The 124,661-nt window shown below is 46.1% G+C and overlaps 2 protein-coding genes and 1 long non-coding RNA gene across 6 annotated transcripts; 1 reads left to right on the top strand and 2 right to left on the bottom strand.

Annotated features, from left to right (window-relative positions):
• Positions 1–7,258: 7,258 nt before the first annotated feature.
• Positions 7,259–22,195, top strand: MTIF3 (mitochondrial translational initiation factor 3). 4 transcript variants are annotated; one of them, XM_035302413.3, is made up of 6 exons: positions 7,259–7,805; positions 7,907–8,057; positions 13,179–13,246; positions 17,459–17,919; positions 20,574–20,731; positions 21,940–22,195. In XM_035302413.3, exons 4-6 carry the CDS (start codon positions 17,460–17,462, stop codon positions 22,162–22,164), a joined length of 843 nt encoding a protein of 280 aa, XP_035158304.1. In that variant the 5' UTR covers positions 7,259–7,805; positions 7,907–8,057; positions 13,179–13,246; position 17,459; the 3' UTR covers positions 22,165–22,195. The 4 variants fall into 4 exon arrangements, with proteins under 4 accessions (XP_035158304.1, XP_035158305.1, XP_035158306.1 ...); XM_035302414.3 differs by lacking the exon at positions 7,907–8,057 and having other exon boundaries at positions 7,259–7,341; XM_035302415.3 differs by lacking the exon at positions 7,907–8,057 and having other exon boundaries at positions 7,756–7,805.
• Positions 22,143–54,843, bottom strand: GTF3A (general transcription factor IIIA). The gene is made up of 11 exons (XM_054255055.2): positions 54,773–54,843; positions 53,320–53,387; positions 34,982–35,427; positions 32,749–32,849; positions 28,713–28,809; positions 28,055–28,143; positions 25,893–25,966; positions 24,535–24,615; positions 23,735–23,964; positions 22,637–22,696; positions 22,143–22,405 (listed from the first exon to the last, which is right to left on the bottom strand). The coding sequence occupies exons 1-11, from the start codon at positions 54,841–54,843 to the stop codon at positions 22,220–22,222; spliced, it is 1,503 nt and encodes a 500-aa protein (XP_054111030.2). The 3' UTR covers positions 22,143–22,219.
• A 7,486-nt stretch (positions 54,844–62,329) lies between these two features.
• On the bottom strand, positions 62,330–75,180 carry LOC118153920 (uncharacterized). The gene is made up of 5 exons (XR_004743724.3): positions 75,071–75,180; positions 74,481–74,839; positions 73,610–73,657; positions 67,576–67,673; positions 62,330–66,484 (listed from the first exon to the last, which is right to left on the bottom strand). It is a non-coding gene; the product is annotated as an uncharacterized LOC118153920 (long non-coding RNA).
• Between the last annotated feature and the right edge of the window lie 49,481 nt (positions 75,181–124,661).

Genomic DNA, 124,661 nt, shown 5'->3' with positions numbered 1-124,661 from the left:
GAAAGCGGTTCTCACCCTTTGGGCCACACACACACGCACATGGCAAAGCTCACGTGGGCCCTCCTGCCACGCTCCAGGTGTCCAGGAAGCAAGCGAAGTTCTCGCCTAACCAGGTTTGGGGTAAGATGCAGCTCCTGTGATGCCAACTGTCACTCAGCAGTTCTGTCACCCATTAAAGCAGCAACTGGGCCGGGCACAGTGGCTCACTCCTATAATCCCAGTGCTTTGGGAGGGTGAGGTGGAAGGATGGCTTGAGCCCAGGCGTTCAAGACCAGCCTGGGCAACATAGTGAGACCTCTTCTCTACAAAAATAAAATTAAAAATTAGCAGGACATAGTGGCATGCACCTGTAGTTCCAGCTACTCGGGAGGCTGAGGCAGGAAGATTGCTTGAGCCCAGAAGATCAATGCTCCAGTGAGCTGTGATTGCACCACTGCATTCCAGCCTGGGCAACAGAGCAAAACCCTGTCTCTAAAAAAATAAAAAGGAAAAAAGAAGTAAATGAGAAGCCAACTATAGACAGAATAACTTCAAATCTGTTCTAATTGGCAAAAAAAAAAAAAATCAAACAACATTCTGTAAGGAAGTCTGAAAATACTGTTTTTATTCTGGGCAGCCACGTGTGCATAAAATCTGGGAAAGAGGAGGACGGCTATCAACCTAGTATCTCTGCCACAAGTACCCTTGAACACCCAGTCGAGCCCTCTGACAACCCTAATTTCCCAGATCAAATTCGCAAGGTGTGACAGTCTGTGGACTATTTTCCTATAGGCCAGGCTTCTATCCCAGTCTAATCACAATGTACAAGAGGAGGAGGTGGGGGACAGGACATTAGGTGCAAGGTGTCCCTTTCAGAGTCTGTGTGCAGGAACAGAGACTCTCAGGGGCCTGAGTGTGGTAGTGAAATTGACTTGTTTCACTACAACAGCTAAAGATCTTTTGCAGACAGTGATCAATACTAGAGAAGAAAATCACAATCCCGTAGGGCAGGCAGGCCCTGGAAAACCACCAAAGTTTTTGTTGTTGTTGTTGTTGTTTGCAAGGAAATGGTATGCATGAAGCTTTACTAAGAAAAAGTTGTCCCGGCAGTGGTGGGGGTGCTGATTTGGATCAAGGAGAGATGGAAAGCTAGAAGACTCCTTGGGCAACACCTGTCTCAGGCCAGGTGAGACTGAATTTGACTTTGAGCAGAACGTTAGAAGGGGAGGAGAACTATTAAAACTGGGTAGGCAATTAACAACAAGAAGGGCCAGCTGACAGCCTAATGGCAAGGGAGGAGTAGGAAAATCTATAAAAAGCAGAATTTCAAATTCAGAAACCATGATAGCTTGGCCATGTAGTTTAGTGGCATTTTATACAGGTATGAAGTGTTGTATGTCACCATATCATAATGTACAATCAAGATACTCCCAGTTCTTATTTTGTTGTTGTTGAGATGGAGGTTTGCTCTGATGCCCAGGCTGGAGTACAGTGTCACGATCTTGGCTCACTGTGACTCCTCCTCCTGGATTCAAATGATTCTCTTGCCTAGCCTCCTGAAAATTAGCTGGGACTACAGGCATGTGCCACCACACCCAGCTAATTTTTTGGTATTTTTAGTAGAGACAGGGTTTCACCGTGTTGGTTAGGTTGGTCTCAAACTCCTGACCTCAAATAATCCGCCTACCTCGGCCTCCCAAAGTGCTGGGATAACAGGCATAAGCCACCACGCCCGGCCTGATACTTGCAGTTCTTAAAGAATATGATACCATACTTCAGAAAGCAAGAATGTCTGTAATACATTATATAAAATACTTTTATTCATAATGATAAAAATTTATATTCATTTGAGAAGTAAGCTTAGGCTCTCTGGAAGATTCCCTTATATAAAACATCTTACCAAATGAAAAAATATAATACTTAAATGAGTCCTCACCATACCTGAAACAAACATGTTTCCAAATGCAGATTATATTTCAGCACTTAGATGTGTAAATTACATTTTCCTTGCTGACCATCAGGTAGAAACGTGGCTCTGAAAACCCAAGTTCAGCATTTGAAAACCTCAGCTAAATGAATGATTAAACTCATTCAAAAGCTGAGCCTAGTATTTATCAGAGAAATGCAGTTGAAAAACACATAAGGCCTTAAAATAATGTGGGACACTGAACATCGGTCCTAGGTAATCATATGTTTCCAGTTGAAGAGCTAGAGTTTACATTACTCTCTTTTGAAAGACCAATTTCTGTAACAGTTCAGTTCTTGAACAGAAGATGCAGAGTAACAGAATGGTAAGAGTGAGCATAAAGGACATACACAGAAATCTAGGGCCTTCTTTCTTTGCTTACATAGAAATGCAATAAGCAACTAGTTCTGCCCAGTATTATGCTCTAAATTTAAAGAAATGCACCTTCGGAGAAGGCCACTTTGGTAATTTTTAATAACTGGGAAAACTTTACTAGGAGGGCTGAGAGAAAAATTCACACAAAGAATCTTCTAGAAGTTGGAGCTCTGCATCTGACTACTGGAGTGTTCCTCCATTTCCAATAGGGATTATTTTCACAGATTATTTTTGACTTAGCCAGGCAGGGAGCCTATTTCAAAGCTCCCAATTTGAAAATCATGGAAGCTTTATAAAGTTTTCCACCTGCATCTCTTTTTAGGAACACAGTTCTTTATTCTCTAAGGGATGAAAACCTCCAGCATATAAATACTTTGTTAAGCTGTCACTATCAATAGGGGGAAAAAAATAACAGTGGACAAAGAAGAAACAAATTGCATCTTCGAATAAGTTTTCTTGAAGCTCTTGTTAAAAGCTATAACCTCTGATGTTAACTAAATTTAACCCGTTCTGACCCTCGTGGCGGCCCTTAACCTCTTCTTTCTTCTGTTTCCTGTGGCTGCTGGAGAGAACTGGCCCAGTCATTGGAAAAGCGTTCTCTGCAGCACACAAAGGCCCAGCCTTCCTGCTACCCCATCAGGAGGCCCCGAGTCGACCGAGGGGTCAGCACCTGTGCCGAGAAGCAGGTGACAGTGAACTGCCTGCATCCTTATACGGCAAGTTGTAAGAGTGACTATCCTTCAAATATCACACTGCAGTTGCAGGCATTCAAGCCACTGAAGTTCAGATTTTCTTTGTGAATGCAGACTTTACACAAATTAATCTATTGCTGTTCAACTGACTGTAAAATTAGTAGATTTACTGTTGCAAAAAAAAAAAAAGAAGAAGAAAAACTAAGAGCTTTCACTTCCACTTTGGTAAGGTCAGGGATGTGTCCTAGGCTGCCAACAAAGCAGGCTTTAAAAATCTCTGCAGCGGAACCTAGCAACTTGTAAGGCGAAAAAGCAGCAAAACAATGACTCCAATGTACAGTGGAAAGTCTGCTTCCCTATACAGTAAACGTCTGAAACTCCACATTTGAGGAACTTCCCAAAATGTAATAATTTGCCTTTAATTCCATTTGCCTCAAAGATGGGAAATTGTGAGAGCACAAATTTGTTTTATCACAAACATTCTATTTGTTGTCAGTCCTCTCCTCCTTAAATAGTCTTGTAACTATAACGTCTCTTGTAGGTGTTTAAAAATAGTATAGAGTTGCATTCAATTTTTTAAATTTGAGATGAAGTATTCCTCTCTTACCCAGCCCTGAGTTCAGTGGTGCATTCTTGGCTCCCTGCAACCTCCACCTCCCTGGTTCAAGGGATTTTCCTGCCTCAGCCTCCCAAGTAGCTGGGACTACAAGTGTGCACCACCATGCCAGGCTAATGTTTGTTTGTTTGTTTGTTTGTTTTTTAGTAGAGATGGGGTTTCACCATGTTGGCCATGCCGGTCTCAAACTCCTGATCTCATGAACTGCCTGCCTCAGCCTCCCAAAGTGCTGGGATTACAGGCATGAGACACCACGCCCAGCTGGGTTGCATTCTAAATGTCAAATGCTAACTCATCATTTGGTCCTGGTTTGCTTTATCTACACAGTAATCAGTATGGTACATTTCATGCTAGTTATTTCTTGTTCTGCATGATGTCCTTTGATGGCAATAGAAATTATTTTCATTGTCTCAAAATGATGAAAGTTAAAAACTCAATACCTCTGAAATGGAAAGCCATATCTCTGTTGTGTTCCAGATGAAACTTTTGAACCTATTTTCTGCTTTTGCAGTTGCACAAGAGACTTTTCACAGAAGATAAATGGATCTTCCGTATACAAATATTTTTATTTAGCAGTTATGAAAGCTTTAAAAAAGTTATTACAATATGTCATTCATTTTAGACCAATTTATTTTGCTGATTCACAACCATCAACACGTTTTAATAACTGATACCATCATATTCTGACAAAAGAAATGATTAATCTGGAGTCTAATGTGGGGAATCTTACTCATGGTAAGATTCATTCTGAATCTAGTAAACAGTGTGAGAGCACACAAAGGGTTATAACACAGATGTGGTCACCAGATGTTCTCCAGTTCTACTGCGGAGCCAGACTAAGTAGAAGCATGATGGATTTAGGTTACAGAAAGGAAAAGACTCCTGTCTTATAAAACATTGAAATGAGAACCTAAATCTCCTTGCCTCGAGTTTTTTTTTTTTTTCCTGGTCTTATTTTAAATATAAAGATGTATATATGTTTGGAATGGATTAATTACAGTCCTGCCTGAGGAAAATAATAGAGATTTCACAAGAAGGCGTCCAGCTTTAATAGTTTTTTCAGACAATAATAGACACATGATATTGGGCTGAGAGTATCTTCAGGAAGTATTGAATGAGTTGCCTAACACTCAGCCAAAGTCTCTTGCATGCCTTGTTCCTATGACTTTTTTAACAAGTCTGTAAACATCAACTAAGGAGAGCATGGACCCTCTTGGCTATTAAACTGACATTGTAATGATGGAGTTGCTGCCGTTTAAGATAACTGCTCTCAGCTACATTTAGTTGGTACTACATAGGATCTCACACATTATAGACTTCAATTCCACCAATTTTAGCACAACTGCTCAGTTAAGAGCTTAAAATCTGGGGGGGGAAGTACATAATCTATGAACAATTATTTGTTGAAGAATATGCTGAATATCTGAGACACATGGGCTTTAAAGTTTGAAGATGTTCATAACTTTTTAAAGAAATCACCCACAGAATGATTCTTTTGTGGATCGGATATCTTGTACCTCAATGATCTTGGGTTAAGCAAGTAAATCTCACATGCAATCTTGTTTTGGAAGGCCCCCTCAGCATTGGAAAAAAAGTGGGGGGACTTGAAAAGCTAACAGTCAAGAATAGGGACAGGATATTTCCATTATCCCTTCACCAGAGCAAATCACCAGCATATTCATTGAAAGAGAAAGTTCATGGGCATGCTATGGAAATTAACATAGAAATTACTATGTGGTAGAAAACACAGGCATTTTTAGAGTCACCATGATTTGAGTCTTATTGAGTTACATTTTTGAAGGGGGTAAATTGTGTAGAAATGATAACAATTAGGAAAACTCTACACATATCTGAGTCCTCTTCTCTGTATATAATGGATCAGTTTACAAAAGATCTTTGGTATGGTAATATCACTTCCCCAAACCAAAGTCTTCATCTTTATTCAAGGATCTTTCAAGTTTGCCCCCACCAAGTGGAGCTCAAGGCTTTCAATGACTCTTTAAAAGCTGCCAAATGGCTGGCGGTGGTGGCTCACACCTATAATCCCAACACTTTGGGAGGCCGAGTGGGGTAGATCACCTGAGGTCGGGAGTTTGAGATCAGCCTGGCCAACATGGTTAAACCCTGTCTCTACGAAAAATTTAAAAATTAGCTGGTCCCACAGGTATGCGCCCGTAATCCCAGCTACTCATGAGGCTGAGGCAGGAGAATCGCTTAAACCCTGGAGGCGGAGGTTGCAGTGAGCCGAGATTACACCATTGCCCTCCAGCCCGGATGACAGAGCAGAGCAAAACTCTGTCAAAAAAAAAAAAAAAAAAGCTGCCAAGCTTCATTTCAGCTAGAGGTCAAAGTATAGTTCAAGGGAAAAGATTAAAAAAAAAAAAAAAAGGCTTCTCTCCATCTGCGGGCATGTCTGTAATAGCCATCCCATCTCTGCATGTCTCAACTCCCAGACTAAAGCACCATCTTCTAGGTGTGGAGACATCTGACAATGGAAGTCTAGAAAGCTTCCTAAACCACCTGCTCTGGACACAGCGGCCTTCAAAGAGGGACTGCAAATGGAGGCTGACTGGTAGCTTGTTACCAGGGATTACTTGGTGTGAAATTATTTGTGCGATTACCTTACCAAACTTGAAGTATTTGAGCATTAAATGTTTCAATTACTTGTACATATTTCATACCCTTTAATGTTTTCATGTACTTTTAACTTTACTGCTTCTCTCACTACTTCAGTCTAGCAATGTAAGGAACATTTAAGGTTTGATTGAGTTTGGGGTTGTCTTTTTTTTTTTGATTCTGCTACTAGTTGTGTGATCTTGGGCAAATTTCTTTCAGTTCCCTCATCTGTAAAATGGATAATAATAGTAATTGGCTCATAAAGTTGTCCTGAAGATTAAATAACTTGAGATATGTTCAATGCTTAGAACAGCGTTTGGCACATAGGTAAAAGCAATAATAAATGTGGGCAATGTTCGTTTCTCTTCTTACCAGGAATCCAACATTCCTGGTATGAAGCCAGATTAGGTGGCTTCACTAAGCCACGCCTGTGGACTCGCAGTCTGCCTTTGAGGAATTTCTTACTGAAGCAGAAAAGGAGCGGGGACAGACGGCCCACACCCCCAGCACCCGGCTTTCGAGCGCGCTCCACGGGTCTGGGTCCCTTTTCCCCTTCGCCAGCTGGGGCCCCGTTAGAACCTCTCCTATCTACAACACTGAGGCTCCAACGCGCCGGCCCCCGCTTCGTTTTGCCTCTGGGAGCCGTTCGCATTCCAAGGCTCACCTGCAAATCGGGGACAGCGCCCTTTCACTCACGATCCCTATAAAAAACGATTATAAAACATTTTATTCAGTGTTACATTAAAAAGACGTCTGTGAAAGGTCTTTATAAAGCCCCAGTGGGAGACCGAGATTGGTGTTAATGTAACTGGAGGACGGCTGCTCCGACTGCCGCAGAAACTGGGCACTGGCCTTCACGGCACCTGCGGAGCCGCGGGAGCCAGATGAGCAGCAATTTCCCGTCAGGGACCTCCCTCGCGCCCCTCGCATTTTCGGTCGGCGGATTTGAATCCCAACAGCGGAAAAACTCCGCACGTCACCTCTCCTTTAAAGGACTCGGGAAGAAGCCCCGCCCACTACGGAGAGCGACGGGGTACGGCGGAGGAGCCGCTTTACTTGCTCCCACCGGAGTGTACCAATCACTTGCCCCGGCACAGGTAATACTAAACGTGAGGCGCACAATGGTGCGCGGACCGGCATTGGGAAGACGTGGTGTTACAGGGCGCGCCTGTAAGGACATCTGGAAGGTCAGGGCCACCCCGTCCCGCTGCCAATGGCGGAGAGGCCCCGTAGGTCCTGCTGCGGAGTCGAAGGGTTCTGCCGGGTTATAAAGCCATTTTCAGCGAAGCCGCTGCACAATTTCCCAGGTTGCTGGACCTAGAGTCGGTGCCGGCCCTACTAAACTCTCCTCTTCCCATTTCACCTTGCCGGCCGACGTTCGCACGCACGCACGCACGCAGTACGTCCCCACGTCCCGCATCAGGCCCGGACGCGCTGCTGGTCGTCTTCTTGTGGGCGCGGCTGCCGCTTTTACCCACGACTGGATCAGCTGCTCCCGGAAGCACTCCTGCCCTTTATTTCCTGGCACCGCTAGGGCGTAGCGAGCGCCTGCGCAGGAAAGGTTGGACAAACGCATCATTCTTTCTGCCTGCTGCTGCGGGAGACCTTACTGGGGAAGGTCGCGAAGTGACTGGGATTTTTTTTTTCTCACTTATCATTTAGTAGGCTCTGTGGCTTAAGACTCTGGACGAAGTAAACTAAGTTCTCTTACTGAGAAGTCTCAGCTCCAAGTATGTTATGAAAGGCCTAAATCAAAGAAAAGTGGAGGGTGAAGGGAAGAATCTGGAAAATCGACTACTAGTTATTGTGCCAGGTACAAGACAATAATGAATAAGTCCATTTTCTTCCTTGCTTCGTAGAGTTTACCGTCTAGTGATGGAGAGCAGTAGTACTAAGATCGTCACAAAACTATAATTGTAATGAGTGTTTTAAAGGAAAGATAAACTGGACTATAGAAGCATTCGATGTTAAGCTCAGTAAACTGGGTGAGGGATGGGAGACCTGGTTTAATTTGGGAGGTAATCAGAAGAATGCGCTAGGCATTCATCTGGTGTTTCCCAAACCAAGGACAAGACTACTGTGTTTCTAGAACCTAGTGGCCAGTGTGACCTAGGCATAAAGGAGAAGCTGGGGAGGTGGCAAGGGCCTTTTGGCCTGGTGAAGGTGTAGATCTTTAATCTCGAGGGCTGTTTTATTTAAGGTGAGGAGGGTTTTGGGTGTAGTGATCGCAGTGCAGTGGGAACTGGTTGCCAGGGCTGAAGCCGAGTTAGGAGACTGGCAGGAATGCAAACAAGGTGGTGGGTGTTTTAAACTGAGGGTCGTGACGGTGCATGTGGAGAGAACTGGAAGGATTTGAATGGGGTTTAGGAAATGAAGTCGACGAGGCTTGGTGTCGTGTTGACTATGAAAGTGAAGGAGAGTGGAGGCGTCAAAGGCGTCTTCTTGGAGGTGACTGGAGGTTCTGGATGGGTAGTGATCCCATCACTAAGATAGGGAGTTCTGGAAGAGGACTAACATAGGATTACCATAGAATAAGTCAGTTTATTTATTTATTTTTTTGAGAGTGTCATCCTGTTGCCTAGGCTGGAGTGTAGTGGTGTGATCTCAGCTCACTGCAACCTCTGTCTCCCGGCTTCAAGTGATTCTCCTTCCTCAGCCTCCTAAGTACCTGGGATTACAGGCTGGCTCCACCACACCTGGCTAATTATTTTGTATTTTTAGTATAGACAGGATTTCACTATGTTGGCCAGGCTGGTCTTGAACTCTTGACCTCAAGTGGTCTGCCCTCCTCAGCACCCCCCAAAAGTGCTGGGATTACAGGTGTGAGCCACCGCCATAAGTCCAACTTTTAATACTGAGTCTTTAGATCTGGTTTTAAAAGCTTTTTAAAAACATATTCAAGATGGTTATTATTTCAATTTAATAGCTAAAGAAACATGGTTAAATAGTTGGCCAAAGATATGTTAGCTTTTTCCAGTGTTCTAAATGGGAGTTCTAGCATTAAACAGTGCAGCCTCATTATGGAGAGTACTTTGTGCTCCCTATGGAAGAGCAAAACCGGAGCCAAGGGAGGGCAGCATGAAGTCCTAGTAATGATAGTACAGGTCCTCTGGAATTAAGACTGCTGATCAGGCTAGAATGGGACAAGCAGGACAGTTTGCCTCCTTTGGGATATATAAAAGAGTTCTTAGGGTCATAGGAATTGGCAAAATTAATTTCACAAATATTTAATCCACTGGAATCTATGCAACTTTGATCCAACCTCCCAGGAAAGAACAGATAACAGTTACAAGCTTGCGAATATCAGCTATATGAGAAAAGCAGTGAGTGAACAAATAATAGAAGTTGGTTTTTGTCTCTTCAGTCCACATGATTTCAAATGCATGCAAGTGATTTAATTTCTTATAGGACAAGACTGCCGACCCACCCACCTCTAATGAGTGTATTTGCTAAACCACTTATTTAAATCATGTTCCAGGAAGTTTCCTTGCAAATACTTTATCAGTACTTCCGGTAGAATGCAAAATGATGAATCATACAGGGACAGCTGTCCTTTGGAGCAGTAATCATTGTCTTTTTTTTTTTGATACAAGAATGTTCACAGCAGCTATTCATAAGAGCCAAAAAATGGGAACAGCCTACGTGTTCATTAACAGAAAACTGGATTTAAAAACTGCAGTATATTCATATACTTGGAGGACACTTCTTAGAAACAAAAAGGAACAAAGTAATATACATAGGTGGATGAATCTTGGAACATTATGCTGAGATGCCTTATAACAAAGAGTAGCTAGTGTTTGATTCCATTTGTATGAAGTCTTAGGACAGGCTATGATGGGGAAAAATCAGAAAAATAGTTGCTTTCTGGGGATGGAGATCAAGTTGGAAGTGGCAAGAGCGGACTTTATGGGATGATGGTGATATTTTACATGTCAATAAAAGTTTTGGTTACAAAGGTATATGCACTTGTCGAAATTCAGATAAAGTCTGAGTAATCACTGAATTAAAAATGGATATCTCATACTATAAAGTTAAGTATTTTAAGTAATTGACGTTAAGATAATTGGCTTTTAGAATAATGTGGATGTCTCGGAGAGTATAGTTTGGGAGTGAGAGTGCAGCAAATGTACCAGGATTGTCCTAAGAACCTAAGCGTTTCTATTTTGAGTTAGTCTCCTGGCCTTTCAGCCTCGTGTTGTTTACCTCACAGGCATCAAAGACTTTTATCAGAGAACATGGCTTTCTATTTTTCTTCAACCTTGAAAGGTTAAGGGCAATCTCAGACATCCTAGCTCAGACTACCCTTGACCCCACTTATATTACAATTTTTTTACTTTTTTTTTTTTTTTTTTTGAGATGGAGTTTTGCTCTTATGGCCCAGGCTGGAGTACAATGGCACGATCTTGGCTCACTGCAACCTCCACCTCCTGGGTTCAAGTGATTCTCCTGTTTCAGCCTCCCAAGTGGCTGGGATTACAGGTGTTTACCACCACGCCCAGCTAATTTTGTATTTTTAGTAGAGATGGGGTTTCTTCATGTTGGTCAGGCTGGTTTCAAACTCCCAACCTCAGATCAGGTGATCTGCCCGCCTCAGCCTCCCAAAGTGCTGGGCTTACAGGCGTGAGCCACTGTGCCCGGCTCTTACTCTTTTTCTTAAAGTTCATCTTTTTTTTTGGTCCTAATCCAGTGGTTCTGAACAGGATAAGGAAGAGAAAACATCTGTGTTTTGAAAAGCATCTCCAGGTGATGCCAATAGGCCCTCGTTTCTGAGAAACACTGTCCCAGCGTACACAGGTTAACTTTCAACCGTTCACTAGCAAAAAATTGTACAAGTTCTTCCTCAAACCGAAACCATCACCATTGTATTTTTCAAAAAAATTTTTTTTTTTTGAGACAGAGGAGTTTCGCTCTTGTTACCCAGGCTGGAGTGCAATGGCGCAATCTCGGCTCACCTCAACCTCCGCCTCCTGGGCTCAGGCAATTCTCCTGCCTCAGCCTCCTGAGTAGCTGGGATTACAGGCACACGCCACCATGCCCAGCTAATTTTTTGTATTTTTAGTAGAGACGGGGTTTCACCATGTTGACCAGGATGGTCTCGATCTTTTGACCTTGTGATCCACCCGCCTCGGCTTCCCAAAGTGCTGGGATTACAGGCTCAAAATTTTTTATTTCAGTAGCTTTTGGGGTACAAATTGTTTTTCATTACATGGACAAAATCTGTAGTGGTGAATTCTGAGATTTCAGTGTGCCATCACTCGAATCATGTACATTGTACCTAATGTATACTTTTTTAAAGCCAGCACCCCCCCACATCCTCCCCATCATCGTTTATGATGAAACTTTTAAGACTTGAGTTTGAGGAAAACTAAATGAAGAAATAAACGCAATATGCATCACCAAAAAAATCAGAATTTAAAGTTTGTAAAGTTCCTTATTTATGGGTCACTTAGATATAGGCTGGAAACTGATAAAGAGAATTTTTAAAAAATTATATACAAAGCCAGAATGCCAATGTATTAAATTACAGTGAAATTTAGAACTTACGTAGACTATAATAGGTACATTGGCATTACTAGTGAACCCTTCCTCCCTCTAGACTATTAATTTGCTCTTTAAAAATGTATTGAACACACATATAACTATAACCTAGATTCAGCAAATGCTGCCATAAGTGCATTGTTTATATTTCCTGCTAAATGGTTTCAAAGTAAGTGACAGATGTCATGACACTATCCTAAATACTTCTGTGTTTGTTTCTTAAGAATTTCATGTTCACACCTAAGGAAATTAATAAGCTGGGCGCAGTGGCTCATGCCTGTAACCACAACACTTTGGGAGGCCGAGGAGGGTGGATCGTTTGAGGCCAGGCAGTAGTGGTGCACACCTGTAATCCCGGCTACTTGGAGGGCTGAGGCAGGAGAATCACTTGAGCCTGGGGGTGGAGGTTGCTGTGAGCCAAGGTCACCCCACTGCACTCCAGTCTGGGTGACAGAGTGAGACACTGACTCAAAAAAAAAAAAAGGAAAATTAACAGTACTTCCCTAATAGTAGCTAATACCTATTCCCTATTCAGATTTTCCCCTCATTCCCGTGTCTTCTCAGCATAATTATGTCTCATTGATTTTTTTACTCAAGAATAGTTTCCCCCTTCCCTTTTCATTCCCAATAGCTTTGGCTTTTTTAGACACTAACCAGTTGTCTTGTCCCATCTGGATTCAACAAGCTTGTTTCCTTGTGCTGTCTTCTACTTTGTTCCTCTGAGTCTGGCCCTTGTATCCCCTGGAAACTGGAAGCCAGGTTCTGACCCTGCATCAGTTTCAGGTCATATCTTTTGGACAAGGCTGCTTCATAGAAGGCGCTGTGCCCTTTGGGTGGTTTCCTATCCAGAGATGTGGCAAGGATGGCAGGTTGTCCCACTGTTGGAGATGCCAAATCTGATATTTGGTTAGGATGACAGACAGCTGTCTCTTCGGCAGGTATGCTTTTCCGTTTCGGTCTGAAAGTAATCTGTGGGTGACCCTTTGGCATCAGCTCTCTTGCATCCATCCCTGCCTGAATCAGTGGTTTCACTGACGTTGGAAAAATGGTGATTTTCTTTCTTTAAAATAAAAAACAAAAACAGGGTCTTGCTCTGTTGTCCAGACTGGAGTGCAGTGGTACGATCACAGCTCACTGCAGCCTCAACCTCCTGGGCTCAAGTGAACCTCCTTCCTCAGCCTCCCAAGTACCCGAGAGTACAGCTGCGTGTCAGCACACCCAGCTAATTTATTTTTTGTAGAGACTGGGTCTTGCTGTGTGGCCCAGGCTGGTCTCAAACTCCTGGCCCTAAGTGATCCTCTCACCTTGGCTTCCCAAAGTGCTGGGATTACAGGTGTGAGACATCGTGTGTGACATGATTTTCTAATTAATTTTACTTTTCTTTTGTGTTTATTAGCTGTCATTCTCCTCTAAAGAAGAGCTTTTCCTCATCAACAAGGGATGATTACAGTTCTTCCTAAAAAGGTAGGATAAATGCTCAGTTTTTTTTAACTTAATTACCAATTTTCAAAGTAAAGAATCAAGATAATAGTCCCATGCAGTTGTGGCAAATTATCATTTTCATAGATTTTTGCATATTCAGTGTGTTGCAATGAATGACATTAATTATGCCTTAATGTTTAAATTACATCAGAATTGACCAGTGGGAGTCTCTTCATGCTGCCAAACGGTAAATGACATGTAAACAAACACAATCATAATACCATCATGAAAATCTGAAAGCTGAATAGTTGACGAAATAAAGGAACTGTTTTTAATTGGGATAATATTATTGTGATTATAAAAAATATTAAAGAGTACCTCTTAGAGATACATACTATTTACGGAAAAAGTAGGACTGACTTTGAAATAGTTCCTGGATGTTGGGGAGGGAGATAGTTGGGGGGGTAAAGATGAAACCATAATGCTGTTTATTATCCAATTCTTTCTGTACAACGTTGAAAGGTTCCTAATAAAGAGTTTTAAAATGATGAATTCATGTTGATAGCTGCAATTTAAATGTAATATTACAGGTTGTTTTAATTTTGTAATTCTAGTTTTATCTATAAGGGCCTATCTTGAAGAAACATATTTTCAGTTTTGCTGATTTAAAGCCAGTATTGAGTTATTATTAAAGCTTAATTGCGGTGAATTGCATTGTCTGCTGTATACATCAAAAACATTTGAAGCTTTTTAAAAATTTCAGCTTAAATTCGAATAATGGCAAAAGACATTAAAAATTATATAGTTCCAGTGTTTTTCTACTCTTTCCTTTTCCTTTGTTTCCTTCTTGGAAAGTGTTTTTAAAGCTTTTTAAAAAAACCTACATTATTTTTCTGAAACAGTCTTTATTTTTTAAATAAATAAAATGTATTTTCAAGTATAAAAATAATACTTCCTCATTATAAAAAAAAATTGAGAAATACTGGCAATTAGGAAAAATAGGGGAAAGAATTGCTTTTGCCTTCAACTTCAGCATTTTTATAATTTTTTCCCCATCTTTTCCTATATGTAGTTATTTTGTTTGCTTGTTTGAAAAAATCCTACATTTTGAAATATTTTTATTTTAATATGTTATAATTTATTAAACAAGTCACTTTAGCTTTTATTCATAACTCCTAAGGGAAAAAGATAGCCAAAATTGAGTTAGTATTAAAGCTGAATTGCAGTGAACTGTTTTGTCTACTGTATACATCAAGAAAATTTAAATAATTTATATATATCTATTTAGTAACATGATTTTACATGTGGTAACTTCTATATTCTTGTTGCTAATACAGACTTTGGAAAGAAGCGATTGATTCTAGACTTTAGTAAAGTTTATAGAGCAGGCTTGTAAGCAGGAACTTACAGTCCACTAGCAGAATACCTAATGAAATTTGGGACGGGATACTGTTGCTAATTTTCTGATGATAAGTGAAAAAAAAGACAACTTCTCTGATCTCTTCAGATTTTTCTTCTTTTTTGGTTTGGAGGCTTCCACCATTCACAAAAGATCTGACGTTTTATTAAACAGTGTCTCGGTGACTTAAAAGCAGTTTGCCCCACCTTAGAGCCTTTATAGCATCTACAGCTGGAGCCACCAACCGACTAGTAACCATAGATCAATGCATGTCATACATTGTGGATGGAGCATCTGGCCACAGATCCTCACAAACACTGGGAGCATCTGAAATGCCAGCTAGAAATGTGAGGGGTGTGGCTTGTAGGCATTCGTGTGCATTGGTGGGGCGTGACACATCCAAAGACATAGAGGTTCAATGCCAGCAGCCCCGCCATAGCTCCTTGGCTGTTTCCTTTGGCCTGTGGATTCATTTGACAAGTACATGCTGAGCCAGGCAAGGTAATGGGTTTGAGGTTGGGGTGTGCTGTTTTGTAGAGGGGTCAGGGAAGGGCTTGCTGAGTAGGTAGCATTTGAGCAGAGAAGAGGTAAATGAACCAAAGGCGGTCTGAGGGAAGAGTGTTGCAGTGAGAGAGAACTGGGTGCAAGGACTCAGAAGAGGGGTGTGTTCAGTGTTTACAAGGAACACCAAAGAAGCCAGAACAGAGTGAGCCAGAGGAAGCACAGTTGGCACAGGCCAAGTCACAGAGGGCATGGTGGGTCATTACAAGGGCTTGGCTTTTCCTTGGAGTGAGATAGGACTCAGGGGAGGGTTGTGGGGTTGTGGGCAGAGGAGGAACATGATCCGACTTAGGCATTTTTAAGGATTTCTCTGTGTGCCCTAGCAGTAATAAACCCTAGGGCGTGAGGGCAGGGGCAGGAGGAACAGTCAGGAAGCTGTCTACTGTGATGCCGTTGAGTGGCGTGCACTGCGGTTTGGGAATGGGATGATAGCAGTGGAGAAGGTGAGAAGTGGTTATACTGGTTGAATGGCAGGTTTTGCAGATGGATTGCTGAGAGAAAATGAAGAGTCAAGGATAACTTTGGTATTTTTGGCCTGAACAACCAGAAGAATGTCTTGCCATTATATGAGACAGGGAAAACTGAGGGCGGAGCAAGTTTCACATGGAAAATGAAGCATTGAACTTTGGACATGTTAACTCTCAATGACTGTTACATATCTAAGTGGAGATGTGGGGTAGGCAGCTTACCCTACAGGTGTGGAACTCAGAAGAGACTGGCACTAGAGCTATAAATTAGAGTGCTGGGTGTTACCCAGCTAGGTAAGGAGGGTGTTGGGAATATGCACGTCCATCACTTTCTATTTAATTTACCGTATTTTTTTATATCACTCTTGAACATGAGGGGTGAGGGATCAGTGGGTTGTACAGCCCGGTGGAATCAAAGTGAGGGACCAGAGAGAATTTCCAGTTTTAAACACCCCAGGAGCTTCTGGGACCATTCTCTGAGAAGCACCCTGAAGACACCTTGTTTTCCTATTTCATGTTTGAGAAGTCATACCTCTCTGAGTTGGTGATTCTCTAATGATTCCCAGCATGCCCTAGATGAGATGAATGGATCCTCTCAGCACTCTTTAAGCCTGTACTTCTGAGATTTACCAAATGCATGAATAAAAGGACAGAGATGCAGTTCAAACATCAATGTGCATTTGTAAGTGCTTCAGATTCAATCTTAGAACCATGAAGTAAAACCACTGTCACCATACATGCCTCTGTTAACGTTTGGTAGTAATACCTGCCTTGCCTTGAGAATGATTTTTATAGTTTATGAGGTCAGCACTTTGATTTATGTCACAGTGCTTTCTGACAGTCTCAGTTATTCTTCCAGTGGGCTGGCTTCCTTCCTAAAGAGGTCTCTTTCCCATGATGTGTTCCTGTCTGCTGTATACCATCAGACGTATTGATAAAGTGTTAACAGTTAATTATATTAAAAGTTTATCAATTGGTGTTTATGAATCACCAAGCATTTTACATACTGCATCCTCATAAATAAACCCCTAAGATGATATTCGCTTTTGGAGTTGGCACTACAAGATGCATGAGAAATTACAGTTGGCCCTAGAACAACACCGGTTTGTACTGCATGGGGTCCACGTACATGTGAATTTTCCTCCACCTGTGCCACCCCTGAGAGCACAAGACCAACCCCTCCTACTGCTCCTCTTCCTCAGCCTATTTGATGTGAAGACAGTAAGGATGAAGACCTTTATGGTGATCCTCTTTCACTTAATAGTAATATATTTTCTCTTCTTTATGATTTTCTTAATGACATTTTCTTTTCTCTAACTTCCTCTATTATCAGAATACAGTATGTAATGCATACAAAATATGTGTCAATCAGTCGTTTATGTTATTTGTAAGGCTTTCAGTCAACAGTAGGCTGTTAGTAAGTTTTTGAGGAGTCAGAAATTATACACAGATTTTCAACTGCACAGGGGATGTGTTTCCCTAAGCCCCAAGTTGTTCAGGGGTCAACTAAATAGTCAAACGAGAGGATGTGTACAGAAAAAAAAAAAAAAAAAGTGAAACCAAAATGCTATGTAAATCCGGTTTACTCTCATAGCCACTTGTCTCAGGGACAGTACCACCATGAGTTAGTCTGGCCAGAGTCACCTGCTAGTCCACTTTATCAGTGTAGACTTTTGTGTGTGGATCTGAAAGTCCAGAGAACAGCATTTCCCTCATACTTGCAATTACAGTTTTCACAGCCTCACACACACCCTGCCATGTACCACAGTGTCAGACCATGGGAATAAGTGATTGAATTTTAATGAACTCTTCTTACTACTTTCTTAGGATGGCTGCTCTTTCTCTAAAGAGGTTAACACTACAAGCCATAAAGTCTGAAAAGAGTTGCATTAGATGTTTTGGTAAACACATTGTGCAGAAGACAGCACCAGCACAGTCGACCCCTATTGCTTCTGCCCCAAGATTCTCCTTCCTAGTTCATGCAAAAGCCTTTAGTACCACTGAAGACACCCAGAATGAAGGAAAAAGTAAAAAAAAGAATGGCACAGCTTTTAGTAACACTGGAAGAAAAATCAGTCAGCGAATTATTCACGTATTTGATGAGAAGGGCAATGATCTGGGAAACATGCACCGAGCAGATGTGATTAAACTCATGGAGAAGCAAGAGCTGCGGCTGGTTCAGAGGAACGCCAGCGCAGAGCCTGCAGAGTACCAGCTCATGACAGGAGTGCAGATCCACCAGGAACGGCTGAGGCTGAGGGACATGGGGAAGGCTAACCCCAAAACTGGTAGGTATTTTGCTGTTGGCTCCCTGAATCCTTTAAGAGCTACAAATCAGCGGTTTAAATCCTAGCATTTGTCAAAGTGCCTGTGACAACAGGGAAATGAGAAACTGCAAAATTCACGATTCCACCACCGTTCCCAGTGTCTCTGTGTTTGCTCCTTTATTCTTCACTTACACCTTTTCCCTTTTTTCCCTGTTTTTCCATAATACCCTCCCCATTGTCTCTTCCCTTTAAACCTATGTAAAATGAAGACGATACCAGGAGAACACACCAACGTGAAGATAACTCTTTCCCCTGTCCTGTGTGTGGCCTTCTCCCAGTGCCGCAGCAAGCAGAGTAGCTGATGGGTGAAATGGAATGAGATTAGGAGGGGAGCATTTAAGTTCCCTGCCCTCTGCCTTCTGCTGGGCCACTCATGTAACCTTTCTCCGTTTTTCTTCCCCTTCTTCAGCTCTAAAGTGGAGGTGTTTGGTGAATCATCTGGAAGAATCTTTTTATTTTTTTGAGATGGAGTCTCTGCCTGTCGCCCAGGCTGGAGTGCAGTGGTGTGATGTTGGCCCACTGCAACCTCCTCTTCTCAGGCTCAAGCGATTCTCCTGCCTCGGCCTCCCAAGTGGCTCGCCACCACGCCCAGCTAATTTTTGTATTTTTAATAGAGACAGGGTTTCACCCTGTTGGCCAGGCTGGTCTCGAACTCGTGGCCTCAAGTGATCTGCCTGCCTCGGCCTCCCAAAATGCTGGGATTACAGGCATGAGCCACTGTGCCCAGCCTGGAAGTGCCTTTTAAACTCTAAAGCGATTCACAGAACATCTCCCATCCCAAAGCGTTTTGTTACAATATCAGTAGCAACACTCATTTATATATTCGACCAGTGACTTCACAAGGCACTTGTCATTTAAGCCCCACAGAAGACATGAATTGGATATTAAGCAAAGATGTTTTTCATAGTTCCTAAAAAGTACTGATCATTATGAAAGTTCAGTGGATGGCGCACGGGGACAGGCATCAGATGACTGCTCCCAGCACTGCATGAGGTTGTGTGCCTTCAGAAAATCACGTTATGTGCGTTATACCTGGCTCAGTTTTGTAACACCATATTTAACAAGGATGTTGACTGGAAAACAAAAAAACGTATATATTCAGAAGAGACCAGGGAAGATAATGACATCAAACTATGTCACTTAAAAAAAAAGTCACTGGGCATGGTGTCTCATGCCTGTAATCCCAGCACTTTGGGAGGCCAAGGCAGGTGGATGGCTTGAGCTCAGGAGTTCAATACCAGACTGGGCAATATAGCAAAACCCCATCCCCATCTCTACAAAAAATTTAAAAATCAGCCAAGTGTGGTGGTGCAAACCTGTGGTCCCAGCTACTTGGGAGGCAGAGGTGGGAGGATCACTTGAGCCTGGTAGGCCAAGGCTGCAATGAGGAACTATGATCATGCCACTGCACTTTAGCCTGGGAGAGCGAGACCCTGTCTCAAAATGAATGAATGAATGAATGAATGAATGAATGAATGAATGGTCTCGTTTTGTTGCCCAGGCTGGAGTGCAGTGGTGTGATCTTGGCTCACTGCAGCCTCTATCTTCTGGGATCCAGTAAGCCTCCCATGCAGCTGGGACCACAGATACACACCACCATGCCTGACTTTTATGTTTTGTAGAGACTGGCCTTGCTATCTTGCTCAAGACAATCTGCCTGCCTCAGCCTCCCAAAGTGCCTGGCCCCCAGTCTTTATGATGAACACTGGTGCATACTTTAGGGTCTGTGAACCTAGATGGATCAAACTGCTCCAGCAGCAGTGTATGCAGTTTCTCTACCTCCTCCTCATACTGTCAGACTCTAGTTTTTGTCATTTTGAGAAATTAATGTGTATTCCACTATCTTTTTTTCTTCGGTGAATTGCCTACTTAGACTCCTTTTTCTACTTGGTTTATTTTTCTTCCTCATTTATGGGGTTCTCTGTCGTATATGATGCAAAAAACCTTGTCTCAGTTAGATTTTAACTGTTTTTTTGCCTTTTTTTTTTGTTAGTTCCTTCCCCTATCCTCAGATAACAAACCATTCTGTCTTTTCTTCTATTTAAGTTGTGTTTTTCACCTACTAATGTAGACCATTAGTACATCTGGGGAGATCTAACTTTTTGTCATCTATAAACTTCTCAATTGTCCCAATACCTTTACTGAGTAGCCCGTTCCTTCTAATTTTCTGGTAGGCAGGATTTCTGGAAACAGAGGGCATGAACACAGGATGTAGGGACCCTTCCGTGTCCAACAGCCTGGCTGACTCCTTAGTAGCAAGGAGTGGGGAGAGCACTCCCAGATGCCAACCCACGGCTGAAAGATAAGGATATTAAGTGTACCATAGAGCCAAACCTGCTCCTCTACACAACCATCTTTTGGTGTTCTTTGAACAAATGATGGTTAACAATAAATGGAAGCATTTCAGATTTTAAATACCCTTCCATGGCAGGTAAAAATTGGTACCTTTGTGTTTCTCTCCCCCATTTGCAAAGGCATTTACTGGTCTATGAAACCAAAAGCCAGACGAGAAGTCTGTCAGGAGGCAGCCTAGGATTTTTAAAGGGCACGTTGGGAAGTTCCAGGGTCACAGTGGACTAGTCAGTAGTCTTTGCACCCTGTCTGTTTCAAACCAGGACCAACCCTGACAAAGGAACTGACTTTTTCTTCAAATATTGGACAAAATGATTTGGACACAAAGACTAAACACATTCAGCAGTGGATTAAGAAGCAACACCAAGTTCGGATTACTATAAAAAAAGGGAAAAATGTAGACGAGTCAGAAAATAAAGGGGTAAGTAAAGAAGGTACAAGCTACTGCTTGCACTTTTGTTCTTCCGATCTAAAAATATAATTGTAGAAAATGTGGAAAATTTAAAGACAAAGTGACTGGTAATTCTTCCAGTGATGTTAACAGCTTTCTAGTTTGCTTTTCAAAATTAAGCATAGTGTAGGTAACGTTTTCCATCACAGCATATTTTGCCATATGAAAACATTCTATTTATACTTTAAAAGCAATATACTGTTGTTTTATGAATTGTAGAATATCTAACCCTTAAAAAGGAAAATTAGAAATTTGATATGCTGGGTGTGGTGCCGCACACCTGTAATCCCAGCACTTTGGGACCGAGGCAGGTGGATCATGAGATCAGGAGATGGAGACCAGTCTGGCCAACATGGTAAAACCCCGTTTCTATTAAAAATACAATAATAGCTGGGCGTGGTGGTGCATGCCTGTAATCCCAGCTACTTGGGAGACTGAGGCAGGAGAATTGCCTGAATGCAGGAGGCAGAGGCTGCAGTGAGCCGAGATCATACCACTGCACTCCAGCCTGGGTGACAGAGCCAGACTGTCTCAGGAAAAAAAAAAAAAGAAAGAAACTTTATAGGTTGATCTTTTGTTTCCTCTTAAACTTAGGAGGGGCATTAATTACATAGACTGTTCTTGTAGAAAGTGTGTAGTTTCTAATCCCAGAAGTTTATGGAATACCTATTTTGCTTTTTTTTTTAAGTTAGATAACCTTTTCACCCAACTAAGGATATCCTTAGTAATCCAGCACCACAGTAGAGTCACTTAAGCACAGGTCCCAGCCCAGCTGGTTCAGAATTTCTGGAGTCCAGGTATCCATTTGTTTCAGTCACTGAGAGAGACTCTCTGTTAGGGGCAGTAGAGTGCTGGGAACTGCTTGGCTGACACCTTGGGGATGAGGAGGTATTTTGTCAATGCCCAAATCCAGTGCTTTCTGCCTATCTGGGGGAGAGGGTAGTTTGGGCCAAACATAGTCTGTTAGTGCCATGACAAAGTAGAGATTTAAAATTAGGAATCATTCAGCATGTCACTGCAGTTACATGGTGTTACTGTCAACTTCTCTGATTAGCTAATCACTTGACTGACAGCAGCAGTTCAGGGAGGCTGGCTTTTGTGAATGTTCGAGCAGTTCACACTGGAAAGCACTAAAGCCTCAGATTTTAAATTAATCTTTGGCTGTTTTCCTTTTTTAGGAGGATATTTTTCATCAAATACTCCAGACTATGCCTGGAATAGCCACATTCTCATCTAGGCCACAAGCTGTTCATGGAGGAAAAGCCTTAATGTGTGTTCTCCGTCCTTTGAGCGAAAAGGAAGAGAAGGCATATAAAGAAACTCAAGAGCTCCAGGAAAGAGACACTTTGAACAAAGAGCACGGAAATGATAAGGAATCAAATACTCTGCATCAGCAATTTTAATAAAGAAAAATATGCTTCTGAGAGAAAGTAACTAAGCTCACTGGTCTACAGTCCTTTAAACAGCGCAGTGCGGTTCTTCACTGAGGGTTAGTACTGCAACTGTTGAGAGCACATTTTCTTCCACACAGTTGGGTGACTCTCCGTTTTGACACAAAGATAAGCCTTGCTCTTGTTTCCTTTTGGGAGGGATATATCCACTGAGACGAGAGGCCAAACTCCGTTTTTCACGAGCTTTTTTTACCTTTGGGAATAAGGAAGACAGCCAATTAGAATTCAAAATCAGTTATCTAATTTTACACCAGTTACATGCACCAGCAGGTATAGTACACAGCATTCCTTTATGAGGAAGTGAAGTCTTCAACAGGAGTGCAGACTCACACAGTAAAGCGGCTGAAAAGAGGTCCAGACAGACTCCATCTGGCTTTAAACAATTCCCGTTAGAAAACGAAGCTTGTCTATAGTTTCAACTTACTTTGAGGTTCATTTTCTTCTTGTCAGGATCATGGACAACCGCATGCCTAGTGAGACTTTGCTACAATGAAAGAAAGTTACATTTTTACAACAATGTTCTAAAACATCAAATGTTGATGTCTTAAAAATAGGAAATACTAATATGAAGACCCCATTAGTGATTTAAATCAACCTTTCTGTTCTGTGATGTTGAGGCATTTGACCTCTACCTAACTCCCCCCAACAGAGCTAAGGAAAAACTTCTTCCTCAGATTTTGGACTTAAATCATTACCTTTTCCAAGAATCGAGGTTAGGAATTTGCACAGTCCCAATCACCAGTAGTTTTTAGTTCTTTTATAAATGGGGAAAAAGCTGTTAACTCTTTCAAGCTGAAGGAGCTTCTTTTAACTGAATCTGTCTAAATAATGTTCATAAACACCAGCAGGAGCTCCAGGCAACGTGGCTTTGATGGTAATGCCAGCCACCAGCAGTTGCCAGCTGTTTTCTAGTGGTTTGGACTTGTACTGAGCAAGCCTCATTTCCCTCTGCAGTCATTATGAAAATGCACGCTAAGAACCTGTGAGAACCAGCCAGAGTTGCAAGAGTCTGCAAAGCTGCACAGGCCCCCTCCATTGAGTGCCAGGTTCTTACCTGACTAGATCCCCAATGTTGTGGTCCCTCATCTCCCTGCAACCCATTTTCCTTCTCAGTCCCTAGGTGATGGTGGTCCAAAAGGACACTCAAAACATCGGCACACTCTTAATAATAAACATATGATACTAAGGCCACTGATTCTCATTTAGAAGGTGTAAGAACCCTCCAGAGGGTTTGTTAAAAACAGAGTCCTGGGCCCCACCCCCAGAGCATCTGATTCAGCAGGTCTCGAGAGGGCCCTGTGAGTGTGCACTTATAGCAAGTGCCCAGCTGACGCTCCTGGTCCAGGGCCACACTGTATGAGCCACTGGCCTCGGCAAACCTGGCTGTTCTGCAAACCTAAGAACCACCCTGGAGGAAGCAAGAGTGGCAGGTGTCCAGAGAGAGCCCATGCTGGAATGTGAGGCTCCCAGGAACTGTGTTGTGAAAGCATATAGAACCGCAAGTATGAAGGTGAGTGCTTACTTTCATTGCAAATGTTCTGCCACAGCCAGCATGTTCACACACAAAAGGGCGCCTTTCCTCATGAAAGGAGAGGATATGGCTTTGGAGATTAAACACAGTTGTGTAGGTTCTTCCACAGCCTTCTCTTGGACAGCGGCACACATCCCTTTCGGGGGCATGAGTTTTCATGTGTTGCTTAAGGTAATCTTTGCGTTTAAATGTTTTCTGGCATATTTCACATAGAATTTCCTCTGGTGGAATAGACAAGAGAAATTTCACCAATTTCCCAGATGCTACCATTTAGAAAAAATTAATAAGTAACATTCGGTGCCTGAAACCTGATCACTACATACAAATCAGAAATTCCCAAGGAAACTACCCCAGTTTTTATCACCTAGAAAGATTTTCTCAATTCTCTGAAGTTCTTAAATTTCACACAGTCACTGTTCACTTGTGAAGAGGCAGGGGTCTCAGCAAGGTGACTGCGAGCAGGTGGAAAATGAAGTAGACCAGAGTGTCCTTCCTTGTCCTCCAGTATGCAGGGTACTGTTCCCCAGGCTGTCCCACAGAACAGTAGTGCCTCCCGAGATTCTTCACTGTAGACCTGCCCTGCCTCCAGCAAGCTAACTGTGCATCGTGGGGGCGGCTCAAAGACCTGGCACAGCTCTACTCACTTTTCCAATAACGTCACACCCAACACTTCAGAAAATACCAGAGAAACTCCTTTACTTTAAAGTGCACAGCATTTCACTTGAAAAGCATTAAATCAGTTCTGTGGGGACAGACATTTACCCTGTGCCTGCCACTCATGCCTGCCTTACCTTTATGGGTTTCTCTCACATGTTTCAGAAGTTCTGTCCATGTTTTTGCCACAAAGCAACATCCTTTTTGACATACATAGCCTATTAAAAAAAACGGTACACTGCTTATCATGAATACTCAGTGTAAACACTGACCATAACTAGAAAGGAAACTTAGGTGCCTATATAATTTTCCATTCTCCTCCTAATAGTATTGAACTCTGCCTCTTGAGGTAGAAATAAAACCTAAAGAAGATTTACGTTACAGTAAAACCAAACAGTTGCACAGCAAGGTGCTTCCCTTTAGGATTTTACCTTCCCGTGAAGCAAACTTCACAGAGTTCCTATCTTCTCAGTGTGATCACGGAATAGGTAAACTTCACAGGAACGATGCCTTTCCCTCTCTAAGCATTCTCAAGAAGCTGGGTGGACTGTGTATGGACTCCCAGCTGCTCTAACCTCCTGTCTCCACATTTCATTTCCCTTCCCTTGCCTGCCCTATCCTTGCTTCTGTTTTCCTCAGCAAACACTCTGCTGTCAGTCCCTTGCCCATGGCACACCACCAACACCAACTCTCCGTAGTTACCATGCCCACCTCTGGCTTCCTCTAGTTTTGCCATCTTGTAAGTGTAATATTGCACAAAAAAGTAGGGTACATTACATTTTAACCTGACCAAAAAAAAAAAAACAAAAAAGGTTTTTTTTAAAAAAAGCAGAGTACAGCCAAGGAAGAAGAAAAACTGGAAGGACCCAGAGGAAAACCCTGAGCAACAATGGATATGTGCAAAGCACTACAATGGGATTAGTAAGTGTAGAACAGCAAGGCTGAGTTTCACCCAATCAGAAACTAAAACAATGAGGCTGCCTCTCACTGTTAACTACTAACCTCTTTTTAAAACATTATAAATTCTAGGACATGGAAAACTGAAATACAGATTAGCAAAAATCCCTCTAGGGAGCAGATAATAGACTCAAGTAGTTAATGTAATCAAGTCTTGTTTTGAGAAACGTAACATCTGATGGCTCTCAAAACATCACACTATGATCCAAGCCTGTGAATGGCCAACAAGGAAACGAATGGCACAGGCAGTAAATACTAATGGAAGAGGTTAAAAATGACAGAAGCATCAAAGCCATGGCTGGGGCACATTCGTCAGTGTAACGCAGAACCCGGTGCTTGTTGAGAACAGCAATGACACGTAGTGAAAGAACAGACATAGACACTGCCTCTTTGGACAAGAGTGTACGACCCCAATAAGCAGGATGGTGTCCCCCGCCCACAGAGTTCCCATCTTGTCGGTGTGATCATGGAACAGACTCAAAGGCACCCCAGATTTGGCATCCCTTCAGAGGAGCACACCCAGGCTGTCGGTACACACCCTCATGGGCCTTGGCATGTCGTTTCAGCTTGCTGGGTGATGCAAAGTGCTTCCCACATCCTTCCTGGGTGCACCTGCATTGGCAACACATGAGGTATTAGCCAATCTATTTTCACAGAGAACTCCACTCAGGGTCAATGGTACTTTGTCCTGTTTCTCCCACCGAAGTCTTGCCTCTTCCCACAACCAAACCCGTGTTAAAATGTAGACCTAATCACAGGTGAGATTCAAGTTACTCGACCAGCTTTAGGGCAAAACAAACTGTTGGAGAGAAAAGTCACGTTACCGTTTTTGACCCAGTTAAACAGTTTTCACCTCTAAACCTCTGAAAATATACTCTGCTTTCACGGCTACAAAAAGATACTTCAAGAGGTTTTCTGACTTGGCTTAGGAACCCCCCTAAGCCATTCTGAATCACTTGTGTCTAGCTTTCCTAATGATGCTGCATAGGGGGTGCGCAAGAGAGCACAGCAGTAGATGCATCTGCCTCCGGTGAGCAATAAAAAGCACTTGCCCCCTCTGTGCTAAAACCATCAGCAGCAAAGAAAGATGGGGCAGACCACAAGCAAGGACAGGCAGGGTCACTGCAGCAACTCCAAGATGCAGGGCAGCCTGCACAAGCCAAGGGAAGGTGTGGGACGGCCAGAGCCATGCAGAGAGCCGCTGGCCCTTTTGCAGGTCTACCCGACTTGTCCGGCCACCCTCACGTTCCTCAAAAAACCCTCTCTAACTGCAGAGAAACACAATTACTTGTTTTGTTCTATAGGAAAAGCATAATGAGTGTCTCCATAATGACCTTTCATATAGTTGAACAGGCTCTATTTGAGTAGTTAAGTAATTTCTCAGCCTTCCTTTTAAGCTTAACCACAACCAGAAAATTCTCAAGTTATTTTGAAACTCATTAAATATTTCTTTTAGAGCAAAGTAAACCTTTAGAATGCCCCCAATATAAAAATGTGCATACGTAGTACATATTAACAGAAAAATGTTGAGTAGGAAGCTTTCAGAACATTGTCCACCGTTGGTAAAATTTCAATAGCTTTTGGGATACAAATGTTTTCTCATTACATAGATGAATTCCATAGTGGCGCTGTGGTTTTAGTGCACCCGTCATGCAAGCAGCGTACATACACTGTACCCAACATGTAGTCTTTCATCCCTCACCCCCCCACCTTCCTACCCATTAAATCACTCTGTATGTCTTTTTGTCTTCATAGCTCAGCTCCCACTTTTAAGTGAAAACTATGGTATTTGGTTTTTCATTCCTGAGTTACTTTACTGAGACTAATGCCCTCCAGCTCCATCCAAGCTGCTGCAAAAGACATCATTTCAGTCCCTTTTATGGCTATGTGGTGTTCCATGGTGTATATATACACCATGTTTTATCTACTCATTGGTCGATGGGCCCTTAGGTTGGCTCCATATTTTCACAATTGTGAACTGTGCTGCTATAAACGTGTGTGCATGTCTTTTTCATATAGTGACTTCCTTTGACCAGACTTCATATTATACTACAAGGCTACAGTTACCAAAACAGGGAAGTACTGGTATAAAAAGAGCCACTTAGACCAATGGAACAGAATAGAAAACCCAGAAATAAAGCCAAATACTTACAGCCAACTGATCTTCAACAAAGCATACAAAAACATAAATTGGGGAAATGACACCCGATTCTATAAATGGTGCTGGAGAGACTGGATCCCTATCTCTCACCTTATACAAAAATCAACTCAAATTAAGTCTATGACCTGAAACCATAAAAATTCGAGGAGGTAACATTGCAAAAACTCTCTGGACATCAGCCTAGGCAAAGAATTCTTATAAGACCCTGAAAGCAAATGCAGCAAAATCAGAAATAAATAAATAGGACATAATTAAACTAAAAAGCTTCTGCACAGCAAAAGAAATAATCAGCAGAGTAAACAACCCACAGAGTGGGAGAAAATATTTGCACATTACGCATCCAATAAAGAATGTATATCCAGAATCTACAGGGAACTCAGAAAAAAATCCCATCAAAAAGCGAGCAAAGGACATGAACAGACATTTCTCAAAAGACATACAAATGGCCAACAAACATGAAACAATGCAACACCACCCCTGCATTTCAATCTCATTCACACCTAGAATCAAAGGGATTTTTAGCCACATGAAGTACCTACTTGAACAGAGGTTCACCGGTATGCTGGCACTGATGGATTTTCAGCTGCTGATGTTTCTTAAAGGTCTTCTTACAACCTTCAAAATGGCACTGTTAATTATAAAGGCTTGTTAGTTTTATGGAAAGTAAAAAAAAAAAAAATCAATAGTTCATTACCAAATCCTAAAGATAAAATTATTTTGGAGATTATATAATTGCTACTTTCACCCACTTTGTTACCATAACATTCTGCTTTATCTTAAGGTTTGAAGAGTCATATGACATTTGAAAAAGCAAAATTGTTTCACTTGGAATTGTCTCCCAATATACTTTAGTTTGTACAATGTTTGCTTCCAAAATAAAACCTTTATCACTATGAAGGCATTAAGTAAATTCAGATATTTAACAGACAAAATTTAGTTGATGAAAATGTTTTCACTTTTATTTTTCAGAGACAGGGTCTCTCTCTGTTACCCCAAAATTTTTGTTTTGTTTTGTTTTTCACTATGTTTCCCAGGCCAGTCTTGAATTGCTGGCCTCAAGCAATCCTCCCACCTCAGCCTCCCAAGTAGCGAGGATTATAGGCTTGAGCCATCACACCTGGCTGAAAATGTCAGAAACATAGGCAATAAGTGTAAAAATACTCAAAAAATTTAAGCATATAAAATCATCATACTTACTACATATTGTTTCTGTTGATTTTCATGTTTGCGTTCAAAATGTTTCTTCAAGTTTGATTTTGTGTTGAATTTTTGATCACAGCCATTAGCTGTACAACTGTAAGTTGTATAAAGCAAAATATTAACGAACCAAGGGAAAAGAAGTTTTAAGACATATATATCCTCCTACTTTATAAAAGCTAATTATTCCAAAGAATATTAAATATTAAAGACTATAAAATAGTCTTTAGCGAATTCCACATAGACCCCTCAACCTGATGACTACGATGCTTTTTCATACAGGTTCTGAAATTACACACTACATCAGGCATCCTTTATACACTGGGAAGAAAGGAAGGTGAGACACACTAAGCCCAAAAGCCTACACCAGGCTTAAATCATGCTTAAGATAAATTATTCTCAGCTTCGAACACCTTAATGCTATTTGGGATGTCATTATAAACTGCATTTCTAGAAAGACCTCAAGAAAACCTTGTCTTCGCTTATCATTAGAGGTAAAAGAGATACTTAGAGCAGAACCAAAACCATTATGCTCCCCGGCTTATCAGCAAGCCATGCTAGGTTCCCTTATCTTGGTATTGTGGCTTTGAATGATCTAAATCCTTTGGGAAGCCTTTTTTGTTTCTCAAAAGAAAATCTGTGCCTCTTGGGATGAGCCTTGGTCAGCCTGAGGGATGAAGCCAGACTTCTTTTACCAGCCTCAGTCTTAGCCATCACTCGCTGATAACCTTGAGGCAAGCACTGTCCCATTCCTAGGGCCAAGCAGAGACAAACAAGCCAGCAGTGACCATGGGAGGTACAGCACAGAGGCCCACACATGGGAGGGGTGCTGTGGCAGAGACCCTAAAAACCCCCCTAACTGCAGGGACAGAGTGCTGAGTGTTAGCGGGGCAGGTGGCCAACAGAAAGAGCACTCTCTGGCCTCCTCTGCAATTAGGGTGGCTTATGTCTAAGTCCAGACCATCCTGCTCAACCCCCACAAAGTCTCTAAATAAGGGGGCATGCCTCTTACGCCCTTTTCTCCTTCCTGCCAGTGGCATGCTATGCAACAGCTGGACCCCAACAGGCATCATAGTCAGTGAGGTTGAAGCCCAAGATGAGGATGGCAGAGACCAGTCAGAAGGGGCCTCAGAGCCCCTGCTTCTGTATTTCTGCATTTCAGTCACACATAACAAAAAGCCCATCTTGTTTAAGTGTCTCTTGTGCCGGGTTTCCTGCCATTCTTCACTCTGAACCTGACACAGGCATCTAACCCAACTGAGTATAGGGCAGGAGGACAGGCCAGAAGGGTCCTGACAGGAACCAAAGAGGCGAGAGAGACCCTGGCACACTCGGAGAGGGGGCTGGTTAGTGAGCACAGCTGGACCACAGTTTCATGTCTGCAAGTCAAGCAAATGGGGCAAGATAAGCAGAAAAGGGCCAAATCACATAGGTCACTGTAGGACACACTTGGAACTTGGGCTTCATATGTAGGTCATGCTTGAAAGCACCGCAGAGCTTTAAGGGAAGCATGTGGGAGAACACCTGGGGAGAGGGCCGGCCTGCAGACTGTCATTCCAGCGGGAGGAAAGGACCGAGATAAGACGGTGGCTGCTGAAGCAGGTGAGGGATCTGACGAGTCAGTTACAGGACCTGGCGACCCACCTGTGCAAGGGATGGGAGAAAGAATGAAGAGTTCAGGGAGCTGCCTTATCTTTGCTATGGGTCACTGGACACAGTGAGGCCACCTCTCCAGACAAGAACATGAGAGAAGACCAAAGAGAAAAAGTGAGCTCAGTTTGACTATGAGGAATTTGGGCCACATGGAATTTTTTTTTTTTTTTTTTAAATAGAGATGGTTCTTACCAACTTGCCCAGCCTGAACTCCTGGCCTCAAGTATTCCTCCCACCTCAGCCTCTCCAAGTGCTGGGATTACAAGCATGAGCCACCACACCCAGCCCACCACATGAAATTTAAGAAGACACAGAGACAGCCAAGTAGCACTGTCTGGCGAGCAGTGAAAAGGGGGTCAACAGCTAAAGAGGGGCAGGGTCTGGGCTAGAGTGCAAGCTGGAAGCGTCACTGTCCAGTAGTTCCTCCATCCCCGCCCCCTACCTGGCCAGGACCCCCCTAAGACAGATGACATTTTTAGTTTTGTTATGTAACTTTAAAGACTTCTTTACAAACAGGAACAAATACATACATAGTTCTTCCTGCCCACCCAACACCCACTACTTACCCTTCCCTGCCCCAGCTTTTTTACATACCAAAAGGTAGCATACATAGGACTCTTCTGCACCTTGGATTTTCAATTAAAGTGCCCTGGTGATTTTCTCACCGCTTTGCAGAGAGCAGTGGCATTCATTTTCCTGGCTGTAGGGTATCCCACTGTGCTGATATACTTTAACCTGTCCCCACCCATGAGCATTTGGTTGACTCCAACATTTTGCTACTATTTAGCGTTGCACCTAACCTTGCACATCTGCGTGATGCCAGCGTAGTGTTCTGTAAATTCCCCAAAGTGAAGCTTCCAGGTCAAAGACTAAGTCCCAGCTCTACTTAGCAGGACTTTGCTTCCTCTTTGATGGTCTTGTTGAACTACATAGGTCATTGATTTTCACAGCACACTGTGTGTCTGAACAGGGTTTGAAAGAAAGACACCTGCCATCCATGGTCCTTTGCCCATTCCTGCTGACTGGCATGCTGGCGGGGGGGGGGGGGGCCTGGGCCGTCTGTCTGCCACGGAGGAGATGGATCTCCATGTGGAGAATGACAGTGAAGTTTGTCCTGTCAATAATTCACCTTCCTCAGACTGTCTGGACTTTAGTGAGACATGAGACACTTCATATTCACTGCCCTCCTAAAACTAAACTTAGGTCATTAGAAAACCTTACCACTTAAAGAATTGTCTCATAAGCAAAATTATGATATTAAAGCCTAACATCTAAACAAACAGCTCTACAGCTATTTCCTGACATGGTATCCTGCACAGAGCTCTGGACATCTGCTATGGCTATTTTGTTTTTTCAATGAAAACTAAATATTTCCATGATTCTGAAAGTGTGGGAGCCAGACCAGCAGCAGCAGAATCACCTAGGAATGTGCTCGAAATGCAGACTGTTGGGTTGTACCCCACACTAAATGAATCAGAAACTCTGGGGTGGATCCAGCAGTCTGCATTTTAACAAGCTCTCTGAGTGATCCTAATGCACTCTAAATTTAAGATCCATTGCTTTAAATAAGTAGCTGGTAGGAAAGCAGTATTTCTACCCTTTCAGAAAAAAAATGAGCACCTCCGGAAGAATAAAATGAAAACTTGTATGGCAGTGGTGCAAAGACTTCATTCTAAGCAGCACGTGATAAACTACTAAAAGCTCTACTTCATGCTCAAATCTCTATCCCAGCAGCTTGTTAAGACTGGACTGTTCGTAAAGACCCTGATAATGCAGAGCCAAGAGTTTTCCAGGGAACCATTTTCTAACTAGTCCAAACTGAGTGTCTCCCAAGCCTGATTTCTCATTTACTATGTATTTTAAAGGGAAGTGAGAGGATGCAAACTCAAGAGAACTTCAGATTCACTCATTCCTGAATTTACTACACAAAACCCACTCTCCCACATTCAAAACCTGTCTCCTCTTCTATATGAAAGACATCGTCTTTTTTTTTTCCAGACAGGCTCTCTCTGTTGCCCAGGCTGGAGTGCAGTGGTTTGACCACAGCTCACTGCAGCACTCACCTCAGTGGGCTCAGATAATCACACCCACCTCAGCCTCCAGGGCAGCTGGGATGACAGGCACGAACCACCACCCCCGACTAAATTTTTGTAGAGAGGGGTTTCACCAGGTTGCCCAGGTTAGTCTCAAAACTCCTAAGTTCAAGCAATCTGCCCGCCTCAGCCTCCCAAAGTGCTGGGATTACAGGCATGAGCCACCGCACCACACTGTGCCTGGCCAGGCTTCACATTCCCGACCTCATGAGTTAACAATCAATCTTTTTCCCAGGTTTATATGCCCAACACAACCCACTTCAAAAGCCTAAAAACAGGTCTCTACTTACACAAACGGCTTTTCTCCAGTGTGAATCAGGATGTGGCGGCTCAGATGGTAGTCCCTGATGAAGGCCTTGCCGCACCCTTCATAGTCACAAACAAACGGTCTCTAGCAGGAAAAAGAAAAAGCATGTCACTCCTGCACTCATTAGTAACTATGGTATTTAAAAGCTTAAACTGCCTAGTGTTAAGGCCACCGGCTCCCTATGCAGAGATGGTTTCTACTCAGTGGAATTGTACACCCGCTACACCAAGGCAAGACGCAGTGTTCCTGCACGACGTTACACAACATAAATGCCGTAACTTCTCACAAAGTCACTGCACAGATTTTTGTTCTACGAACAGCATTTGAAATAAGCAGGCATAGCATTCTTAACCTACTCCCAACCTAGCAGTAGGCTTCCATAGCAACCCCCTCTTAAAGACGCCCTGGCTGGTAGCATGGCCTGTCTGCACAGATCCTCGCCACTGCATGACGTGTAAAAAGCAAGCTTAGGGCAGAGGAACGAGGCAGGCCTGTCTCATTCCAGACAAGCCCAGTGTCTGTGCTAAGAGAATGCCAAGCACAGCTATAGGAAAGTGTGTCATACCTGAAAAAGCTCACAGACGCCTGAGTGAAGCAAAGAAAACAGCTCAACATCCTAAATGCAACCACCTTTTGTGACCCAGGAGTTGGGAGGGGACAGCTCATTTTCAACGTATAGGAAAAGCCAAAGACACACCCCAAATAACCAGTTTGGTGCATCTAACTATGAAAAGCATATCACCAAGGCATCAGGAGGGAGGTACCGAGGCCACCGTGAGTACTAGGAGCAAAGTAACACAGTGAGCTGTATCACCAGGGGCAGAGCCACCGAGTCTTGCTCAGCAGCAGGCGTGCAATTACATCTGTCAAATTAATCTGCATGAGAGATTTGGGACAACAAAAATGACTCCAAGTTTTTCAGCCTGTATTAAAACTGGTAGTGCCAGTATCCAAAATGCAGCACACAGGTCTAAAAGGAACGGCAAACTCTGATTTGGATCTACTGGTAATACAGAGCCCAGAATTTAGAGGCTAGAATGAGCAAGAGGAAGGGCAGAGGGGCAAAACATAGAGGATGTTCTGAGTGGTGCCAGTGGCTACATAAGACTGCAAGAGGCAGCTGGGCGGGGTGGAAAACACGGAGGGCAGAAGAGGACCCAATGAAAAGGACAGACGAGGAAGAGGAAAAGAACCAGAGAAGGTCTTAAGGAGGAAGTGGTCCGCCTTCCAGTGCTGGAGAGGGTGAGGAGGTGGCCCATAAATTGAGGTGCAAGGGGCAAAGGCATGGACAGCAGGCCTGTGGTTTAAGAAATAAGGGCCTTATGCTGAGGCAGTGTGAAGTTTAGCTCTGCCAAACACTGGGAAGCTGGGCAGATTCCTTGATCTCCGTGAGCCTCGTTTTCCTCACTTGTGTGTCACATGGGCTGCCACATCATATCACAGTATCTGACATTCTCTTGCCCTCAAAATAAAATCCAAACTCCTACTGGGCCTACTTCTCAGACTTACCACCTAAACACACACACCTGCCTCCACCCCGAGGGCCACAGGCTCCCTTTGCGTGCCCTCTGCCCGTCTCAACTGTCTGCGGGGCTAGATCCTTCCTTCTTATTCGGCTCACACAGAGAGGCCTTTCCTGTCCACAACACTGCAGGACATTCCCACCTATCCTGTGGTCGGCCTGACCCATTGAAACCTAAGATCCCTGGCAAAAGAAACCCTGCCTGGTGTGTTCACTGCTCTCTCTAGTGTGGAGTTATGAAGAAACGAACACATGTTGCTTTCACGACCCCCGGTACATGTAACCCATCTTCTGTACTAGCTCCAGGGGCCAGTATTTGGTAGGGGTCTAGTAGCAGCGGGCCCTCAAACCTCGCACTTATTTGCACATTACGGGAGGTGCTCGGCTGGCCCACACGATCATAGACGGGTAAATGATTGCTTAGTAAGTAAGCCATGAGCCTCTGGCATGGACATCAAGGTCCCGGAAAGAAGGTCCTAGCACTTCTTGTCTCTACTTCCTCAGCTCCCTCCCTAAGTCCATGATGTCAAAGTTGAAAGCACCGCAGAGCGGGGCCTGAGGCCCTGGCACTGGGCACGACCTCAGTGGCTGCCTAGGGGCCACACGCCGTCACCAGGCCACTGGGCAGAGCCCACCGGCGAGCCATCGCCATCCCTAGGCCCAGGGTTGGCCGCCTCGCCTCGCCTCACCTCACCTCCCCCGTGTGCTTGCACAGGTGCGCGTCAAGCTTCCAGGCCTTGTTGTAATTGGCGCTGCAGTCGGGGAAGGAGCAGATGAACCTTCTGGGAAGCGTGGGGTGCGGCGGCGTGGGGTGCAGCGGCGACGGAGTTGAGCTCTCGCCAGCTGCGAAGAACGCGTCGGCGACGGTCAGGGACAAAACCGACTCAGCGACCACGGGTGGCGGATCCAGGTCGCCGGCACCTCCACGCCCCGGGCAAGGCGCGCTCCCATGTGCCGAGCCACGTGCCGGGAACCGGCGCCGCCGGCCCACTGCTACCGGCTGAACCCTAGCGCTACGCCGGCACACTTCCGGGAGCGCACTCGGCACCGCCCCGCCCCTCGTCGGCGCTGCGGCCGCGCCTGCTCCGGGAGATCGCGCATGCGCCAGGAGGCCCCGCCGCGGCCCACGCCCCGCCCGCCCTGGATGAGGGGCGCGGTCGTCTGACTCCTCTGCAAAAGGCTACTGCGTTTCACAGGCAACTCAAATCCCGAGGCGCTGCTTAATAAAGGACTTGTTGCTCTTCCGGTCCTAGGAGCTTCGGGAACCGCGGCTTGGGTGCAGACATGGCCAAGTCCAAGAACCACACCACACACAACCAGTCCCGAAAATGGCACAGAAATGGTATCAAGAAACCCCGATCACAAAGATACGAGTCTCTTAAGGGGGTGGACCCCAAGTTCCTGAGGAACATGCGCTTTGCCAAGAAGCACAACAAGAAGGGCCTAAAGAAGATGCAGGCCAACAATGCCAAGGCCATGAGTGCACGAGCTGAGGCCATCAAGGCCCTCATAAAGCCCAAGGAGGTTAAGCCCAAGATCCCAAAGGGTGTCAGCCGCAAGCTCGATCGACTTGCCTACATTGCCCACCCCAAGCTTGGGAAGCATGCTCGGGCACGCATTGCCAAGGGGCTCAGGCTCTGCCGGCCAAAGGTCAAGGTCAAGGCCAAGGCCAAGGATCAAACCAAGGCCCAGGCTTCAGCTCCAGTTTCAGTTCCAGCTCAGGCTCTCAAAGGTGCCCAGGCCCCTACAAAGGCTTCAGAATAGATATCTTTGTCTGCCAATGTGAGGACAGAAGGACTGGTGTAACTCCCCTGGGGCTGCCATCTGCATGGGGCTGGGGTCCTCCTGTGCTATTTGTACAAATAAACCTGAGGCAGGAAAAAAATAAAAATAAAAATAAAGGACTTGTTGGGCCGGGCGCGGTGGCTCACGCCTGTAATCCCAGCACTTTGGCAGGCCGAGGCGGGTGGATCACGAGGTCAAGAGATCAAAACCATTCTGGTCAACATGGTGAAACCCCTTCTCTACTAAAAATACAAAAAATTAGCTGGGCACGGTGGCGCTGCCTGTAATCCCAGCTACTCAGGAGGCTGAGGCAGGAGAATTGTCTGAACCCAGGAGGCGGAGGTTGCAGTGAGTGGAGATCGCTCCATTGCACTCCAGCCTGAGTAACAAGAGTGAAACTCCGTCTCTAAATAAATAAATAAATAAAGGACTTGTTTCCCGTCCTCCAGTACTCTCTGGAGAGCACTAACCTTACAACATTTAAGCTAGCCTGGAATTCGTTTCCTTGCTTGCATGCCCTACGTGCTTCTGCTGCAAGCTCCAGCTCAGGGGTTCCTAAGCTCAGAATCACGTGGAGTAGAGCTTTCCAAAATTCCAAAGCCCAGAGCATACTTGGACCAATTAAATCACAATTTCCGGGGGTGGGAAACACCCATCATTATTTCTAGAAACTTCCTAGGTGATTTCAATGCGCAAAAAAGTTTGGAAACCACTATCCCGGCAAGGTGGTGCACGCTTGTAATCCCAGCTATGCGGGAGAATCGCTTGAGCCCAGTGAGACCCCGAGCTCTAAAAATGTAAATACAGTTGCCTCCCCATCCTACCCCTCCCCACCCCCTGCAAACTAACCAGGTGGTTGGAAAAAAAAAAGGAAAAATTTGGGAACACTGCCCTAGAGCCTTGATGACCTACTTGAAACAAATCTCCAGGTAATTCAGTGCCTATTAAAACTTAGAAGCACTTTTGAGAGGCCTGAATGAATATAAGTATCTTAGTTTATGAGGACCACATGCCTAAAAAATGTCCTTGGATACAGATAACTGGCAGGATGACTTGTCGGATGTTCGCCAGATTCATATTTTTCACATCCTGCATTATTCTAAATCATTAAGCCCCTGTTGGAATCTGACGAACAGGTCCCTGCACAGCAGTGCAGTTCTAGAAACAAGCCAGGGCTTAACATCAGTGCTTATGAACTGAGTATTCATAAGGAGTACTTATGAACTGGAATACTCAGTTCATAAGCACTCCTTTGCCCCAGTCACCTCATCTTGAAAGTGGAAAGGTGATAACGGCTGTCTCATCCTCCATCTCAAGATAACCGGGCTGTGAGAGAGTGTCTATGCCGTCAGTCCACCTCTTTTTTTCTTCGCTTGCCACTGGAGCCCCTCCCCATGACTGGGAGAATTCTACACACATCCTTCCCACAACTCTGGAAGTCCGAAACGGTTCCCTTGCGCTGGTTCTGCTTTTCTCTTCCCCATGCTTCATGCCCAGGGCCAGAGTGCACGGTAAATCTCTGAGATCCTCCTTTCTTTTGGCCTCTCTTGGCCACTGACCGCATGTAGCACAGCCACATTCATGGCTTCCCCCTGCCTTCCTGACTTGTCCTGTCTCCTTGGACAATCGTTCTTCCACCCTTTTAGCTTGCTGTTAGCACTATGCACTGATGTATTATAGCAGGTGAACACTGGCTTTCAGCCTCAATTCCCTGACGTTGGATTCCAACTCTAAATTTACTAACTGTAGGATTTTGGATAAGGCTGTTTGAGTTTCTTTGCTTATCTTTAAATTGAGACTGTTAATACCCACCAGTTAGGGCCATTTTTAGAATTAAATGAGATTATATTAACCAATAGTGACATTTATTATGTGCCATCCTCTGCTAGACACATTTACCCCAGCTTACAGCTCTCCCAACAACTCTCCATGTAAAGCAGCTAATAGGGTCCAGGTCATTCCTATACTCAACTGTTGGTCTTTTTACTTCATTCTTTCTCACCCTTCGATCCATGGCTCTACCTCCTTTCTCCCTGCAGTTTACTTCCCAATGTGTTATTCTTTTTCTTTCTTTTTCTTTTTTTTGAGACAAAGTCTTGCTCTATTATCTATGTTAGAGTGCAGTGGGACAGTCTCAGCTCACTGCAACCTCCGTCTCCCAGGTTCAAACAATTCTCCTGTTTCAGCCTCCTGAGTAGCTGGGACCGCAGGTATGCACCACCACACCTGGATAATTTTTGTATTTTTAGTAGAGACCGGGTTTTATCATGTCAGCCAAGCTGGTCTCGAACCCCTGACCTCAAAGGATCCACCCGCCTCGGCCTCCCAAAGGGCAGGAATTACAGGCATGAGCCACTGGCCCTGATGTGGTTTTCTAATATCCACATTTCTAGATGATAAGTGGTTTGTTTAATGTCAGGCGGTCACCTTAAACTCAACATTTTTTGTGAGTTAATCTCACTGCCTTTGCCTGGCCACACCTCCTTTTGCCCTCTTTCTCTCTGTCAATGGTGGCGTAATTCTGTCTCCAGTCACGAAAACTTAGAACAGTGGCTCTCGACCCTGGCTGTACATTAGTCACCTGGAAGCTTTAGAAAATGCTGATGCCACCATACTAGTGAAGTGAGTCTCTGACTCAAGGTTGGAAACCATTGACAGTATCACCTACTCTCTCCTCTGCACTTCCCTAGCTGGCTTCTGTACTTGTCCTACCCATCTTCTTCCTTCGTCCACCTCTGTTAGGCTTTTCTTTGCTCTAGGCCTTGACACCTGTAACAGCCTGTCAACAGATTTTCCTGTGTTTATACTCTCCTGCCTTTAGACTCTCTTGCATATAGCTGTCCGTGTGCTCTCCCTAAAACACCTGAGAATTTACAGGTTTAAATTTGCAAGACTGGTATTTGAATAGCATTTTTATTCCTGCTATTATTCCTACAAATTAGATAACAATGCTCAGGTGGGACATGGAGGCCCAGGGTGCAGGCCTCATCCAGGCCCTTACTTATCTGAGGCTCAGCTCCAGGCTCGGATCAACTTCTGCTTCCTCTAGATAAGCCTCACCTGATGACTGCAACCCGCACCCACCTTTTCTTCCTTTGAACTTTTGTGGCCCTTTCTTTCCACAGCAACCCTCAAACATGTTGGGCTATTTATAACTATTCAGGCACATAATTTCTTATTTCCCTGATCTTGATTTAACCTTTATAAGGGTAGGGACTGGAAGATACTCTTTTCGAGTCCTCAGGAGCAAGACGACATCCATACACGAAGGGCTAACCTTATCATTTGTTAGTTGATTGAACAACTATGAACTTATTGTGTGAAGCCTTACAGATTTTACATGAATGTCTTCAGCAAGGAATATTTTGTGTGCAGGGAACATAATTCCATTCAAACGAATCTAATGACAACGGAGCTACTGAAGGATACAACAGGATCTCATGGGACCAACTACAGAAGGGCCTCAGGATGGGAGAGTTGTCTGCAGGTGCTTTGGGTCTCAGTCTGTTGCCTTAGGGATCTGCTGTCCTCCTTAGTTTCCCTCCCACTTTGCTCTTCAGGCACCTCTTAGACTGCTGCATTCATGTCCTGTGTGCACGTGTGTGTGTTGCTAAGCTCTCCCTCCCTTCCCTCCCCTGATCTTCCCTTTCCTCCTTTCTGCCCACCTACCCTCACAGGTTTCAAGTCCTCGCAGGCCCCGGCCCCTCCTCACCTCTGCCTGTCTATCCACTCTTTTCTCTGCGATCAGCTTCATGTGTAAGGCTGAGTTTCTGCCCCTGTGAGAGTAGTTTTCCGAGGGCTTTCCCTCCACCCAAGCAGCCGAGACCTTATGTAATCTGTTCCCTTAACTCCCTATGGCTAGTGACCCCTGAAAGAGAAACTTGGCCCAGTTGGGGTTCAAGCTCTTCCCTAGGCCCAAACAGCTTCCTTCTGGAGGGGATAAAACTGTGAGTCATGAAGGTCAACCTTGAAGGTGAACTTAAACAGAACTACTGTGTGCCTGCTCAAGTGAGTAAATGTCATGTACTAGCCGCCCTTTGCCATGTGGCTTTGTTTTGCCCTTAAAGGAGGGTGGAGATATTTTCTTACCCATTGTCCATTAGTCCATCTACATGACGTGCTTTGGTTCTGTAAGTTGGAACTGACAGTGTCCAGGTTCTAAGCTTAGGCCTCAAGAGAGCTCGTGTGTTGCTCCCCGTGCTCTGCTATTGCACAGGGACTACATTTCTGCATTAGTCTGTCCCAGGAAGAAGAAAGACACGAGGGACAAAGCTGAGTCGTCCCAGCTGAGCCTGGCATTGATCCACCTCCCACCCACTGACCATCAGCCAGCTGTGATCTGTGACCATAAGTGGGTATAAGCCAAAGCTCTAGGGTAGTTTTGTTATGCAGCAGTTTTGTGACAGTTGCTAACTGATACACCCTCTTTGCCCATGCTTCCCCTCAGCCAATGTACATGCTCAAGTCTCTTTGTCTTAGTCCATTTTGCATTGATATAAAGGAATACCTGAGGCTGGGTAGTTTATAAAGAAAAGAGGTTTATTTGGCTGATGGTCCTGCAGGCTGTACAAGAAGCATGGTGCCAGCATTTGCTCCTAGTGATGGCCTCAGAAATCCTCCACCATGGCGGAAGGGAGAGGAGACGACATCACATGGTGAGAGGAAGGGAGCAAGAGAGAGAAGAAGAGGTGCCAGGCTCTCTTCAACAACCAGCTCTCGCATGAACTAACAGAACAAGAACTCAGAACTTGCTTCTGAATTCACGGCCTACCTCGCAGTGGTACCAAGCGATTCATGAGGAATGTGCCCCCACTACCCAAACACCTCCCTTGAGGACCCACCTTTAACAACTTGATCCCCTTCAATTTGGGATCAAATTTGAGATTTGGAGGGAGAAACATTCAAACTGTATTATTGTCTCATCTCTTAATCAGACAACTCCCTTTCATGCCACTCATAGTCATTGCTGGATCTCACTCCTTTCCTTCATGTCCAAGTTCACTGAAAAGATTAGTCCATACTCTTTTTCCTGTTTGCCTGTTCACACTTTCATCATACAAGCGTTTTGCATGTGCTTAAAACAGAAATTTTAAGCATATATAAAAATACAGTAGTAAAAAGAAGCCCTTTGGACCTATTAGCCAGTTTCAACAGCCAATTTTTTGCCATTCTTGTTCATCTAACTGCCTCCAGTCCCAATCTACGACTCCCAGACCTCAACGTCAGCATATTCAAAACTACTCTCCCCCTGACCTCAGGGTTTCCCTGTCTCCATGGGCAGTGCCACCATCCACCCAGCTGAATGAACCCGCGGCTTTTATTAAATGATCTGTCACTGCTGATTTTACATCCCCATTTTCAGTTGGACCCAGAGGAGACCCCGGTCCTCTAGCTCCCATAGAGGACTATGTGATGGAATCACAAAGTCAGATGTGATTCCATCAGAAAAGGAGTGTCCAGGGAGCAAACCAGCCACCCCCAGCCATGGGGAAAGAGCCCCACTCAGGGGCCATTCTCCCCCAAATGGCTCCACATCTCCCCAGTTCTCCCATTATCCTGCCAAGCCTGGGCCTTCTTTCCACACCATCTGAGTGAGTGTGATTTTGTTATGGGCATAGCCTGTGGAAATTCACGTTAGCCTCCCCCTTACCACTCTCCAACTGATGAATGAAGTTGCATCAAAGAGAAAGCCAAGATCCCTTCCAGCTCTGACATTCTGATTCTTCGATAGGAAATGGGGAGATGGTGAGACGTTTTTTGAGCTAGAGGTTGGCAAGATGAATGTGATACTTCCGGCTCTAACGTTCTATGATAAGAAAGAGGGAGGTAGTGATAACTTTTTGAGTCAGAGCTTAATGGGATAAATATGGTCCTAAAGCAAACAAGAATATGGAATAGGATTAGGAGAGAGTCGTAGAGGAGGAAGGCACACAGTATCATCAACATCCCCAGAGTAGGAGGTCTGGACTCCAGGGGGTGACCATGGAACCAAAAAGAAGGCGGCAGGTAGAGGAAATGGGAGTGTTCAGGCTAAATGGCAATTCAGTAACGGTGGCTGGAGGCATATGGGCTTTGGAGGTTGGTAGACCTGACTTTGAATCCTGGCTCTGGCATTTACTGTTTGACCTTGAACCAGATAGTTAATCCGTCTAGAGTTCAGGTTTTCTGTACAATGGAGATAATAATACTTACGCCACATGCTTGTTGTGAGAATCATATGAGATAATTCATGTGAGGTGCTTGACACACAGCCCAGCACATAGTAAGCAATCAAAAAACGGTAGTCTATGTTTTGCAATTAGATTATAGAAGGCTGGGACTTCCCATCTTGCTAGCAGACTCTCCTCCTTGCCTCCTTGACATTCTTGGCTTCCACACTTTGCTTTAACCTGCTATCCTGTTGGTGACGTCTACAAGACGAATAATTTCTTTTTTGAAAGGGAGCTTCGCTCTTGTTGCCCAGGCTGGAGTGTGATGGCGCAATCTTGGCTCACTGCAACCTCCGCCTCCCAGGTTCAAGCAATTTTCCTGCTTCAGCCTCCCAAGTAGCTGGGGTTACAGGAATGTGCCACCACACCCAGCTAATTTTGTATTTTTAGTAGAGACAGGTTTTCACCATGTTGGCCAGGCTGGCCTCGAACTCCTGACCTCAGGTGATTCACCCACCTCAGCCTCCCAAAGTGCTGGGATTACAGATGTGAGACACCACACCCAAGGCAAATAATTGATGGTGGCCTCTGAGCAACAGCCAACTCAGAACAGAGGTCCTCAGTCAGGAGCCCAGGAGAAACTGAATTCTGCCACAATCATGCAAGCTTAGAATTGGCTTCTGCTGCAGTCAGACCTTCAGATGAGACACTAACTCCGGCTGATTTCTTTATTGCAGCCTGGAAGAGATCCTGAAAAAGAATTCATTTAAGCCGTGCCCTGATTTCTGAGCCCACAAAAACTATGAGATGATACATGTGTGTTTGGTTGAAGCCACTGCGTTTTGGGGTAACTCGTTAGGCCACATAACTAATACACAGAGTCAAGGCTTTTCGTGCCACAAAATAACTCCAGGCCTGGTGGTTCTGAACTCACTCACATGGGGGAGAGAGCATTTGAACAAAGGGGATTCTGGCAGGGGTTGGGGCTCTGACACAAAATCCAGCCACATTACAAAATTTCTTCCTAACCACAAATCACATACAGTAAGACCTCACTTCATAATGTCAGTAGGGTCCGGTGTGGCGGCTCATGCCTGTAATCCCAGCACATTGGGAGGCTGAGACAGGTAGATTACTTGAGGTCAGGAGTTCAACACCAGCCTAGCCAATATGGCGAATCTCTACTAAAAATATAAAATTTAGCTGGGCATGGTGGCAGATGCCTGTAATCCCAGCTACTTGGGAGGCCGAGGCAGGAAAACTGCTTGAACCCGGGAGGTGGAGGTTGCAGTGAGCCAGGATCACACGGCTGCCCTCCAGCCTGGGCAACAGAGCAAGGCTCCGTCTCTAATTAAATAGATAAATAAATTCAGTAGGTTCTTGGAAACTGCAACTCTAAGGAAAACAACTTTGAAAGAAAAAAATTTTCTTTTTGCCATCAACATTTAGAAATTACCTTCTCTGAGGATCAAACATGTCATTTCCCTTAAAGTCATGATTTTCAAAAACATATTGACATTAAGCGAAGACTTACTGTACACAGTGTGACAAGAATGAGCGTAGTTATGGTGATAACTGCATGAACTGTCTCAAATGTGGACTTTCCTGGAAAATTCTTCAATGGGTGATTCCCTTATATTCCAGTTTTTCTGCCGTCTTCAATGTTATCTCCTCCCGGATGGATGCAGCAGAGCCAAAGTGGCCAGTGAGAGCCATTGTCCCTGCAGGTCAGGCAAGGAACCAGGACGTCACCACTGAAACACACCTTTAAAGAGGCAGACCACATGCTCTGTTTCTCCTCTCATAGGCCACGTGGCATGGTAGAAAGACCTTCAGCTTGGACCCTAATTGCCATTCGTCACTTGAGTCTGACCTTGAGCAACTCTCAACTCTATCCAGGCCACACAGCCTCTTCTACAGACTGGAGGAGACCCTGCCTGCCTCACTGGGTGTTACAAACATCCCATGAGGTCTTGGCAAGTTAACCTCTCTTTGCCTCATCAATCGATGATAATGGTACCCACCTCCCAGTTTGTGAGGATCAAACAAGAAGATACACGTGGCCGGGCATGGTGGCTCATGCCTGTAATCCCAGCACTTTGGGAGGCCGAGGTGGGTGGATCATGAGGTCGGGAGTTCAAAATTGGCCTGGCCAACATAGTGAAACCCTGTCTCTACTAAAAAAAAAAAAAAAAAAAAAAATTAGCCGGGTATGGTGGCAGACTCCTGTAATCCCAGCTACTGGGGAGGCTGAAGCAGGAGAATTGCTTGAACCCGGGAGGTGGAGGTTGCAGTGAGCCAAGATTGCACCATTGTACTCAAGCCTGGGGGACAATGTGAGACTCCACCTAAAAAAAAAACACAAAAAAAAAAAACAGCAAGATACACGTAAAGTACATAACAAAATGCACACCAGAGAGGAATTGCTCAGGAAATGTTAGCTCTTTGCACCATCATCATTAAGATCTGCCTGAACACCTTTGTCAGTGACAAAGTGCCACCCATCTGTGAATGGTTTCTGACAATAGATTCTCAAATATTGGCCCAGACAGAAAGTGAATGTGTGGATGAGCACCATTACCTTGGCAGGGTGAGCTGGAAGACAAGGGTTTAAAAACGTGCTCTCCACTTGGCCTCTGGATTGAGCAAGAAAGAATCTCACTTCCAGACCACTTTCCTGCTACACCTCAGTCTCCCAGGAAGCCTCAAGGAGTCACTGATTGTCTAATAACCCAGTTAGGACAGGTCCCCCAGGCTGTTGCCTGTGCCTTTGTCCTGGCTCTCAGCCGAACTCATCAGCAGATTTCTCACCCTCTCTCAGGGTCTGTTCTTTGAATGTTCCCCACTACTTCCCTTGGACGTTTGCTTATCTGGAGTCATCTAGCAGGTGGTGCTTAGACACAGTACCATCTTGCCTTCTTGATGATGGGCTCATCCGTGATTCTGGCCAGGCTCCTCTAATTAGCCCTCCTCTCACTTGGTCGGAGCATCACGTTTTCCTGCAGCTATAATTGCCCCTGCAGGGTACCGCCACAGGCGTGGGCTTAATCACTGCCATCCACTTCAAATCCATTTCAGTGCGGTGGCCAGATTCCATCTAGTGAGCGAGGCCTAATTGCTCTCTGATTACCCACAGGGTCAGGTGCTTGAATGTGCACAGTTTCCATCCACAGCACATGCAAGATCTTTGTGTTTGCAAATTTCCTCTGACAGCTTTTTACTCTGAGCGACCAGAGATGCCCCTGGCAGAGGTGAGCAGTCACCTGTAGGGAGCCCTCGCCCCATTTCTGCTTCGGCTTACTTTAGGTGTAGAATCCATCCATCTCTCTTCACCTCCTGAAGAGGATGGAGAAGCCCAGGCTCTCAGCCCAGACTACCAGGTGCCTGGTGCCCTCCAGCCCCTGCAAGGAAAGACTTAAAACTTGAGGCAAGTTCTCTTCCTCTTGGAACTTTCAAACTATTGGGTTTGTTCCTATTTACTCAAAAAAAGTTCATGTTGAGGAGATTCCCAGCCTCTATGTTGATCTCAACAGCAATGTAAGACAAAAGAGGAAAGCACAGGCTAGTCAGGTCCTTTTCTGCTTGTCTATGGAGCCAGCTTCAGAGATAGGAACCATCTCTCTTGCAGTATAGGGCTGGATGGAGAAGGGATAGAACAACAAGCATTTCTGTTCTCCTTGGGACATCTGGAGTCACGTCTGAGAACTCGCAGGATGTGTCTTGGAAAACCACTATTCTACTTTACGTGATACAAACTTGCCCCAGAATCTCAACAGGACTCCCATAAATATTCTTTTACCTGTGGAGAATAGAAAACAGCTGGTCTCATATGTTCCATTCCCTAAAAACAGGGATTAGAGCAGATGTAGGCACGGTTGCTGATTCTTCTGTCTGTGCACTGCCCCTCCCCATCCAGAGGGAGAAAAGAAAAAGAGAATATGCCTTCACCTACTTGCAGCTGGAATGGGATGGAATGAAGTGTTTCCGTTCAGCTTTTCACCTTTGCAGGCCTTTTGTCACTTTTTCCTAATGGAGATAGGGTTATGGGCATCTCTTTTAGCAAATGTAAAAAAAAAAAAAATACAGCACACCAAAACCTCTTCCTTTGTCACCCTTACACTGCATTGCTGTATCTCTACAGCTGGAGGACCATCCCAGGGTCGCCTCCCCAGAATATACACACAGAAGCAAAAAAATATGTCACGTTGTTCCATGCACTTCGGACCCCAGGTTAAGAATTCCTGCTCCCAAGGTGAATAGAAAGGATCTCTCTTTTTCTTTTCCCCTCCCCTCCTCTTCCCTCCCCTCCCTCTCCTCTCTTTTCGTTTCCTTCCCCTCCCCTCTCCCTCCTTCCCCCTCCCCTCCCCCATTCCCCTTCCCCCCTCTCCCCTTTCTCCCTTCTTTCAAGACAGGCTGTAGTACGGTAGTGATCATGGCTCACTGCAGCCTTGAACTCCTGGGTTCAAGCAGTCCTCCCGCCTAGCCTCCCCAGTAGCTAGGACTACAGCTGCGTGGTTGTCTTTTAAATTTTCTCATGGAGATGGGGGTCACACTATGTTGCTTCAGGCCTATCTCGAACTCCTGGGCTCAAATGATCCTCCTGAGGTAATGTGTTCTCTTTCCAGGTCCACAAGGGGGCGTAGTTTTAAGAGCAAGAACTTCCCAGTGCCATGCCCCACTCCCATCTCTCTCCATCTGGGAGATTTAACCGTATCTGTTTTAATCTTCTCCAGCGAGGGAAAGGGTCAAAAGTCAATCACTTCAGTAGAAGTTTTAGGGAACTCCTTTCATTGGCCAGAGGTCATCGAGAAGGTGGGGGTTCCTCCCATGTTAAAAGTCCCCTTCCTTCCACACCCCTTGGGACTCATGTTTGGATCTCCTTCCACAAACTCTCTCATGGAAGCCTTCTTTCTCTTTCCTGGATTTCCCCTCTGGAGTCCCCTTCCGCATTTTCTCTCTCTCTCGTGCGGAAGTTTTCTCTCTTCTTCTCCTTTTTTTTCCTTCTCTACCTAAATAAATTCTCATTCTGCAAAAACTCTGTTTGGGGTCTGGTATTTACTTTGTGAGTGCACCTGGTCCACACTCTCATTCTTGAGAGAGCAGGAAACCAAGACCCTTGGAAAGACGTCCTCTCATGGGAGCTAAGGTCTCCCCTGAACCCCAACACTCCCACCTCGGCCTCCCATAGTGCTGGTACTACAGGCATGAGCCATGGCACCCAGGAGAAAAGGATTTTTCAAAAGTAACTTAGGGCAGCTGAGATGGGATGGGGATAGCAACCTGGTTTGAAATTTTAGATCTTTCAGTTGGTCTTCATTGTCACAGTTTAAGTTCTGGAGCTGGTGACTGTTTCCAGCATCCCAAAAATGGGTGGCCCAGGATCCTCTGGAAGGGAGCCTGTGTTATCATGGGATCATTTGTGACAAGGAATCCTGTGCATAGGAAGTGGCTTTCTTATACGTGGCTTCACTTCCCTCAGTGACTGCCACAGAGAGACATTTGCTTATGGTAGCAGTGACAATGAGTAACCCTGAATGTAATGGCTTCGGGTTTGTTCTTTCAGATTTTTTTTTTTTTGAGACGGAGTCTTGCTCTGTCACCCAGGCTGGAGTGCAATGGCGTGATCTCAGCTCACTGCAACCTTCACCTCCCAGGTTCAAGCGATTCTCCGGTCTCAGCCTCCCAAGTAGCTGGGACTACAGGCACACACCACCATGCCTGGCTAATTTTTTGTATTTTTAGTAAAGACAGGGTTTTGCCATGTTGGCCAGGCGGGTCTCAAACTCCTGACCTCAGGTGATCCACCCGCCTGGGCCTCCCAAAGGGCTGGGATTATAGACATAATCCCAGAGCCAGCATGCCCGGCCATCTTTCAGATGTTTATTGGGCATCTCTGTGTGGCATGCTGTGCCAGCCCCAAGGTGATGCTCAGGGCATGTGCCACAGAATCTTCCAGTTCCCCGCTGTCTATTAAAGGCATTGCGACAACTGGGGCCAGAGCCGTATTAGTGGTAAAAAGTATTGAAAGCATTGGCGTGTGAAGTCGCTTGTTTATAGCAGGATTGGTGGAGAGACTCCATGCGAGCTTTGCTCATATCACATACAGCCTTTGGATTAAGCTTCTCTTTAGCTTATTTTGCTTAATAAATGGAAGCATATAAATCTGGGAGAAATTTAGGTTATAGTTTTCTGGAGAAAATTAAAGGGCCAGTTTTTCTCTTTCAAAGTTATTTTGAGCAACAAGAAATTTTTTGTTGCTGTCTGTATTTGCAAAAAAAAATACTCTGAATATTTTAATTTTTCTAAAATTGACTTTACTGAAGCACTAGTATTTTTACTTGAAGAAATTATATAGGAGTGGTAATATGGTCAGGCGTGGTGGCTCATGGCTGTTATCCCAGCACTTTGGGAGGCCAAGGTGGGTGGATTATGAGGTCAAGTTCAATACCAGCCCGATCATATGGTAAAACCCCATCTCTACTAAAAATACAAAAATTAGCCAGGAGTGGTGGCATGTGCCTGTAGTCCCAGCTACTCAAGAGGCTGAGGCAGGAGAATCACTTGAACCTGGGAGGCCGAGGTTGCATTATCATGAGCCAAGATTGCACCACTGCACTTCAGCCTGGGCAACAAAGCATGACACCGTCTCAAAAAAGCAAGCAAACAAACGAACAAACAAAAGGCATGGCAATAAACAAGACTTAATCTCCAGAATGTAGCCCACTCATAATGTAAATGCCCACATGGAAGGAATGGCTGTCTCTATGGAATGATTTCAGGGGTTTAAGAAAGGACCTTACCCCACAATCGTTCTTCTCCTTCAAGCTTGAAGGCCCACACGTTGTTGGGTACCTGGAAAAGCAAAGCAAATCTTCCTGGGAAGCTGCACATCAGCACTCACCTGCACAGATGTCTAGGACCCCTTGTGTTGAACAAGTTAGGTTTATTGTCCATCCCATGTGATGTGCAAATCTAGAAAAGTCTGGCTGGGAGATGCAAATTGCAACATATTGAACTATATTCAGGACCTGCAGGTATGTCGAGGTTACCACCCAAGTCCTCTCAGATCCTCTTACATCTCAGAGGTAGGTCACCAGCCTTCTGGGTGCCCTGAGGTGCAGGAGCCTCTCCGCCTGTGCCCTTGGTGCCCTCCACCCTCTCCATCTCAGTGCCTGGCCCTCCAGAGCTGCTGGAGGGAGTGACAGAGCCCAGCATCCCTTCCTGGAGCTGGAGCAGGTTCCAGGGCAGTCTGGGATGTGCTTCTCCCACCCTTACCAGTTTCCCCTGGGAGCACTTCCTTAATAAATCACTTGCACACCCATCTCCATCTCAGGGTCTGCTTCTGGGGAACTCAGAGTCAAATCATTTTATAAAGCTTATTGTGAAAAACGATGTGGCATCATCCGCTGGATTCCCTTCCAGTTCTTGTTCTCCAGAGGCAACCATTCATTCTACATTTGTTTTAGCTTTTTTCCACCTAGGTTCCTTCAGATCTCTAAATAACGTTCCTATGGTGCTACTTCCTGATTTTTCAGTTTTAGGCATTTCTATTGATTTTCCTCTATGGAATATGACAGACAATTAAGTTCCCATCCTCCACCCCCACCCCCACCTTCAGCTCACCTCTTTCTCTCCATTTCCTGATATTATTACAAGACAAACTATGTAATAAGTTATTATATAGAATTTATTACATTCCTGGCATTGCTCTAGGCATTTTATGCATGTTAATTCACTCAATACTCCCTCAAGCCCTAGATAACAAGTTCTGCAATGATCCCCATTTTACAGATAAAGAAACTGAGTCCCACAGCTAGTAGGTTGTGGATACAGATTTGAACATAAACAGTATGTTTCAGAGTCTATCTCTTATGCCATAATTTTAGTTAGACCTGTCTTCAGTATTTATACTAATATGATTACACCACTGCTATCTAGGTGGCAAACTGTGATTTCGCTTTCCTTCTTGCAAATCTTTTTATTTTACCCAGAGTCTAAAATTATTTTTTGTTTGTTTATCTGGTCTTTTATGTCTTATAAACTTATCACAAATTCAACTGAGTGAGTCACAGCTTAATATTGCATCAGGTATTTGACCAATTTTACCTTTGGGAGAAATTTCTCCTGGAGCACTTCTCAAACTCCTGACTCGAAAGGAGTCTTGGCCTCCCAAAGTGCTGGGATTGCAGGCATGAGCCTCTGCACCTGGCCTCTCCTGGAGCACTTCTGACTTATTCCCACGTGAACTGGAAACCTGCTCCCAGAACCTGCTCCAGAGCCCTCATCCTGGGATCCCTTCTTTATATTATTCATGGGCTTCCCTTTGCCCCTCTCCTATTTCCTGGAGCCCAAGTCTTTGTCTTTCCTGGTTTACTTTTTTGCCTTGATGGAATGCTCTGTAGCTTCCTGGGGATGGGAGGAGTCGACACAGGAAGGGAAACTGGGGAAACCTTGTATATCTAAAAATGTCTTTTGGTCAGGTGCAGTGGCTCGTGCCTGTAATCCTCGTACTTTGGGAGGCTGAGGTGGGTGGTTCACTTGAGCCCAGGAGTTTGGGACCACCTGGACAACGTGGCAAAACTCCTCTCCACAAAAAAATTATCTGGGCATGGTAGCACCCACCTGTAGTCTCAGCTACCTTGGAGGCTGAGGAAGGAGGACCAGCTGAGCCTGGAGGTGAAGGCTGTAGTGAGCCATGGTCATACCACTTCACTCCAGCCTGGTGTTGGAGACCTTGTCTCAAAAATAAATAAATACAGCTGGGTGCGGTGGCTCACACCTGTAATCCCAGCACTTTGGGAGGCCAAAGTGGGCAGATCACGAGGTCAGAAGATGGAGACCATCCTGGCCAACATGGTTAAACCCTGTCTCTACTAAAAATACAAAAAAAAAAAATTAGCTGGGCGTGGTAGCGCACGCCTGTAGTCCCAGGTACTCGGGCGGCTGTGGCAGGAGAATTGCTTGAACCCAGGAGGTGGAGATTGCAGTGAGCTGAGATCGTGCCACTGCACTACAGCCTGGGTGACAGTGCAAGACTCCGTCTCTAAATAAATAAATAAAAATTAAATAAAAATGCATTTTATCTGCCTACCCTCATAATTCACTGATTGCTTAACTGACTGTAGAATTCTAAGTTTGAAATAGCTTTTCCTCAGCATTTTAAAGGCATTGCTTCATTGCCATCTAGCGTCCAGCATTCTGCTGGAAAGTCTGAAGACATTTCGACTCCTGATCCTTGTGCCTCTACTGGCTTTGCTTTTCCTCAAGCACTCTGGAAATATTTAGGATCTTCTCTTTCTACTTAGTGTTCTGAAATGTCACAATGACTTGCAACGATGTATCTTGGTGTGGTCTATTTCATCCATTGAGCTGGCTACAAAGTGGTTCTCATTATCTAGAAATCTATATCTGCAGTTTTAGGAGCTATTCTTGAATTACCTCTTAGATGCTGCCCTCTAATCCTCTAGTGTTTTCATCTTTTCATTAGAAAATGTTTCATTTCTTTTTCTTTTTTCTGGGAGATTTCTCCAGCTTTATTTTCTAACCCTTTTATTAAGTTTTTAAAATATTCTATCATATTTTTATGTTTTAAAATTTCTGCTATGTTTTAATCTCTGCTTGTTACTTTTTCATAGCATCCTGTTCTTGTTTTATGCATCTTCTCATCTATTTGAGGATATTAACAATAGTGATTTTGAAATTTGAAACTCCCTGCATCGTCTGTTTCCTCCACTTTGCATTCTTCTCTTCATACTGGTCCCCGTCTTACATCAGATAATTCTTTAGCTATTTGGTGATCTTCTGGGACTCAGAACACACCACCCCAACATACCTAGGAGATTAGAAGGTACCACCCTCAATAGCTACTTCTTTGGCATGTTTTGAGCTGGTTATTCTGGGAAACTGCAGATACAGGAGTAGTTCTGAAAACCTGTCCTTTTGTAAATGGAAGTAACATCTAGAAAGAAAATCTAGTGAAAGTATTTGTATCAGGCCTGGTGTGGTGGTACACACTTATAGTACCAGCTACTCAGGAGGCTGAGGTGGGAAGATCGTTTGAGCCCAAGAGGGTAAGGCTGCAGTAAGCTATGATCACACCACTGCACTCCATCCTGGGTAACAGAGCAAGAGCCTGTCTCAGATAAACAAATGAAGAAACAAAAACCTCTCTCTTATAATGTCATAACTTCTTTTAAAAAGTGAAAACAAAAAAGCATCTGTATCAAGAAGAGGGATGCTGCAGACAACTTTTAGTACCTGAAAGACCTTTTATCTGCACAAGACAACCTTTGTTCACCACGCATTTCCCCCGCTTCCTTCCATAACTTGTTGCCCGCTCCTGCTAGAAGCCCTGAGAGCCTGTTTCTTTCTGTAGCTCTGGATGGGATATAAGCTTTGGTCATCTGGTCCTTCTTTAAGTCTCGTATATTGTGGGACTGCTGTGCATATGTACAATAATTAAACATGGTTTTTCTCCTGATAGTCTGTCTTATGTCCATTTAATTATTTGTAGCCCAGCCAAAGGGTGGAGGGAAGCCCTTTTCCCCTCCCCTACAGATCCCTGGCTGCTTTCTCATATTTAATTAAAACTGGCCGGGCACAGTGCCTCACACCTATCATCCCAGCACTTTGGGAACCCACAGTGGGCAGATCATCTGAGGTCAGGAGTTTGAAACCAGCCTGACCAACACAGTGAAACACCGTCTCTGCTAAGAATACAAAATTATTTGGGCATGATGGTGGAGCCTGTAATCTCAGCTACTTGGGAGGCTGAGGCAAGAGAATCACTTGAACCCGGGAGGCAAAGGTTGCAGTGAGCCAGGATCCCACCATTGCACTCCAGCCTGGACAACAAGAGCAAAACTTTGTTGAGCAAAACTAAAAAAACTGATTGAAGCTCTAGATTCATGAGTGATGAGCAAGGGCTGGTCTGTTTCACTGGGAGCCTGGTGTCTGTAGAGCTTTCTTCTTGGGGTGGTCACAGCCCTCAAGTCCCTGCACGTGGCTTTCTTCTGGCTGCTGGTTGTGGGGGAAGAAAGCAGGGGTTGCCCTGTTCACTGTATAAACTTTTCCTTAGTTTCTGTACCCCCAACTGTACCATTCCCATCAATCCGGTGACCCGGTGCTTCTACATCTTCATTGGGTATAACTATCTCCATGCTTCTTCTGGAAAGGGAAAGGGGAAATTGCCACAGTGAGGAGTGAGTGCATTTGTGTGTGTGTTGTTGCATGTTGTAAGAACTCAAATGTCATGTGCTGTGTGATGTCTTCAAGCCTCACAGGACGCAAAGGCCTAACCATGACTTTCCCTGCTCTGGCCAGATATGCTCCCCCAAGCAACAAAGCACCCCCACCTGGCCAGTTCCCCTCTCGGACAGGCCAGCAGCACTCCGCCTGATCCTCCACCTAACAGGCTTCACCTCCTTGCCAGTCTATGGAATTATTCAAACAAACCAATCGCATCCTCCTGTGGGAACCAGGGGGCACCTCACCCTCCTGTTACTGTAAAGGCTCCTCCCACAGCCCCTACAGGTTCACCCTAGTGCAGCCGCTGTGTGGCCTTGCACGGTGTGCGGCGTCCTCCTCCCCAGGCTGTGAGTGTGTGTGACTGATGAACTGTGGCCATCTCATAAGCCCGGTGCTGGATGTCATGTGCTCAGCCATCTCATTCTGTTTAGGGCAGAAGTCCCCCTCACTAACAGGGTTAATAGAAGACTGTGTGTCTCTGTGTGTATGTGTGCATGCATGCACATGTGCAGTGTGCTTAGGGCTCTAACTTCTTAAACAGACCTTCCGTCAGTTTTTCCTTTTCTAGCACCTCTGCTCTTCCAGAGGAAAGATTATAAATGCTGCCCCCAGACTGCCTGGAACTGGCTCTAGTTCCATCCTGCTTCCTGACGGTGTGGTCTTGGCAAGTTATTCAACTTCTCAGTACCTCAGTTTCCTCATCTGAGAAATGGGAATAAATAATGGTGCAGGCTTATTGTGAAGAGTCAATGGCACTATGTGCAAAGGGCTTGCTTTAGGCTCTTTATTAAAGATGGTGGATTGAATGTGAGCGTTTCCTTCTGCTTCCTCTGAACCCTCAAATAAGTAATGGTGAGGTCCTTTTTCAAACAGCATAGTAGCCCAGAAGGACAAATGAACCAGAGACAAGAGACTGTAGCAACATTTTTAGATGCTGGAAAGCAAACGTTGGATGGTAACTGATTGAGCAGAGGCAAGAAGCGATGGGGAGAATTGAATAAGTTAGTACATGCTAAGCACTGCAGACAGTCAAGTGCAGTAAAACTGCTGTGGAAAGCTTTTAGTCTGGTAGAAAAAGAAAACACTTTGAAGAGGCTGAGGTAAGTCCACAGACTTCCTGAGAAAAAGAACTGACAGCAGTTGGTACTGCCTGGGAATGGTAGGTGCAGAAATGTGAATAAGGCTGACTTATTCCCAACCGCACGTTTTGAATTACACAGGTTTGGGGAGTTTGGAAAGGAATTATGTTAGTATAAACAGACAGAGGAAATAAGTTATATTAAAATTATGTAAAGCTTGATCACCCTTCCACGCAGGTAATGAATTTCAGGCAGCGCAGCCTGATGTGGAAGTGGATACAACCTGGAATCGACATGACTCCCACGGGTACCGCAGCCTCCACTGGCACACCCCAAATTTCTCAGCACAGTTTCAGGCCCTGCTCTAAGCACTGGGAAGATGGTGATGAACGAAATAGGCGAGGTCCCTCCAACATTTCAGGATCTAGATGCTGGTGGGGTTTTTTGTTGTTGTTGGTTTGGTTTGGTTTTGTTTGAGAGACAGGGTCTCACTCTGTCACCCGGCTGGAGTGCGGTGGTGTCAACTCGGCTCACTGCAACCTCTGCCTCCTGGATTCAAGCGATTCTCCTGCCTCAGCCTCCTGAGTAGCTGGGATTACAGACGCACGCCACCATGCCCAGCTAATTTTTGTATTTTTAGTAGAGACAGGATTTTGCCACATTGGCCAGGCTGGTCTCGAACTCCTGACCTCAGGTGATTCACCCGCTTCCCAAAGCACTGGGATTACAGGCGTGAGCCACCGTGCCCAGCCCAGATGCTGTTTTAACCTCCAATAGAGGGAAGCCAAAAGCACTGGGTGCCTGGGGGAGAGGATGGGAAGGAGAGGGTTTCCTTCAGCAAGAAAGGGAGGCTGAAGTCACTGGTTCAAACCAGCTGCCCAGTTTTGACAACACCATTGCCTAGAGTGTGTGCTGCTTCACAACCATAAATTTGTCCTGGCGCCCGTGACTTCTGAGAAGAAACCACTACAGAGCCATCTTGTGGTGGAAAAAAGACACACAGTTTTCGCCATGAATACGTCATTGGATTTTACATGGTATTGGCAGGTGTAAATACATCTGCATGCTATTGTACGCTTGAATCCTCCCATATGGTCCAGCAGCATTTTAAAGTGGTCAGCAAATGTTTACCGCAATCTATACTTGTCCCACTAACACATTTACCACAGGTAATTAACTTAACTACCTGATAAAAATGTAATTGGCGTGTTGTAATGCGAGCTATTGTCTGAGAAGGCTTTGACTGACAGTTACTTACATCTGCTTCTTGGTTATCTTTATAGGCACATAATCAAATCCAAATTCGATCATTATTTTGTGATTTGCTTAAACAGTCAAGTTGGGTAATCATGATCCAGAAAGATTTATTATTTGTCTCAATTATGTGGTTTGGATTTTTATATTGTTAGAACATAATAAGAAATTAGTCTGATTGCTCTCTCGTGCTGTCAAATGCTGTGCAGCCACACCCTCCACATCAGGGAGAAACCTGATTCAGCAGAGATGACTTCATAAGGCTGTGGAATATCCATCTGTGTGATTCAAGGACTCACGTTGCCTCTCCTGGAAGCATCCATCATTGCCTCTGAGCCATTTAGCACATTGCAAACAGCAACAACACATACTGAGTTCGATGACACCATGGAGAGAGAGCATCCCCACCTGGCAGAGGGGACAGAATTTCAGTGCATGGATTGCAAAGCAGCTGCTGGCTGAGCATGGCACCTTTGCTGCTCCAAGCACCAGTGTGACCTGCAGATACTGGGCTGTTATAAACAGCTTGCAAAACAGTCAAAAGCCTCCTCAAGTTGCTTCGGCTACGATTGGTGATACACATGTAGCACTCGTCTGCCTACAAAATTCAGCCCTTAAATAAGCAAACAGCCTCCTGCATGAGCTCAGCAGACGCCCCTGTCTTCAGCACTCATAAGAGACACTTCAAAAATGTGATTTTAAGGGTTCTTCTCACTCTGCTTAGAGAGTGGTCAGGATTCACCAGGTGCTTCCACAGATCTGGGCACCTTTGCAGTGGCCTTCCCAATAACGAGGCCTTTGCTGAGCTGTGTTTATGAAGGCCAAGTCTCCAGACCACAAACAATGGAGCCACCATAAGAGCTTCAGCTGGGTGCCAGTGTTTCAGGCACTAAGTCAGAGCCTAAACCCAGTCCCCGGGGATACTCTGCTACAGATGGCTTTGGCCATGCCCTTGAAGTTGGTTAAGACAGAATTCACTTCAATTTTTCTGGGTGGCAGAGGTTGCAGTGAGTGGAGATAACACCATGGTATTCCAACCTTGGTGACAGAGCGAGACTGTCTCAAAAAAAAGGATTCAGTTCAAGTTTTAAAATAACTAGTTTCCCCATATCCTTAGGAAACCTGGAATGTTTTTCCTGCTCCTCCACACCTGTCCAGCTTCCCACCCCGGCGCCAACCTGATCTTTGCCCAGCAGACACGGAGGCGCCTGCCCAACCTCAGCCCTGAGCCCGCGAGGGCCTCGGAGCCTGCAGACTTCCTGCTGGGACCTGCTGGCCTTGCCCATGTTTTAGCTTCTGGCTCTGCTGGTCTTTTCCTGCTGTCTCGTGGTTTCACGTGTAACACCCACATCTCCCCAGTGAGACGGTAAGTGACGTGGAGGCAGCGAGCAACAGGTGTAGAGCAGATCGTACGATCCGTGTGTTCACTCAGCAAATACGGAACACCTGCTCCATGCCAGACCCTGCTCTACACCTAGGAAGACAGTGATGAACGAGTAAACCCATCACACCCTATATGCACAATCTGAAGCATGGTCGTGGGGAACTCAGGACGGGAATAAAATCAGAGCCTTCAGTGGTGCAAGTCAATCAAAACCCCGGCTTTCAGTTTTACTGTGCATCACTCTGAACTGACGTACATGACTTAGATGACATGTTGCTTGATGAGGGACAGGCTCTGGGTAGTCCATGGGGCTGCTCACATTTTAGTAATCCAGTGACTCTCACAAGATATGCAGCATTTGTCCCACTGGGGGGACTTGATGACCGTGGGCCTTGCTTCACTCACCTCAACACAGTGCCCAGCAGCAGGAGGAAGTCAGGGGGCCATTTACACTGCCCATTTCAAATTACCCTTAGCAAATACAGTTCACTTTATAGAGCAAACAGGATCAGCCAGTTAATCCACGGAGCAAGAGAGAAAGAACTTTACCCATAATTAATGTTTTACTACCTTTCTCAAAAAGCGTAACCTTTAGCCCCCAAATCAACTCTAAATGGAGGGGAAGGAGGAAGAGCTCCTGGTCAGTCACAGAGCTGGCTCTGTCCCTCTGCCAACGCTGTTTCGATCTGGAGAAACAGATAAACAGAAAGATAAGCTCTTCACAGCACACGATGAAGCAGACCCACACAATTTCCAGACTAGAGACAGCCTCGAGTGGAGTGATATGTGGCTGTCTTCCCGAGTGCTGCCCTGTCTGAGACAGAGCTGGCCCCAGGAGTAACTGGGGGTGAGGGAAACCCTTCATGCACCTGGGGAGCAGGGTGGCGGGAGATAGGCCTGCCTAGAGCTGACTGCAGAAGTTCTCTCGTGGACTCAGCCCAAGCAGCAACTAATTGACTACCTCAAGGAGTTAATGCTGGCACAAATATGCCAGACAGTGCCAGGAGCCACTGGCAAGGATCTTAGTTATCACAACCATTGCATTGGCTCCAAAGTCAAAGTCAAACTTGGTGGTGATTAGAAATGGCCTTAGTGAAGCCCGAGCCAGGAAGAGTGCTGTTCTGTGTAAGATATCAGTGATGTGGTAGAATTCTCTAGAGCCAGTGCTGCTAACCCAGTGCCCAGCCTGCTGCCTGCTAAGCAGATCACGGATGCAAACACTCAGGTTCTTCCTGCCTGTCTACTGTGTCAATGACAGGCAGTTCCAGACACTTTCATTTTTATAGAAGCCTAATTATTTGTGACCTAAGAAGTGAGTCATTAGGAGTCAGTACAAGTTATTATTCACACACTAACACTAGCACACAACTAGCTATCTGCCAAGGGTTTAACTCCAGTTCCTTCCCAGAGATCTGGCTGCTTGCAGGGCTTGGCTCTGTGGCCCACATCGGCAGCATAGTTGGAATTCCTGGAGATTGGAAGAGGAACACTTTGTTATTAGTGCTGTCTTGAGTTGATCATGCTTTATATGCTTTTCTTGCTTTCAATTATAACCTTACAGTTGGTTTTGTGTCTTTATTGCCAACTTAGCTCACTGTGGGTTGTTCAGCTGGAGTGTGATGGTACATTCTAGCATCTGCCTGTGCTGTTCTGGTAACTGCACTTGAGCACATAAATGCACTGAGTTTAAATATGAACCACTCATGCCACTACTGCTAAATCAAAAATGTACCTGATTCTGCCAGATGTATGTGGGGATCCCTTTCCCTATGACATATGGAAAGCGAATGAGGGAGGTAGGCCATGAGGTTTCTGGCTCGTCAAAATAGGGTGCTGTCAAAGAAGTTTTGCAGGCCCCCGTCCTAGAAGTCTGGGCGTACACTGCACCAGTGTATGCACCGGTGTGCTAGCAGAGATTTTTGTGTCTGTGTGTGTGTGTTTAATATATGTTTATTGTAAATACTGTTGATATAGATGTGTGATATACAATTTACAAATAAGTGTACAGTTAAATATACAATACTCTTAATCAGAAATCCCATATAAACAACTGGTGCTCAATGAATGCTTTCAGTTGGTTTTTGTTGAACTCTTGCATCCATAGCCAAACTGTAGTTGCAATTGAGGAACAAGTGTAGCACATAAATGTTAGTTGTCATCTTGTTTAAGAGTAAGACAAAAGCAGCTGGTCTGAAGGTAGAGAGCTGTCTCAGCTGATGGTAGAGAGCCGTCTCAGCTGATGGTAGAGAGCCATCTCAGCTGATGGTAGAGAGCCGTCTCAGCTGATGCTTCACAGTTAGTTACAGATGCTACACTTTCCTCCTCATTCCTGCACTTGACTGGCGAAGGATAGAAAGAAAAAGAAAGAGAGAGAAAGGAAGGAAGGAAAAGAAAAGAAAAAGGAAGAGAAAAAAAAAGGGCACAGCGGCTCACGCCTGTAATCCCGGCACTTTGGGAGGCTAAGGCAGGTGGATCATGAGGTCAGAAGTTTGAGACCATCCTGGCCAACATGGTGAAACCGCATCTCTACTAAAGATACAAAAAACTAGCCGGACGTAGTGGCACACACCTGTAATCCCAGCTACTCAGAAGGCTAAGGCAAGATAGTCACTTGAACCCAGGAGGTGGAGGTTGCAGTGAGCCAAGATTGTGCCATTACACTCCAGCCTGGGGTCTGGGTGACAGGGTGAGACTCCTTCTCAAAAAAAAAGGGGGGGCAGACATGGTAGCTCATGCCTGTAATCCCAACACTTAGGGAGGCTGAGGCAGGCATATTAACTGATGTCAGGAGTTTGAGACCAGCCTGACCAATATGGAGAAACCCAGTCTCTACAAAAATTAGCCAGGTGTGGTGGCGCATGCCTGTAATCCCAACTACTCAGGAAGCTGAGGGAGGAGAATCGCTTGAACCCGGGAGGCAGAGGTTGCAGTGAGTCAAGATTGTGCCATTGCACTCCAGCCTGGGTAACAAGCGTGAAACTTTGTCTTGGAAAAAAAAAAAAAAGGTCAGGTATGGTGGCTCACGCCTGTAATCTCGGTTCTTCAGGAGGCCAAGGCAGGTGGATCACTTGATGTCAGGTGTTTCAGACCAACCTGGCCAACATGGTGATACCCTGTCTAAAAATACAAAAATTAGCCGGGCTTAATGGCAGGTGCCTGTAATCCCAGCTACTTGAGAGGCTGAGGCAGGAGAATCTCTTGAACCTGGGAGGCAGAGGTTGCAGTGAGACGAGATCATGCCATTGCACTCCAGCCTGGGCAATAAGAGCAAAACTCCATCTCAAAAAAAAAAAAAGACTGTGTGAAATAACGAAGACTGTGTCAAAACTTCAGTCCTTTATCAATGATGAGAGTGACTCTTGCTAAATCAGATAGTATTTTCAAAAACTAGAAGACAGTATTTTCAATGTTTAAGCTATTTGCAATTGATGCAGTTTTAAGTTTAATCCGCATCATGAACATTTTCTCCGTCACTTTCTTAAGCCTCAGCAATCAACTAACCAATCAATCCCTGGCTTGTGGTGTTTGCCCTTGTTCCGGTAAACACTCCCACCTCGGCTGATTTCAGTCCACTGACAAGCATTGCTGAATGCGGAGTTGGGGAAAGACTCAGTAATACACCTTTCTATAGTATTCCTGCCATACACCCACAGTAGTGTAAGTAACCTCAAGAACGTAAATCATAATACAATGCAGCAAAAAGCAAATTAGGATGTAATGAGCTTTGAGCATTTGTACCTTTGGTTTTTATACACCTTATTTCATTGTACCTTTATAATAGTTAATTATCAATAGTGGCTATATTTAATAACCGGGAACTTATTAAATATAATAACATTTAGATTCCTGAGGATCCTTGCCAGCCTATACCAGCCAGCCTCGGCACACGGGTGAGGGCGGCTGTGATTCAGGAAAGCCTGGTTTTTCCCACTCCCCCTTGTCACAGTCACTGCCCATGTCCTGCTCTGGACCGAGCTGTGGCTAAGCTCTCTGTTTACAGCCAAGGTGGGCTGGGCAAGTCTGCACCTCTGGAGGTGCCGTAACCTCAGCCCCACCATAAAGAGAAAGTGCTGGAAGCATTTTGAGAATTAAGAAGAAAGTGCCAGCTAGTGACTAAAAGCCTAGTGCAGCCATAAAACTCTGCCCCGGGCTGTGTCCTGAGAAACAAGGTGTTGGCTTTAAATAGTTTTAAACTATTTCATTTTCTCTCCCTTATAACCTTAACCAAAAACTTTAATTATAAGCAGATCATAAACTCAAATTCCAATACCAGGGGACATTTCCAAGGACATGTATACATGATTTATACATTTTATGATACCTACCCAATAACTAAAAAATGCTTTTTTCCTCCATGTGAGCATTAGTCGTTTTATTGGCCAAATATGGATTTTTAAAGTTTTCTTTTTCATGCTATCTGATTTTTTATTTTTTATTTTTGAAACAGGGTTTTGCTCTGTCACCCAGGCTGGAGTGCAATGGCGCAATCTTGGTTCACTGCAACCTCCACCTTCCTGGTTCAAGCAATTCTCCTGCCTCAGCCTCCCGAGTAGCTGGGATTACAGGCATGTGCCACCACGCCTGGCTAATTTTTGTACTTTTAGTAGAGATGGGGTTTCACCATGTTGGCCAGGCTGGTCTCGAACTCCTGATCTCAGATGATCCGCCTGCCTCAGCCTCCCAAAGTGCTGGGATTACAGGCGTGAGCCATCACACCTGGCCCTTGGTATCTGATTTTTAATGACAACGGATCTGAATTTCTTTCAAAAAGGATCCACTCACTTAGAAATATAACAAGACAAAAACATTCCCTCCGTCTTTTGCTTCCACTTTTTTGTTGAAATGAGTGAGGGCGCTGGAGGTGGACAAGCCCTGTCTCCTTGCCCTGCTTCCATTAAGGGCTGTTTCTGACCTGTCCCAGGTCCCAGTTCCCATCTCAGGTTATTTCAGTAAGGAAATATAGACTTTGAAACTATTCTTTTTTTAGAAGAGTTCTCATCTGGGATCTGCTTGGGAGAAAAATGTGTGAGTGTGTGTGTGTGTGTGTGTGTGTGTGTGTGTAAATTTGGAAGCCATCTTGAAGTTTTGAGTACTAAAATCTGCCCTTTGGAAAACGGTACAGAAAAAATATATTCAAATAAGCATCATCTATTCAATAGTATTTAATAATAAGTTGAACAACAACAAATGAACAATTTTGACTTAAGAAGCCTGAAAACAGTGGGCAGAGGCCTAACTTCCGTTAAGTCAGGGAAATGGCAACCTTTTGAGATCCCCCCGTTTGGTTTTCAAGAGGGACCTACCTGGAGAAGGAAGAATGCAGACAGCATTGGCAGAAACGCAACTGTCACCCGCAGTCGGAATAACATCAACAACAGCCTTCACGTACTTCCACATAGACTTGTGTCTTTGTGCCCAGACTGTGCCTTGTCACAGCTTCTTTGATGAAAAGGTCTTTTAATAGGCAACGCACTTTGGTTTTCGAAATGCTTCTGCATTTCTTGCCAGCTGGGCTTCACTGATGAGTTTTAAATGTCCCTTTGTTTCTAGTAAACCTGAATCTCAACTTGACTCATTTTGGTAGTGACCAGGGTGCAGGGAGCAATGGACTGACAGGTTTTGCAATTTGCCTACACCTCCCAGTGGCTCGCTGAATCCTGCTTTCTGGGGTCTGCTTCCTCTGCACCTACCTACCCATGTGTGTTTTATGGGTATCCTAACAGAGCAGCCACTTCTGGAGAGGCTGTGAGCCCGGTAAGACAAGGCAGTGAACATGCTTTATCTGGAACATGCTTCAGTCCTTCATCCCTGCAACAGCCCAGGTGGGGGCAGAGTTCTCCAATGGGCCAAGAATATAGCATTGGTTGTTTGAAGAAGACACTTTTACGAGCTTATGCAGGTGTCTCTTGTTAGGCCACAATGAGTACATTTGTCTTAAAAACTGGAAGTCCTGAGACTAGTGGATGAGGAGGATGAGAGGTGACCCTTTCTCGGACCCCTTTCCAGAATAAAATGACAGCTCTCATAGCAGCAGTTTGGGGAGACTCGCTGTGAGTCTAGAATATCATTCGTTCAACAGGTTATTGACTAAATAGTGCTGAACCCGAAGTAGAAAACAATTCTCAGAATGTATGCCAAATATTCATATGGGCAAGTGACTAAAATAGTGGAAATAAAACTCTTGTTTAGCTGGGCACAGTGGCTCACGCCTGTAATCCCAGCACTTTGGAAGGCTGAGGCGGGTGATCATGAGGTCAGGCGTTGGAGACCAGCCTGGCCAACATGGTGAAACCCCATCTCTACTGAAAACACAAAAATTAGCTGGGCGTGTTGGCAGGCACTTGTAATCCCGGCTACTCAGGAGGCTGAGTCAGGTGAATAGCTTGAATCTGGGAGGCGGAGGTTGCAGTGAGCCGAGATCACACCACTGTACTCCAGTCTGGGCGACAGAGCGAGACTCTGCCTCAAAAAAAAAAAAAAAACAAAAAACAAAAAACAAAACAAAAAAAAACCTCTTACTTAAATAGTCCCATCTATATTTTGGCCAAATTTCAATCTCTGAGGATAACGTTACATGTTACAGCAACAACAGCCTAAATTAATAAAAGCACAGGAAAAAACTCGATAGAAACTGGACATTTCCGTTGCAATCCTTTGCTCAATCCAGAAATGTGGGGCAATGCAGCTGAGATGTCACCTACAGGAGCTGGCATTGACCGCGTCTCTGAGGACATGAGTCATAGGTTCAGCCAAATGCGGAACCGCTTTTTGGTCACATGGCTTCTCACCATACTCAAAGACAAATCGTTGCCTTGACTGCTGGGCCCACACACAACAAAAATGGAAACTGGACATTTAATAAATATTCTCAATGTGAATGAGAAGGGTTTTACAAGTTCCGATCAGTATGGTAAAATATCTCTATGTCTGTATCAGCCATTTCCTTTAGACTTTTGTGTCAAAAGTGCAAAGAAGAGTAATACTTCATTTTAATGTGTTTACGAGATCTAATATGGGGCTCTCACACTCTGTGTACATGGGCATATGCCACACCTCATGCTTTTAAAGCAACAAACTCATATATTTGAATTGGCCAAAAGAAAAATGACCTATAAGAAAAATATGTTGATATTCCCAAGTGATTGATAAATACATTAAAACATGAAAGTTTTTCAAATGTTAAATGAATATGGGGGAAATGATTTGCCCACAGCGATGTAATTCTGTAGTTGAGCCAGAATGATCCTTCGTCTCTGGCCTCCTGGGTCACTGAGCCTTCCAGGACCCTTCAGAGCACTGTCCAGAGAACCTTTGCAGGTTGGAAAAGGCCTGAAAAAAATGTGGTCCTGCCGGGTGTGGTGGCTCATGCCTGTAATCCCATCACTTTGGGAGGCCGAGGCAGGTGGATCATGAGGTCAGGAGATCAAGACCATCCTGGCCAACATGGTGAAACTCCATCTCTACTAAAATACAAAAAATTAGCCGGGCATGGTGGTACATGCCTGTAGTCTCAGCTACTTGGGAGGCTGAGGCAGGGGAATTGCTTGAACCTGGGAGGCGGAGGTTGCAGTGAGCTGAGATTGTGCCACTGCCCTCCAGCCTGGCGACAGAGTAAGACTGTCTCAAAAAAAAAAGAAAAAGAAAGAAATGTGGTCCTGTCATCTGCCACTCTGGCTCATCCTTTGTCTGGTGTTCTGAGGCTTCACGGCCAGGAGGGTTATGAAATTTGATTTGAGAAGACATTTGGATTCCTCTAACTACTTGATAAGGGAAACACACAAAAGATTTGTTTTTGCAAGGAGATGATGCTGATCCTTGTAAGTGGAATAAAGAAAAATGTTCTCACTCTAATGATTGAGAATTATTTGCAAATATTTGTATATACACAAAAATTAAAAAGAGAGAAGAGAAGCAATGGGTAGGAAGAGGAGACAGAACAAGGAGGAAGAAGCGCTCTGCGAAGCGGGGAAGAGCAAGAGGAGACGAGGCGAGAGGATAAGTAAACATTCTTTCCTGGTTTCCAGATATCAAATGAGGAAAACTCTTCAATTCTTTCAAAAACATATTAATTCTCTCTAATACAGGCTTACATTTGTCATCACCAAATGAAATAATACAAGTGAAGCTATTATAAGAATAAATTTTAGTCCGGGTGCAGTGACTCACACCTATAATCCCAACACTTTGGTAGGTCAAGGCCGACGGATCACTTGAGGTCAGGAATTCAAGACCAGCCTGGCCAACACGGCGAAACGCCATCTCTACTAAAAATACAAAAAATTAGCCAAGCATGGTGGCTCACACCTGTGCTTCCAGCACTTTGAAAGGCCAAGGTGGGCGGATCATGAGGTCAGGAGATTGAGACCATCTGGCTAACGCGGTGAAACCCCTTCTCTACTAAAAATACAAAAAATTAGCCAAGCATGGTGGCACACACCTCTAGTCCCAGCTACTTGGGAGGCTGAGGCAGAAGAATCCTTTCAACCTGGAGGCAGAGGTTGCAGTGAGCCAAGATTGCACCACTGCACTCCAGCCTGGGCGACAGAGCAAGACTCCATCTCAAAAAAATAAAAAGAAAAAGTAGCCTGTATGATGGCGTGCACCTGTAATCCCAGCTACTCAGGTGGCTGAGGCATGAGACTCTCTTGAACCCAGGAAGCAGAAGTTGCAGTGAGCAGAGATCATGCCACTGCACTCCAGTCTGGACTACAGAATGAGACGCTTGCCTCAAAAAAAACCCCAAACAAGAGTAAATTTCAGTCAATAAACGTTAACGAACAATACTAACAACTGCAACACTAAAAACAATGTGGTGATGCAATCGAGGGACAATTTAGGGGGACTTTGTATTGTGGGGCACTGTGCCTGGCACTATGAATGATGCGGGGACTACAGGACACTCCCTTTGCCCTCGTCATGCTTACAGTCTCCCTGGAGAGACAGACGTGTGGGCATCTAACCCATGATTTCAGCAGAAAAAGGCAGAAGTGCCTGCAGAGGAGTGCTGGAGCCAGTACCCATGTCTCTTCCCAGCCCCCAGTTCAGCAACTTCACAGTGGTGGCTTGAAATCAGCCACAGGGGAGTGTTTACACCACAGGAATGGCAAAGCAGGGCTTATTCTTTTTCTCCCCAGAGAGCTAGTTGTTAAACATTTACCATTACTGTTCAGAGGTGAGAAGACATTTGCACTGGGCTCAGGCGGAGAGTGGTTTCTGTTCTTGGGAAGTGTGTACTCCAGCACTCTGCCCTGTCTTGCCATTTTTCTATGATTTGTGGATTTGCTTCTCAACTGCAGGCTCTGAAGGAGAGAAGGAACAGTGGGATCAGGCCTGTGGAGCACCCAGGACCCTCCTACATCCCTCCCAAGTCACGGCTGAAGTGCACAATGCTGACCCATGTGCTGGGATCACATCCAGCTAGACTGTTTGAGCAGAACCTCTCTAAAGTGAGAGGCCAGAAGCTGATGAAAATACAGCATTGTGGACAGGAAAACTCTCACTGTCCTAAACATTTTCCTATTCAATTTAACCTAAATGATCAAAATCACTGAAATCAAATTCGTCCTTCAGAAATAACTGGATGTATTGATTTGCATTCAAAGAAAAGAAGTGGAGTTCCACAATCTCTATTAATTTCATTTTCTTCTTGCTGTAACTACAGAAATCGCCTTTAAAACAATTATTAAACTATTAAGGATTTATGGAAAAATGTTCATTGTCCAAGTAAGATGCTATTGCTTTTTGTAGCTACACACACAGTCTTAAATATAAAGAGGAGGAAACCACAATTATATCCATGAAGTGGGAAAGGGATGTATGCTTATTATATATCCTCTGATGGAGGGTTTTGAGCCAGCTGGAGTGTCCGGTGAGATTACTAAACCTTACTCCGTAACTACCTATATTTGACTTTGGCACCTTTTTAAAAGTCAAAAGAGGCATTTGCAAGCAGCCATAAAAAGTCATTACATAAGCAGAACAATTGAGGCTCCTCAGCATCTAGGGAAGGCAACACATCTGTCTTCTGTCTATTTCTTCCCTAAATGTCTCCCTGAATCAACTTTTATGGTGGTGGGGGAGGTAGGAGGGTGTCGTAAATATCCCATTCTATTTGAATCCCAGAGTTAACAATACCCCCTGTGACTATAAACACAAGATGTTGCATTCAGGAGAGAGGCGCACTCAAGTAAGCAGAGATCTTTGTGACAGTGGTCTCGGTGTGGGCCACAGGCCAGCTAATCACATTACCATGAGAGCCAAGAGGTGGCCTGCAGACAGTGAAATAAAGAGGAGGGGAAAAGCAAGACTAATCTCGTTAAAAGGAAAGCCATGATAGACGCTACTTTTACACAGCTGCTTAAAACGCTCCGTTTTCCCAGGACTGGATCACCTGGGCTTTCTCCTTGGGCCGGGTTAGTTTCTGAGCATTGTTAGTTCCCGCCAAATGCTGGAGCCTCCTGAGTGCTCGCAGACCTTGTCTTCAGAGTCCTGTTTATAAGAAAGAAAACAGACTTCACCGCCTCCCCTCAAAAAAAGCCTTCTGGAGATGCTGTCTTCCCTCATTATCCCATTTACAGTTGACTCTTCCCCAAATTTTCTAAAACAACCACTTTGCCCAAGGATCCTGGGGAACCCAAGACACTTTCAGGGGTTCCCAGGCTTCTCCCTTACCCAACAGCATATCTGGTGATGCTGGGTGTTAATATACTGCAACTCAACGGTGTATTACAACCGATTGAGGCAGATGTGAGAACCAGCTGTTAAGGGGTTTGCAATCTACAAAGCAAGACATTAAGGAGATTTGCAAAAATGAAAAGCAATGCTACTCTTTCCACTGAATGTTTTGTTTGGAAAACTATAATTATTTTTGATAAAAATATGTGTGTTGACATGTAAAGGATTTATTACTGTTATTTGAAGTGAATTAACAAATCAGTGTTTTTTTTCCTCAACCTGTCACCCAGGCTGGACAACAGTGGTATGATCTCGGCTCACCGCAACCTCTGCCTCCTGGGTTCAAGCGATTCTCATGCCTCAGCCTCCTGAGTAGCTGGGATTACAGACGCATGCCCCCACACCTGGCTAAGTTTTGTACTTTTAATAGAGAGGGGGTTTTGCCATGTTGCCCAGGATGGTCTTGAACTCCTAACCACCCGCCTCAACCTCCCAAAGTGCCTTACAGGTATGAGCTTACAGGCATGAGCCACTGCACCCCGCCTCAAATCAGTATTTTTACATTCCTCTGTTCTTGATAAATGGGGATAGATGTATAACCCACACAAACAAAAGCTCTTTGGCCCTGTAAAAATGTCCTAAGAACAAAAAAAGTCAGAACTCCTGCATTAGAAAGACATACGTCAGCCTGAGAAACATACCAAGTCCTCATCTCTAAAAAAATAATCAATTTAAGACGAATAAACACATGAACATGTTCACATGTAGATATTGCTCATTGCTCTAGACCTAATTTTGAAGACCATGGGTGACCTGAACCTTTGGTTGACAGTAGGGATTTTCCTCAATCTGTTCACCAGGCCTTCTAAGGCCAAAGGCTTAAATTAGCCTTTGATCGAAGACACACGCTGTGCAAAGAATAAACTGTAGAAATCCAGTGAGGTCAGGAAAATGACAAATAGACAAGTTAAGTCATTTACCAATGAAGGCCCTTTTTATTAATACCACTTCCCACCAGTCCCCACCCCTCCTTAAGTTCTGGCAGCCACTAGTCTGTTCTCCATTTCTATAATTGGCCATTTCAAGAAGGTAATGTGAATGGAATCCTATAGTATGTATCCTTCTGGAATTGGCTTCTTTCACTCAGCACAATTCCCAAGAGACTCTTGCACATTGTTGTGTGTGTTTGTTGTGTATTCCTTTTTGTTGCTGAGTATTATTCCATGGTCTAGATGTTCCACAACTTCACACATTCACCTACTAAAGGGCCTTGATGTTGTTGCAAATTTTTGCTATTATAAATAAAGCTACTGTAAACATTTGTGTACCAGTTTTTCTGTGAACATAAATCTTCCTTGCTCTGGGACAAACACCCAGGAGTGCAATTGCTGGATCCTGTAGTAATGGTATGGTTAGTAAAGAAACTGCCAAAACGTTTTCCACAGTGGTGGCATCATTTTACATGCCCCAGCCACGTGTTCATGATCCAGCTCCTCTGCATGTTTGCCAGCATTTGGTGTTGTCACATTTCGTCATTTATTTAATTAGTTTATTTTTTGAGGGAGTTTCTCTTGCTGCGCATGCTGAAGTGCAGTAGTGAAATCAGAGCTTACTGCAATCTTGAACTCCTGGACTCAAGCAATTCTCCAACCTCAGCCTCCAGGACTATCGGCACACACCACTATGCCCAGCTAATTTTTGTACTTTTTTTGTAGAGATGGGGTCTCACTATATTGCCCAGGCTGGTCTCAAACTCCTAGACTCAAGCTGTCCTCCTGCCTCAGCCTCCCATAGTCCTGGGATTACAGGTATGAGCTACCATGTCTGATTTTGTCACTGTCTTTAATTTTAGCCATTCTAAAAATGTCATGGTTCTACATTTCACATTTCAGTATGTGATGCATTTAAAGTTAATTTTTGTATTAAGGTGAGAGAATCAGGTTAGGCTCTTTTTGAAAAGGGGATCCTTCTTTCCTCCATTGCATCTTTTTCAAAAATTAGTTGTGCATATTCATAAGAGTCTATCTTGGGGTTCTCTACTTTGTTCCATTGATCTGGATGTCTATCCCTCCACTAATATCACCTACTCTTGAAAATTGTAACTCCGCTAATATCACGTACTCTTGAAAACTGTAACTCCGCTAATATCACGTACTCTTGAAAACTGTAACTCCGCTAATATCACGTACTCTTGAAAACTGTAACTCCGCTAATATCACCTACTCCTGAAAACTGTAACTCCGCTAATATCACCTACTCTTGAAAACTGTAACTCCGCTAATATCACCTACTCCTGAAAACTGTAACTCCGCTAATATCACCTATTCCTGAAAACTGTAACTCCACTAATATCACCTACTCTTGAAAACTGTAACTCCACTAATATCACCTACTCTTGAAAACTGTAACTACCTAACAAGTCCTGAAATTAGATAGACTGCAACAGATTTCCTGTTGAATATTTATTTACTTAACCTAAGTAGTCTTGATTTATAGCAAATATATTAGTTAAAGCATCTACATTTTCTTCACATTTTTTTTTTTTTGGAGATCTAGTCTCACTCTGTCACCAGGCTGGAGTGCAGTGGTGCGATCTCAGCTCACTGCAACCTCTGCCTCCATTCAAGCAATTCTCCTGCCTCAGCCTCCTGAGTAGCCGGGACTACAGGCACGTGCCACCACACCCAGCTAATTTTTGTATTTTTAGTAGAGATGGGGTTTCACCATGTTGGCCAGGATGGTCTCGATCTCTTGACCTTGTGATCCGCCCACCTGGGCCTCCCAATGTGTTGGGATTACAGGTGTGAGCCACTGCAACCGGCCTTAACATCTTGTCTATTACCACAATTTGCATATTTTATTATAATTCTTACCTTTCCCCTGGTTCTGCCACTCCCTTTGTTCAGGTTACTTTACCCCTCTGAATCCCAGTTTTCTCATCTGTAAAATGGGAGGGAAAGGGTCCATCCCTTGGTATTTGTGCATGCTTTCCAGGAGGTACTGGCAGTGGGAGTGTACTAGAGTTCATGTCAAAGCCACAGTATGCAGTGAATTTTAGGTACTTCCAGTCCCCGTGTCTCCTGCCTCAGAGTTATTCCAGTGCTGATGTTGAGAATATGTGGAATTGTTTGTTGCATTTCTGCAACTTACTCTCATTTCTAAACCCAGCACCACGTGACTGATACACAGCTCTTTTGTAAAGATCTATCATGCAGAGGCAATTATATTAATTAATATAAAATCTAGAAATGCATCCTAAATGAACCATTAACTGGCTGATAGCTGGGATAATCTGATTCTTGAAACGGCTTCTCCCACTGCCTAGAGTGGGGCAAATCTATAGAGGCTTCTAGAGGCTGCACTTGCAATGAAAGTAATGTCATTTCCCCTCATTACTCAAGAGTCTCTTCTGCCTTGCTCTACACAGACACCCTCTGACCCAGCAATTTCTCTTCTACAAATCTATCCCAAACGTACACTGGCCAAAACATGAAAATACATCAGCATTGTTTGTAATGGCAAAACTGTGAAAATAATCCAAATGTCCATCGATAGGAGACTGGTTGAATAAATTGTGATACTTACACTTCTTATGGTATTTTATGCAGTGCAGTTGTGCAAATGAACGAGTGAGCTCTTTATACACTGATAGGGAGGAATGTCTAGGATTTATTGTTAGTGCAAAAAGTAACGTAGAGAAAGGTGTTTAGTAGATGCCACTTTTATCTAAGAAAAGACACACACATTTTAAAAGAATGAATTTTATGGTATGTAAAGTATGTCTCAATAAAGCCCTCATAAAAATATATACGAATACTTAGAAATGGAGGAATAAGCCATATTTTTTAAAACTTTTGCTAATGGAGAAAGAGAATAAGATCAAAGATGCCAGAAAAAAAGGTGAACTTTCTTTTTTCTTTCATACTCTGTACAGTCCATGGGATGAAATTTTTTCCTATACCAAATCTTATAGAGCCTATTTTGGAACCAGTAAAGATTCTACATATTTACAAAACAAATTAAGAAGCAATTCCTAAAAAGTAAAAGGAAAAGGAAACAAATGGACCCAAGCACGTCCCCACCCAGACAGGAATGATTGTAACTGACTTGAAAGCACTGTAGCTTGACTGTCCGTGCTCAGTGGGATACACCCTAAGGACGAAAAGAGCTGCAAACAGAGCCTTCCACGGCTTTTAGTAAGCATGCTGTTGATGGGCACACTGATATTGTTGTTCTGAGACTGTTGTCTGTGTATCTGTGGGACAAATCAAATGAGTAATTGTGCTCTCGTCTTTGAGAACTTTTCACTATGGTTGGAAAGAGATAGGGTGTAAGACTGATGAAGTTAAGTACAGTCCTTGTAATGCTGGGTGTGCATTGAAGTATCAGAGTTCCATCTTCTTCAATAAAGCATACATATTTTCTACATCTGTTCACAGAAAAGGCCTAGAAACGATGATCCCCCTGGGGATCATTAACACTCCCAATACCCAGATCAGGATCTCTACACAGCATTTCCCATGAAAAACAACCAGGAGTCCTCGGAGAAACAAACCATTGCTAGTCTGGGGCAGAAAAAGTCCCATATTTTCTCATACCAGAAAGCAAGCAAGGTCTCAAGGCTACTTGATGGTACCAAAACCTTGGAGCCAAGCTTGAAAAGTCTCTCATTGGCCAAAGATAGGACAATGTAAACATTTTTTTTTTTTTTTGAAACGGAGTTTCTCTCTTGTTACCCAGGCTGGAGTGCAATGGCTCGATCTCAGCTCACTGCAACCTTCATCTCCTGGGTCCAAGCAATTCTCCTGCCTCAGCCTCCTGAGTAGCTGGGATTACAGGCATGTGCCACCACACCAGGCTAATTTTTGTATTTTTAGAAGAGATGGAGTTTCATCATGTTAGCCAGGCTGGTCTCGAACTTCTGACCTCAGGTGATCCACGAGCTTTGGCTTCCCAAACTGCTGGGATTACAGGCAAGATCCACCATACCCAGCCAACATTGTTAATAAGGATGAAAATTACAGTGGATTGAAACAGGTCAAATATGTTTAAGTCTCCAAGTTCACACTAATACAAAGACCACCACAACATAACGGTAGCTTACCTGGTAATTTTGGATGATTTTAAGAAACCAAATCTTTATTTATTTTTGAACTGGTAAATCAAGGGAAAAAGTCAATCATTTGTCTCTTATTTTCTATAAGATCTGGACCTCAGGGTAACCCAAAGAGCTGATGACAGAAGCTTTGCTTTATAGTGTACAGTTTTGCTAACAGATGAAGAAGGATTGCTAGCATTAGAAGGTCGGGCATGATGGCTCATGCCTGTAATCCCAACACCTTGGGAAGCTGAGGTGGGCAGATCACTTGAAGTTAGGAGTTCAAGACCACCCTAGCCAACATGGTGAAACTCTGTCTCTACTAAAAATACAAAAATTAGCCAGGCATGGTGGTGGGAGCCTGTAATCCCAGCTACTTGGGAGGCTGAGACAGAAGAATCACTCGACTCCGGGAGGCAGAGATTGCAGTGAGCTGAGATCATGCCACTGCACTCCAGCCTGGGTGACAGAGTGAGATTCTGTCTCAAAAAAAAAAAGAAAGAAAGAAAGAAAGAAAGAAAGAAAGAATTAGAATATCATCATTTTCCAATCCAAATAAATGAATGGCCCTAGGCAATACCCGTCAATAGCTAGTAACATTACACAAGGGGAGAAAAATAGTCATTGTGTACTTCCCAATAAGGATACATACCACCCAGGAAGCAGTCTTGCAGACACACACCTGACCCAGCCTCTCGTTCTGGGAATACAAGGAACAGAGCACACGTTAAAGGCACCAGTAAGAATTTCAGCAGCAAAAGTTAGTTAGGCAACTCTCCAGGAGACACAATTCAGTTTCTGAGGGATGAAGGCGGGTATCTACATACATTAAGAAATACTCAAGAGACATATCCCAATGCACAGACCTTCTATGGATTCCAATTCAAACAAGTAAATTGTAAAATAATTAATAGGCAATTAAAGAAATGTGAGCATTGATTGGAAAACTGAATGATATTGAGGGATTATTGTTAATGTTTTAGATGAGATAATACTGTGGTTATATTTTTTAGAGTCTTTAGCATTTAGAAATGTGTATTGAAATATTTATCACTGAAGAGCTACATAGGATATAATTAATAATAGAATAATAACGAAAGTGGCCAGGCATGGTGGCTCATGCCTGAAATCCCAGCACTTTGGGAGGCTGAAGCAGGTGGATCACCTGAGGTCAGGAGCTTGAGACCAGCCTAGTCGACATAGTGAAACCCTGTCTCTACTAAAAATACAAAAATTAGCCAGGCACGGTGGTGGGCGCCTGTAGTCCCAGCTACTTGGGAGGCTGAGGCAGGAGAATCGCTTGAACCTGGGAGGTGGAGGCTGCAGTGAGGTGAGACCATGCCATTGCACCCCAGCCTGGGTGACAGAGTGAGACTGTCTCAAAAAATGCATAAGAATAATTTAAAAACACATTTCAAAATAATTGGGGTGGGGAAACAAACTTAGCTATGAGCTGAAAACTGGAGTTGGGGATGGGTACATGAGAGTCATTACACTATGATCTCTGTTGAAGAATATCTCACCTGTCAATAACTCCAGCAAGGCAGGCAGTAGGAATTACTGGGGCCTCGGAGGTTAGGAACAGGAACAACAGGATGGTCTGCACACATCTGTACGTCCGTCCATCTGTCCACACTTTCCTGGGTTGGAGGCGGCACACTTCCCGGCCACACAGCAAGTCCCTGGCCCTCACACAGATGAGTGACTGTTAAGCGAAGGAGCGGGCCAAGAGCTGTGAGCTGTGAAGAATGGGAAGACAGCATCTCCCATCAGGAGATAACAGATCTTCAAATAACTGGATAGCAGTCTGATCTCAGTGGCTAGGAAGTCTTATTTAGATACCAAAGCAGATGACAGAGGACGCAAAGTAGGTCAGACTTGCCTGGAGAATAAAGACATGCAGAAAGACAATTTTTGTTTTTGTCTGCTCTTTCTCTCTCTGCATCCTACCCATTCCCACCTACAACTCTCCCTCCCCCTCTCTAAACCTTCCCTCTCCCCTCCCATGCCTCCCCCCTCCTCCTCTCTCTCTCTTTCAGTCCCTGCTTCCATGTCCCTCTCACTGCTGGCTCCCGCACCCTGGGTCTGGGCGAGGAGGGCTTGGGTCACATACCCACAACAGAGCAGCACTGAAACGTCTTTTTCGCAAACCCGAGGCCTGTGTAGCCTCTGCTGTGTTCCTCTGCCTGTTTCTCTCTGCATTGCTGTTTCTCCTTAGAATGCGTCACGGAGAACCCAAAGTGAAATCAGAACTCTTCTGCTTAGATGCACCAGCATATGTTTGTAAATGTATCTTAAAAGACCACAGCTCTGAGCTCTATTGCCAAACTACCCAGCAGAAAGTGAACACCCCTTTCTTTTATTTTCTATCTCTTTTCAAAAAAAGGGGTGGACGGAGCTTGCTGCTGCTGTTTCTGCAGCTGGAACATGCGCATTACACATTTTCAGAAAATCGGACTCAGAAAAGTTGCTGTTAGTGTCTCAAAGACTCAAGCACCAGACTGTGGGCTCTGGGCGCCCCAGCCTGCTGGACCCTCTGCAGCCTCCTACAGCCACACAGGGCTGGACCAGAGGGGATCTGCCTGTCCAAGACGACAGGAAGTGAACATTAGCACCTGGTGCTGTCCTCACCCCTTGCCTCCTCCCAGCTCCTCAGCCCTTTGCACACTTGCGGTGCAGCCAGTTACCAACCACAGGAGACTTAGGGGCTAAAATGAAGCAAGCAGATGGGCTGCCACAGAATTTAGGCTAAATTGAAAAAGTAGGCCAGATGTGATGGCTCATGCCTGTAATTCCAGCACTTTGGGAGAGGCCAAGGTGGGAGGATCCCTTGAGCCTTGAAGTTTGAGACCAGCTTGGACAACACAGTAAGGCCCTGTCTTTACAAAAAAAATACAATAATAATAATAATAGCTGGGCTTGGTGGCATGCACCTGTAGTCCCAGCTACTCAGGAGGCTGAGATGAGGATCACTTGAACCCAGGATTTCGAGGCTATGGTGAACTCTGATCACTTCACTGCACTCCAGCCTGGTGACAGAGTGAGATCCTGTCTCAAAAATAAATAAATAAAATAAATAAAAAGAAATCTGTAGCCATCCAGCCGCTTCCTCCCTCTAGTCTCTCCTGTGCTAAGAGCCCATACCCTGCTTCCAGTGCCACCAGGTGTTATGAACCCACAGAGCACTGAGCACCCAACATTCCCACAGCAAACCTAAGACTTAGGACCTTTAACAAATGGATCCCCATCTTGCCATTAGCAGTTCCTCTCCTCCCCAGCAGTCCTCCCGGCTGTCCAGCCTCCTAGCGCCCACATACTATGCACCAGAGTGCCACCTCCGGGATTCAGAGTTCTCAGAATATCACCCCTCCTCTGCACCGGTCCACCCCCGCCTCCACTGAGAGGTGCTTCCCTGGCCTTGCCAGCCCTTGAGACCTCTGGCCCTCCGAATCCCTGTTGTATTCTTTATTTATTTTATTTTTGAGACAGAATCTCGCTCTGTTGCCCATGCTGGGGTGCAGTGGAGTGATATCAGCTCACTGCAACCTCTGCCTCCCAGGTTCAAGCAATTCTCCTGCCTCAGCCTCCCAAGCAGCTGGGACTACAGGCATATGCCACCACGCCTGGCTAATGTTTTTTATTTTTAGTAGAGACAGGGTTTCACTGTGTTAGCCAGGATGGTCTCGATCTCCTGACCTCGTGATATGCCCACCTGGGCCTCCCAAAGTGCTAGCGTGAGCCACCGTGCCCAGCCTTCCTTTTGTATTTTTAATGCTCATCACAGCATTCAGCACTCAAAGCACTTTCCATGTGGATCACGACAGATGTGAGCGCATCCTGTGATGTGCAAGGCAGGCTGAATCAGTGGGCTCTGGCTTAGAGTTCTCAGGGAGCTGGAATGATGCAGGTACTTTGGGTGCAGAGAAGGGAACAACAGGAGACAGACTGATAAGAAAGTTCAAACGTCTTTAAAGATCTAATGTTTTATTCTTAATGCACACATGTTGCATTCTACTCCGTGTTATGTTCACTTCTGATGGAATATAAGACAGAGGTTTACATCATGTGGTAATGAAGAGAAAGTGACTGAGATTTGGCCCTCATCTGCCACCACTCCACCAAGCACATATAGTGAGGGGTAGGAGTGCCCTGGTTTAGGAAGCACAGGTGTGCAGAGTGCAGAGCACACAGATGGAGCTCAGTCTCAACTCTGGGGTTCGCTGAGTCTTGGGACAGGTTTCTCCAAGCCCTAGCATCCCTAACTATAAAAGGGACCATCTGCATCTCCAGAGACCATGTTACCATTCAATGGATTGTGTCTGGCTTGCAACAGATGCTCATGAAATGTTGGGTTTCTTCATTTCCCTCTTTTCCTCTGGAGCCCACCTCTCAAACACCATCAGGCTGGGACTCTCAGAGGAGGCTCAAGAAAGGAAATCAGCATGCAGAAGTCAGGGGAGGTGGCCAACCTGGCCTGATGCCTCTGATCCTCCATCTCCTCTGCCCACACTGCCCTACCTGGACCCACTCACTCCCCAGTGAATTCTGTAAGCTAGTGCCTCACTTCTCTGATAAGCGTTACTGTGAAACGCTTCACAAACAGATAGGCTGTTGCTGCTCAGCCAAGAGCAAATTCTGAGCTTCCAACCACCTACACGCAGGGCCAGAAAAGGAACACGGACCTGCAAAGGGCGGCCCCTAAAACAATTGAGTGGCTGAAAACTAGGAACTTTGCAAATGAGAAGCCACTCGGTTTCAACATGCTTTGTATGCACTTCTAGCAGAGCCTCGGCTACACTGATCAGAGCGTTTTTTACTTGCTTATTAGAACACAAGCTCCTTGGAGAATCGGTCATTTCTCATTCATTCGTATGCATTGTCTCTCCACATCTGTGCAGTTTCACCCGATAACTGTCAGGAGATCTTACACAGAGCAAATCCTTATTCCCATTGAATCCACCACTAATCATTTCTAAATCAATTTTGTTGATACTTAGTTGACATATCTTGAAAGTGCAAGATTTATTTTCTACAGAAGACACTACTTTATCCGGAAGACTAACGTAACCAGAACCCCAATCTCCCAGCTCCTGCTCCAAGTGAGTCAGGGCACGCCATCTTTTCCCCCCAAATCCATCATGCCTTTGAAATCATCTGCTCTGGGTTCATTTGCCTTGTGCTCAACAATCATGCCATTCATTTTTGTGGCTGCACTGTCCGTTGTAGCGCATGAACAGGAAGTGCCACTCCAACACCATTCGGTGTATAGGGACAGCGAAACTGCATTCCTTGGATGAAAGAATTTGAAATGTTTCATAAACAGGAAGGGCTCATCTATAAGGTTTGGCATTTTCGTTGTAATTTTTCTTTATTCAGAATTTGTAGGTAGTGATACTAAATTTTGTTTCATAGGAAGAAAGGGAGGAGTGGAAAAGGAAGGGAGGAAGGGAAAGAAGAAAAGGAGGGAAGCAGGCAGGGAGAGACTCATAACGCCAGGAAGCTTTATAGACATTGTCTCATGTAATCTTCATAACAAGATTGTGGGAGAGGGCGTATTATCCCATTTCTCAGGTGGGAAAACTGAGGCATAGTGATGTTAAATAACTTGCCCAGTTACTAAGTTGCAAACATGAGTTTCGAAACTGACTCCAATTTCTAAGTTCCTGCCTTCTCCCTGCACTGTGTTTTTCTTCTCATAAAACAGACCCTTTGGGACCCAGGGGGCATGATCTCCATGTACTCGCTTCTCTCAGTATCTTCCGAGCTGAAACGGGAAAAGTTCCCTTGTCCCCCTCGCAGGGTGTTCGTTGATGGGTGTGGCTTCCTTCTTCAGTGCGCTGCCACTCAAACCTCAAGCAGAGCATACAGACAGGCAGGCTGAGGGGCTTTGACCCCAGAGCGGTGGCTAAGGGGTGAATGTTTACAGCTCCCGAAGCCTCCGTGGGCATGTGACATGGTGCTTTTTTAAACGTTTAGCTGTCTGAAGGCAGTGTGTATCACCTCAATTAGATCCCCTTCCATAATACCACAAGGACAGAGGGATTTCTGTGTCCCAGGTTTCCTGCCTTGGTGTGCTGGAAGAATCAGATCACACATGAGCTTGGAGAATGAGTGCAAGGTCTCATTGAGTAGAAGTAACTCTCATCAAATGGGGGAGCTAGAAGGGAGCTGGTTTTCCCTGTGTAGCTGGGCCACTCCACGGCCGGGGTTCTCCTCCAACTGCCCCGGCCAAACTCTGCCTTGTTCAGTGGTCTTCGGCCTGCCGGCATCTGTGTGCTCTTATGCCGGCATGCCCCCCTCGATGTCGCTTGTCTTGTTCCATCGGTGTGTTTCTCTCCATGTCCAGTGGCTTGTGTGTCTGCCTGCTAGGGTCTGGGGTTTTTATAGGCCCAGGATGGGGGCATGGCAGGCCGGCCAGGGTGGTCTTGGGAAATGCAACAAAAATGCCTGTTCTCACCCAGGTCCATGGGGGTGGAACCTTAGCCAGGGACCATGCCCTCCTCTACCCAGCACCTTCCTCGCTTCTGTATCATTTAAAGGGACTACCTCTTCCCTTCCAGCACTCCAATATCAAGGGTTGGTCCTCCTCCAGCAGCTAGGCATCTGAGAGGTGCCTGGTGCAATGGCTCAGCATCACAGTTGAAGGACACGCACTCCTGCCTTAGAGTAGCAATGGGGAGACCCACAGGAACGGGTTCAGCAAAGGCAGCAAGATGCCAGCCATCAGAGACAAAGCCTGCTGCCACCTTTTGGACTTGGCAATGCACAGAAGGATGGTCTCCAAGACTTTGCCACCCAGGCACTGAGCTTTGGGAGAGTAGAGAATTTGCATCAAGTGCTAAAAGAGACAGAGGGGCCAATGTCTCTTACACCAATAAATGGTATATATTACCAGATGCTGGAGGGCACAAAATGCTTCCTGTGTGATTGGGAATATGACTCCTACCAGCGCAATTGATCAGCCACTTCGCTATTTCGAATCTTATTTGGGTTTTGTCATTGTTGTTGTTGTTAGCTAAACAGGAATGCAGAGATCGTAAATACGCTAATTTTACAAATAAGGAAATGGTCCCAGGGAGGTCACCAGAGTGGCCGGGCTTGGACTAGAATATGTTTGAAATCAATTCCTAAAAGATGAAGTCATTTTAAAGATGAAACTGGCATCTTTAGAGGAAAACATATTGGGTATTACAGAACAAAGCTCATCTCTTTAACTGGCCAGGCTGATCCAAGAACTGAATACGTGAATGTCAGAAGGGAGATTTTCACGGGGACTTTTCTCTTTAGGAGGCCCTCATGTAGTTGCCCCACTTCCACAAATGTTACAAGCTGAAAAGCCACACAGACGTCTTAAGAGGGACCTGATCCATCTTGTGCTTCTGACTACTCATTTTCTTATTAGTATGGGTGTGACCTCAGTGCGAATTTTTGCAGAAAAGTCTGGCAACCTTTTCTGCTGAGCACAAACCACAAGTTACACGGGGAGGACATCAGCACGGTATTCTTCCAAGGACCATATTGGTTTTATTTGGTACTGCCAACCTCCAAAGGCATCATGTTGCATGGACACATCTATGCTTGGGAAGCATTAATTATTTTTAAACCATGAGTATATGCCTGCTGGCATGTCCTGAGAATAGTATTGCTCATCATCCCCAAACAGCCCTACTTTCAGGACAGAGACTGTGTCCTGTGCCTCTGTGGCCCCTTCCCCGTTGTCCGCCTCTGCCCTACGGGAGATGCTCATTAAACTTGTGGAATGAATGACTGACAGTCTGTTGTTCACGTATTCAGCATTACTAATCAGAGCAGGTAGGTGTGGGTGGCACTGCTCAGGGCTGGGGACATGTCAGATAAAGCTGTATTATTCCCTCTGGCCCTAATCCTAACTTTTCCAGCCTGGTAAGTGGAGACTAAGAGGCACACAACTGTCCTCGAACCCTCTCATTAGTGTAAACTCCTCAAGTCCATTATGAAGGAATTTGTAAAGAAGCAAAGAAGCTGACTGTAAGCTCTGCGGCCCCAGGCAATGAGTCTCTAGATGGTGCAGACCCGGCTCCCTGCTCCGTGTCCGCACTTTGGAATGTGGGATTGCCCCCTCGACTGCTGACTGTGGGCGTGGGTGGGGAGGGCTGCCCCTCGACGGGTTTGAGTCTGTGAGGTTGGAGCCGCCCAGCACTAAGAGGAAGCCCATTCTCCAAACCCAGGCCAGGCCAGGCCGTGCTCCACATTGATCCTGGCCAAACGAATCCCCAGCACCTGGGTCTCCCTCGCTGTAAACACTTTTATTTCCCCCCTTGGTTTATGGCCTCCCCTTCCAAAGGCTCACAACTTGTTTAAACCAGCTCTAAACAAAGGGCTGTCATGATTACAGACCTGCTGCTGGTTTTATGGTGGGCTTCCTTTGTCTAATTCTCTCCCACTCTCTTCCTTCCTTCCCAGCCCCCACAGCCAGGTACCCAGGCCTTTTAAGAGAGGCCTTCCAGCCGCTGTCCGGTGGGAGGGTGAGGGTGCACTTCCGACTCACATCTGGTTCCCCTCGGCCGGGGCCCCGAAAGGAGGGGGGGAAGGACAGGTAGGAATCCCAAGATTCCTGGGGTCAGGGTGCAGCACGTCCCCTGCCCTCGGGAACGAGAAAGGGGTCGGAGGGTATCCTCAGGGCGTTCACCTGCTACACTGCCTCACGGGCCAGTCCAATGGGGCTGGGATAAAGAAGGACACCACCAGGTTGTGTTCTGTGCCTTCAGCCATTCTGGCAAAGCCCATGCGCCACTCAGCACTCAGGGAACGGTGGAGGCGGTAGGACTCCTCACCAAGCCGGCTCCGCCCTGCCCAGGGTGGGGCTCTGCCCATTGCAGGGACATCCAGACTCCGCTGCAGACTCTGAGGACCCTCCCCAGGCACCTAGGCAGAGCAGACTCCAGCCAGCATCCTCCTCTCCTTGGCTGTCTGGCTGCTGCTTTTCTCAAGAGGGTGCTAACTCCCTCTCCACCCTCCTCCTCCTCCACCACCAGCCCACACTGGGCTTCCTCTAGGGGGCTGAATGGGCAGAAGTGCTCAGGAAGTCTGGCACACCTGAGAACAGGAAGGGTCTCCAAGGTTTGCTTGGGGCTCACTCAGCACTCAGGAGACTGGACCATGGCTCTGGCTAGAGGCACCACCTCTGCTAGATACTGGCTACTGCAGACCACAGGTGTCCCTTGCAGGGGCTCCCTGAAGGCCAGGATGGGACAAAAACCAGGACAGGACAAAGAAGGCAGACTGACTTGTGGGAAGCAGTGCAGTGGGGACACATTTACTTCCCCTTGTTACAGCCTGGGGACAACTCTTGGGAAAAAAGTATTTGTTCAGGGAATTGCAGTGAAAGCTTTGAAAGAAACCTCTGGGACTGGCGGGCTGAGGCTGGGAGCGTGGAGACAGGAGGTGTCAGACCCGCACATTTGTTAAACAGGCTGACTGACTCCAGAGAAAAAAGATTGTGTCCCCTTCATGCCCTGGTCATATGAACACACAAATGGCCTTAGGTTGGCTCAGGACCTGCTCCAGGGAACAGAAGGGGGGCTTTAGAGACAGTGGAGGGTCATGTGGAACTCTCTTGATGCACTTTCCCCGTTGGCACGTCTGGTCCTCTCTGCAGGTGTGCCATTCTGTACAGAACAAGGGGGGAGGCGAATCCACCCAGAGCTGGGCCTGACACACGGGGGATATGATGGAAAAATAAAGGTAATGTGATTGCTCTGCAGTTTCCAGTCTACAAAGAAAAAGATGCAGGAAGGCAAACACACAATCATCAGATGGAATATGGCGCTCCGTGGGGATGGGATGGGAACAACGGCAGGAAACCCACCGCCTCTTCTTCCTAGACCCAAGCATCCGGTCAGCAGCCAGCCTGACTCCTAACCAGCACCCCTGAACGACCTGTGCTCCAGCAACCTGGGCCACTGCCACCGGAGAGCAACCAGATTCCACCGTCCCTCCAACTTTCTAGAAACCTTTGTAGGCTGACACTGCCCTCATCCTTGCCTGTGTTCCTCTTTCATTTTATAATAAAAATCCAGCATTTTTATAATGATTTTTTCCAGTTTAAAAATGCATTGTTTCATGTAATATTCATGACTGCTCAGGGAGTATTTTTTTAAGAAGAGAAATGTAGGACTTAGAAGAGTTAAATTGCTTATTTTCCAAACTGGACTACAGATTCAATATAATCCAAATAAAAATGGCAGTTTTTTGTTTTTTGAAATTGAAAATCTACTTCCAACATTTATTTGGAAATACAAATGCCCAAGAATAGGTAAGACACTCATCAAGGAGATTTTACAATTGAAGTTTCTACATTGCCAGAAATCAAGAATTATTATAAAATACACTAATTAAGACCAAGAGGTACTAATGCAAGGATAGAAAAATAACAGGCCAGGCACAGTGTCGGGCATCCCAGCACTTTGGGAGGCCAACGCAGGAGGATCATTTGAGTCTAAGCATTCATGGGCAACATGGCAAAACCCTGACTCGACAGAAAAAAAAAAAAAAAAAGGCAGGCATGGTGGTATGTCCCTGTAGTCCTAGCTAGTTGGGGAGGCTGAGATGGGAGAATTGCTTAAGTACAGGAGGTCAAGGCTGCAGTGAGCCGTGATCACACCACTGCATTCCAGCCTGGGTGTGCAGCCAGATCCTATCTCAAAAAATAAACAAAAAACCCCAATTGAGCAGAATAAAGAGTCCAGAAATAAATCCACACATACACAGACAAAACTTGGAGTTCTGTCAAAACTTGAAGCTCAGAGGACAAAACTTGAAGCTCGGAGGACATAGGAAAAAAATGGTCTTCATAATTCGTATTAGGGCAATTGGTTATCCATGCTTCTCCTTTTAAAATAAATTTTGGCCCCATCTCATACTATATACAAAAATCAGTTGCAGATGGATTGGTCATTTAAATGTGAAAGATAAATGAATAAAGTTTCTAGAAAAAAATAGGAAAATATCTTCCTGGTCTTGAAGTAGAGAAAACTCTTCACTGAAATCCCTAACCATAAAGGAAATAGATAAGTTGAACTATACTAACATTAAGAACTTTTGTTCATCAAAAACAAGATGAAGAGAGTGAAAAGGCAAGCTACACAGTTCAAGACAATATTTGTAATATATAAAAATGACAAAGGACTTATATTCATAATATATAAAGAACAGCCACAGGCCAATAAGAAAAAGACCACTCACATTGCTCCTTAGTATTGGGTAGCATTGGAATGGGCACAGACATCTTTGGGAGCCTGCTAAGGGAAAGTTGAATAGTGATACACTGAATTTGGGTTAATGAGACGTATCTGTGTGGTTCGCAGTCACTTCTGTGTGCAATTGTCGCCAGCTGTCCTGGTATAAGAATGGCTTCAAGAATGTGCTCGCTGCCCACTGCTCAGTGTTATGTATTACCAGCTTCAAGGCAGGAAGCACAACATTCTAATCACAAGGCATAAAATTTTTAGTGGAGAAGCCAGTCCTCAATGACGTTGGGTCTAAACAGGAGCTTTCTCCTTCAGGGATATACTCAATAATGCAATGATTATAAATTGAATGCATCACATTTTAAAAAATGTATTTAACCATTTTCTTCTTTGAAACAGGGTAGAGTGTCTCTGTTGCCCAGGCTGGAGTGCAGTGTCTTGATCACAGCTCACTGCAGCCTTGACCGCCTGGGCTCCCGTGATCCTCCTGCCTCAGCCTGCCGAGTGGCTGGGACTACAGGCACGGGCCATCATGCCCAGCTACTATTTGTATTTTTTCTAAGTCCTGCATAGTGAAATGAGGTCTCACTATGTTTCCCAGGCTGGTTTTAAACTCCTGGGCTCAAGTGATCTTCCCACCCAAGCCTCCCAAAGTCCTGGGATTACAGGCATGAGTCACCAAGCCCAGACTATTTTTATCTTTTATGAGAATCAAGTGTTTATCAGGATTTCCAAGTTTGCAGAAGCCTATAGTAGTATTACACATGGTGAATATGTCTGTGTGGAGTCATGAATCCCAACCACTGTACTAGAAGAAATACTGAATTGACATTCTATAGAAAATGGTAGCACTAAACCACTGACATACAAAGAGGAGATAGAAAAGTAGGAAGTCAAAAAATGAAGGAATTACTTCGCCCACTAGAATAGCCATGATCAAAAGACAGAAGATCGCAAGTGTTGTTGAGGAGCTGTTAAAATGGGAACACCTGCACATTACGGGTGTGACTGCCAAATGGTGTAGCCACTGCGAAAAGGGTATGATGATTCTTCAAAAAATTAAACTTCAAATTACCATGTGACCCAGCAATTCCACTTTGAGGTATACACTCAAAAGAACTGAAAGCACAGACTCAAACAGATGTTTATACACCCACGTTTATAGCAGCCGAACGTGAAAGCAACTGAGGTGTCCGTCGATGGGTGAATGAATGAACAACATGTGGACTATCCACACAATGGAATATTATTCAGTCTGAAAAAGGAAGGAAATTCTGATACATGTTACAACATGAATGAACCTTGAAGATGTTATGCTAAGTGACGCAGGTCAGTCACAAATGGACAAATACTGTTTTATTCCATTGTACATGGAATTAAGGCTTTGGGGAGAAAAACAAGAAAATCAGCACAGCCCACCAAACCCACTGCATTGAAACTGCCTCTGTGTCTGTCAGCCCGACTGTCTGGCACAGTGTGGCAAATCCTGGGGGTTCAACAAATATTCTGGACTGCCACTACACTGGGACCACTGAAGAAATATGATCACAGCTGCACGAAGCAGTGCATTGAAGTTCCGCTGCTAATGAGTTTGGATAATTTTCTACTTAGAGCAGCTAAATTCATAGGGACAGATAGTAGAATGGTGGTTGCCAGGGACTGAAGAATGGGGAGTTGTTTCGTGGCTGCTGGTTTTCCATTCTGTAGGGCGTCCGGAGTCCTGGGGATGGATGGCGGTGGTGGTCGCACAACAGTGGAAAGGTACCTGATACTACAGAACTGGACACTAGACAATTATTTCAATGCATGTGTGTATTTTTTGTTTTGTTTCGAGACAGAGTCATGTTCTGTCGCCCAGGCTGGAGTGCAGTGGCGCCGTCTCAGCTCACTGTGATCTCCCGAGTTCAAGTGATTCTCCTGATCTCAGCCTCCTGAGTAGCTGGGATTACAGCACCCACCGCCACACTAGCTAATTTTTGTACTTTTAGTAGACGCAAGGTTTCACCATGTTGGCTAGGCTGGTCTCAAACTCCTGACCTCAGGCGATCCTCCCGTCTCGGCCTCCCGAAATGCTGGGATTACAGGCGTGAGCCACAGCACTGGGCTATGAAGTGAAATTTTATATGTATTCTACCACAATTTCTTTAATGTAGAAAAAAACTCATAGAGGTATATTAAGTAGTTAAGCGTTATGTTATTTTCCAGGACTTTGGGGTGTTTATGATATTTGTCAGCTCCTTAAGATTTACAATTTCGTGATTTCTTTTCTTATTCTATTAATATTCACTTTCACACACCTTGGTTTTCAACATTGTTTATTATTTATGTGAAATTCAGTTTCTTTATCTGAAAATGAGGACAATAATATAGAGTTAATATGAACACTGAATGATCTAACATATATATGACATAATCTGTATTATACAAAATACATCAAATAAAAATATGTATAGATCCTAACACTCTTTAGAGGCGTGACCGATGGCCAAGGACTTCTATGTCATGATAAACGGCAAAAGAGCTATAAAATAGAAGCAAATGAAAAAAAAGCGCAGTCAAACCTGATGGCTGAGTTCCTCTCATGTGACTTGTAAAGTATCCAAATTCATTAGCAGTGGATCCTCAATGCACTCCTCCATGCAGTGTCGATCATATTTCTTTGGTGTTTCTAGTTTAGTGACTTTCTGCAATATTTGTTGAATGCCCAGGATTTGCCACACTGCTCTGCAGTCGGCAGATGCAGAAGAAATTTCAAGGCAGTGGAGTTCCTGGGCTGTGCTGATTTTCCTGTTTCTCCCTGAAGACTTAATGACTAGATCATAGAACAGGTGGGAAACCAGAAGGGAAATGAAGAGAGTGGAGGGAATCTATGAGGGGGCTGGGTGAGTGGAGTGGACCCGTGGAGGAGGTAAAGAGAATGCAAGCAGAAAAGAGGGAAGCCCCTGGTGGGCAGAAGTGGTAGGGGTTGTGAGGGGCAGCCAGGGCCTGTTGTCTAATTCCAAGTTAAATACCCAGGAAGCCAGCGAAGAGCTGACTTTTCAGAGCTGTGTATCTTAGGAAGTGTTTCAATTCCCACTATCCTCTCCTGGGCCAACTACGGCAACGTATGGACAACAAAGCCTTTCCCACGTAGTATCTGATTTTATTTCATTTCTACTCGCTTTTTTTTGTGTGTACATAGTTATCTTTTGAGGGTGCAGGGTTTTTTTTCCATTTTCTTGTTTTGTGATTGGCACCAAAATGTTGTTATAATTGATCCCAAACTGCCGGGCGCGGTGGCTCACGCCTGTAATCCCAGCACTTTGGGAGGCCGAGGCAGGTGGATCACGAGGTTAAGAGATTGAGACCATCCTGGTCAACATGGTGAAACCCCGTCTCTACTAAAAATACAAAAAATTAGCTGGGCATGGTGGCGTGTGCCTGTAATCCCAGCTACTCAGGAGGCTGAGGCAGGAGAATTGCCTGAACCTGGGAGGCGGAGGTTGCGGTGAGCCGAGATCGCGCATTGCACTCCAGCCTGGGTAACAAGAGCGAAACTCGGTCTCAAATAATAATAAAAATAATAAAAATAATTGATCCCAAATTTTCTTCTGTTTTACATTAGGTCAATGTTAAAACTAGAAACAAGACTGCTGAATATTGCTTTCTAATGTTTGTCTTCAGTAAATCTAGGTCTTAAAAAACAGAATCATGTGATACTTGGTTTTTAACACAATGTTTTCCCATCGGTATCTAAACACATACACAGATGCAATTAAAACCAGATATTCTGTTTGTAACCAGCCTGGCCAACATGGTGAAACCCCATCTCTACTAAAAAAATAAAAATTAGCCAAGCGTGGTGGTACATGCCTATAATCCCAGCTACTTGGGAGGCTGAGACAGGAGAATCACTTGAACCCAGGAGGCAGACGTTGCAGTGAGCTGAGATTGCACCACTGCACTCCAGCCTGGGCAACAGAGTGAGACTCCATCTGAAAACAAAACCAAACAAAACAAATTTGTATATTCTAAGTTAATTTTGGAAAACAGACCAATTTTCAAACTAATTAAGAAAATTCAGGGCATAGCGAGGTGGTGGCACTATCATTTATATCAATATAGTCAGATGTATTATATCAACATAGTGAGCCCATCCAAATCACTATATTCATTTGCACTTCAGCAACATAAAAATAGCCATTGATCATTTTAATCAGAAAAGATCCTGCTAAACGTGCTCCCCTGGCTTTGTGAAGATGTTGTGGGGATGGCAGTTTCATCCACGTGTTCTGGTCCAGGCCAGAGGCAGGTGGAGTTAGATTTCTGGAGCCTGGTGGAGTCCCTCTGCGGCTACACAGTGACCCCTACTGCTCATTACAGGAATGAGGAAAGCCTAGAGTGAAATCAAGAAAAGAACGTGCCGATTCCTGAGCCTCAGCGAACTGAGAAGCAGGTGGGGCTATATCATTTTTCTCTGCACTTTATGAGCATAGTAATTCCTCAAAGGGCTGGATGCATTTACAAATACCTATTAAATGGAAACATCAAATAAAATGGGAGGCTCACGGCAGATGCAAATTCCACCGAGCGGGTCTGGGCCCGGCTGAGTCCGGGGGAAACCTGGTTGTCGCTGCAGAGGCTGGGCACGTGTTTGCTCTGTGGGTCAAGAGCTGATGGAATCAGGAACAGCAGGAAGAAACGGATCCTCCCTTCGCCTTTGCCAGGAAGTGACACTTCTTGGCACCAAAATGTCTGGGGCTGGGTTTGGGAATTGGGGTGTGACACATCTGTCGCTCACGGGCAGATCTTCTACTCCTTTCCAGAAGAGTCACCGGAGATGTGTCAAAGTCTCCTTCCCTGGTCCCTGTTGCCAAGTCAGGACTTTGCTGGGCACTCCTAGAGTAGGTGTGGCAGCTCACGGGATGCCTTCGGAGCCAAGGGAAAGATGGCAGCGTGGTCTGACTAAGGAGGGGTCCGCAGAGCACCCACCCACACAACAGGCAATGCGAACCCAGGAGGGAGCTCATCACCTTTGCAGACCTTATTCAATGAACCCCATTTTATTTTGCTGCTGATTAAAGCTGTGTATCAGGAGAGGCATTGCCTAATGTTCAGAGGGCAGGCCCAAGGACAACGAGTTTAGCACTTAAGTATCCATCTGGTACTTTGCAAGACGGAATGAAGGAATGTATGAGGAAACACTGTGAGTTGCACAAACACAAGAACGGTGGGATATACAGACACATACCATCTTGCTGGATCCGAAAATGGTTCCTGGGATATAGTGGGGAAGGGTGGGGCAAATTCAACTGGGATAAATGGAACAGAAGTGAGCGCAGAGCCAGAGGCCGGGGGCAGGCAGCTCTTAGCGCTCCTCAGCCTCTCTTGGTCAGAAACTGTCTTCCTATTCCAGCCAGACTCTCTGATATGTCCGTGAAGTAGAGGTACTGACAAGCATTTCATCCCGCTCGATGTCCTGCCTGGAAAGACTCTTACTCTGTAAAGAATGCACCCCCACCAATGCCAACAGCCTCATCACTCACTTTCTGCTTTTAGCCTGCAGAAAGACAAATAAATTCTCATATTTAGCAAGAGTCTATTGTGTGCTAGTCCTTGTTCCAAGTACTCTATACTTCTTAGCTTATTTAATTCTTCCAACAGAATTCTCTCCCCTATTTTACAGGTGAAGAATCTGAACTACAGAGAAGTTAAGACGCCTGGGACAGGAACCAGGCTGTAAATCCAGGCAGTCTTGCTGCTGAGGCTGTCTCAATAATCCTCTGCCAAACTTCTTTCTAACTAGAAAGACACTTTCTGGCAGAGTGAGGGCCAAGAGGCTGCTCCATGATGGGTATGTTACTGTTCTTTCCGTTCTCCATGACCCTTTGCACACTTTTGTATGAGTGCCTTATTTCTTGCTGTCATTCTTTGAAATAATGAAGCAAGGTTGGTGTCTATTAAGGAAAAGCCGGGAGAGCCTTCCCTGTGCCTGCTGCTCCAGTCCCGGGGCAGGAGCGCTCCCAAGTGGCTTGTTCAAGGCGGTCTGTTTGCTGACAGCATACAGTGCAAACAAAGGGCTCCGGTGGGGACGTCAGAGGAGCAGCTGCTCGGTGTCTAGGAGAGCTTGAGTGTGGTTTGCAAAGCAAACTGACTCTAATTTGGACAAATACTGTGGTGGCCTGGGACCTCTGAAAGATAAAGCAGCACGGAAGTGTGGACCCGGACGTTTCCAGGGGCCGAAGTGCAGAAACAGAGGAGCGGTCCAGGAATGTAAGGGTCTCTCCTTGACCATGGGTCTACCTGTATCAAGGGCTCTCTTTGCTGGGACCCAAGAGGAAGTCAACCTGCAGCCATCTGACACCTTCGGTATTTAAGGGGAGAGTGTTGCAGAAGGAAAGGTGAAGGCTACTTGGGGGGAGGTGGCATTTGATCAAGGTGTCGTTTAAAGGCTTTTACCAATTTAACAACTTCACAGGTTAGCACTGGCCCAGATTGCACCGAAGTAAGCTGGCGAAAGGAAATAACATGAGCAAAAGTTGTTTTCAGAGAGAGAGGAAGGGAGAAAGGTCTCAGTGCCCTTTGCTTCACAGTGCTTCTTGGACTTTGACATGCATGCATATCACCTGGGATCAGGCAAGGGGATCCAGGTTTGAGCCTTGAGATTGCCCGCCCTTAGCTGTGCGTCTTGGGCAAGTCACTCGGCTTTGTGGGACATCAATTTCCTCATGCAATTGACTCCTACCTCATAGGGTTGTGGTAGAGACTGAATGAAACTGTGGAAGCATAAGATAGAGCAGAGGGCCTGGTGCAGAGTGAACATTCACTAAATAGCAGCTAATTTTGTTTTCATCGTTACTGTTGACAAGTATTCATGTAACCTGTGCTGTAGCAGATGCTCTTGGTTCCTGCCACCCCCAGGTGTGTGAGTGCTGGCTGCAGACACAACTGCCACCTTCCCAGAGAGCTGTCCTCTGCAAATGGCATTGTACCACCTGGCTATGCCTGGAAGGTTGTGCCCAATTACTGATTCATACAGGTGCAAAAACCTGGCCCCCAACACACAGCAGGACAACTCTGTGGTGCCTTCATGTACCAGAACTCTCCAGGGGAATCAGTTCAGGTTAGACTCATCTGAAGCCACACTTTTGCTTAGCTTTCCCTGGCTAACTTCCCTCTCCTCCCTGTGGACTCCTCCTGAGTGTCCTCCCTCCATCCTTTACTCCCGAGAGGGTCCCCAGCTCAGATTTTGCCTCTAGGGGGAATGACCTGAAACAGTTGTCTGCCCTTGTCAGGTTCAGAGGTGAACGGTGACGAAGCGGTCACCCCTGCCCTAAAGGAGCTTATGCTTATCTGGGGGAGACTGACCAGTAAAGGAACAGTTCGCTATCATAAGGAATCCCATGGAGGTAACTCTGAGGTGGCACCAAGGCTCATAGGATGCTACTCCGGGAACAGCTAAATCAGGCCTTCCTGGGTGGGCAGGACTGGCCAGGCAAGCAGGGGTGAAGGGTATGGGCAAAGAGATAGCCACCTGCAAGGCTCAGAGAGGGCAGGATGGGTTTGCAGACTTGAAGGGGTCCCTTTGAGGCCCCAGGACTAAGGAAAGGGTTTGCTGCCAGAGCTTTTGCCTTCCGTGGACACAGAGGTGACCCGTGGGCAGAATTTCTGTGGCCAGTCCACACTCCCTGAGGCTGACTTTTGGGCTGGTGCTGTTGGGATAACATAGGGGCAGCAACCTTCGCACAGATTTATTCCTTCCCCATGGATGGCTTTGTCCAGTGGGAGCCTCAGCCGCAGGTGGACTCAGTCCTCCTTCCCACCCACATACTGTGCGATTCCACTCATGGCAGACACTATGCTAATGCACTCAGTTCAAACACTGTGCCATTCCAGGCATGGCAAACACTGCGAATCTGCTCATGAAAAATATTATGTGAATCTGTTCATGACAAACACTATGTGAATCAAGGTAAATACTATGCAATTCCACTCGTTACAAATACTCTGCGATTCTGCTCTCAACAAACGCTATGTGATTCCGCTTGCAACAAACACTGTGGGGATCCGCTCATGACAATTCTATGTGAATCTGCTCATGACAAACACTGTGGGGATCCGCTCGTGACAATCCTATGTGAATCTGCTCATGACAAACACTATGCGATTCCACTCATGACAAATCCTACACATTCCACTCATGACAAACACTACGTGAACCCGCTCATGCGAGGCATCTAGCTACAGATTCACAGAGACAGGAAGTGGGATGGTGGTGACCGGGGACAGGGGAGCAGGGATTGCTGTTTAATGGGTGCAGAGTTTCAGCTTGGGAAGGCGTAAAACCTTTTGGAGCTGGACAGTGATGGTTGCACAACAATGCCAATGTCCTTAAATGTCACTTTAAAATGGCTAAGATGGTGACTTTTATGTTATGTATATTTTACCATGATTAAAAAAAAAAGAGTGGGTGCAGTGGCTCACACCTGTAATCCCAGCCCTTTGGGAGGCTGAGGGGGGCGGATCACAAGGTTAGGAGTTTGAGACCAGCCTGGCCAAAATAGTGAAACCCCATCACTACTAAAAATACAAAAAATTAGCTGGGCATAGTGGCGTGTGCCTGTAATCCCAGCTACTCAGGTGGCTGAGGCAGGAGAATTGCCTGAACCCAGGAGGCGGAGGGTGTGGTGAGCTGAGATCGCACCATTGCACTCTAGCCTGGGTAACAAGAGCGAGACTCCGTCTCAAAAATAAATAAATAAATAAATGAATAAAAAGAATATGTCTTTTGTCTATATTGAAACCCAGGCAGTGAGTGATATTGCATTTTACAGGATAAGACTAAGCAGTTATCTGGGACAATTTTTAAAAACATCATTTAGTACTGGAAGGAAAGCTGGATGACAAGGTAAGCAGAGAATCGCAACAGTGTGTCTGTAGGTGGTGCTGATGCTCACCCAGCAGTAGGACCCTGGCTGTGTCTGTGACGGTTCTTCTGCCCCAGGAAGCCCCTTGTGGCATCTTTCTCCTCCTCATCAGTCTTTTTTGCACAATACAACAGAACTGAAAGCCATAAGAAAACCGTAGCAGTGATGCCTGGTGTGGGTTCACAGAACAACGATGTCATTTTGGGAGCTTCCTGTGTCACTGCCACAATAGAAATGACAACCCAGCATCCACATGTGTCTGCCCCGCCCGGTCACTTCTTATTGGCCTCCGTTTCACCGGAGGTGCTCAGGGAATGTTCTGGAAGGAGGATAGTTGGGAAGGGATGGGTGGCTCTTAGACCCTCCAGTGCCCAACCCCTCCTTGTTCAGATAAAGAGAGGTTTGCCAGAGCCACAGAGGTGAAGTACAAAGTCACTCTCTTTGCTTTTGTAAGTAAGCAGTGACCTGGCTGGGGTCAGAACTAGGTCTCCCGGGTCCTAAAGCAAAGCTACTCCCACCGACTTATCCTAAAAGTTGACAGTCCAGAAGCCATTTGATGACCTTTAGTTGTCTAATTAGCTCCCACCTGGCATAACTGAACTTTGTGTTTCTCGTATTTGCTTCTTTGATACCTCGTGTTTGCCCAGCTAAAGTAAACTTTTCAAAGATATGGAGCAGGGTGAGAGGCCTTGCTTTTTACACACTCATAAGTGCAAGAGGGTGCCTAGGTCTCCACAGAATCCATTTGACTAACAAATTGACGGCTCGTGAATCTACATTCACCTCCCAAACTGCCTCCCTTGTGTCGGGCCCAAAGGAAATAAGAAACAAAAGCGTATTGAGACGGCCGAGTGCCAGCCCTGCGACGTTCCTCATTAAGTCCTCACAGAAGCCCAGAGGTGGCATTGTCTGCCTTGTGCCAGGTGAGGCGGCCGTGGCTTGGGGCTTAAGGAACCAGTCCAAACCCACCCCATGGCTGCTGCTGGGTGAGTGGCACAGCTAAGAGTTAGGCAGCATGATGCCTGCCATTCAGCAGGCCCCCAATAGAAGGTTTGTTGAATGAATAAATGCACTCATATCCATCAATAACACCCCTACTCTAGCCCCTTCCTCATATCTATTGTCATTATTCAGATGGTGGATCTTAGAAAGTGTCCTCAGTCTCAACCACTAGGGTGACACCATAGTCATATAGGAGACAAAACACCTGAAAGAGGAAAAAACAAGTAAGGTTATTCTTGCTTTATTCATCAGGTTTGATTAATCGTTGAAACCGATGGAGGTGAAGGATTGGAGAGGATGTTGCACAATTAAAGAGTTAATTTGGGCCGGGCGCGGTGGCTCAAGCCTGTAATCCCAGCACTTTGGGAGGCCGAGGCAGGTGGATCACGAGGTCAAGAGATCGAGACCATCCTGGTCAACATGGTGAAACCCCATCTCTACTAAAAATACAAAAAATTAGCTGGACATGGTGGCGCGTGCCTGTAATCCCAGCTACTCAGGAGGCTGAGGCAGGAGAATTGCCTGAACCCAGGAGGCGGAGGTTGCGGTGAGCCGAGATCGCACCATTGCATTCCAGCCTGGGTAACAAGAGTGAAACTTCGTCTCAAAAAAAAAAAGTTAATTTGTGTCAGAACAACAAATTTTATTTATATATGTATTTATTAGAGACAGAGCCTCACTATGTTGCCCAGACTGGTCTCAAACTCCTGGGCTCAAGCAATCTTCCCACATCAGCCTCCCAAAGTCTTGGGATTATAGGCCTGAGCCACTGTGCCCAGCCAGAAACATCACATTTGAAAACAATGAAGAGAGGAGGAAATTGATGTCTGTGTGTCACCAGGTTGTCATCATTTCTGTCACTATAAGGACCACAAGCTTTTTTTTCTTTTTAAGTTGGAAGGGCAATGAGCCCAGGGTATAGACTGATGAGACGAGGTCCCTCTGAAATAGCTCTCAATGGTTCTCCTTGTCTTTCCCACAAACGGAACAGAAGCTAAAGCAGAAAGAAGCTTAATGGAGACCTGGAAGCCTCTCCATAGAGACTCTGGGGCGGGAACGTGGTCTGTGTGCAGGGCCCAGGGAGGACCCATGCTCCTGTGGTTCACGCAGCACCTGAGAAGGATCAGTCAGGAAGAGCTACCTGGAGAACCTGAGCCCAACCGGATTATTCCTTTCCCTGCAGCTTTCCCTGGGATCCAGCAATTTATGTTTCTGGCCTCAGGAAATCTTGGAAAAGTTATTTTAGCAGAATGAAGCAATGTGCTTTTCCAGCCATAGTCCAGACCTGGTGACGTGGAGGTTGGCAATGATCGACGACCCTGGCGTCATACTCTAAATTTGTTTCCAAAGTGGCAGCAGGGGAGAAGGAGGTGGTGAAATCGATACCTGAAGTTTGTCTTGATTGGATGGGGCGTGTGTTTTCTTTTCCACCCTAGTTGTTGTTGAAGCTGTTTATTGAAAGGCTGTGCAAATATGATCAGTCAGCTCCGAGGTCATTAATAACCCGCCGGACAGAGCTGGCTCCATTCCAATTGATTTTTGAATTTTTGAAACTGTCCATTTTTTTTGGAGCAGGGATGAAAGCCCCAGAGGGGTTGGTATGAAAGCATGAGATCTTTGCCTCCACTGGGGCAGATCCCACAGACTCAGGAGATGAAACGTCATTCCAGTGCCTTTGCTTTCCATCTGAACGAGGCAGGGGTCCTGCGGCAGCTCTGAAGAGGCAGCGGCCATCACAAACAAATACTGCTGCAGGTCCAGGGGGCGCTGCTATTGTCTGCACACTGATGGGGACCCAGAGGAAAACGTGGCCCGAGGTTTGCCAGAATGTGCTTAAGAAGCAAACCTCACATACCTGAAACTCTCTCCCTACCATCCTGTCCTTCCAAAAACTAAATGAGCTTGAATATCCTGAGAAATGTCACACAGGTAAGCTGTAGGAGCACCCATGAGAGGTGGCTGATGGTGAAACCATTGGGGCCAGAAAACATGAATTGACATCCCAGAACTCTGGGCCGTAACTTTGAGCAAATTAATCTCTTCGACATTCTATTATAGCAATTATAAATTGATGATGTCATGATAACCCATTTCTTATTTCTCAAAAAGTATATTTTCTGGATCTCATTCACTTAAGAACTCAAATTCTAAACGTGGAGACTATCAGAGCCAAGGTCTCTGTTAAAAGAAATATACATTTTATATATTAAAGCTTAAAAGAAATACACATATGCATTGATTTTAGAGTCATTTTTGCTATTCTACTTAGCATTTTATTTTAAAAAACAAACTTTGCTTTTCGTGTATCTCTGAATCTACCTAAGATGTGAGGAGAAAAATATCTTTTAAATGAAGGGAAGAAAACTGAGGTCAGTTTGCAGAAATCCATCCATAATATTCATGTTGACTGTTTCTGCTTCGTGCTGCGAATAGCTGCACCCTGGGATAGCAGTCGCTCCATCTCTTTACAAAAGCAGATTCATTGTAAGAACCAAGACTGGAATTGTTGCACAGAGGTAGCGATTTAGACGTTTTCCCTCTCCAATCATTTTAATAATTCTACACTTGTTGATTCATTCAAAATACAATGGAAAGGGGAAGGAAGGACTGGACGCAGTGGCTCATGCTTGTAATCCCAGCACTTTGGGAAGCTGAGGTGGGTAGATCACCTAAGGTCAGGAGTTTGAGACCATCCTGGCCAACATGGTGAAACACTGTCTATACTAAAAATACAAAAAAATTAGCTGGGTGTGGTGGTGCACACCTGTAATCCCAGCTACTTGGGAGGCTAAGGCAGAAGAGAATCACTTGAACCCAGGAGGCGGAGGTTGCAGTGAGTCACGATTGAGCCACTGCCCTCCAGCCTGGGCAACAAGAGTGAAACTCTGTCTCTAGAGAGAGAGAGAGAGAGAGAGAGAGAGAGAGAAAGGGGAAGGAGGGAAGCCAAGACCTGAAGACTAGAGGGGCTCAGAGGAAACCCCATGTGAAGGTTTTAGCCATCTGCTCAAGCTGAAGTCCCCAAGTTTGTTTCAACTGAGCCCAACCTATTGTAGGTTACCCTACACAGTACTGCATATTAGCCCTAGAGAGCTTGGCTTCAACATACCTTCTAGTTTTGCCTTGCAAAAAATTACAAAGGTGGGGAACATTTTTCAGCTACATTCACGATAAAATAAAGAAGGGCCAGGTTTGGTGGCACATGCCTGTGGTCCCAGCTACTCAGGAGGATGAGGTGGGACGATTGCTTGAGCCCACGAAGTCGAGGCTGCAGCGAGCTCTAATTGCACCCTACACTCCAGGTTGGGCAACAGGGCAAGACCTGTCTCTTAAAAAAATAAGATAAGGCCAGGCACAGTGGCTCACATCTGTAATCCCAGCACTTTGGGAGGCCAAGGCCGGTGGATCACCTGACATCAGGAGTTCAAGACCAGCCTGGCCAACATAGTGAAACCCTGCCTTACTAAAAATACAAAACTTAGCCAGGCATGCTGGCATGCGCCTGTAATCCCAGCTACTTGGGAGGCTAAGGCAGGAGAATTGCCACCTGAACCTGGCAGGCGGAGGTTGTAGTGAGCTGAAATTGCACCACCGCTCTCCAGCCTGGGCAACAGAGCAAAACTCAGTCTAAAAAAAAAAAAAAAAAAAAGGCTGGGTCCCATGGCTCATACCCATAATCCCAGCACTTTGGGAGGCTGAGATGGGCAGATCATCTGAGGTCAGGAGTTCGAGACCAGCCTGGCCAACATAGTGAAACCTCATCTCTACTCGAGCGTGCTGGGGTGCGCCTGTAATCCCAGCTATTCGGGAGGCTGAGGCAGGAGAATCGCTTGAACCTAGGAGGTGGAGGTTGCAGCGAGCTGAGATGCACTCCAGCCTGGGTGACAAGAACTAGAATCCGTCTCAAAATAAATTAATTAATAAAATAAAGATTTGGGGAAATTTGAAAATATTAACAAACTCCAGGAGGAAGGCAGAAACCGACTCAACTACCTGGCAATTTTGCCTCATTTTCTCTCTTCAGGGAGGGAATAAACTCAGACAAGGACAGAAGGAACACGGCAGGGTGGGGCAGGAGGGAGTGCGCGTTCCTGTGCTCACCAGGTACATCCCATCACCTCCAGTCAGGGCCATCAGAATCCCGGAAGTGAAAGGGCAGGGGGGGTTGGACTGGGACCTGGGAGAGGTCATTGCTGACCAGTTTCCTGCACTCCCTGCACTGTCATCTACCATCCCTGCCACTTACTTGTGTCAAAGCTTAGGAGGGATGACAAGCAAATGGGGGGACCATGGTGGTCATCAGGAGACCACGTCGGGCAAACTCACCTCAGTCTTTTCCTGAAGGGGAGGTCAGCAGGACATGTGGACAAAATAAATTCAAGAATCATAGAAAACAGCACCTTAGACTCATGCACGGGTGGGGACCCAGGGCTCATTGAGAAGAGGCAAAGTGCTCTGCTCACAGCTGGCGAGAGGCAGAACCTGAACTTGAACTTGAGTTCCTTACTGCTTTAGTCCAGGGGAAAGAAGGGAGTTGTCATTTGATGTGTGCTTTGCATGCTAGGCACTTACCATTTTCTCAACCAATCCCACAGCAGAGGTTCTGTTATCTCCGTATTCCAGATGAGAGAACCGAGACTCAAAGAGGATAGAAAATTTGCCCCATGTCCACTGATAGAAAGCGGGAGATGGGGGACAAATGTCATCTCTTTCTCCTGTATCAGGCCCTCCCATTTTTAAACCTAAGCATGTTCAATGTCTTTTACAATTTCTTTGTGAGAAAGATGGAGAAAGGTGAACTTGATGACGCTGTGTGAAAGGGCATAGTCAGGAATACGGAGTTGTCTCTGCACACTGCTCTCTTCCGGGAGATGCCTGTGCTCATTCCCCTTGGTAGGAGCCTCAAGCACCATTCAAGCCATCCATAGGGTGGATCTGTGAATGGAAGTGGGTAGGGCTAACAGGGGCAGGAAGCGAGAGCTGTAGAAAGCTGAATGGAGAGTGAGGACTATACGAGGACATCCAGCAACAGCATTATCCACAAAATAAGTCAGTGACTTCACTGCCCCTTTCTGCAAGACAACCAGATCCTCTCAGGGTCTCTGTCCCTCAGAGGCCACTTCAAAGTAGACGGAGTCAGGGAAGCAAACTTTCATACAGGCTCAAAGCTACCCTGCTCTACAGGAGGCATAGGAATTCTGCCCCACTCTTTTTTTTTGAGACAGAATTTTACTCTTGTCACCCAGGCTGGAGTGCAATGGTGTGATCTCGGCTCACTGCAGCCTCCACCTCCTGGGTTCAAGTGATTCTCCTGCCTTAGCCTCCTGAGTAGCTGGGATTACAGGTGCCCACCACCAAGCTTGGCTGATTTTTGTATTTTAAGTAGAGATGGGGTTTCACATGTTGGACAGGCTGGTCTTGAACTCCTGAACTCAGGTGATCCACCCGCCTTGGCCTCCCAAAGTGCTGGGATTACAGGCCTGAGCCACCATGCCTGGCCCCTGACTCTTAAATATAGAGAATTCTATAATCCTGAGCAGATGTGGTAGTGCATTAAACTGTCATTGCCCTGTGTTTAAGAGTTGTGGGGCTAGGCACAGTGGCTCAGGCCTGTAATCCCAGCACTTTGGGAGGCCGAGGCGGGTGGATCACCTGAGTTCAGGAGTTCAAGACCAGCCTGGCCAACATGTGAAACCCTATCTCTACTAAAAATACAAAAAATTAGCTGGGCATGGTGGCGCACGCCTGTAATCCCAGCTACTAGGGAGGCTGAGGCAGGAGAATTGCCTGAACCCAGGAGGTGGAGGTGAGCTGAGATGGCGCCATTGCACTCCAGCCTGGGTAACAAGCGCGAAACTCCATCTCAAAAAAAAAAAAGAGTTGTGGACAATCACAGTATATAATAAAAATCTTTTGTATTTTCATTTTGTTTTAAAGTTAACCCCAAAAACACTGAAAGCTAGAAACGCAGGCTTATGAAGGCAGCTGAATCCAGTGAAGGTCATCAGGTCTCTGGGAAATGCTTGCCCTCCCCATCCATCTAGTTGCTCCTGGCCTGCTCTCCCCACATCACAGCCAGCAGGGCCAGGCAGGACCACCCTTGGGAGCCTAGCCTGGCCACTTGGCATGGCCTCATGCCTGCAGTCAGCACATCTAGGGAAGACCACACTGCAGGCCACTGGCTCTGGCCAGGAGAATGTCCCTAAACCACACCTGCACCCGCTAGGTAGTTTATTGTGGGAATGGAGATCTGACCTGGGGTTGGGGGTGTTGTGGGGAAGAGTCAGGGGCCAGGAAACCTCAGGCCCAGAAAGCTGCCGTGCAGCCCCTCTGTACACCCTCCCCCGTGCAGCTCCTCTGTCCACCCTCCCCCCCACCCTTGTCGAATGGCACAAGAGGGCATATTTCACCTTGCTGGGAGCTGAGGAGGGAAGCCAGGACACACAGGGTGAGTGATGGCGGGTTTATAAGCTGGTTTAAGAAGAGGTTCTTGGGGACAGAGTAGTGGGACAGGCCTGCTCTCCCTTCCTCTGCGGGCCTGGAGAAGAGGTTCCATCAAGCTGCATCCACCAGCACCCACCCCTCGGTCTCCCTGGGACGTCTGATCGGTGAGTGACCTGTGAGCACTTTATCCCACGCAGGACAGAGTCGTCAGCCACGGGGACCCTGAGCAAAGCCCTGCTCTTGGCAACCAGCCTTCCTATAGGGCCAACGAACCGCGCTGCCCAAGGGACATTAGGTGAGGCAGCGATTCTTCAAGGAAGCCGTCACGTGGGGCGGAAGGCAAGGCCCCTGCCTCTGCAGAGGGGCGTCCAAGTCCCCAAACAGCAGCGGCGACCGGGAGGGAGGGGACAGTCTGACCTAAGAGGTCCAGGACAGACCTCCGTGCGGGCAGCGACGGGCCTGTGGGCGCAGGAGGGAGGCGAGGCGGCTTCGCGGGTCAGGGCGGACCCCGGGGAGCTCTGGACTCTGAGCGCCAGCGGGGAGAGGGGTGACAAACCACACGCACGTCCCCCAGAAGAAAAACCGGCTAACGAGGCTCACTTAAAGATGAAGCCCCAGAGCCAGGAAGCAGCTGATTTCCTTCGGGTCGTTGAGTGGCAGGATGTGAACGACCCCAGAGAGCGCCTGGGCTCCAGCTTTGTTTGGGGACCAGCTTGGCGGCCACTCCCAGGCGCTCCCGCTCCCTGGGGGCTGGCGCCATCTGCTGGCCGTCGCTGTTCCTTACCCACTGCCCTCCTCGCTCCTCACTTAGTTCCCTGTGAGACCCGCATGAGCGGTGGCTCACGCCTGTAATCCCAGCACTTTGAGAGGCCGAGGCGGGTGGATCATAAGGTCAGGAGATCAAGACCATCCTGGCCAACATGGAGAAACCCCGTCTCTACTAAAAACAAATACAAAAATTAGCTGGGCTTGGTGGCGTGCGCCTGTAGTCCCAGCTACTTGGGAGGCTGAGGCAGGAGAATTGCTTGAACCCGGGAGGCGGAGGTTGCTGTGGGCCGAGATCACGCCACTGCACTCCAGCCTGGTGCCTGGCGACAGAGCAAGACTCTGTTTCAAAACAAAACAAAACAAACAAAGAAACACCTGCATGCAACAGGGAGACCTGTATCCGCTACTCACCGACCTGCCTTTGGACTTTTGTAGTCTCCAAAGCAGCAAACATTTCCTAAGAAGTGCCCGTGCCGAAACACCTTTCCTCTAGGATCGCTTGAACCCAAGAGATGGAGGCTACAGAGAGCTATGATGGAGCCACTGCACGATGTTATCCATCCAGCCTGGATAACGTAGCAAGACTCTGCCTCTACAAAGAAAAGCCAGGCAAAGTGGCTAACACCTGTAACCTAGAACTTTGGGAGGCTGAGGAAGGCAGATCACTTGAGGTCAAGAGTTCATGACCAGCCTGACCAACATCGAAACCCTGTATCTACTAAAAATACAAAAATTAGCTGGGCGTGGTGGCAGGTGCCTATAATCTCAGCTACTTGGGGGGGCCGAAGCAGGAGAAGCGCTTGAACATGGAGGCGGAGGTTGCAGTGAGCTGAGATTGCACCACTGCACTCCAGCTAGGGTGACAGAGCAAGAATCTATCTCAAAAAATAACAAAATTAAAATTTAGAAATAAATAAAAATAATAAATAAAACATGCTTCCTCTCCTCACCCCGCACCTGGGTTGCGGGACAGGTTGTGAACACACAAACACACACCCAACTTTACAGTAGAGGGAATGGACCAGCGGTGGCTGATTAACTTGGAAAAGGTAATTGGAGAAGGATGTGAATCTCTTCCCAAAACAATCCAAACCCAGCCTCATTGGAAAGCTGCTCAGTGAGCTACATAATAAAGTCAGTGAGTGCCTCGGAGACATGCCAATCTATATGTTCAACCATCTCACTGCTTCCTGCAAAATAACGGCTTAAAGAGGGACACAGGCATCTTTGTCATTCCTCTCATTCCCTGGTTCCTGGGCCAGCACACGATGAGGTGCTGCTGTGCTGGCAGAGGAACCTGGTTCTTTTTTTTTTTTTTTTTTTTTTTGAGACAAGATCTTAGTTGCTGAGGCTGGAGTGCAGTGGTGTGATCTCAGCTCACTGCAACCTCCATCTCCTGGATTCAAGTGATTCTCCTGCCTCAGTCTCCCAAGTAGCTGGGACTACAGGCACCCACCACTATGCCCAGCTAATTTTTGTATTTTTAGTAGAGAGGGGGTTCCATTCTTTTGCCCAGTCTGGTCTCGAACTCCTGACCTCAGGTGATAGACCCACCTCAGCTTCCCAAAGTGCTGGGATTACACGCGTGAGCACCGTGCCCGGCTGGAACCCAGTTCTTAAAGATGGGATTAGTTGATTCATTCAGGAAATAAGTACTGAGTGCCTCCAAGGTGCAGGCACTATTTGTTGCCAAGAAAGTAGAGAACAAGGCCAAAAATGTAAACGTGGAATGCTAATGATGCATGCATGGGACCTGGGAGAGGCAGATGAGAAATAAGTACATGTATTCTGATGGGTGTAGCTGTTACTAGGCAGACTAAATGCCTGGTGATGATTTTATAGTTGAGAGGGCCCAGTGGAAAGGAGCCCCTTAGAGTGACTCTCAGTGACTCTGAAGAGCCAGCTTGGGTGCAAGGAGAGCATGCCAGGGAGGACCCCTGAGGCAAGAACAAGGTTAGTTTGAATGGACAACCCTGCTGTGTGTCGGCAGGAAGAGGAGGAAAGACATGAGTTGAGCACCTTACCTGTGCCAGTGTCATTCTAGATCATGAGCTTTTTTGTTTTTGTTTTAATAGGAGAGAAATTGGTGCTTCCATGCAATACAAGGGAGTACCAGATGTGAAGGAAGTATCCGAAATGCAATGTCAAAACAGTGTCTTACCCTGCAGAAAATAATGCTTTCTCAAGATGAAAATCTCATTAGGGCAAGAATGAACATAATGTTTCCAGTAGTTTATTATTATGACTACTTTTTTTTTTTTTTTATGACTACTTTTATCTTGAGACAAGGTCTCTGTCACCAAGCTGGAGTGCAGTGGCGTGATCTCAGCTCACTGCAACCTCCGCCTCCCAGGTTTGCTTCAGCAATTCTCCTGTCTCGACCTCCCGAGTAGTTGGGATTACAGTTGCATGCAACCACGCCTGGCTGTTTTGTATTTTTAGTAAAGACAGGGTTTCACCATGTTAGCCGGTTGATCTTGATCTCCTGGCCTCAGGTGATCCACCTGCCTCGGCCTCCCAAAATGTTGGGATTACAAGTGTGAGCCACGTGACCACAACCGGCCAATTTTTATCATTATTATTTTCAGAGACAGGGTCTCGCTCTGCCACCCTGCCTGGAGTGCAGTGGCATGATCACAGCTCACTGCAGCCTCAACCTCCTGGGCTCAAGCGATCCTCCAGCCTCCAGAGCAGCCAGGACCACAGGTGTGCGCCACCATGCCCGGCAGATTGTTTAAATTTATTTCATGGGGATGGGAGTCTTGCAACGTTGCCCAGGCTGGTCTCCAACTCCTAGGCTCAAGTGATCCTCCCACCTTGGCTTCTGAAAGTGCTGGGATTACAGGCATGAGCCACCATGCCAGAGCCAGAAAGCAAATTAGATGTTGCATTCAGTTTTTAAATTATGGACACATTTTTGTTCATGAGAAGACAGCGATAGTGTGGGCTACAGCAAGATAGACAACCGTGTGGATGAAGCCACGAGGTGGCGCTGTAGCCTCAAAAAAGCAGAGCCTGGCCCCAAACCGATAGAAATGGAGCTTCTGTCTGTCTTCTCTTTCCCTAGAGGGAAGGGTCATTTTTAAACAGCTGCACCTTACACATGACCTCAGGCCTGATTTGACCTTTTCTTTCCAGGAGCATGAGTTCCTTTAACCCGCTCCCATCATCCTGCGTTCCACGGTTTCCTCCAGCCCTGAGGCCCCTCAGTCACTTGGAGCCTCCCCAAGCGAACAGGTAGCAGGAGTGGAAAGCTTGATGCATCAGCCTTTCCAGTTCCCCCCGGAAGGAAGGCTTGCAGGAATGTGCTTGCTGAAGTGGGGATTACAGAGGGGTGACCATTGGGCTCCAACTGCGGGACAGAAGAGTTACCTGTAATAATTATTTAGGAGTCGGAGTGGAGAAGTGAGAGAAGCAGCCAACGTCTGCGCACTTAACAACTCGCCCGGCCTGACCAGGTGCTCTGCACATTTCCACATTTTAACTTCGCAGTTCCACGAGGTGGGTGCTGTTATTGGCCCCAACAGAGAAAAGAAGTCTGAGGCTCAGGGAGGTTAAGTACTGGAAGTGAAGGATTTGAATCCAGACACTCTCACTCCAGAGCCCAGGAAAGTATTACGTGTGAAAAACCCCAAATGGGGCTTTCTAGATGGGTACAAGTCGGTTCAGCCTATTCAATCAGCTAATGCACTCCTAGTAAGGGTGGAGGGTAACGTCCGAAACAAGACACCTGTGGTTCCACCCCCAGCCCCAGCCTCAGCCCCACTCGCTGTAGTATCATCTGCTGAGCTGCCTGGATAGCTTGGATGACCTGCACATTTCTTTCCTTCCCTCCTTCCTCCCTTCCTTCCTCCTTCCTTCCTTCCTCCCTCCTTCCTCCTTCCTTCCTTCCTTTCCATCCTCCCTTTCCTCCTTCCTCCCTCCCTCCCTTCCTTTCCATTCTTCTTTCCTTCTCTTCATTTCCATCCTTCCTTTCTTCCTTCTTCCTTCCTTCCTCCTTCCTTCCTTTCCATTCTCCCTTTCCTCCTTCCTCCCTCCCTCCCTCCCTCCCTTCCTTTCCATTCTTCCTTCCTTCTCTTCATTTCCATCCTTCCTTTCTTCCTTCATTCCTTCCTTCTTCTCTCTTTCACTTCTCACCCTCCCTCCCCCTCCTTCCTTCCTTCCTTCCTTCCCTCCTACCCTCTTCTTTTTCTTTCTTCTCCTTCCTTCCTTGCTTTTTACAATGTCTCATTCTGTTACCCAGGCCAGTTTCAAACTCCTGTCCTCACACCTTCCAATGTTCTGGGATTACAGGCCTGAGCCACCATGCCCAGCCTGCAGTTGAATCCCAATTTACACATTAGGAGCAACCATGGCGAGTTGGAGGAGGTAATCAGATAGTCATGGGAAAGTCACCTAAAAAATGCTTAAAGGATATTTAAGCGAAGGAAAGTGAAGAATGCCACGGCAAGCGTGTTTAGAAGAGGGACGAGACCCGTTCTGTGTGCCTAAAAAGGGACCCAGGAAGGCAGGTTTTCATTCAATATAAAGAAGAATTTTTAAGCAATTAGAGAAGAATGAATAATAATCTGGAAGATGATTGAACAGAGATCTGATTGCCATAAAGATTGTCCTAAAGGAGATGCCTCCATTTGCGGGCAGGTAAATTAGACAATATCCAAAGTCCCTCCCAACTGCTATGGCCTACAGTCTTATGCTTTGCACATACAGGGTTTGAGGGTGATGGCAAGGAAGGAGGAATGTGTGGTTTTAGACCTCAGTGACTGGAAGAGCAGGACTGTGCCTGGAGACAGAAAAACCAAGAAAGAACTAGTTTCAAAAAGGAAGATAAATCTGGTTTTAGACAGATTTGTTTTTTGGTATGAAAGGAGGAGAGTTTTTGTCTCCAGAAGTATTTTAGGAAGTCTCCATGGGAGGCAAGTGTTGAAGAGAGGAGAGGAAACGGATAGGAGAGGAGGCCATGTCAGGTGCACCCTGGACAAAGACCTGGGGGCAGGACCAAGCCCAGAACGGTCCTCACGCAGAGCAGCTCAGCATTCTGCTGTCACACGCGTCCTGCTGTCATCCACTCTGCACCTCCCACCTTTCCCGCGCTGGAGTTCCAAGGCTTTCAGTTTCCAATCCCTGGCCGAGAGTGTTCAGAGGCTTGCCCTGGTTAAAGGATAGTGGCAGAAATCTGCCTGGCAGTAGGTGGGCATCAGGTCACACAGTGCCTGGGCACCCATCAAGGCAATGGGGTTTTTACCCCAAGCCATGAAAAGTTGGAACAGAAGAGTGACATGGTGGGAACCGGGTTGGAAGAAGAATAATCCCGAGGTAGGTTGAGGCTTGATCAGCAGGGGGCAGTCTGGAAGCAGGGGGTTGCCAGAGCATTACTGGACCAGCCAAGGGCCTGAGAGTTCTTGTCCGTGCGGTTTACACTGGCTGCTCCCTCAGACTGAAAACTGCCATCCTGCCCAGCTGTCCTCCACCTGGATCAGCTCCCATTTCCCTTTCAGATCCAGCTGAAGGCTCTCTTCCTTGAGGAAGCCCTACCAGGGCCCTGCCAGCCCAGCCCAGCCCCCAGGCAGGCGCCTCCATTGACCCTTTAATGCGTCTATCTAATTTCTAGACAGTCAGCAGCCTGAGGACAGGGATTGTGTTTTATTCATTTTTAAAATTTTATTTGTAAATATTTAGGGGGTACAAGTGCAGGCTTCTTACATGGACATATTTTGCTGTGGTGAAATCTGGGCTTTGAGTGTACCCATCACCCGAACACTGAACACTACACTCAACAGGTAATTGTTCAACCCTCACCCTCCTCCCACTTCCCCACCTTTTGGCGTCTCCTGTCTGTTTTTCCACTCCGCTTGTCCGTAGGTCCCCATTGTTTAGCTCCCACTCATCAGTGACAACATGCGGTATCTGACTTTCTGTTTCTGAGTCATTTTCACTTGGGATAATGGCCTCCAGTTCCATCCATGTGGCTACAAAAGATATGATTTCATTTACTTATTTATTTTGAGACAAAGTCTCAATCAGTTGCCCAGGCTGGAGTGCAGTGGTGTGATCTCGGCTCACTGCAACTTCCACCTCCCAGATTCATGCCACTCTCCTGCCTCCGCCTCCAAAGTAGCTGGGATTACAGGCGCCCACCATGCTCGGCTAATTCTTGTATTTTTAGTAGAGACAGGGTTTCACCGTGTTGGCCAGGCTGGAACTCCTGACCTCCAGTGATCTGCCTGCCTCAGCCTTCCAAAGTGCTGGGATCACAGGTGTGAGCCACTGTGCCCAGCCTTGATTTTATTTTTTTTAAGGCCAAGTAGCAATCCATGATGTATATGTACCACATTTTAAAAATAACGCCCCATTGATGAATAATTTGGTTGATTCCCTATCTTGGTTATTGTGGATAGTGCTAGAATAAACATGAGTGCAGATACGTTTTTGATGTAATGACTTCTTTTCCTTTGGGTAGATGCGCAGTAGTGAGACTGCTGGGTGGAATGCTAGTTCTATCTTCAGTTCTTTGAGACTGTTTTCCACAGTGGATGAACTAATTTACATTCCCACCAGCAGGGTATGCATTCCCTTTTCTCCACACCTTCGCCAACATCTGTTGTTTTTGACTTTCTTTTTTTTTGAGATGGAGTCTCGCTCCTGTTGCCCAGGCTGGAGTGCAGTGGTGCAATCTCAGCTCACTGCAACTTCCACCTCCCAGGTTCAAGCGATTCTCCTGCCTCAGCCTCCCGAGTAGCTAGGACTACAGGCACCCACCACCACGCCTGACTAATTTTTGTGTTTTTCAGTAGAGACAGGGTTTCACTATATTGGCCAGGCTGGCCTGGAACTCCTGACCTCATGATCCACCCACCTCAGCCTCCAAAAATGCTGGGATTACAGGCATGAACCACCGTGCCCAGCCTTGACTTTTTAATAATAGCCACTCTGTGAACGTACAGAGACTTATTGGGTAAAATAATAATAATAATCATAGCCGTTCTGACTGGTGTAAGATGCTATCTTATTGCGTTTCATTCCTTTCTCTAACCCTAGGGCTGTGTGTGGCATCGGCCAGACTAAACGCTGCATGAATGTCGAGTCACAAATAGACAGGCGTGGATGCAGGAAGGAAAATGAAAGAACGAAGGAATGACTGAATTTCATGGTGATGACTCTAGTAGAGTGATACGAGGACGTCAGGGAAAAGGAGTGGAGAGCATGAGAGATACTCCTTTTCCCATCTGGTCATCCTCAAAAAGTTTGAAACTTCTTGCTGGGTCTTCCTGGCACCGAGGAGACGCGGCAGTGAATGGGTAGAGTGCTCACCTGCCTGTGGGCGCAGCAGCCGGAGGGCCGCTCTGAGCAGAACCAAGAGCTGCCCGAGCACCTTGATTCAACTGACTCTTTCTATCCACCAGGGCGTGGGAGTTTCCTTCCTCTGGACTACCAGTTTTTTGTTTTAAGAGACAAATAGAAATCCCTGTTTGTACATGGCATCCTCTGTGCTACCTATATAAACCATTGCTGAGACACTGTGTCACTTTCATGTTTGTGTCACCGTCTTGTCACACATGTAGACATTCTCTGTCAGTGACACTGATCTGCACAGACTGGGGCTTGTGTTGTGTGTAGCGGACACCGTGGAGTGCGGGGAAATTGCAGTCAGGGTCTGTACTATCTTCTTCTCTGAACAAGCAGAAAACAAAAGAGAAGAAAACTCCAGAACTGGATGTGGCCTTTACCAGCACAAACTCCTACTGTTCGCTGAATTGTTCCCCTGATTATCTAGCTTTAAAATCTCCTCCTTTAGGAGAGACCAGATACCAGAGTGGTCAACTACTGCAGTCCCCGCTCTGCTAATTGTTGGCTGTGTGGCCTTGGGTGAGTTACTGAATCTCTCTGAGCTTCAGCCTTGGAATCTGTCAGGTGGGGTACTTTTTAGTAGCTACAGGAAGACAGTGCATAAAGCACTTAGCAGAGTGCTTCACAGCACTCAAAGCTGGAGCTGTTCTTCCCCTGCTTCTGAACCAGCCTTTCTAGTGCCTGCCTCTGAATGTCTGGTCTGTGTTCCACAGCTGAGCTGAGGCTGTCCTGGGTGCCGTAGACTAATGACTGAAGAAGACTGTGCATTACAGAATCCCGGTCACCTCAGAACATGACCGCTGAAGTGGAACACGATGAGGTTTTTAAGCGGTCTGCTTAAACGTGAGTCACAGTGTTTGGGATTCTCTTGCAGTGACTCCAGCTTTCCTCCTCTGCTGGGGTGGTGCCCCCCAAATCACATCTTCCATGAGAGACATCTTGTTCACACCAATCCTCCTAAATCCTACTGACCTGATGTGGGCTTTAGGGCAGCACCATATGAACAGGAATGGAGCCTGGTCCCAGGGGCACACATAGCACCCCCCCACACACACAGCACCACACACAAACAGCACCCCTGACACACACAGCACCCCAGACACACATACAGTACCTCAGACACACATACAGCACCCCCAGACACACACAGCACCCCCAGATACACACAGCACCCATGGACACATACACAGCACCCCACACACACAGCACCCCAGACACACAGCACCCCAGACACACATACAGCACCTCAGACACACACAGCACCCCAGACACACACAGCACCCCCAGACACACACAGCACCCAAGACACACACAGCACCTCAGACACACACACAGCAGCCCCAGACACACACAGCACCCCAGACACACACACAGCACCCCCAGACACACAGAGCACCCCCAGATGCACACACAGCACCCCCAGATGCACACACAGCACCCCAGATGCACACACAGCACCCCCAGACGCACACACAGCATGCCACTGGCTCGGGTACATGGAGAGCACTCAGGGCCTGAGGATACTCCGTAAATATTTATTGAATGCATTGCACTGGAGACACAGTACTTAACTATAGCCCTCTCTGGAAAAATAATAACTATTTCCCCAACACTAAGTCAGCTTGTGTTTACTCCCTGTGTTATTTTTTTTTTAAACCAAGACAGGCTATGGTTTCCCTTTATGACAGCTAAGGCTCAGCAATCCCATTACTTTGGATTTATTCCATTTGGCATAATCTTTTAAATTGGATTTTTGCCTCTTTGCCTCCTGATAACTCAGCCAAGCGTCAGTTTTATTGCTTCTGTTTGTAACGCCCGAAGCCTCGAGCTTGTCATTCAACTCGTTCCTTTGCCTCCTGGTTCTGCGTTCAGGGGGAACCTGGCAAAGACTTTTCCAGGCCTGAGAGTTGAAAATTCTGTCTTGCTTTCTTGCCTACAACGTTCTTTCTCTTGACTGAGACCTTGCCCAAAGGACACAACGCCAGGGCAATGCAGCCACGTCTGCTGTCGCAAAACAAATTTCATGGACTCGGCGAGGCGGGGGTTTCCGTTCCAGGGTGGGACCTGCATCGGCGGGGCTGCCTCCATCGGAGAGACATGAGGCTCCCCTCCCCACTCACCGGCCCTGTGGCCCAGGGCAGGCAACCTGACCTTCTCGGACTTCAGTTCCTTGTAGCAAATTGAGAGTGACAAAGGGCACCTACTTTGCAAGGTGGTTTTACAACTTAGAGATCATTGCCAGGCGCAGTGGCTCACACCTGTAATTCCAGCACTTTGGGAGGCTGAGGCAGGAGGATCACTTGAGGTCAGGAGTTTGAGACCAGCCTGGGCAACATGGGGATACCCTGTCTCTACAAAAACTATAAAAAATTAGCCGGGCATGGTGGCTTGTGCCTGTAGTCCCAGCTACTTGTGAGGCTGAGGCGGGAGGATTGATTGAGTCCAGGAGGTGGGGTTGTAATGAGTTCAGTGAGTTGTGGGCACTACAGCCTGGGAGAGATTGTCAAAAAAAAAAAAAAAAGAGAGAAAGGAAGGAAGGAAAGAGAGAGAGAGAAAGAAAAAAAGAGGAGGGAGGGAAGGAGGGAAGGGAGGGAGGGAGGGAAGAAAAAAAGAAAGAAATAGAAAAAGAAAGAAAAGAGAAAGAAAAAGAAAGAAGAAAGAAATCAGAGATTATTATGATTGACCTGTGCTGCCCAGGCCATGCCCCCACCGGACTTTCTTCCCAGCTCCCCAGAACAGTAACCCTCAGCGTTTCCTTCCTGGTCAATGGCAGGGCCCTCACGTCCCCATGAACAGCGCCCCAGCTTCAGCCCAGAGTTTGCTATTTCTTCCCCTTCTGCCCAGCTTACTATTGTGAGATGGGAAGACAAGGCCAGTAATGCTCACCCAAAGCCTCCAGAGCCCACAAAACTGAAGCCATGGGAGAAACCCAAAGACCCAGTGCTGCGGAGGACATGGGCGCCTCCTCCCACACTGCAGAAGCTGCTGACCCCGCACACTGCGGAAGCTGCTTATCCCCTGAGGAGCCATTCTTTCCATTCCCATCGGCCCTATCGTTGTGCCCTCCCCTACTCAGGCTGGGTTCAGGATGGCAGGAGGATGACAAAGGTGATGCATGCCAGCAGCTCTTAGAACGCCACCTCTTCCATCACCCAGCCCATTCATCCGCTCGCCCAGCCCATGCATGTTCAGCACCCACTCTTTACGAGGCCGTGTGCTCCGTGTCAGGGGTACAGCGGTGAGCACAGTGAGGGCCTCATGGAGTTCACAGGCTAGGAGGAGACGGTTACAACCCACCATCTAAGCGCCCTGATAGCACAGCATGCTCTGTCTTCAGTACCAGGCACCCCTAGGTCAGTTTCCCAGAAGCTCCAGGCCTGGCACCAAACTTGAACAGCAGCTCTCTTGCCTCTAGGGAGTCCTATCTCCAGTGTCCCCCACAAAGAGAGTCCATGCAGGGTGCTTCAGGACTCCTGCAGGCCAGCCTGGAAGCCCTCCGTGCTGGGGACGCTTGAGCTGGCACTTATACACATGGAAGGTGCCCAGCCGGGGCCTGGCCAGGGGAGGCAGTGAATGGGAACTCCTCTACTTATAAGCTTTAAGCCAAAAAGGAGTGGATTGCAGTCATTTGCTAACTGGTCCTACACTCAGGTTAGGAGAGGTGACTGGAGACAGAGGCAGAGGGAGAGGGCCACATTTCAGGGACCCAGGGGACTGGTCTCTCCCTGAGCCACAGACACAGACACACTTCCCGTGTGACACTGGGGCTCCCACAAGGATTACGAATCTATCTCCACCCATTCCTCAATATTTACATGTTGATTATAGCAATTTCTTTCCATTTTATTTTTCTGATAGAATAGAGTAACTCGCCTTTCCTATAGAAAGAAGATCTCGTTGTTTTCCTCTTTTCTCTCTTGTTCACCTCTTTATTTTTCCTATCCCCCAGAAACTTCTTTTTTTCTACTCACTCAGAAGGAGTAGAAAAGCAAAATAAACAGGAAGAAAATCCTCTGGGTAAAGAGGCGTCTTGATCCGCCAGCTTTGAGAGAAGGGTAATTTGCATCGCTTCAATTCCTCGTAACTATTCATTTCCTTTTTCTCTTCTCCATCTTGAAAATAATTACTGCAGTGGTTTTTCCTCTAGATAAGAACTTCAAGCAGCTAGGAGCCAACACTGACTCAGCTTTATTTTTCAAAATGTTCAGTGCCCATGACTTGTGACTGAACAACCCAGCATTCCTGAGAATCTCGGCTATGCCTCATCCAAAGGACTGCAGAGGAGAAGTGGCAGAGCCCTGTGGCCAATCATGTTCTTTCAAATACGAAGGATAATGTTTCACAGCATTATTTATAGCTTTTGCTTTTGTAAAAATGGGTCTCGCTATGTTGGCCAGGCTGGTCTTGAATTCCTGGGCTCACGGGATCCTCCCATCATGGCCTCCCAAAGTGTTGAGATTACAGGCATGAGCCACCACACCTGGCCTATTTGTAATTGTTGTTTAAGAGACAGGGTCTTGTTCTGTCACCCAGGCTGGAGTGCAGTGATGCGATCACAGCTCACTGCAACCTCAAACTCTTGGATTTGAGTAATCCTCTCACCTCAGTCTCCCGAGTAGCTGGGACTACAGGTGCATGCTACCACGTCTGGCTAAAATGTTATTTTTTTTGTAGAGACAGGTGTCTCCCTATCTCCCTATGTTGCCCAGGCTGGTCTTGAACTCCTAGCCTCAAACGATCTTCCCACCTCAGCCCCCCAAAGTGTTATGATTACAGGCATGAGCCATAGCACCTGGATGTCATTTTTAAAATTAACTTAATTTTTCATCTTAGTAAGGGGTCTTTATCTTATTTTCTTGGATACAGAGTGTCACCCAGTCATCTTGACTGGAGTGGAGTGGCACGATCTCGGCTCACTGCCACCTCTGACACCCCGGCTCAAGCGATCCTCCCTCCTCAGCCCCCAGGGTAGCTGGGACTACAGGTTCACCCCACAATGCTCGGCTAATATTGTAATTAATATTTTGCATTTAATATATATTACCCACCCTGGTCAACACGGTGAAACCCCGTCTCTACTAAAAATACAAAAAATTAGCTGGGCATGGTGGTGCACGCCTGTAATCCCAGCTACTCGGGAGGCTGAGGCAGGAGAATTATCTGAACCCAGGAGGCAGAGGTTGCGGTGAGCCGAGATCACGCCATTGCACTCCAGCCTGGGTAACGAGTGAAACTCCATCTCAAAAAAAAAAATATATATATATATTATATATATATATTACCCACTCCTAGTACATTTGGTGTTAGATAGAACTATATATGTCCAAAGCCAGTAACAATAGTCACCCCTTGTCTTCGCATTGTATAGCTTGCAATTTGACCTCACACACACTTTAGAGGTTGTGAAGGTACATGGCTCAATCAAGTGGCAAAGCCAAGATTAAAACTCACTTCCGTAGAAGGCAGCTCCCAACCTGCCATCAAATGGAAGTCACGGACCTGTCGTGCCTCACCTTCCATCCCCAAAACTGGAGCTCAACTGGCTGTTGCCTTGGTAACATTATGATCCACTTCATCATTTTTAAAAACCAGAACCTTACTGCTAGTGACTCCCCATCACCGTATCTAACTCAGACCTGTCTCAAGTTGCGGGTTTGTAGATATCGTTGTTCCTGGGCACGTCCCCTAGTCACCTCACACACGATCTGTTTAAAGCTAACTAGAATCTGCCCCACTGAAACCTGCTTGTCTGCCAGTCTCCCAAGCTACACACCTGCAGGTAATCCTCAGCTGCCACCTCCCCTCACCAAGGGAAAGAAGGAGCTCAATAGCAGTTCTTTCTCGGGGCACTATCCATGCCCCAGTGACCCCGATTCGAAACCACTGAAGGCTATGGTTAGAGGAACTCCAAAAGAATGTGCCAGTGGGTGGCATTCACTTGTAGTCCCAGCCACTCAGGAAGCTGAGGTGGGAGGGTGGCTTGAGCCCCGGAGCTCAAGGCTACAGTGAGCTATGATCACACCACTGTACTCCAACTGGGCGACAGAGTGAGCTGCTGACACACACACACACACACACACACACACACACACACACACACAGAGCAAAGAAAAGGAAAGAAAGAAAGTGTTGAGTCTTGAGGGCTGTGCCAAAATGAAGCTGTGAATAGCTGCCAATGGACAGCTGCGGTCTATACGGTCAGCATGGATCTCTTTCTCACTGACACACAGGCAAATGAGGTGGAGGCCTCACTGGCTAGTGAAAAGTGCAAGAGAAACAAGAGTGGGGATGAATAGAAGCTGTCTGAGAAATACAAAATTATCCAGGCATGGTGGTGTACGCCTGTAGTCCTAGCTACTCAGGAGGCTGAGGCAGGAGAATCGCTTGAACCCAGGAGGCGGAGGTTGCAGTGAACCAAGATCACGCCATTGCACTCCAGCCTGAGTGACAGAGTGAAATTCCATCTCAAAAAAAGAAGAAGAAGCTGCCTGGAGAGTTCCAGAACAGGGGCAGCAGGACCCTTGCTGATTTGTTAGTAGTGGCCTTCGTGTCCACTCCCTGTGCCCTGCAACTCCCACAGTTTTGAGCAGTCTATTCCAGTGCCCCAGAAACGCCTCTGCAGCTGTGACCCATCCCCAATTCTGACTTTGATTCTGAGTCCAATGCCTTCCACCCTCTTTGGCTCTATCTGTGATTGCATTGTAACTGCTCAGTCCTCACCTGCTAGCCCGTTGGGTCAGCGTCATTCTCTAAAGAGATGCTTTCAGTGACTGACCACAGTAATTGCTTTTCCTATTAGCTTTATGCCCCAACACAATGTTTATAGAGAGGCACAGAATCAAAAGCTATTCATGGAGATCCAGATTGAAGCTACCCCTGGAGTTTCAGCTATGGCGTGGATGGTCTCAAAGCCGGCTGCCCTCTGATATTTGACATTTTCACTACAAAAGATAAACTTTCACTGGTTTGCTTGGGGAGGAGAGTGTGGGACCGGGGAATGTCTGAATTCTTAGGAGTGTTGCTGCCTCATCTTAGGAAGCCTGGGAAGGCAAGGTGGATGGGATGGGTCAGTCCTCAACACCCATTCCACCTTCACCCAAGTGTCCCTGCCAGGACAAAGGAGGCTGGAACCAACAGACTGCAGTCCCAGACCCGGCACAGCCAGGGTTGTGTCAGTGATCTCAGTTTGGTGGTTGTGAGGTGGAGGCTGCCCTTCTGTGCCTTCTGTGCCTTCAGGCAAGTTTGTCCCTAGGGGTCTTGAGCTTTTATGGCAGATGAGTGGAGGCTACCCCATGCCCAGCATCTGGTCACTAGCCTCCTGGGTGTCCATGTGGACTGTGGCAGGTATAGTGTGATTCAGAAACCAGCTGAGGTTCATGGCAACTTCCTTTTTTTAATTTTTTTTAGAGACAGGGTCTTGCTCTGTTGCCTAGGCTGGAGTGCAGTAGAACAATCACAGCTCTCTGCAGCCTCAACCTCCCAGACTCAAGAGATCCTCCCAACTCAGCCTCCTGAGTGGCTGGAACTACAGGCATGTGCCTGGGTAGTTTTCAAAATTTTTCATAGAGACATGGTCTGGCTATGTTGCCAAGGCTGATCTCAAACTCCTGGCCTCAAGCAATCTTCCCGCCTCAGCCTCCCAAAGAACTGGGATTATAGGTGTGAGACATTATGCCCCACCTGGTAGCTTCTTGATTATGGCCCAAATTTATGATTCTGAAGTTGGAAGCTGCCTACACTTAGAAGATTGAAAGACCAACTGTAAGGCAGGATTATTAGCTTATAATCCATTTCCTCAAATGTCATGGTGTTTTTTAAGTACATTAATATCCTAAACCCTGGGCCGGGTGCGGTGGCTCATGCCTGTAATCCCAGCACTTTGGGAGGCTGAGGTGGGTGGATCACGAGGTCAGAGATCAAGACCATCCTGGCCAATATGGCGAAACCCCATCTTATATATATAAAAAAAAATCCTAAATCCCCTCCTAATGAAACTTATTTGAGAGGATTCTGTCCTCTGCAAGCCAACTCTGCCCATGCAGGATTTGAAGACCTCAGAGTCCTGTGTGTGTGACACTGCACAGAAGAAACTATATGGGAAGATGAAACCTCCTTGCTTCATAAATTACCCAGTCTCAGCAACCTCTACCTCCTGAGTTGAAGTGATTCTTCTGGCCTCACCCTCCTGAGTAGCTGAGATTACAGGTGTGTGCTGCCACACCTGGCTAATTTTTGTATTTTTAGGAGAGACAGGGTTTCGCCATGTTGGCCAGGCTGGTCTCAAACTCCTGAGCTCAGGTGATCCACCCACCTCAGCCTCCCAAAGTGCTGGGATTACTGGTGTGAGCCACCACGCCCAACCTTGAAATCATGTCCTTTGCAACAGCATGGATGCAGCTGGAGGTCATTCTCCTAAATGAATTAATATAGAAACAGAAAATCAAATACTACATGTTCTCACTTACAAGTAGGAGCTAAACCGAGAGTACACGTGGACATAAAGATGGAAACAGTAGGCACCAGGGACTCCACAAGAGAAGAGGGAGGGAGGGGGCAAGGGTTGAAAATCTACCTTTGGGGTACTATATTCACTATTTGGGTGGCGGGTTTAATATTAAGCCTGGACCACAGCATTATGCAACATATTCATGTAACCAGCTTGCACATGTACCCCTGGAATCTAAAATCTTAGGAAAAAGCAGTAAAGTATGAGGTTTATGGGGCACAGCAGAAGATGATGTAAGTCAGCCTCACCTGCTTCCTTGCTGGGCACCTGCAGTGCTCAGAACTGCCTGGGGCCCTCCTGGATGTTGGGGAACATTCCCTCTCTGTGATGGAAACAGTCTGAGAGGCAGATGGTGGGCCAGGCACCAGGATTGGAAAGAGAACAGTGAAGTGGAGGAAGGAAAAGAGAAGAGCAGCAGAGCATGGGACTCAGTGGCCAGGGCTGGCCTCAGGAGAGCCTCCTCCCCACCAGAGCCAAGTCCTGAGAAGGGTCTGGCTCTGAAGACTGGAGGGAAGTCTGCATGTAGGTGGGGAGGAAAGAGCACAAAGAGAGGAAGCATCCGGGGACCTGATCCCCATGGACAGCTGTGTCCCCAGCATACCTTCTCAGGCCACACCTCTGCATTCTGAGCAGCAAATCCCAGGGCCATTCAGTCATTCATTCATTCACTGTTTAACTAAATATTTATTAAGTGCTTGACATATACTGAGTTCTGTGTTGTAAAGACTATCCTGGGATAGAGTTGGGAGAAGAAACAGGCACATAAGCCTTCAAGTTCGTACTTAACTTGAAGGTAAGTATGAACCAAGTGCCAGGGAAAGGTAGGTGGGGGCAAGAGGCCTCTGGAAACTGTAAATCAAGGGCAGCTTCACGGAAGGGAAATTTGAATGCAGCTGTGAAAGTGAGTTCAAAATAATCCACAAAGTGTGGTACAGCAAAGAAGAACACAGACTCCAGCGTCGAGACACCTGGGCTTTTATCCTCTGTCTGCGACTGAGGCCAGGGGTAGCTTGAAGCAAGAAAAGGGTCTAGAGCTCCAGATTTGGGGTGACTCTTGGGATTGTGCAATGGCAGGCTGAGCAGCTCCTCACATCACGCACCTGGGCGCCTCTGTCGCTGCCCCCAGCTGTGTCCTGGCTGTCTGTCCAGCTCCATCACCCCAGCCAAGCTCTTCACTCCCTAGTCTCTGTTTCCTTACACGCTGGGCGCTGGGCCAGGGAGGTGATGGGAGGACATGCCACGTCCCCACATGTCTTTTCCACTAGCAGAGTCAATGGGACAGCCCCGGGGGTGTGCCCAAGGAGCAGAGGAGACTCTCTGAAGCCGTGCATCAGGCCCCAGGGCCTGGAATAAATATTAGGTTTGCTTTCATTTCCTCTGCCTTTCCTGTTTACTTGTGGCTTTTGATGCTTCTCTCCCCCACTTGGCACGGGAAGCTGAAGATATTGCATTGTCATTTTATAGTGGAGGAATTAGATTTCTAATAAGGTTTAAATGGGAAATGAGCTTCTTAAGTATTAGGCTGAGCAGTCCACATTATAACCAAGGGAAAAGGAGCCTGAAAAAAATCATTAAACTCTGTGCTGTGGTAAAGAAAAATGGACCGCAGGAGAAAGGCTATCCAGTGACTCGGTCTGCAGAATGACCAGGGTGTGGGGGAGATTCTGGTCTCTCCAGTCAAGCAGAAGAGGAAGTAGCTACAGCTATGACAGTATTTCAGTCAACAACGGACCACAGAGATGATGCTGGTCCCATAAGATTATCATGGAGCTGAAAAATTCCTATTGCCTAGAGATTTGTGTTACAACTGCCTGCAGGATTCAGTATGGTAACCTGCCGTACAGGATTGTAGCCGAGGAGCCAGAGGCCAGACCACACAGCCAGCTGTGCAGCAGGCTACGCCGTCTAGGGTTGTGTACATGCACTCTGTGATGTTCGCACGATGAGGCAAGCACCTAACAATGTGCTTCTCAGAACTTGTTGCCATCATTGAGCAATGGATGACTGTACTCAAAGCAATCTTTAGCAGGTGAGCATTTTTGAAGACAGCTGCTCTTGAAGACGAGACAGCTCAACTTTGCTGAAGTGCAGTCCTCATATTGATTGACTACTGGACACTCCATTTGGGTGTTCCCACAAGCACTCCAAATTCAACTCGCCCTAAACAAAAGGTATCGTCCCTTTCACCCATTCCCCTGCTGCCCCACCCACCACAGACTACGCAGTCTGCTAAAGGAAACCCCAGGGGTCACTAGAGTCCTGGACAATTCCCTCGTACATATTCAGTGCAATGGCAGTTGCTAAGCCCTTGGTTTCCACCACCTTGCGGTGTGAGGATGCCCTCCCCACCTCCCCATCCTCTCTGTTAGTGCCCAAGTCCAGACTCTCACTACTTCTCGCCCGGATTCGACAGGAGCCTCCTAACTTATCTCGTTTTCAGCCCAGCTCTTTTCTAGGCAACCCTCAATATTGCTGCTTTGGTTTTTCATTTATTAAAAATATTATGAAATCTATTATCTCTATATTAGAAGTCAACACCAGAGTCACAACCACCCAGGATAACAAATAGAACATTACCCTTTCTAGGGCAGTTACATGCAGGAAGGCAGGAGACTGGCAGACAGACAGCCAATGAGAGACGCCTGCAGGAAGTAAACAAGCTTCCAGAGAGATCGAACTGCCCAAAGAAGGGGACTTCTTTTGGGAGATTTTTTTTGATGGAGTCTCACTCTGTCACCCAGGCTGGAGTGCAGTGGCAAGATCTTGGCTCACTGCAACCTCCGCTTCCTGGATTCAAGCAATTCTCATGTCTCAGCCTCTGAGCATCTGGGATTACAGGTGCACGCCACCATGCCTGGCTAATTTTTGTGTTTTTTACTAAAAACAGGGTTTTACTGTGTTGCCCAGGCTGGTTTTGAACTCCTGGCCTCAAGTGACCCGCCCACCTCGGCCTCCCAAAGTGCTGGGATTACAGGCATGAGCCACTGCGCCCAGCGACTTCTTTTTTTTTTTCTAGCTGAAGATATCTCCCCATTGGTAGAACATTCATGGAGGGGTGATCAGCCAAAAACTATACATTCGTCCTAGGACTCACCAGCTGCCCAGGATCTAGAGAAGTTGTGGGCTCCAAGGGAATGTTGAGAATGGGTGCAGCCGGTACCACTAGGGGAGGCAGCGCCAGATGAGGACAGCACTACTGCTTTTCTCATTACCATGCACCAAGCACCCACCATGTGCCAAACTGAACACTAGGGGCACTATGCCGCTGGCCCTTACCTACACAACAACCCCTTGAGACACATGGAATTCTTCCTATTTCAATCGCTTGAGCCCAGAAGACAGAGGTTGCCATGAGGTGAGATCACACCACCGCACTCCAGCCTGGGCAACAGAGTGAGACCCTTTCTCAAAAAAAAAGAATTTTAAAAACAATAATCCTTCCTATTTTACAGATGAAGAAATCAAGCTGCTCGTCCAAGGTTAGCTGACTTGTAAACAGCAGAGCCTGGATTCAAATCCAGGTTGTGTTATACTGTATCCTAATGTAATATAAAGTAAAAAATAAAAAAAAAGATACCAAATAAAATAAAATTCAGTGTGTTTTAAACACACATGACTTTCTTAATGATTGATGTACAAGGAAACTGTGTCTCCAAAACAGACCCCTTTCTCTAGCCAGGACACCCACAGTGAAGGTGTCGTCTTGCTTATGGCCACTGAATAGCATGCAGAGACTGGAGAGAGAGCCCTGGAGGTCCCAGAAGTGAGGCATTGCACGGGTTTTGAGTTTTCCTTTCTTTTTTTTTTTTTTTTAGAAACTGAGTCTCTCTCTATCGCCCAAGCTGGAATGCAGTGGCACAATCTTGGCTCACTGCATCCTCTGCCTCCCAGGTTCAAGAGATTCTCCTGCCTCAGCCTCCTGAGTAGCTGGGATTACAGGCACCCACCACCACACCTGGTTAATTTTTGTATTTTTAGTAGAAACGGGGTTTCACCATGTTGGCCAGGCTGGCATTGCATGAGTTCTGAAAAGACCTTACAGAAATCTGCGAATGTAGAGGTGGTGCGGTGTGTGTGAGATGTGAATGTGCTATGTCTATGTGAGGTGTGGTGTGTGAGTATGGGGAAGCGTGTGGTGTGAGTGTGTGTGGTGTATGTGTATATGATGTGTGGTATATGACCGTGTGGGGTGTGTGGATGTGGAGGGCATGATGAGTGTGCTGTGTGGTGTGGGTGTGAGTGTACATGTGTTGTATGTGTGATAGGTGGTGTGTGTATGTGGTATGGGAGGTAGGATGTGAGTATATGTGTGACTGGGTGTGTGGTGTGTGATGCATGTGTGTGTATGTGGTGTGAGGTGTGGGGGCTGTGTGGTGTGTGTGGTGTTTGTGTATGTGTGGTGTGTATTGTGGTGGGGTGCAGAGTGTAATGTTCTGTGGGGAGTAGGTGCGTGGGACCTGAATGAGAAGGGCGTGGCCTTGACTGCTCTTGGGCCTGAGATATCTCCCAATCCAAAGCTCGCCTCAAAAACTCCGGTACCAATCAGGAGGGCTTAATGACTTTGAACTGAGGGAGGGCATTGGAGCCGCAGGGAGAAATCAGAAGCCCCTAAAGCGACCCCCGTACCCACAGCTTCTTTGAGATGCCCAGGGTCTGTAACTACCCGTAATGTGAATTCTGAGCACCATCATCATTCAAGGGTGCAAGCTGATGACTCTGTGGCCCCCCAAGAAGCTGAGCCCATGGGCTTCAGCCAAAAGGAGGCCCCTACAGGGAGCTGTGCTGTCCAGCAGAGGGGCAGGGGCAGGAGCTCGGCCGCCACCAGCCACAGGCTGCTCCTCCTGCAGCTGCCGCGCTCCACTCACCAAATTGGGTCATGATACTGCTGGAAGAGGGACCTTGTGTCAGGTTCCTGGGAAAAAGAGACTGGCCTCGATGTAGCAGGATGATCTGTCATCATTTTCTGGAGGCTAATTATAAGTCTGAAACCAGAGCATTGCCTATTTTGGAAACTCCTCAGAGGATAGCAAAAAGCTGACAAAGCCCAGCTTTCTGTTCACTTCGGGCAGATGGCCCACCATGTCATGGCCTAGATCCCTGGGCTGTAAAATATGACTGTCCAATTACTTGCTTAAAACTGGGCCACAATAATATTTTGAAAGGGGCTTGTGGAGTCGTGGTATCTCAGTCACCTAAAGAAGTCACTGAACTCCTGGTGAGCTCGTCCACTCGCAGTCTGCACAGGCTAATGGGGCTTCTCATCGTGCGGGGTTTGCCAGCCAATTTCAGCTTTTGTTAGGCTCCGTTAACATCCAACAGCTTCTCAGGAAATTCTTCCCACATTGTCTCAATGTCCACAAGGGGCGTCCCTGGTGCTGTCACTGGACTGTCCTGAGTTATGCTGGGTGCTGTCACTGCTCAGGTACAAGCCACCCCTCCAGGGCCGGAGGATGGCATCTCCCCCAGAAAAAAAAAAAGAGGCAATCGCAAGACCTCTGATAGGAAGGAGGACCTGAAGGACGTCATAGTCACACAGCAGAGGCTACTCTGGCCTTCTGGGCCGTAATCTTCAGGGCTAGACCTTGAAGGGTCTAATCACGCTTCAGGGACTTTCGGAGTAGGAGTTACCAAAAGGCAGCCCAGGAGCTCGGCCAGGAGGCGTCCATGGCCAGGACCTCAACACAAACCTGAGACAGCTGTCTGTCAGAAGCCAGGCCAGGAGGTGCCCATCACTAAATGTGCCTTATTGTCCTGAGGGCTCCACTCCAGGCCCCCTAGGCTGAGCATGCCCCCTGCCCTTCTCTTAGGAGGGCTGAATCATGGCATTCCATTTGTGAGAGTATCTTCTGCTCTCCCTGTTGATCTTGTTGACTCAAATGTTTCCTTGCCCTTCTTTGATCTCTGCATCCATTTAGCTGATAGTAACTGAGGACCTGCAGTGCTGAGGATCTGTCAGCAGGACGCAGGGTGCCTGTCCTCATGGCATTCACATGCAGAGATGCGACTTGCAGATCCCGAGCCTGAACCCTGCGCTCTCCGCATCGTGTGTTCTGCCCTCCTGTGGGGACAGCAGCTGGCTGAGCAGGATGAAACACCCCTGCCTGCACTGTACCCTGTTGCCCATCACCAGAGCTTTCTAAGTATGTGTGTGCTCTCTCACTGTGAGTCCAAACGCTGGGGAGCCCCCAGAGAGACGGTCCTGTGCTGGGCCTGCCAGGCAATGTCAGGAAAGTACATGGCCCGGAGACCCCAGTGTGGTCAGCAGCTATGGATGCTGGGTGGCTGCTGGGCCGGGATGGATCTGACTCAGAACAGTCAAAATTGATAAGCGATTGTTCTGGCCTAACTCAGAACAGTCAGAATTGATAAGCGATTGTTCTGGCCTGACTCCGAACAGTCAGAATTGATCATTGACTGTCCACTAGGTTGCAGTTAAACTAGCTGGATGCCCTCAACGCTGAGTCATAGTTAATTCCCAGACTTGAGTGAAATAGCAAATCCTGATGAAACCCTTGATTCCATGAACAGTGGGAGGGAAGATAAGGGGCCTTAGTCATAATCAGGCAGTCCCAGGCCACTGACACGAACTTCATGCTGTCACTCCAACCCCTGCGCCAAGTGTCACCCGGCAGAGGAGGGATGGGAGTTCTACAGACCACATGGGATAACAGGTGAGGTCTCAGCCAGCTCATTGATGGCTTACCCACACAGGCGCTTCGCGTCTCCGTTCCTCTCCCTCTTATCTGCCTTTCGACCTCACCACCACCATCTAGTAGGTTTTCTAAGAGGGAGTAGAGAAAACGTTTATTTTCTATGTCTTATGAAGTGTTCAGAAAAAAAATGACACTAAAATAGGGACTTGGAATGTTCTCTTGCTGCTGATGGCCCAGAGCATTTCCAGCGGAATGGATCTGCACACTTTGACTACCACCATTTGTGAGAGTACAGCCCTGGCAAACAGACCACTGCCTGGGCAGAAGCCTCAGGAACCCCCAGCTCAGACAACATCATCTGATGAGTGCTGGGCACATTCCCAGACAAAGCCCCCAAATATGTGAAGTAATTATTTATGAGATGAGAAACAATATTGGGGAAATCAAACTGCCTAAACAGGCGTGCCGATTATTTTTCTTTACTCTCATCTATTTTGTAAGAAAAAATATTCTTTTTTGGGGGGGTGGGGTGGAATTTTATTCCTGTTGCCCAGGATAGAGTGCAATGGCACAGTCTTGGTTCACTGCAACCTCTGCCTCCTGGGTTCAAACGATTCTCCTGCCTTAGCCTCCCTAGTAGCTGGGATTACAGGCACCTACCACCATGCGCAGCTAGTTTTTGTATTTTTAGAAGAGATGGGGTTTCACCATGTTGCCCAGGCTGGTCTTGAACTCCTGACCTCAGGTGATCTGCCCGCCTCGATCTTTCAAAGTGCTGGGATTACAGGCGTGAGCCACCGTGCCTGGCCAAGAAAAAATATTCTTAAACAACTTTAACACAAATCTACTACTA

Source organism: Callithrix jacchus, chromosome 5, assembly GCF_049354715.1.
Source record: "Callithrix jacchus isolate 240 chromosome 5, calJac240_pri, whole genome shotgun sequence".
Taxonomy (NCBI): domain Eukaryota; kingdom Metazoa; phylum Chordata; class Mammalia; order Primates; family Cebidae; genus Callithrix; species Callithrix jacchus.
The sequence above is the reverse complement of the archived record's forward strand: the minus strand, read 5'-3'. Positions and strand labels throughout refer to the sequence as shown.

Coding starts and splice junctions, on each gene's coding strand:
- MTIF3 (XM_035302414.3), top strand. CDS start 17,460: ATGGCTGCTCTTTCTCTAAAGAGGTTAACACTACAAGCCATAAAGTCT. Junction 17,920..20,573: donor GAAGGCTAACCCCAAAACTG/GTAGGTATTTTG, acceptor GTTTCAAACCAG/GACCAACCCTGACAAAGGAA. Junction 20,732..21,939: donor ACGAGTCAGAAAATAAAGGG/GTAAGTAAAGAA, acceptor TTCCTTTTTTAG/GAGGATATTTTTCATCAAAT.
- GTF3A (XM_054255055.2), bottom strand. CDS start 54,843: ATGTCGATTCCAGGTTGTATCCACTTCCACATCAGGCTGCGCTGCCTG. Junction 53,388..54,772: donor TTCATTACCTGCGTGGAAGG/GTGATCAAGCTT, acceptor TTCCCTTTCCAG/AAGAAGCATGGAGATAGTTA. Junction 25,967..28,054: donor ACCGGTGAACCTCTGTTCAA/GTAGGTACTTCA, acceptor TTGCCAATGCAG/GTGCACCCAGGAAGGATGTG.